Consider the following 144,179-nt stretch of genomic DNA (forward strand, 5'->3'; position numbering starts at 1 on the left):
TGGCATGTTTTAAAGAGTGACCCAATTTTAAATAGCACACTCCCAGAGAACCCAAAAATAATTTTTAAAAAAGCACAAAATCTGAAGAGTATTGTCGCTCCAAGTGCCCTAAAAAAGATAGAAACAACAAATAAAGGATGGCTTCAGAATCTGGAGGGCTTCTTTGGTTGCACAATGTGCAAGGCATGTGAACATAAACAGACAGACAAAAAGAACTTTATGTGTAATGTAACCAAAGAACACTTTAAAATAAAGCAATATATGAATTGTTATAGTGACTATGTCATATACCTATTAGAATGCCCCTGTGGACTACAATACGTGGGAAAAACTAAAAGAGCCATCAGAACACGTATTGTAGAACACCTCAGCAATATTAGGAGAAGCATACTAACGCATAGTGTGTCCAAACATTTTGCTAAGTACCACAATTCCAATACTAAAGGACTAAAATTCACTGCCATTGAGCATGTGCGACAACACTGGAGGGGTCGCAGCAGAGATCTGAGCAGACGTGAGATGTATTGGATACACAAATTAAAAACATTAATGCCAAATGGGCTTAATGCAGAATTTGAGATTATCCCATTTCTTATCTAATGCACGGTCTGCTCGGGCCCCTTATCTCTGTATATCCTTTCTGCGACCTCTCCCACTGACATTAGCTATATGTCAGGTGCCTTTTATTATCAATATTGGGTCACTTACTAAATGAACAAAGGTTTTTTTATATTTATATATATTTTATGTATATTTATATTTTTATTACTTTTGATACATATAAGTGTATATTTTAATCAATCTTAATATGTTACTAATATGTTACTAATTCACTCTTATATTCTTCTCCCCTCTCTCTCCCTCGTTTTTGCTCTGTGAGTACATAAGAACCAATTAGTTATGGCTCCCTATAAACACCTAGAATATTATCATGATTAGATCCTGAATTCTATTTACTTAGATATTTTATTTACTTAGATGTTGTTTTAAATGCCTATTTGTATTAACACTGCGCCGTTTTTTGAACACTGAGTTATGTACCTATTTATTGGAGAACCAGTGTATCTTTTAAATTTTCAATTATATAATTGTTATATTAAATTGGTTAATTGCTTATTTGTTCAATTGTTTAGTATATATAAACCCACAACTCATTTGAGAATTATTCATTGCTCCTGAGGAAGTTGTCTAGTACGACGAAACGCGTAGAGCCACTTTCATTGCTGCAGCTGCTCTTTCTACTGAAGGCTTCAGAGTTGCTGAGTTCCCCCACCGTTTGCCTCCAAGACCGGATGCCGTCACCCCAACAGCGGATGTGACGTCAGACGCCATCTCCCACCTGGTCTGTTGTGAGTCTAAGGAGACGATCCCCGGTGAGCTGCTCCACACTGAACCAGCACTCCATTTGCCTCAAGTAAAGCCTTATGTGAACTATGATTATGTACACAATGTGAGTACAATTCCTAAAATTTGTTGTTTGTTTATATAAATTTTATGCACGATCGACACTATGGTCTGCCTTTCTTTTGCATGTCTCTGATCCACTCACATCTACTGACGTCTGAGCTGAGGTGCTGATTTCTTATGCTGTAAACCTGGGCTGTTGTTCCTGAAGATCCTGACACCTTTCTACCTGCTGTGTAGATCAATGCTTTTTACCTTTTGACCTGCTGTAAGTAGGCATTGCTATAGAGCCAAGACATACATGTTTTATCCAGATTGAAAAGAACTTATTACACTATTGTATGCATTTATTTTTCATGGTGTATCCCTGCTATCTTCGCTCCCTTCCCATCCCGGACAATTCACATACTATACCCGAGACTAGCTGAGACCATTTGTGGGGTGCCCCTAACTGATCATGTAGGCGTAACTCACTTTTGCGTCCGTGAGCCTCCCCCAGAAAAATCTCTTGGAGAGTACGCTCTGGGGTATCAGTCACTGGTTCCATACTACTTCCTCCCCCTGGTGGAAGGAATAGCACAATGTCTCTTAACCAGGCCTTTACCCGGCCATCTGCGGCAGGGATGCGGTAGGCAGGAGACCAGGACCTTTCCCGCGGTCCACTACATGGTGAATGGAGCGCTCCTTGTTGGGCTTAATGGAGGCCACTCTCCCTGAATCCTTCTCCACACAGTCTTTGTCCCTACACACTTGCGTGGCTTCCATTGGGAAGCGGACAATGTCTCTTTCCTCAAAGTCTGTTTCACCTGGCAGGGGGTAAAGGGTAGATACCTTACCACTGCAGTGATTCACGGTGGCCAACAGGTCCTCGGGGACGCTGTCAGTTCCCACCTCGGCTGTCTCGGGATGTGTCTCCTGCACTTCTGGGGCAGTCCACTTACTTGCTGGAAACTCGGAAGCGTGGGATCCCAGTCCTGGGACCATTTGGGTCAGAGAGCACGAGCTCACGCTCTGTTCAGTTATGGTGACACACGGATGTCCAGCTACATTCTGCGGATCAGCATGAACTTTAGTTGGGGCCTTTTTCACGGCCACCTCCACCGGAACCTGTGGGCAGTAAGTAGGTCCCTCACCACTCCGCTGGCGTGCGATGGGTTCCTCTTCCTTTGGAACTCTGTCAGGTACCATCTGTGCTTCACTGGACACCACGATGGGACTGACTGTTCTCTTCACCTGGACGATAGGCGATAGGTACTGGTCCACTCGCACCACTGGACAGCTATCTTCTAAGGGAGACACCTCCGCCAGGACGCGATGCAGAGTGGAGCCATTCGCCCTGGTGGCCATACTTAAGGAGCTATCGTGCTCCGCGGTTACCTGGAGGCTCACACCCAACACCCCTGGGGCAGTCAACTCACCCTTGACTTCGTTAGGTACTGGTCCCCAGCCTAGGACCGATGGTACCATTGGAGTAGTCCGGACTGGCCGTTGTAGGGCACACGGGCCCATATCAGGATCCACTGCAACTGAGGTAGGTGATTCTTTATCTCCAGCTTCACTGGTGTGGTCCACCGGCTGGCGCATCACCACAGCTGGTTGTTGGTCGCTGGAATCACTAAAAGAAGGTGGGGGTATAGGCACCTTACCCTGTGATTTCGGGATCTGTTGGTCTGGGCTCTATGGTTCCTGCTCTACCACTAGGACGTCCCCTTTGAGAGGGTCTGGAACTGTTTCTGCAACAGGGTTTTGGACACACGGGTCCCCTGCTGCCTCTGTAATTAGGACAGACTGATTAGTAGTGTAACTTACTTGCGTGGAGAGGTCAGACTCCTCCTCTTCGGCCTCGGCTGGCTCTGTAGCTGGCTGGAGTATAATAGGCTTCTAGAACCGGGCACCGCAACAGTCACATTGGGCTCCCACGCCAATGCCTCTCGAGAACAGTCACAAGTGGGGCTAAAACACTGCATACCCAGTTCTCCGCCAACCTCGATTGTCCTGAAGTCTAGCGGCAACTGAGATAGGACGGCCCTCGGACATGGGCTTCTTGCAGGCAGGGGCACATGAATGCAAGGGCATCTACTCCTGACGCGCGCCAGGGCACATACACGTTAGGGTGTATTCCCTGACAGTCTATCTCGCCTTCAGAGGAAGGATAATCTGTTTCTGCATCAGTGTGCTCATCCTCCTCTTCCTCTGATTGTTCTGTAGACTGTGGCAACTCGGGACACAGGAACTGTACCCCACAGTCACCACACCGGGGTCCCCAGGTCTATTCACAACCTGGGAAATCACAGTCGGCACACGGACATTTAAGACACGGCATCCCTTCCACCTCCAGCTAAACAACCCCGGTTGGTAAAGCAAGGGGGTGCAATTTAGCACCAGCAGGCATATTCAAGTAATTTTGTAAGCAGGGACACACCAAAGCGATTGTGTTCATTCCTTTTATTCGCCACTCGCCATACCACGGAGGGTGTGGTATACTGCATCCGTTACGTCCCATAGGGTGAACAACCGTGGCTGATAGCTGTTCAAGACGCCCTCTCCCCCTGGAGGATTCTAGAGGAGGGGCGCTCTCTATCTCATCCTCAGAAAAAAAAGAGTCTATTACTGCCTCAACGTATGGTTTAAGATCACAATGCTTGCTCCCCCTGGTGGAATATGAAGGAGGGGCAGCACACTCTTTCAAGGAGGGATTCTGGCTCTGCACGGCGTCACTCAGTTGACGGGGGTGGGGCTTAGGTTTTCCCGCCAATCCCGGGCAAGTTTCTTCGACACAATTTAGTGCAGGCTTGCAGTCAGCAGCACGTGCGCTCTCCTGCTTGGGCGGGAAACGCCATTTGGGTGAGTCTGCGTAGACTCGGGGGTACCCCTCAGGCAGAGCCCCGGGCATAAACAGTGCGGACGGTGCCTCTGCCAGGCATACTGCACCGACACACTTTATTCGAGCAAATACCCAGTATGTACCTGGCAGATACCTGGAATGCGCCGCTCCTCACCTCTGACAAGCCCCGTAGCGTTTGCCTTCCCAGCCTGGGTTCATGCCTGGCTGACGGGTGGCTGATCTGTTAAATGATAATGATTAGGATTTAATAGGCTGCAATGCTTCGCGTGTCTACCAGATGGCATAAATTCATGAATTGTAATGCAGTATATATATATATATACTGTGCAGTATTGCAGCCAGCGGGAATAAAATGCTTCAATCCCTGCTTGGAAAATACCTCAATGCACTCGGGCAGAAAACAGTCACAAACCTCAATACACCCGGGTATACCCGAATTCGTGGGACTAGCCGAGCTCGAATAAAGTGTGTCGCCAGTGTATATCCGCACTGTGGGTTGCCACAAAAAGTATGTTTTCCATGCGGACGTGGGATCTTGTTCTTCACCTAAGACACATGCGTACGGCCACCCAGGAATTTTGCACATATACTCCCTGACCTTATCCGTGGTTATAGTTGCGGGAAGGCCTCCTACCGCCACCACCTGGCCAGGTTTCAGATATCTCCTCAAAGCCCAGGCAAGGACCTCGTGTCCGGACTTTACAAACATGGGGAAAAAAATAGGAATTGGACAATTTGGAAAAAACTGAAACAGGGCACCCCAGGTATCTCTCAGCAGCTTCTCCAAATGTAACGGGTATTCCACCCCACCCAATCGCATATATAGTGTGGGTGCGGAGAACATACAGTGTTACCAGGTGTGGTGCTTTACCTGTAGGCTCACAGGAGGGCTGAGCTTCCGCCACGGGGAACCTGGGGCAATTATATTATGAGTAACCCTGTACTCGGTGCAGCGCCTCCACCTGCGATGGTTCCTAGCAGAGCAGGAATTGTTCCTCGCAGGACACATACAATAACACACCGTAATGTATGATAACTAATACCTTTACTTGGAAAACAGCATACAACACAAATACTGTCAACATAGAATAACGGGTGTCCCTCTCTAGAGGACACTTCTCCAACACCGGATGATCCCACCCCGTGTCCATAGGATCCCCACCCAATGTCCCGCACTCTTGCAGAGAGAGAGAATATGGGTGACTGCGCAGTCACTATTAAAGCTAATGGCCAGTGGGTGCACTTGTGGCTTTATAGTACCTGCCCGAGCACTCCAGTGCTCGGATCAGCAACGGCTTCGCAAAGGATCTGTCGCTCTGTGATTCCATCTGATCCCAATCTGGTTCTTTGCACGTGGACCCCAGGGACGATCCCACCCTAGAGATAGTCTCTGTGGGCCCCAACTGAGCCCGAACCTCTTCACGGGAAACGCAGTGTCCGCTGTGTCCCTATCTAACGCTAGTGCTACTGTGACAGGATCCCTAACCTAGGGCCTGTCCCTGTAGCACCACAAACTGGGGAGTGAGGACCTCTCTGGGACCTAAGGGGTTAATAGCCTGCTCCGCTCCCCTACCGCTTCCCAGTCCTGACTCTAACTAATACTCCCAGCGCCTGCAGCAATGCATGCAACCTGTTGGGTGCGTACAGCAAACTTGCTGCACAACCACTGTGCCTTCTTGTCAGACCTCACAGCACTGACAGCCGTGACCCTGACAAGACACCACTCACACACTCACTAAGGGCGGCGTCCCTACCTAGGGCCGTCCCTAATAAATTACCCACTAACCTGGTGGGGAGTTGGGGCCTACCTGGGATTTGGGGGACCTTACGCGGTGCAAGAGCTTCACTCGCTCCCTGCACCCTTCCTTCCCCTTTTGCTCCCCAGCTCCAACTAACGGAAGTGACCGGGCCCATATCCTGAGGGCTGTCCCTGGCAACACTTACTCTACTGGGCGACTCAGAGCTATCTTGGGCCTTGGGGGCTGTTGGCCAATACATGGAGTCACTGACTCCTGCACCCTACCTCCTTCCCTTGGCTGCTCCTGGGTCTGACTGCCCTGCGTGCTCCAAGCCCGCGAAATGTATCTATCTGCACCTGCAGAGTCATCCTCTAGCCTATTGGCTCCCTGGTGTCATGTGGCTCTACCCCTGGGCACCCTGGGGGCTGACAGTCCTGCACTGCGCATGCGCGAGCTATCTGGGGGCCTCCCGCGCTATTGGGCTCCTGCGCATGTGCAACGCACTTCTCAATGGCGGTGCCCTGCTCCGCGAGCCGCCGGGACCCTAGCAACACGACCGCGGCCTTAGCAATGGCCCGATCGCGTCCCGGGCAACCGGCCGCATCTCGGAGGTAGCGCACGGCTCCCTGCTCTGGCCCCCACCTTAGGAAGCAGCCGTCGGGTCCGGCGCTGGCTCCGGCGACACCGGCGACCGCGCTGCTCCAAAGGAGGGGGGTCTCTAGGAGCTGCTGGAGACCAGGGCTACACATACATAAGGATACGGAGGGATTACCCTTAAAGCAACTAACAGGCTCTAACATTGTGAGTGTCTCACCAATTTGTCTCCACTATCTTTCTTTGTTTTTTTGTTTCCATTCCCCCCCTTTTTTTCCCCTCCCTCTTCACCCAAATACTTTTGCTAAATGCTTGTACTGTAATACAATTGGTATCTTTAAGACGTCTTAAATATAACATAGAAACTAAGAAACAAATGCATTTTTATAAATTAATATTTATTAATGCAAATGTCACTATAAAAAAAAAAGACGTATATAAGAAATCCTGAATTGCAAAATGAGTTTTAGGGAAGGACTGTTTTTGATTGCTTTAGCCTGCACAGCTTTTACAGCGCTGTAACCCATTTTCATTGCAGGCGGTACACTTCAAGGCTTTAAAAGAGTCTGTGAAGCAGTTCCGGAATACTGACATCTTGCTTCCATGGCACACGATACAGGGAAGAAAGCCGAACCCCCCACAGGAGACACAAGCATGTGGGTGCTGCACTCTCTGTATAATGAAAACAGACAAAAGACAATTAGGGCCTTGGATTACTAAACTGCTGCATTTAAAAATGGTATAATATTTTTGGGAGAAATTCTACCATGGTATTGAAGGGTACATGCAACTACACACATGGGTTTCTTGACAAGGCTGTTTTATTTTGCCTTGAAATATATACAGCACACAAAACAAAAATAGCTCTTTTCAGCAACAAACGAAAATGGCTTTTCCTTCAGCAAACCGAACAAAACAGTTTCTCTTTAGCAGACAGTTTATATATATGCAGCTACCCTTTTTCTATGCAGGGGACAGACAGTTCACAGTTTCACTACTTTGCTACTCAGACCTTGTTTTCAGGAATCACTTTAGCAGCTTACTCCACTCTCATCAACAGCAATCTCCATGTGTCTACAACCTGGGTTTTAACACACCTTGATTAGGCAGCTGGGATCCAACTAATTGTCCTGAGGTTCCCAGCTGAAGTTTAACCTAGTCAGTGCTGCACTGCAGACTAGACATAGGTTTTCCAGGCATATAACTGGTGGCTTTTATTTACCCTGTCACATTCCTCCCCTGTTAGTGTGTGGCTGGGGCTACGCACGGCTGAAGCCCGACCATCCACCCCTGCTCTAGAAAAGAAGTCAGCATTTGCGTTCTCTTTTCCCGGCCTATGCTGAATCTCAAATGAGAAGGGTTGGAGGGCCATAACCACCTAGTCAATCTAGCATTGGAATCCTTCATGCTATTTAACCATTTCAGTGGAGCATGATCCGTCACCAAAGTAAAATGGACTCCTGCCAGGTAATGCCTCAAAGCCTCGATTGCCCACTTTACTGTGAGGCACTCTTTCTCAATCACTGAGAAAAAAAATTCCCTTGGGAACAATTTCCTACTTAGGAAAAGGATAGGATGTTCAACTCCCTCAAACTGTTGTGACAACACTGCCCCTAGCCCTATCTCTGATGCATGTGTTTGCACTATAAAAGGGCTGTTGAAGTCTGGGCTTCTAAGGATGGGACTCTCTGATAAAAAGGTGTCTATGTCCTCAAAGGCTCTCTGACAATCCCTTGACCACACCACTTGTGTAGGGGCACACTTTTTTGTGAGGTCCATTAAAGGGCCTGCCACTTCCGAATAGTTGGGGATGAACCGCCGGTAGTACCCTGCTAAACCCAGCAGAGAGCGTACTTGCATTTTTGTTTGGGGGGTCAGAACTTCTTTCAGGACAGCTACCTTGTCGGCTAGTGGCCTTACTTTTCCACCTCCCACTGCATACCCTAAATATTTGGTTTCCGCTTTACCCAAGGCACATTTCTTAGGGTTGGCTGTGAGCCCTGCCTCTCTTAGAGATTTGAGGACCGCTTTCAGCCTATTTAGATGGGCCGCCAGTGTTTACTATAAATGACAATGTCATCTAGGTAGGCTGTGGCATAAGTCCTATGGGGCCTCAGTACCTTATCCATGAGTCTCTGAAATGTGGCTGGGGCTCCATGCAGTCCAAATGGCATTGTCACAAACTGGTATAAACCCATGGGAGTGGCAAAGGCTGTTTTGCATTTGGACTTTTCCTCTAAGGGTATTTGCCAGTATCCTTTTGTCAAGTCCAACGTGGATATATATTCCGCGTTACCAAGGGCGTCAATTAATTCGTCCACCCTTGGCATCGGATATGCGTCAAACTTGGATACCGCATTGACCTTTCGGATGTCCACACAAAATCTTACCTTCCCATCGGGTTTAGGGACCATAACTAGTGGACTACACCACTCAATGCATGATTCCTCAATCACTCCTAAGTGTAACATTTCTTGTACCTCCTTCTCAACCAGAGCCCTACGACTTTCAGGCAACCTATAAGGACGGGAACGTACTTTTACCCCAGGTGCTGTCTCGATTGCATGGGAAATTAAGTTAGTTTGTCCTGGTAAGTCAGAAAAAATATCCTGGAATTGTGTAATTATTGCTAACATGTCCCCTTTTTGTTCAGAGGACAACTGTTTACCCATTGGGATTTTATCGTCACTCACGATGTTCTCCCGTGGAGGCTGAGGACCCAAGTCCGTTTCCTCCTCCACCGGGTGGATGAATAGAGACCGCTGCATCTTCCAGGGTTTCAGCAAGTTCACATGGTAAATTTGTTTACCATTCCTGGACCCTGGTTGAGCGATCTTGTAATCCACATCACCCGTACGGCGGAGTACTTCGAATGGGCCCTGCCATTTGGCCAGGAGTTTACTCTCGCAACTGGGTAACAATAACATCACCTGGTCTCCTGGGTGAAACACTCTCATGTGAGCATTCTGATTGTAATGTCTCTCCTGACTGTCCTGGGCTGATCTAAGATTCTCCCTGGCAAAATGGTCGACCACATCTAAGCGCTTCCTAAGGTCTAGTACATATTGCAGGGTATTCTTAGAAGGGGACTGCGTTTCCTCCCAGGACTCATTTAGGAGGTCTAGGATACCCCGCGGTTGGCGGCCATAGAGCAATTCAAATGGAGAGAATCCCGTGGAGGCCTGGGGAACTTCCCGCACTGCAAACAGCAGAAAAGGGAGAAGTTCATCCCAGGCTCTCTTTTCTGAGTCTACAAATTTCCTCAGCATCCCTTTTAGAGTTCGGTTAAATCTTTCCACCAATCCATCATTCTGTGGATGGTAAACCGATTTCCGAACAGACTTGACCTCTAGTAACTTTAAGACATCCTGCATCAGTTTAGCCATGAAATTTGTACCTTGGTCTGTCAACATAACCTGGGGAAGTTCAACCCGTGAGAACAGTTCCAATTTGTTGGCTACTTGCTTCGCCGTTGCTGTTCTCAGGGGGAACGCCTCAGGATACCTTGTTGCTTAGTCCACTAATACAAGGATAAATCTGTGTCCTTTCGCAGAAGGTTCTAGAGGTACTACCAAGTCTACCCCAATCCTCTCAAAGGGAACTGACACCAAGGGTAGAGGAACCAAAGGGGCTGGTTTTTGTCCTTTTGGACTAGTTAGCTGGCACTCCGGACATGCTGTACATAGCTTAGCAATATCACTGGCCAATAGAATCGGGATGAAATACGGTCCAATGTTTTATCCCTGCCCAGGTAACCACCCCAAGGGACAGTATGGGCTAGAGTGAACACAGATTTAACAAACGCCTTGGGAACAAATATCTGTCTGGTGACCTCCCCTGTTTGTGTCTGCCTATTCATCCTATATAGGATATCCTTTGATAGCTCAAAATGGGGGAATACTATCACCCCCTGTGCATCTAAAATCTGTTCATCAATTTTCACCACCTTGTCATACTGTCTCGCAAGGACTGGGTCTTCCCTTTGCTTCTGGCAAAAGTCAGGGAGGAACAGGTCTGGTAAATCTCCAGTGCCCATATCCCCCTCCCTTTGGCCATCCTCAGCCATCACTTGTGACCTCTGACTACTAGAATGGTCACCTTGAGACCCAGATTTCTGCAACCAGTCCTGTTTGTCCAAGCGTCTTTGCTTCCGAGTCTTTTGAACCCGGTGTCTACTGGGAAAAAGGTCTGCCGAGAAGGGGAACAGTTTGCCAGGGTTCTCCTGAGCCCCAGAAGGAGGTTCCTTGTGAAAGACTGGGGCCATTAGGTCCACAAAGAAAGGCCAGTCCCGACCGAGCACAACGGGGGCAGGTAGCCAAGGAGCGACTCCTACTTCGAGGTAAGCCTCCTGACCTTTTACCTGTAGCCGGATTTTGGCCATCGGATAAGATTTTACATCGCTGTGTATACATTCTATGCTCCATGGGGAGTCAAAAGAACACACGTTGAGCGGTAACAGTTCCTGGAGGACCAGAGTTTTACCAGAGCCCGAATCTACAAGGGCCTGGACGTTTTTTCCCCCAATCAGGGCTGGAAGTAGCCAGGGCTTGTAATTTTCCCCAGAAAAAGCCGAGGCGACGGTTCTGCTGAATGAACAATCCATCAGTGGACAGTCCACATACCGGTGGCCTTGTTCTCCGCAGGCAGAACATGGAGAGGGTTCCCTCGCAGGAGGGGTCTGTGGATAGCACTCCGCTGGACCGGTTACTGGAGACCAGGCATCTGGTGGGTCCTGTGGGCGACGTCCTCGGAAGTTTCTCTCACTTTGCGATGAGCCGACATCCGGAAGGAGATGAGGGTCTCTGCGGGACCAGCATTTGAACTCCTGCCTTGCTGGAACGACTGCTCCTTCCTTTGGACTTGGCGGTTCCGTGATGGGCCGTAGGTTACCCATTGATCCGACCTCCCTCTTTGGGCGTCCGCAAGTGCCAGTGGAGTCGGGTCTAGGACACTCTCCTGCTGCTCAGCCCCAAGGAAGTTCTCCACGAGTCGGACCGCCAAAGCTAGGGTTTCAGCAGCGTGGCGTTTTACCCACGAGCGTGCGGAAGGGGGTATTACTTGTAGAAATTGTTCCAAAACCACCTGCTCAAAAATTGCCTCCTTAGTGCACTCCTCGGGTTGTTTCCAGCACGTACACAAGTCCAATAATCGCTGAGCGAGGACCCGGGGTCTCATCTTAGCGGTAAACTCATGTTCCAGAACTGCTGCCGGTAGGTCTCTGGGGTCAGACCTAAGCGATCCAGTATGGTGGCTTTTACTTGGCGGTAGTCCATTGCCTGATCTGTAGGGAGGCCCTGATATGAGGCCTGGGCTTCACCTATGAGGAGCGGGGCCGAAGCAGTTGCCCAGCGATCTGCAGCCTAGCCCTGAGCTTCGGCGACTCTTTCAAATGTTAGTAAAAAAGCCTCTGGATCCTCATTCGGAGCCATTTTCCTCAGGAGTATCTGGGGTCTGCTGGCCAGTTCTGCACCGGCAGACCCTTGGAATTGGGTCAGCAGCTTGGCCATCCGCTCCTCCTGTGCTATCTGTAGTCTTTCATCTCTCTCCGCTTGCAGCTGGGCCTGTTCGCACAGAAACGCTTTCAACGTTTCTTCCATTCTTGTGTGTGTGTGGCCCTTTAACTGCAGGAACCTTTTGAAAAAAAAATCAAATCCCACTTCTGACACCATATTTTGCAGGGTACATGCAACTACACACGTGGGTTTCTAGACAAGGCTGTTTTATTTTGCCTTGAAAAATATACAGCACACAAAACAAAAATCGCTCTTTTCAGCAACAAACGAAAATGGCCTTTCCTTCAGCAAACCGAACAAAACAGTTTCTCTTTAGCAGACAGTTTATATATATTCAGCTACCCTTTTTCTATGCAGGGGACAGACAGTTCACAGTTTCACTACTTTGCTACTCAGACCTTGTTTTCAGGAATCACTTTAGCAGCTTACTCCTCTCTCATCAACAGCAAGCTCCATGTGTCTACAACCTGGGTTTTAACACACCTTGATTAGGCAGCTGGAATCCAACTAATTATCCTGAGGTTCCCAGCTGAAGTTTAACCTAGTCAGTGCTGCACTGCAGACTAGACATATTTTTTACAGGCATATAACTGGTGGCTTTTATTTACCCTGTCACACATGGCTACGAAGATTTATGTGTTTAAAGTGGGTTGCGATATTCAATCTCATTTGCATACACACAAAAAAATGTAACGCAGTGCTAAATAACGATAGAAATAAGCATTAACACAGAAAGCTGCACTAATCAGCAAAAGTGATGCCATTGTGGCAAACCTTTAGTAGCCAGCTCGTCATGGATTGAGTATGACTAGCTGGGGCATCTAATTTATTAATAAATGAATACATTAAATATGGTTAATATTATGTATTTTTGTAATTCATTCTAGGTTAGCTAATCTTGCCTATGTCTACGGTAGCCATTATATTCATAGACGGGATCTGCCTAAAACCGACATGGGGTAGGTGATAAAAATGTGGAGATGCATCTGACAGTAGCCTGATATCAACAGGTATTAGAGTTTAGTCAGAAACACATGAATAGGTAATTTGCTGTTAATTCTTCATTTGCATATATTTGCATGCTTATTTTGCGATATTGTCATTAAATGTAACCCTTGCATACTGTATGTAATTAGGAAATACATATTCATTTGCATGCTAATGCAGTAAGTGACCCTGGCTTTAAATTTAGTCTCACATTTATCTCTGCAAAAATTGAGTTATTGCTTCATTATTTGTGCATTAAATAGTAAATATACTGTAAAGAACCCCTCCTTTTTTACCATTAATACACAGCAATATCAATATCGATGTCTAGTACATGTAAGTCTTAATAGGCAATTTAACAAAAAATGTAAGTCTTAATACAGTAGGCAATTCTTAAATGTAGCAAAACAAAAAAATGCTTTTGAAAGTCACCTCAATTTTCATCAACAGGTCCTGCAATTCTCCTGATTCATTCATTGACAATATTTTTTCAGCACCCTTTTAAAAAGAAAGAAAAGGAAATCATATTACAGTAAATGGTGGTGTCGGCCTTTTCAGCATAATATATATATATGTTACTATTTTGTATTGAGATGATAGCTACAAATTTACCCGAATGCTAGTGATTTAGGGTCTTATTTACTAAGTGGTGCCTAGCCATATAACAAAACAAAAAATAGAATTTACTAGCACTCTCCCTGTCTACTATAATACAGCTTGAGGTGCTATGATCCTGCAATTATACCACTAGATGCATACAGCTATACAAAAACTATACTGGATCAGCACTCAAAAATTAAATCAAAGAAAATGAAGAACTTACGTTTTCCTTTTGGTCTGAGCAAGTCTCTTCTTTAATGTATCAAAAAAAAGCAGCAACACAGAAAAAACCAGCACATGAAGGGGCCAGAAAGCTTTATAATAGTGCTCTATTGTGCACATATAACAATGTGTCTGCTAACTTTTCCTCTCCCTGTGTGTGCTGATTTTTTCTGTATTGCTGATTTTTTTGATACATTAAAGGAGAAAGTTGGTGAGACCTAAAACAAAACTTAAGTCCTTAATTTTCTTTCATTCCCATTTTGAGTGCAGATCCAATATGGTTTTTGCAGAGCCATAAAACACTATACAGCTCATTAATGTTACAGGGCCATAATATGACTTACCGCTTAGTATGTATGTATGTCTTTATTTATATAGTGCCATTAATGTTCATAGCGCTTCACAGCAGTAACATACGTGACAATCATATAAATAACAAATAATACAAATAACAGATCATGGGAACAAGTGCTTCAGACATAAAAGTAATAAACAGAAAACAGAGCACACCGCTCACTCAATTTAATTATAGTTGATGCTATATCATTAATTAATCAAAAATGGGTGCTACCTATGTACTCAAGTTAATGGATTTAGCATGTAAATGAAAGGCTGACAAAGTCAATCAGTCATTCAAAGAAAGTACATTTGTGGTGCACTCCACACTAATCATTTAGGAAAAGGAGTCCCTGCTCCAAAGAGCTTACAATCTAATTAATTAGAAATGAATCCCTCATTTGTAAGAGTAAAACAATGTGTTGCAGGCCACAGTATCAGCAAATGTGTTATTTCTACAGCAATGCTTCTCAAATTGTGGTACTTGGACCAATAATGATCCCCAAAGACTTTAGTTGCTCTCTTTAAAGACTTTAAAAAATCACTTCTGACAGCCATCTGCTTCAATCTGTGCAGTTTCTATCACTACTAAGGGCTTATGTGTACATACAGATCCAGTATTTTTTAAATAAATATTTTACATATTAGCGATGGTTGTTGGCAATAATGAAATCTAACATCCCTAGACAGACAGAGGGGTCGGAATCCCAGAATGGTATAGTTCAGTCGTACGTTGATGAGATTAATCCAGACAGTGGCTGAGATCTAAGGGTTTAATCCGAGGTAGAAATAGACCAAAAAAATGTATTTGCATCAGATTTGGTTAAGGTCTGATGCACCCTCTGTGACTTTAAGGGGTGATCTGAGATCAAAGGTGGTTAGAGGAGTGGAGGAGTGAACTGCTCTTTCAAAGAAGAGACATAGGTATCTCCTCTGTTTGTCCCTACATCCAGTGCAGTTGCATGGGTTAACTGCAGCTTGGAGAAGCTCCCTGTTATCTCTGACATTGAAGATCCAATCATCAGTGGAGCTGGGGCCATCAGGAGAAAAATAGTGGCTCTGATCTACATTTAATATCTTCTGACCATACAGCTACAACAGAGGAGGTAGGAACACCCCCATCTACACACACCCAAATGTCACCGACTGCAATACCTATGTCTCCCACATTTTCCCCAGTCACTCATTCATCTCTAATGTTAAATGAAAATCAGGGAGGGGAGGAGGAAGAGAAGGGGGAAAGGACAAAGGAAGCTCCCGCATCAGCTAAAGTACAATAAATAATTTAGAAACGAGTAAATGAGACCGTATACCGGTGCAAAAGAGGACTAGGATAATTATAAACAAACAAACACGTTTATTATTCAATATCGTTCTGCGTGTGGTAGTATGTCCACTAAGTACATTATTCTGTTCACATTGATTTTGCGACTTTCACGCTGTTTTGTTTTGATTTACATCATTACATGGGGTGGGCTATTAATATTGTGTAGGTCTTTTTGATTTGACCTTTTTGCCTAAGGTTATTTAACCCCTTCAGATTCAGTATTAGCAGCCTTTATCATACGAAGACTGTTGATTTTTTAGTTAAAAGGGCATCCGAATTTAGGGTGAGCACCTTGTTCTGAAGGTATTTGTGCGTGAATTCCTTAGCCATCTGGCCCACAGCTAGTTGATGTATTGTACTTTTTATCATCTTCCGTTTATAAGTATTTAGGAAGATAGTTTGGTTTGTCATTAGGGGCTGGCCCTGGACTCTTTGTACCATGCCCCTCTATACACGTAATATTTTATTATTATATGTGTGATTAAAAGGTTTTTAATTAATTAATCATATCACATTCATTGATCTATCTGAGTGCATTCAAGGGGGAATCTTTTGTTTGTTTGTTTATAATCATCTCTAATGTTATCTGCACCCCCATGCCACTCACTCTCTCCATGCCAACACATTCTCCCTGAGTCACCTACTTCTCCCCGAGTTACCCACTTCCCCATAAACCACTCTATTCTCAATTACACTCTATTCCCAATGTCATTCACTCTATTCCCCCATATCACCCACTCTCACTCCCCCCCATGTCACCACTTCTCTTTTTTCCTCCATGTTACCCAATCCCCTTATGGCACCTACTACCCCCGAATGGTAACCCCCTCTCTCTCCCTTGTCAACATCCCCTGTGTCATCAACTCTCTCCCATGTCCCCCACTCTCTCACATGCACAACACATGCGAATCCATTGTTTAAACTACATTACTATACCTTTTTTTCTATTACTGAACTTTTTCAGCATTTACTATTTTTTAACATACTATATCTGAGCTTAACCAAGTTTTGTGGACCTGCACAATATTTTTTCATTATGCTTTTAAGCTAGTCTTCATTAATGTAGTCTTGGTAAAGCTTTAATTTGAATAGAATTGTATATTACAAATATAAAGCTATAAACATAAACTTATACATAAATTTTATATTGTATTATGTTTATATCAGTATAGTTTAGTACATTTGCATTTCTCACTATCTGTAACGGATCTGCACCTTAGTTTACTGTTTGCCTTGCCTTACAGACTTGTGCAGCCCTGGAACACTGCTCCTGAAATTTACTGCAGCTCCACCCTGGGTTCACTCATTAAAGCAATGCTGTCACACGCCCCTTCTGCTATTGGTTCACTGACCTTTAAAGACACCTTTCCCACAATGCTTCCCTGCCGAGCATAACCCTTCCTGGTTGTCACAAGTGTTCTGCCACAAGCCCTAAGGCTTGGCTCTGTTGTGTACTAATCTCTCAAAGTTCTATTCCCTAGTTCACGCAGAGGTCTGTTCCTGTCTCCTGTGCTTAAGCGGAGTACTCTCCATGTTAACTTCAGCTCCCTGTTTCCTGAGGCCGGCTGCTAGTCTCATGCAGCGGCCTGTTCCTGTCTCCTGTGCTGAAGTGGAGTACTCTCCATGTTGACTTAAGCTCCCTGCTTTCCTGAGGCCTGCTGCTAGTATCATGCAGAGGCCTGTTCCTGTCTCCTGTGCTGAAGCAGAGGTCTCTCCAGTGTTGACTTAATCTCCCTGTTTCCTGAGGTCTGCTATCCTTCCACAGCAGAGCCTATCTACTGGTACCTGGGGCCTGCTGCTCATTCTCCATTGCAGAGGCCGTGTCCTGGTTCCTGTGCTGAAGCTGAAGTCTCTCCAGTGTTAACTTCAGCTCCCTGTTTCCTGTGGTCTGCTGCCCTACCCTTAGCTGAGGCCAGTCTATGAGTCCTGAAGTCTGTAGCTCTCTCTCTCCTTGCACAGGCCCGCTCTGGACTCTTGCGCTGAAGCACTGGTTTACCAGTGCTGCCTGGCGGTGTGCCCACTCCAGTCTGCCTATCGCTTCCTGCGACCAGTACCATGGGCCATGGTCACCCCACACGCAGAACCCGCGCTCACGCTCCTAAGCTGAAGCGGGGAACTTCTGATTACCTGTTGCCGAACTCCTGCTTGAATAACATTTACCCTGATCTCTCCAGTCCTGACCATGGCTTGTTCACTGATGATGCTACCTTCTCCAGTCCTGACCCTGCTACGTACGACTATGAACTGCGCAATCCGGATCAGCCTGCGCGGTCTAAGGTCGGTGCTTATACAACCCCACCTCAGCCACGCGGTCCGACCCAGGTTTGTGGCGAGCACAACTGTGACACTATCCTTTCCCTTCAAGTCAGGAATCTTTTTTTTTTAATGAGACCTCACGAGTCTCCCCAAAGAGGTCTTTCCATCATACTCCCCCTTCACTGTTCTTGTCCATTAAACCAGCGTGGACAGGGTTAATTTAATCAAGAAAGGACAGACACAGCTTGAAAACCTGGTGTTTGTCATAGTCGCATCTCCTCCTGTATTTTTACTGGGTGGGTCTATCCACATCTCCTTTTATCCTATTACAGCACTTAAGCAGACAGGCTTTTGGGAGACGAAAGAACTTACGTAAATTGAAAAAGAATCCTACAGGTGACTTCCTGGTAGAATTAAGAAATCTTTTGAAAAGGGGTCTGGACAGTGGAGTATTGACAGATGAATATGAATGTTGTATTCTAAAGATCCTATCGTGCCAATATTCTACTTTATACCAAAGGTCCACAAAAACATCACACACCCCAGGTAGACCCATTGTTTCAGGGATTAAATCATTAACTTCAAACCTTTTGCAATATATAGATTTTTTTTACAGAAGTATGTCTCTAAATTACCATCATATCTTAGAGATACAACTCACATTAAAGATAATCAAAGACATCCAATGGCAACCCCAATATATTTGGGGACTTGTGATGTAACAGCCTTAATTACTGTTATAGAGCACCAGTTAAGTCTTGTAGCCATTAAAACCAGAGACATAACATAAAACACAGACAAAGCTCAGTTTTTAGCACATCTAGTGAGACTCATACATGGTACAGTGCCTAAATATATATGGACAAATATCTAATAAGTAAATGGTCTTTTAGTTTGACATTTTTGGCCAAAATTGTTGTAAGCCCCTGAGCCAATTCTTATTATTAAACAGGTTATTAAGAATTTATATTAGCGTTAGGGACCCCTGATATGTGGTCTGCCTTGGCGTTGGCTCAGGGGCTTACAACAATTTTGGCCAAAAATGTCAAACTAAAAGACCATTTACTTATTAGATATTTGTCCATATATATTTAGGCACTGTACCGTGTATGAGTCTCACTAGATGTGCTAAAAACTGAGCTTTGTCTGTGTTTTATGTTATGTCTCTGGTTTTAATGCATATTGCCATGCTCAGTAGCACTCCTCTGACACTCATATGCTTATATATATGTTGTGGGTATTTTGGGGGTTTAATAGGAGCTTGTTAGGTGTCCAGTATGTTTTACAATTCTTGTCCAGCTAGTCATGGCTGATTGGAGGTTGGCAACCTCCTACTTAATTTAAGCTCACCCCCTCCCACATTTAAATGGTTATGGGCTCACTCCATAGCATCTTCCACTCAGGGGAACTTGCCTGCTTGCAGTTTGGCTGTGACATCTCTAATACAGAGTGCTTTTCCTGGTAATGTACAGGTTAATAAAAGCTTCAGTCAGACAGAACTTTGCAGCTAATATTGACAGATTTACTATAAATCATTCTTCCTGTTATTAAACAGGTTATTAAGAATTTATATTAGCGTTAGGGACCCCTGATATGTGGTCTGCCTTGGCGTTGGCTCAGGGGCTTACAACAATTTTGGCCAAAAATGTCAAACTAAAAGACCATTTACTTATTAGATATTTGTCCATATATATTTAGGCACTGTACCGTGTATGAGTCTCACTAGATGTGCTAAAAACTGAGCTTTGTCTGTGTTTTATGTTATGTCTCTGGTTTTAATGCATATTGCCATGCTCAGTAGCACTCCTCTGACACTCATATGCTTATATATATGTTGTGGGTATTTTGGGGGTTTAATAGGAGCTTGTTAGGTGTCCAGTATGTTTTACAATTCTTGTCCAGCTAGTCATGGCTGATTGGAGGTTGGCAACCTCCTACTTAATTTAAGCTCACCCCTCCCACATTTAAATGGTTATGGGCTCACTCCATAGCATCTTCCACTCAGGGGAACTTGCCTGCTTGCAGTTTGGCTGTGACATCTCTAATACAGAGTGCTTTTCCTGGTAATGTACAGGTTAATAAAAGCTTCAGTCAGACAGAACTTTGCAGCTAATATTGACAGATTTACTATAAATCATTCTTCCTGTTATTAAACAGGTTATTAAGAATTTATATTAGCGTTAGGGACCCCTGATATGTGGTCTGCCTTGGCGTTGGCTCAGGGGCTTACAACAATTTTGGCCAAAAATGTCAAACTAAAAGACCATTTACTTATTAGATATTTGTCCATATATATTTAGGCACTGTACCGTGTATGAGTCTCACTAGATGTGCTAAAAACTGAGCTTTGTCTGTGTTTTATGTTATGTCTCTGGTTTTAATGCATATTGCCATGCTCAGTAGCACTCCTCTGACACTCATATGCTTATATATATGTTGTGGGTATTTTGGGGGTTTAATAGGAGCTTGTTAGGTGTCCAGTATGTTTTACAATTCTTGTCCAGCTAGTCATGGCTGATTGGAGGTTGGCAACCTCCTACTTAATTTAAGCTCACCCCCTCCCACATTTAAATGGTTATGGGCTCACTCCATAGCATCTTCCACTCAGGGGAACTTGCCTGCTTGCAGTTTGGCTGTGACATCTCTAATACAGAGTGCTTTTCCTGGTAATGTACAGGTTAATAAAAGCTTCAGTCAGACAGAACTTTGCAGCTAATATTGACAGATTTACTATAAATCATTCTTCCTGTTATTAAACAGGTTATTAAGAATTTATATTAGCGTTAGGGACCCCTGATATGTGGTCTGCCTTGGCGTTGGCTCAGGGGCTTACAACAATTTTGGCCAAAAATGTCAAACTAAAAGACCATTTACTTATTAGATATTTGTCCATATATATTTAGGCACTGTACCGTGTATGAGTCTCACTAGATGTGCTAAAAACTGAGCTTTGTCTGTGTTTTATGTTATGTCTCTGGTTTTAATGCATATTGCCATGCTCAGTAGCACTCCTCTGACACTCATATGCTTATATATATGTTGTGGGTATTTTGGGGGTTTAATAGGAGCTTGTTAGGTGTCCAGTATGTTTTACAATTCTTATCCAGCTAGTCATGGCTGATTGGAGGTTGGCAACCTCCTACTTAATTTAAGCTCACCCCCTCCCACATTTAAATGGTTATGGGCTCACTCCATAGCATCTTCCACTCAGGGGAACTTGCCTGCTTGCAGTTTGGCTGTGACATCTCTAATACAGAGTGCTTTTCCTGGTAATGTACAGGTTAATAAAAGCTTCAGTCAGACAGAACTTTGCAGCTAATATTGACAGATTTACTATAAATCATTCTTCCTGTTATTAAACAGGTTATTAAGAATTTATATTAGCGTTAGGGACCCCTGATATGTGGTCTGCCTTGGCGTTGGCTCAGGGGCTTACAACAATTTTGGCCAAAAATGTCAAACTAAAAGACCATTTACTTATTAGATATTTGTCCATATATATTTAGGCACTGTACCGTGTATGAGTCTCACTAGATGTGCTAAAAACTGAGCTTTGTCTGTGTTTTATGTTATGTCTCTGGTTTTAATGCATATTGCCATGCTCAGTAGCACTCCTCTGACACTCATATGCTTATATATATGTTGTGGGTATTTTGGGGGTTTAATAGGAGCTTGTTAGGTGTCCAGTATGTTTTACAAGTCTTGTAGCCATGCAGAGAATGCTCAAACAAGATCATGAACTACCAAGGGAATTATAGACTTCCTTCTAGATGCTATCCTTTACATTTTGCAGCATAATTATTTTTGCTTTGAGGGAAGCTATTTCCGACAGGTCTGTGGAACTGTGATGGGTACCAGCTTCGCACCAAATTATGCTAACATCTTCATGGGATTGTGGAAGGAAGATTATATCTTGTCCCTCAATCCCTTTGGTGCAAATCTGGTGCTCTGGCGCTGTTTCATAGATGACAAATTATTCATTTGGGATAGCACGACAAAGGATCTAGCCAAATTCATTGAGTATATTAACCCGAACCCTCTAAATTTACAGTTTACATCTGTGAGGGATGCTAGGTCAGTTATTTTTTTAGATCTGAATATCTTTATAGAAGGAGATGTTGTCCACACGAAAACATACTGTAAAGGTGTTGATGCGAACAACTATCTCCTGCCAACAAGCCACCACGACGCCAGCTGAATTCGCAATATACCTCAAGGGCAGTTTCTGCGTATTAAGAGGAATTGCTCACAAAATGAGGTATTTCAAGTATAGGCAGACGAATTATCAACTAAATTTATTGATAGGACATACTGTATAAGAAAGACCTTAAATCTAGTGCACGTGAAATAGTAGAAAAAAAGTCAATAGAGAAGAACTAATAAAAACAAAAAGAGAAAGTGGAAACAATGATATGGATACATTTAACTCTAATATGCCCTAAAAATAAAAAAAGATTGTTAAAAAACATTGGAATATTCTCCTAAGGGTTGACAAACTAAAAACCATTCTCCCAGTGAATCCCCAGATAATATTTTGGAGAGCTCCAAATTTAAAACAGACACTGGAGCCAAGCTGCTTAAATAAATCAAATACTGGATCTACGTCGTTAAATGAACTGACCCAGTGCAGTCATTTAAAAGGTTACCATATTTGCAATACTTATAAATTTAGTATTAGTAGCAGCAGTTTAATCTCTAACGTAACCAGTAAGGAGTACAGTACGAAATTAGATCTTTTATAAACTGTAAGAGCACCTATGCAGTTTACGTACTGGAGTGTCCCTGTGGGCTCCAGTACATTGGAAGAAATAGTAGACAGTTAAAAAGGAGATTCTGGGAACATATTTACAACATAAAGAAAGGTCTACAAACTCATAGGGGTCTATACTATAAGCCTTCATATAAAAAATCACTGGGATGTTTACGCCGCCAGTTTTTTGATCATCGCTGACTGGGAATTATACCCTGTCTGGCATTACATATCCTATGTATATCCACTGAGGCAGCAGAAGAGTTTATAGCCTTACAATATCACCACTTCATGCTTCTGCCACTCACACATTAACATCTACAATTTATATATTGGGAAGGTCAGTCTAATATTTTCATGCAGGTTGTGCGAATTTTGGCTTTATCCCCCCGTTTATATACTTTGTACTGTGCACCATGATGCATTGCACCACACAGGGTGAGAACATTATTTAGCCAGCACAGCGTAGATGTTATACTGTATACATGACTGACACACTGACACCTATCCACCTGCTGTACTGTGTGATTTATTGAGCAGATATACCTTACACACTACCACATTTGGTGTTTTAATTGGCTGTACTCCTATGTTGATATACCATTAACGCATATCTTTGATTGTCCATACGATCTTAATATACCCACATTGAATAGTGGGTGTTTACCTACGTACATCTCTATTGCAGGCATGTTAGCTATGTACACATCATATAGCACACCTTAGGATATACACAGACTAGTGCATAGCTGCTGTCCTACACAGTCTCAATCCACATACCACCAACCTATGATTGTGTTTAACCCTACCTGTACCCATATGGATCTTTTGCACTAACTAGCCAGATTATTGTTTCATTAGCTTAGAGTCATCAGGGTGGAATTATATACACCTTGTACATCTCAGTTTTCATCCAGGTCTAGAATATTGCTCAGTAGATACAGCAGGTGGGTTCTACACATAGCAATGATAGGTTGGCTTGATGGGTATGCTGTGTTAGAGACTGCTTCTATCACAGCACCAGCAGGTCATATCCTGGCTAATTGTGACATTTGAGTACGCAGCAGGATACAGTACCCTATCCTAGATAGGCACCTTGAGGTGGTCACCTTGTATATCCACTCATTATATTATGTGGCTTATTATACAACTGGACAGACACCTCTAGGTCCACATCACTACTCCGGGTGCATCCTCCCCCTATTTTTAACATATTATGTATTTACTTTTCATTTGATTATATAGTTTTGTGTGTCAACCTTTCTTAACATTATCCATTAAATGTTATGTTTTAATAGTCCCAGAGTGCACCTACAAATGAACTTCTAGTTAGAGAGTGGGTGACAATTCACCGCACTCCCTAATTCTGACAAAACTTAACATAATTTACATTTGCAGGGCTGTCATGTGTAAGGAATCGGGGAGCGCGTCCCCTACGGCGCACTTCCTCCTTACCTGATGTCTCGTGAAACCCCGCTGTCCTTACAGCGAGTGCTCTCTCGCAGGAGCTCTGATGTCACAGAGTCTGGCTCCGCCCCCACTTGTGATGCGCTTCATCGCGCGGCGAGCACACATGACGTGTGTGCACCTTTCCCAAGCTGCGTGTCAACTCCCTTTATTATGCCCACCAGTCTCCTGTGTCTCTCCTCCTATCTGTGCCTCCGCGGAGGCCGCATCTCCACTCCGTCCCCCTCTCTCATTGGTCATGCTTTCCCATATATGCTCAGCTGTGCCACTTGCACTTTGGCTGAGCATAGTTCCAGTTAGCGCTGTTCTCTCGATTCCTGGTTCCTTTTCCTGCCTTGCCTTTGTCCTAGCTCCTTGTTGCAGATTGACCTCCTGTGTACCGACCCGGCTATTACTTTGGACTCCACACTTCCGGTTTACCGACCCGGCTTACCTCTGACCATCCGCATCTCTTCAATCCTGACCACGGCTTACGGACCTCTACCCTCCTCCTGGCTCCAACCCCTGACCACGGCTAAAGGACACTGACCATTCTACCGGCTTCTACCTCATACCTCGGCAAGTACCTAACCATTCTACTCTCTCCAATCCTGACCCGGCTGCCTGACCATCCCCACTCCAGACGTTCCCCCGTGGCTGTGGTTGGCGTTTATACCAATTCCCACCTCAGTACCGGGTTCCCGCCTTGTTTGTGGTGAGCACAGCGTTACAACATGTTGATTTCATCACCACACAATACCAAGTATCTAAAATGGGGGGAATTGCTAATACAGATATAAATACAGACATATGGTATTTATGTAAAAGACAGGATTTAGAATTACACACAGCTAGCTCAAATCACATCATAAGACAATGCCGGCTTTCTAAACTGTGGGAAGGATTGTCACAGGGAATAAAGAATACATGCTTTGAAATACATTTTTACAGACATGGGTTACATTTACATATTCCCTGTTCTTCCCCAGATATTAAAGACATTTGACAGGATGAAATATTACTAGGGCAGCCAAGTTACATGTTTTTTTTAGGGGTAAATAGCTTGGATTTCTCTTTATTAGGTCCACCAGCTACCCCTACCGTCACAGGCACCCCATATCTCAGGAAGCAGGGGGTCCCCGGACCGCAATTCAACATGATTCTACTCCGGAGACACCCTGCTCATCTACACTAGTAGTAAAATTGATATTAAAATAGCTTAATTACCTTATCAGATAGCCGCTAAGGCAATGAAGGGATTAAACCTCAGTTTCCTGTTTCTTGGGGCAGAGGTGGTGAATGAATGTGGTAGTTGTCCCTGGGTGGGTGCTTAGGCATGCCTGGAAAGATTCAGGAGGTGTTAGCCCCTTCACTATCATAGCGGTGGGAACTGCTATGGTAATGAAGGGGTTAACCAGTCCCGCTACACCCCTGAAGGCCTAAAATGCCCAGTCTTGGGGCTACTACCCCCTTCACCCAATCCCTCTAGCCCCAAGACACAAAAATAAACACAATATCCCTACTATCCACCTCCTCTACCCCCAACAACCTCCCACAACACATACGGTACATTAATAGGCAAAATAACTATTATCCAGATATGGATAACAGCTGATTTGGCCATTATAAAATCAAACATTAGCCAGCCAGCATAAATAAAGTAAATAAAACTTTCTACTTACCCCTGCCATCATGAAGAGCGTCCTCATCAGCATACTCCAGGTCCATGTCCTCCGTTGCCACCGGATTAACACAGCAGGGGTCCCTGCATTAGAATTGGACTCGCGCTGTGTGAATCCTACCGGGTTCTACCTATCTGTAAGAGATGCACAGTCAGAGAGACTGAATCAGTCACTCTATCTGCGCACTTCTAACAGGCAATTGCAGGGGTTTAATTTTATTTTAATATTACAGTATTGTAGCAGGAGGTCTCCAGAGCTGAACCGCATTGATTTCAGGTCCGGGGACCCCCTGCTTCCCGAGCTACAGGCCCCTTATGGGGTGCCAGTATCCCTCTGGTTAGTTTAAATCCCCCGATCACGTGGGTCGTGACGCGGGAAAATGTAAACATATCTGTCGGGATACTTGCACCCCATAACGGGGCCTGTAACTCAGGAAGCAGGTGGTCCCCGGACCTGAAATCAATGCGGTTCAGCTCCAGAGACCCTCTGCTACAATACTGTAATATTAAAATAAAATAAACCCCCCACAATTGCCTGTTAGAGGCACACAGGTAGAGTAACTGATTCAGTCTATCTCTTACTGCGCGTCTCTTACAGAACCCGTTAGGATTCACACTGCAGGGCCCCCCCGCTGTGTTAATCTGATGGGCCATTAATCTGCTCTATCATGGGGTATTTGGCGAATTGGCCGTAAATTGGGCACGAGATGTGGTCGAATCTAGACCGCTGCATCTGTAGCAGTCTTTGAAAATTATTCATTAGGGCCATAAGTAACTTAAGTGAAGTTATTGTGGAAGAATGCAATAGTCGAATATCTAGAGCTACTTACCCCAAGGTAATGGCCATCAATGAATACCACCGGTAGTGATGGGATTTCGGACACCCTACGGCACCTTTCATCAAGCTCTTTTCCATAGTCACTATTCAAAGCAATATTTTTCTCTTCAAACTTTACTCTGTGGTTCTGGTAGATCTTTCTCACCATCTCACACCTTTCAAATGTGGTTCTTACTACACGTAGACTTGTGGTGTAGATCACTATGCGTCCATATTCTAGGGTTGTAGATGACTGCAAAAAAAAAGGAAATAATTAAAAGTGTGCACATTCATTAAAGTACCAAATGATTTTACATTGTACCCTGCAGTGTTTCACTTGAGCAGATGTATATCTCATTTTTCCTGACATTCATTAAAGATCTTTGTCCTGCCTCAAACACTGCAGAATATGTTGGAGCCATACAGTACAAATAAAATGTAATAATAACTAAAGATGTTGTACTGTACATTCATTGGGATGTTTATTTTACACGGGTTACTAGCATTTTCCCTCATTTGCAAAATCTGCACGATTGCAATATACAGTACGGTTTATTAAATGTTTTTGTATCGTTATTGAATTTGATAATCATTTTTTATACTACAGTATGTACTATTTTTGATCTCTTAATATTGTGTTGCATTGAAGAATATGTTGATACTTTATAAGCAAATTAAAATACAACCCCCTCCCGATATTATACTTGTAATGTAAAAGTGTGATATATTAAGCTGTCTAATTAAATTGTTAATGTGCCAATATACTGTACTGCATAAAACATTGTGAACCACTAAAGGATATAATAGTTAGGACATAGGGGCTTATGCAGAGATCAACGTTAGTAAAAGGGAAAACGGCACTAAAATAGCCACAGAATTGGCGTTAAATATGGGAGGATGCAGGAAACGGCGTTACCTTCTTGTAGACTTGTTGATAGTGTTGGCGAGTTTCCATTCGCGTTAAACTCGCCTTGCCGTGGCGCAAGCTGTATAGCCAATTTTCCTCTATGCAAATCTGACGTGTGACCAGTACCGCGGCAAACTGCAGCAAATTGCCAAGTTTTGCTGGCGACATGGAACTCGCCATATTATGGGGCATAATGGCGCGTTCAAGCGCATCGATGCTACTGGCATACCACCCTATCTAAACATGGCGAATTTAATGTTCTCACCACGTGTTTGGCGAATTTTAAAGTAACGAAACCTGTTGTGGCGGATTTTGTGAATCTCGCCATGTTCTCGGGAGGACAAGCTTCTCTGATGCGTATTTTCGCCAAAAGATGGCGCTATTTCCATTCTCTAACGTCTCTGCATAAGCCCCTTAGTCTGCTAAACAAGTTATCTAATAATGGAAAATCTGAATCTGGGAATATTTTTTGGTATTGATTGCAAAAAATATGTTAATTAAATATTATGTGTGCATTTGAGATTTGTTAAAAACTTGGGAAACGTGTCCTTTGTCAGTGTTCTGTTGCTTTAGCTGGTTAGTGGCAATAATGAAGGTCTCAAACTACTGTATGTAGAATACAGTTATGTTTTTTTTTAATTCCTGGTTTATGCATGAGAGCCACCTAACTGACCTTAAGTAAGTTTTTGAGTAGTTAGATCTATAGAATATCAATAATACTTAAAGTTCCAAGAAAAAGCCGCTAAGTCTGTTTCTAAAGACAAATCAGTGATAGATGGGGACTCTTGGCCAAATAAAATGCCATTTTAATGGAAAATTACAGACTTTTAATTAATAAGAATCAATTGAAATCTGTTTAGAGACAGGGTGCAAATAAAAGCAGTGTGACTTTGTCCAAATAAGTGAGACTAATTGAAAATCAGTGAGAACTGACAGCTTTCTGACCAACAGGTGAACATTCTTTTATGGGAGCTTTTTATCTTCTATTGAATTGCATCGGGCTGAGAGGAGTTACAAATAATTTTCAGTAAATTATGAATTGGTCCTCCAAATGAATAGGTAGACCTGGCGTGTTTGTTTGACAGTTGTGAAATTGTCACTGCCCTGGAGTCCTGTCATTGTTCACCAATGAAAGCCTCACATTCATTCATTGATCATAAAAAAAAAACCATTAGGAGCTGATTTGGTTTCATCAACATGCTGGTGGTCATTTTGGGTTGTTAAATATCTCAAATTTTCAAAAAAGATTTCTATAATGTCACGGGAGACCAGGTCTCTTAACACATTTATACCGGGTTCATATGATTGATCAAAGCAAGGAGGTAAAATAAATTGCAATTTATTTAACGAAAAGACATACACACAATGTTCCACAATTACAGTCATAATACACTTACTGGGACGGGGTCAAACGAAATTATTTTTTTTCAGAATGAAATGTTGAAAAATAAAGTCTCTAGAAGCAATTTTCTAGGAGCGGGAGTTATTCGCGAAATGGCTTGGAGCTGTCCTATGCACCTTAAGTAAATCTCATGATGAATCTGATTCCCGATGGGCTGCAGGGTTTTTTATAAGGTTCAAAACCCTATACCTAACCAGTGCAGCCAATCTCTCCATAGGAATCACTTTTCCCATCTATCCCGGAGTTGCCAATACTTCAGACACCTGGCAGAAGGGGTTCTCATTCTGCTAAGGGCATGCGTGAACCTAGCACCTTTGCTTTTTAGCATATGAGACCCAGTCCCGCTACCTGGCGACAGTAAGTCTGGGCTTGCAACCATTTGCCAAACTGCCCGAACTTTACCTAGGATGGGGGTACTTGAGGGATCCCTCCCAACCTAACACCCTAGGAGCTTGGAGGCTTCAACTCCGGAACCTCAACAGACATTGCGGCAGCAAGCCAGCGGGTTGCCTTAGAAGTCCGGAGCTGCAGATCTCTCAGCTCATCTACAGTGATTCACTACACTTATGGTCCTCCAAATTAATAGGTAGACCTGGCGTGTTTGTTTGACAGGTTTGAAATTGTCACTGCCCTGGAGTCCTGGCATGTGTCCTCTGCATACATGTACTGTATATTGAATCTCCCTTACAAGCTTTAGGAAGATCATTGATGAACAGTGAGAAGAGTAGGGGCCCAAGAACAGAGCCTTGAGGGACACCACAGGTGATAACCAAAGGGTTAAAGTTATAGCCTGAGATAGACACATGTTGGGATCTATCTGGTAGGTAGGAATGAACCCAGTTTAAAGCATGCTTCCCTATTCCAGAGCACATGCCAACGCTGTGAACAATGCCGATGTTTATATCATACCAACCATAGAGTGTAAGCCAAAATTTGCGCATGGTTTCAGTCTGCATTGCCTAGCAACCGCAAACACTATACATATTGCCCCCTAGAGGCTAAAACAAGTATAACAAATTGTTATAGATAGTAACTTTGTGAGATGTCTCAATAAAAAAAGTGTTCAGCAACATTGTAACAGACATATATACTGAAAACACTATCAAATAAAGGAAAAATTAAAAACAGAACCTAAAGGTCAGAATCATAAACTACATCAATTACATATTTGAAATAATATGTTCTTAATTTTCAATATTATTTCTGATTTTATATTAGTGTTCCATAGTCCCATCAGTACAAAAGTATGTTATGACAGTAGAGTTACCAGCAGCTAGCTTAGTTCATTGCTAAAGATGTGGTCCAGATTAGCGGAGGTTGGGGGTTCTGATCTTGTTGGGCTTGACACCAGTACCACCTTCAACACAAAGTGCCTTAGATTTTTCAATATAATTCTTATGTTAATCCCTGCATATCTCATTAACATTTCTCAGGTGTGCTCCTTTATGAGATTGAGACAAAAATACAGCGCACAACGCAAAATAGTGAAGTATGAAATAAATTGAATATATATTAAAACTTTAAGGGCCTTATTCAGAAAGCCTCGAGCACTTATCGACCAAAATGACTACTCGTATTCAGATAGCCTCGATAAGTGCTCGATAACGGCCTGTATCGACGCAAAATTTTATCTCCATCCGAAATTCGCTGACTGAGCACCGATCAGCCCCTTATCGACCATTTTCGGATGGTTGATAAAGTCTCGCAATTCAGAGACCCGCGAGTCGGGTGTCGCGACATATCGCAGCCCATCGCAGCCCTAAAAAATAATTTTCTCCCCAAATCCAATTCCCCACAAAATTGTTGGTCAATTGGTGGGGAGATGGCCTCGATGAGCTGCGATGTGTCGGGACTTAACAGCCAATCAGGTGGCTGTTAACCATTGTGAGGGTAAATGTGATGTCACAAGCCATATTTAAGGCCGTGACGCCTCATTTGAGCCCAAGAAGCTGACGAGACAGCATCGACTGGGATTTAACATGGGTTTTTTTGGATTGACAGATGAAGAAAGAAGATAAAGAAGAACAAGAAATGGTTACAGATAAAGATAGAAGACGGTGAGTAAAGAAAGAAAAAAGAAGATTGCTGTACCTGAGCAGGATCTTCATGGCGGGTGGCATCGGATGCTGTTGGAGGCCTTCAAGGTACGTGAGCTTCCTGTTACCCCGGGAGTCGGAGAGCCACTGCTTCTAATGGTAAGTAAGATATTCAATGTTTGTAAATGTCTCTTTTTACAGGTGTATTCTTTGGGTTTTTATTTTTGGGGGGAGGCACATTGACTGGTAATAAATTAATCTGTACCTCTTTAGGGTACAGATTAATACATTATTATGCCAATATTTGGGGGGCATTTCTCGCTTGTTATTGCAGTTAATGATGTGGATGTGATTGTTTGTTTAAGGTTAATGTTATAAAAGCTTTGCGATTGGTGTTCGCTTGTACTTAATGTTATATAATGTTAGCTCATGTGTTTTATGGATACTTCAGAGATTGTTTTAATTTATTTATTTGTCTTTTAATGGTTACATTAATTAATGTTGGATTAATTCATTGTTTACATAGGTTAGTGTTACTATTCATTTTGAGTTGGTTTAAGGATTAATTGGTTTGATTGGGTAATGCTTGAATTAATTCATTGTTGATGTTGTCATTGCTTCTATTGATTGAATTAGCTGGCTACTGCTTGTATTTAGTGCAGTGTGTTTTTTGGTAGTTTAGTTAGCTTTGATTACTGTGTGTCTTGTGTATTACTGTATTTTTATTAGGGTGCCCATTGAGTGCTATAGAGGCTTATCATGCCCATATTATTATTATATGGGTATGATGTACCACTATACTACTCAATGGGTATAGGGTGGATATTGTCAGTCAGGGTGGGTGCTTAGGCCTCCCGGGTCAGGGTGGGTTAACCCCTTAATGACTATAGCGGTTAGAAACCGCTAAGTTGATTAAGGGGTTAGGGGCCATTAGAATGTATTTATTATGTACTGTATACTATATATGCTTTCTGGCAACGGAGGACAGAGGGACCTGCTGTTGTGGTAAGTATAACTGTATTTATTTACTTTATTTATGTATGCTAGTGCAGGGTTTAATAATGGGCAAATAATCTATTATCCATATCTGGATAATAGTTATTTTGCCCATTACTGTACTGTATGGGTTTGGTCGGAGGGGGGGGATGCGTGTATTGATGTCTTTTTAAATATTTATTTAAATATATATTTCTTTAATAGTGTATAGGTGCAGGGGGTCTCCGGAGCTGAACCACGTTGGTTTTATGTCCGGAGACCCCCTGCTTCCCGAGATACAGGCCCCTTTATGGGGTACCGGTATCCCTCTGCATTGAAATGTCCCGCGTCACGTGACCGGGACATTTCCTTGCATAGGAGATACCGGCACCTCATAAAGGTGCCTGTATCTCGGGAAGCAGGGGGTCCCCGGACATAAAACCAACGTGGTTCAGCTCCAGAGACCCCCTGCACCTCTACACTATTAAAGAAATATTTATTTAAATAAATAATTTTCGGGCGACATTTCAGCTGGGAGAGGCGGCTCTCTCAGAGCCACTCTCTCTGCAGCAGAAATGAATCGCTGGTTCAGGCCTTTTCAGAGGCTCGAGGCTCTCGCTGGCAGCAACTCGCCCGTTTTGGGCATTTTGCTATCACTGGTAATCGAGCCTTTCTGAATACCGTGATAGCAACGCCCAAAAAACACTCATTTTAAATTCACTGGCGATTTTTTTTTGATCGTTCTCTGAATAAGGCCCTTAATGTTTTAATATATATTCAATTTATTTCATACTTCACTATTTTGCGTTGTGTGCTGTGTTTTTGTCTCACTCTCCTAGCTCCAGGGGTGTTGAGCCACCCCATACGGCGGCTGCAGACGCAATCTAATTTTGTAAGGTTTATTGACCTGTTTGCACATATTTGCACTATTAAGGCAATTACTTAGTTTGTTACTTTTGCCAATACTCACGTGGGTCCTGTTTTAGTTGCGCACTGTCCTTTTTCTTTTTCTGCTTCTTTATGAAATGTTTTTGGAGGGAGGTTTAAGGGGATACATATAGTACTTGGGACTCTACCTAAAATAGGTATCTTGTTCTCTCTCTCAATTGATCCTTGCCTGCTAAAGCTGTTTCAGTCATTAATAGCTGATCTGGCCTCTGACCTCTGACCTCTGACCGGCTACTTTTTGACACGTGGCACAGAGATTTGCATCCCAAACCTAATGAAGCAAAGCCATTAACCCAACCAAGTGTCCCAATTTGTTTTTTATCTTTAAATTCAAATCAAGTAATATTTCGCACAATATTTCCCTATAAGTGCATAATGTAATTGTGCAAGTTTTTAATGAGTAAAGGGTAGGCACAAGTATCTACCGTATCTTAAAACTCACATAATAAGAGCCATAAAGCATATCTTTTACGGTAAGCTTACTAATTTAATTTTGAGCTAAATCACATTACTAATGGACCACGTGTAACGCTGACCTGGTTCTATTTTTATTTACAGTCTTGCTCTCAAGACGTGTTCATATAGTTTTGCTTCAACTCACTTTGGGGTTTAATTTTAGTTTGGTTGCAGTAATTGTCATTCACCCCATTCATGATGGCGTTGTGTTTTATCTTACCTTATGATATCTCTACTACTAAATAAGTAACTTGGATTTGGGTACTATCATTTTCTATGCATTTATGACATTTTTACTATGGTTCAATATAAGCCTCAAGTTACTAAATTGCTAGAAATGCAACAAGCGCTTTGCTATCTGGTTGCTAATTTTTATTATGGTTCAAGCACATAACTTTTTTTTAACTACCAGATATGTTTACAATACAGCTTCGACCTATATACAGTAGACTTACCCCCGGGGGGGGGGGGGCTTATTCAATGTGTCAATGGAAGATTTTTGTAGCAAAAGGATGAAAAGATGATTTCAATATTTACCCCTCAGTGATGGGGAGTGAAAACAACAAACAACCTCATAAAAGACACATAAAGTACAAATGTAGTAAGATTTACTGTTTTCGGTACCATGATAAGGTGCGAGATTATAGCCATGTGAACATTTTGTTCACTGTGGCTTGTCCACGGATTGGCTACATGCCTACGGTCAGCCCGCATAATTATTTGTGGGGTTATTTACACTATGTAATTGCAATTCAGTACTGTATGTGTCCAGTAGATCACACACTGAATATCTTTGCCTATGCCTACGCAACAACATGCCCATGACATGCCCATGTCAGGACTTCCACAAGCCAAAAAGAGGGCCATTAAATAAATAAATGTTTTTCTGGGGAGGCAGCTGGGCAAGATGGCCACTACTCATGTAGGATCGGGAGGCAAGAGTGTTTTTACACACTCGGTAGCAAGCCATATAAGATTGGGATCCCCCGGGGGCCAAAATTTAGAGGCCCGAACCGTCCCTGAGGGACATTACTAAAAATAAAGCAAAAATAAGACCCCCAGAACTTGAGGTGGGGACAGAGACCTGCAGACCAGTTTTGCTCCCCGAGTTGTGAGAGATATTACTCCGGGGGGGGAGGGGAGTGAGAGGAGAGCGGCCCAGACATGCAACACGCGACTGTTGCAGTTGAAGGCAAGCCTCTTCGGTGCACGCTAGCAGGGAGAACTGGAGAGACCTGCCTGAAGATGGCCGCATGCCTTGCATGCGAGTGTGCAGTGGGGAGGTTCAAGAGTGATCCCTGGATGACCTGCTTGGCACACTGCAGGAGGGGAGATGCCCACGTGGACACCTGTAAGCACCTCAGCCCTGGAAAGTAGGGGAACCCCATCCCTTGATATCCACAAGAAGCATCCCATGCAAGACTGGTATTTGGGGGTAAGAAGCAAAATGAAAGTAGTTTATAGAGAAATTGATTTATATCTGAGAAAATGAGTAAGAAATATGCGCAGGGCTATGCAGAAGTAAGCAGGAAGATTAAATCTACCCTATCTACCCACTATTATTACCCTACCACTCGTTCTTGGAGGGAAGATAGATATACATGTACATGTAAAAGAAAAAGAAAAGAGCAAAACCCTCATTGTGCAGAATTGAAAATATTTAGTGATAACAAAAAAGGAAGGTGGGTAGTGAACACGAACAAAAAATCATCAGTTTAAAACTATACGCCTGGACATAAGAGTATGTCTTCACTTCAGTGTCCAGCCTCGCAAGTGTGATGGTAGATGGACTCGAGACCACTGCAGGTGCAGTGTCCAGTCTGACGCTGACTGCTTAGAGCAAAGGTGGATGGTCTGGTAAACAGATCTAGAAAATGTAATGTGAGGTTTGTGAGAATACCTGAGAATATCCAGCAGAACAAGCTCTTTGCCATAGTAGTGGAAGAAATTCTTAAACGCCTGTGACGGTAGACCAGGTCTTTTAACACATTTATATTTAAGGGATCAGTCAATTGGCAAAACAAGGCAGTGAAATAAAATGAGGTTTATTTGTCATAAGACCTCGTAAAAACACAGAAACCCAAAATACAGGAAATATACACAGTTTCTGGGACCTGGGGGATCTAGCCCTTTCATAGTTGCAGGGTGCCTGCTTCAGCAAAACGTGTTCACTCCACGTCACTGGAATAAGTCTGGAACAGGAAACCTTATTCCTCAGAACCAGCCTTCAGCTTGGCTAGGAATCCTTGGCACCTCAATGCCCCTGGGAAACCCTACCAATGCTTCACTGGACCATTCCTAGATTACCTATGTCTGAAAAGACTGAGAGAGTCAGAGAGAGAGCTCTGATTTGCGGCAGTCCGTTTCCTAGTCTTCTGTGTCATATGTGTAACATTGACAGGGACTTCCCTACCACTAAGAGCATGGGAAGTTTTCCCAACAGCCAATCAGAGCAGGGCTCCCCTGGCTGATGTCAGAGGCAGAGGGCAAGCCAACCATATCTTATCATCACCAATGTAATGGGAGACAAGGCAGTTTACTCCTTTTTACCAGGATCATTCATTGAGCAAAACAAGGTAATTAAATAAATTGTAATTTATTCGGCATAAATTCGCATACACACAATGAAACACAAAATACAGACGAAAAACACACTTATTGGGGGTCTGGTGGTCGGAAACTAGACTCTCCTAGGTTCAGGGAACTCAAAATAAGAGTTTTCCCATGACCAAGACTTAGCCCAAAATCTCCTAGTTCCCAAATCGGTGTGAAGTTCCACCCACCACTGACTGCTCCCTTCTCTTCTGAGAACTTGGACTTTTCTTGAACGTGAGCTACCACCGATCCTCTGCAACCGAAATCGGCATCAAATACTAGCTGTGACCGCTACGTTCATTTTTGAGAACTTGGGCGCAAAAGTCAGGACTTAAAATCTGGCAGGCAGACTTTCCTGACTTGAAATCGAAGCCGGTTGCTTGCCTTGCTATTCTCGCAACAACAACATTGAAAAGCCCGCCCGCGCTCTTACTACTGGGAATCTCAAATCTAATTGGCTTAGATGATTCTTATAGTATTCTGAGTTTCATTCATGAAACTCAGCAACCAATCATTGCGTGGGAACTTTCTCAGCCACCAATCAGAGACAAGCCGGTATGAAAAGCCGGGTCTGCGAGAAATCTGAAATTGCCAGGGACATGCGCAAGCTTGCCACCTTCGTCCCTGGCTATCTCATGCCACCCACTGTGTCAGGCTCCAGTAGATCTGGCAAAACAAATGGCAGCCCGGACAGCTGCCATTATTCTCTGGACCTGGGTACTTGAGCCCTTCCCTGCTACCCAAATGGCTTTCACACCTCCTGCATCCTCTGGCTACTTTGAACTCCGATGTCCAGCAGACATCCAGACACCAACTTGGTAGCCCTGGCAGCCTGCGTGGGCATCGGTTGCGAAAGTCCCATTACCTTACAGTACATTACAATGTATTAATAAACTATACTTTTAATACATCCCTTAGTCCCTGGGTATGGGGAATAGAATAGAAATGTATGCTTTATTTCTATCAGGCTTTATTCCCCACACACTATCTATTGGACTTGGCCTTGACTCTAAGAGTCCCCTCACAACCTTATCTATGGTTGGAGCATCCACAAACCCAATACAGGTTCTGGGCTACTGGGCACTAACTGGGGTACCCCTCTTAACCTAGGGATCCCCTCAGTTACAGGGACACTTTTCATCCCTGTGCCCCATTTACCTTTCTGGGCTATGCTGAAGCAGGGAACCCTAGCGGTGGGTCGCGCATGCGTTTTCAAGGGGAGATATTGCCGGGACACTGTCCCTACATGTATCCGAGAATCATGCATGATTCCCGTGTACAATTTTAGGGGAACCGACAAATCCGGACCCCAACTACCTAGACACATTCTGACAACAATTCCGTTGCAAAATCCCCCTTGAAACTCATGCCCTAGCAATCCCTGCTCGCTGACATGCCCGGAACGATAAAAACACAAACAAATATTTTATTACAGGTTTTGCATTGCAAAGTTACTGGGTTCAAGAGCTAACTCTCTTTAACCCTTATATATCGATCAGGGGTAACCAAAAACGGGTTTAACCTTTTATTTGAGAGTCTGGTTACCCCCTACCGTCACAGCCACCTGCTGGACAGGCTCCACAGAGTCTCAGAGAACAAAGATGGCGTTTGGGCCTATTCCTCTGCCCCTCCTTGCTACCAAATGGTTCGACACCTCTGGACATCCTGGTTTTCCTTTGAACCCAGATGTGAATGCAGATATCATGGCTCCTACGCAAATGCTTAGGCTGACTGAATTGATTTTTATACATACAATATAGCACCCTATAAACCATACTTTAATACAGTATATAAAAGGTTCCCCAAGGTTTATACTTTATGTGTGGGAAATTAGTTGGGGATATCTGGGCTAGAAAACCAGGAGCCTGGTGGACACGGGGCAGCCCCAATGTAATTCACACCATGCACCCACAAATAGTGCCTGCACACCGGGGAGAATCAGGGGACCACCTTGACCCCCCGGACTCCTGCAAACAAAATGAATACTTTTTCACCAAAATATCCCACCTAAAACTTACACTCCCAAAATATCATGTCTTTACAACACAGGGAACCCCAAAAGCCCCTAAACAGGTCTGTTTTTTTTTCTATACTTTACCTGTGACTTCCGTAGTCCCCTTCCCCCCCCCCCAGTCCTTATGTATGGACGGGTACCCACAAAGCCTACACTCTTTGCGGGGAGCAGTACCTGGGGTAACCCCTTTTCTAAATACTGTATATTAGAATACATTTTACCGTGGCTCACTTTCCTTCCTGTGCTTGTGCTGAATCAAGGCACCCTAGGGGTGAGTTGCAGTTACATTTTAAGGGGAGATATTGCCGAGTGAATGTGCAAACATGTATCCGAAAATCATGCCTGATTGATACATTTATCGGGGAACCGGTAATTCTGGTCCCCGACCTGGTATGCACATTCTGACACCACTTTCTCCGCAAAATCCCCCTTAAAACTCATGCCCCTGAAATCCCTGTTCAATTGCATGCCCAGAAAGGGAAAAACACAAAGAATACTTTTAAAACCTTTTGGGCAGTGGATTGCTGCCCAAATACGCATGAGGCTGACTATAGGTGTTCCCTAATAATCACCCCTGCTTCCCTGCTCACAATGTTACTTTCCTGCAGCTATCTCCTGAAGGAATTCACAACCCTACTTGCCATTGCTATCCCACAATCCTGCAGTGGACCGCATATAGGAACATGGTTACAGAAAATATATGGTTTTACCTTACTGGACCGAAGAGCTAACCCTCTTGGCTCATTTCCCACCGTCTCTAGAGGCAACTTGCCGGGCTTCCCCTTTATTAATGAAGGCCAGCTATCTCCAACCGTCAAAACCACTACTACTGGAACTATAAGACCTTCCCCTCGCGTTAGATCAAGTACATAAAATAAGACCTCTGAGGGATTCAGTGCAAAAAAGACTGCAGGTGACAATTGCAAAGTTCACGAACTACACAGAAAAGGAGAAAGTTCTAAGCTGCTATAGTAAGATCATAGTGGAGATTTAGGATGGTACTGTATGGTAATTGCATTGCTACAGTATGATAACACTATTAGCAAATATAATTATGTTAGATGGCCATTCCCAGGGCCAACACCCAATTAGGTTTTTTAATGTTATTTAAAAGTTAAGAAAGTTCCTGAAGTTCGGTTTAACCTTAGTGTTTTTTTTAGGGTCTCCGGAGCTGAAATGAATATGGGCGTCAGCTCCGGAGACCCCCGTATTCAATCCTATGCAGTAAAAATAAAAGAAACTCCTTGATATGCAAATCACGATTCTGATCTCTCCTCCCTTTAGATTATGAGAAAAGAATGTGAGGTTTAAAAGTACGATATGCATATCAGAGTTTAATGAATAGCTGTTGTTGGCAAAAAAAAAAAAGCGAGTTTGGCCAGTTTTTCTGCTACCGCACGGGTTATAGCAAGTGCCTTAACTCTCATTAAAAAGCCGTTTTCAAGCGATATTGCCATGTTATCAGAGCTTTGTGAATAGCTACACATGCAAAATCGCTTGAAAAGTGCAATTACCTAGAGTTAAGGCACATTTTGAAGTTAAGTGAATGGGCCCCATAGGTTCATACTTAAAACCAGGCCCCTTATTTAAATGTAAAATCTGATATATATATATTGTGACAAACGCCCCTCTTTTGTAGTGCTGACGTCTGTCTGGGTTCTTCCCGACACAGTCTTCTAGGGTTATTTAATACAAAAACAGGATCATGCCAAGTATTAAGCTGCTTAACTCAGGCTTCTGCCTGCTTTATTTTCATCCAAGTAAGGTACTGCAGCTTTAACATGTGAAGGTTAGAGGTACTCAGATACTTTCATTCAGCAGTTCACTCATTTCATTGTTACAGTATTTCCCACACTGTTATTTCAAGTAAAAAGAAACCAAATTATATAAACAAAATCCTATCCCTTTCAGGGATCTAACTACACATAGAATCAGTCTCTCTAACAGCTGCTGGCCAACTAACCTGGTTCCCCAGCTTAAAACAATGCTCTCTCATTTAGGGTCACTTAGATACAGCACAGTCTTTTAGCAACAGCAGTAAACATTTGTTTGGTCTTATCTGTTCGTGGTGGGAACTCGGTCCCGTGTCCAGGCAAATCCTCTGGTACTGTGATACTTGGAGGGGCCGTCAACCCCGAAACTGGAAACAGGGGAGCAGCGATACCCCCAGCCTCCAGGCTCTAAGGAGAGAGAGTCAAATGCAAAACCTCTCTGCTCTAAATACCTGTGCATGTGATTAGAAGAGCAGGTGAGGGAGAACTAGAGCCATTGTAATCTGTGGTCTGGATTTTCCATCCAGCTGCCTGAGGTAATGGGAAGCTGTGGAACGGATCATTTTTAGCTATTCCTGCACTTTCTGCTCTAAAATGGGGCAGAAAGCTGCCTAACATCTTTGGACTATGTCACATATCCCCACACCTACTGGGGTGAGCAGCCATGGACCTCACTGGGGTGAGCGTCCTACCTGAAATACTTGAGCTAACTGCTCAGTACAACATTAAGTATTTACATGACACGAATATGAACTTCATTATAAATTTACCAACCGAAAAGGGCATTTTTTTTTTTCCCCCATATTGTAAGCTACCAATATTTTTTCTCTTATACTACAGCCTTGTAATCTTAAGGGCCATCAACCCTGTATATTAATTTGTAGTTTAGCTACATTTTCAACACAGAGAACCAATATAACATTGTAATATTGACAAAATGCTTATTTGCATAGTTAAGTGTCCGTGACATAGTCCACACGTGTAATAAAAAAAATAAATCGGTCAGTTCCCCCAAACATTTTTTTTTTATTTTTTTTTTTTTTGACTTCCAGTCTATTGCATCCTTTGACTTTATTTCATAGCCCGCTGCAACCTGCAAATGACTGGACTGTTTCTTTAGCTTCTGATGAGACCCTTGGACCAGATTCTCCTTGGCTCCACAGTGTGGTCCAGATTGGTGAGATATGGAACTATTCAGGCGCCGTGTTAACCTTCGTTGTTTTTTCTTTTCAATCTTTGATTTCCCTTTTGTGGCCATTACCACGCCTTTGGGTTTTGGAGACCTAGTTGCCTCTGTACAAACGTAGTCCATATTAACCATGTCATCAGGATCTGTCAACAAGTTTGTTTTTTCAGGAACTGCCACCCACTTGGCTAAAACATCTTCTGTGTTGTCCTGGGTGTGTCCACTAGTTTGATAATCTTCTGGACAACGTAAATGAAATTGAGGATCTGGATTTTTGAATTCCAGGTCAGGGAGTATATTCTCAGGAGGGTGCCTATCTGTTTCTGGAATAACAGCAGCACAATCAAAGTCAATTCTTTCTCCTTCCTCTTTGTCATCAGTGAGGGCATTGAGTTTACTTTCCCTGGTCTCCTTTTGTGACCGTGTCTCTTTTAGCCTTGGAATCTCTTTCTCCAACTTCATCTTTATAGCAAATCGTAATATTGCAACAGCATTGAAGATACACGTATAGGAACGTACAGCTTGCTTGGTTAGGAGGTAGGATTGATAGCCCGACTGAACCACTTTAGCCGCTTCTCCCATGTCCGTCATCTGTTTCAGAGCGAGGTTTAACTCTGTTTCATTTTCTCTATTCTTGACCTGCAGCTGCAGGTGCTCCTTCCGGGTCTTGTCCAGCTCCAGCTGCAGCCGGGCCCCCTCATTTGCCGTGTGGTCCAGCTGCTTGTAGATATCGGCCATCTCGCTTTTATAGCGCAGTGTCAGGCAAACCACCTGACGGACACCTCCTCTCTCTTGGCGCACTGTATCTCGCGCTCAGCCATCTGCTTCTGCAGCTCTTCAACCTGATCGTGCCAGACCTCCCTCAGGGTCTTCACCTCTTTCTGGTGCTTGCTCTGGGTTTGCATCAGCGCCTCCATTTTTTGGAGCTCTGCAGTTTGTGTCGCCTGGATCGCCGCTGATTCTGTATTCTGCAGTGCTTCCTGCATTTCTAACTTTTCCTGGATCAATTGCTTCTCCACTTTTTCTGCTTGGTGAAGCTTCTCATCACCTTCACTGATCTGGTCAGTCAAGTCTGAATTTTTCTGTGTCAGACTTACATTCTCTCTTTTTACAGTCTCTAAATTACTCAGGGTATTCTCATAGGTTTTCTTCAATGTACACAGCTCTGTGCTGCGAGCGTAGACCTCATGGCGTGAGAGTTCCAGCTCTGCTTTAAGCGCGCTAGCCTCTTGCCGAGAAACCCCCAACTCTGAGATGAAGTTTTGCACATCTTTCTGGGACATCTCATAGCATAGTTTCCAGTCAGTTCTTGTTTTCTTTGATTCGCTTGGCTCTCTGCCTATGATGGTAGCAGTAGCCTTTGTCATCTCTAGGCGTGTCGTCATTCCTGGGACGATTGCGCCAGGCCCTATGGGCTGTTGCTCATCTCGGCGCCTTTCTGACGCATGTCCTGACAGTGCAGGTTCAAGTGGCTCGGTCACTTCCCCTGTGACTTGAGGAACAGTTTTCTTTCTTTTTTCTTTATTAGCTCCAGAGATATCAGTGGTCCTGGGCACACACTCACTGTTATCAGCTTCCACATCTTGCTTGCACTCACAGGGCGATGCTTGCTTTTGCAGCTGTTTGTCTTTGAAAATTTTGGGGCACACATCTTCCATGTGACCTACATCACGACAGGCCCAGCATACTAAATTCATCTGTGGGTACGGCTCTCCTCCAGGGTCGTGATCATAGTATGGCCTGAAGGGACACTGTTTTGTATGGTTACGTACATTACACAACAAACATTTCACGTCGGCCATTTTAGAAACCCGGCAGGGACAATTTGCTAGCTGCAATTTCACTTACTTCAGCAGCTTACATACAGCACTTGCTAGCTGCAAATTCACTCACTTCAGCAAAAGGCATTAGCTTTACAAACAGCACTTGCTAGATGCAAAAAAAATTTTTTTTTTCCTTCAGCAAAACATTTTGGTTTTCTGTTTGGGTTCAGGGTGCTATTGCATCCACACTTCGCACATTCTCTGTGTATGCTAGAAGCACAACTGATATACACAGTGGGACAGACTTCACTCATAGCATCTGTACTTTAGTTCAGCTGGGCGGCCATTTTAACCCCCCGCATTTATTTGCAAACCCACAGACTTTTTAGTGTGTGCCCGCATTCTCCACCATATGTGACAAACGCCCCTCTTTTGTAGTGCTGACGTCTGTCTGGGTTCTTCCCGACACAGTCTTCTAGGGTTATTTAATACAAAAACAGGATCATGCCAAGTATTAAGCTGCTTAACTCAGGCTTCTGCCTGCTTTATTTTCATCCAAGTAAGGTACTGCAGCTTTAACATGTGAAGGTTAGAGGTACTCAGATACTTTCATTCAGCAGTTCACTCATTTCATTGTTACAGTATTTCCCACACTGTTATTTCAAGTAAAAAGAAACCAAATTATATAAACAAAATCCTATCCCTTTCAGGGATCTAACTACACATAGAATCAGTCTCTCTAACAGCTGCTGGCCAACTAACCTGGTTCCCCAGCTTAAAACAATGCTCTCTCATTTAGGGTCACTTAGATACAGCACAGTCTTTTAGCAACAGCAGTAAACATTTGTTTGGTCTTATCTGTTCGTGGTGGGAACTCGGTCCCGTGTCCAGGCAAATCCTCTGGTACTGTGATACTTGGAGGGGCCGTCAACCCCGAAACTGGAAACAGGGGAGCAGCGATACCCCCAGCCTCCAGGCTCTAAGGAGAGAGAGTCAAATGCAAAACCTCTCTGCTCTAAATACCTGTGCATGTGATTAGAAGAGCAGGTGAGGGAGAACTAGAGCCATTGTAATCTGTGGTCTGGATTTTCCATCCAGCTGCCTGAGGTAATGGGAAGCTGTGGAACGGATCATTTTTAGCTATTCCTGCACTTTCTGCTCTAAAATGGGGCAGAAAGCTGCCTAACATCTTTGGACTATGTCACAATATATATATATATATATATATATATATATATATATATATATATATATATATATATATATATATACACACACACAGAAACAATTAGTAGCACTTGTGAGTGAATGGTAGTGTTAAAATGTGCAAATTAATTCTATATATGTGTAGTGTGAAAAAAGGATTAAATAAGTGTAGCAAGTGAATAATGTGAGCATCAATTGATTATAGCATAGGGTCAGTCTGTACGGAATAGGCGAAGCTTCTGTGTGGTCAAGCTTGACCAAATGTTAACAGAAAACAGGAGAAAAAGAAGCGCCAGTTCCGTATGGTTGAATAATAAATATGTGTAAATTTTATTAAATGACCAGAGTAGTCAAAAGGACTAGTAGTAAACTGGTGTGATTAAAAAGCATTAGATAGAAGAGAGGTGGGACACTGCTCAAACCGTAATATCATGTAGGAGACCAGATAGAAAAGAGCCTGGTGCACAGGGATAATAGCTATATAGTAACAAAAAAAAGCTGTGTGTGCTGTGCACGCGCATAGTAAGTGAAACTTCTTTGTGTGTTGTCAGCAACATATAAAGTAACAATAATATTATTACTGCTTAGAGCATGAGTAAATTTGATTGGCGGGGTAATTTTTTGGGCGGTGTTCGGCGCATCACTGGGGGGTGTGTGTGTGCGTGCGTGTGTCAGAGTGTGCGTGCGTGTCAGTGTGCGTGCGTGTGTCAGTGTGCGTGCGTGTGTCAGAGTGTGCGTGCGTATGTGTGTCAGTGTGTGCGTATGTGTGTCAGTGCGTGTGTATGTGTGTCAGTCAGTGAGTGTATGTGTGTCAGTCAGTGAGTGTATGTTTGTCATTCAGTGAGTGTATGTGTGTCAGTCAGTGAGTGTATGTGTGTCAGTCAGTGAGTGTATGTGTGTCAGTCAGTGAGCGTGCGTATGTGTGTCAGTCAGTGAGCATGCATGTGTGTCAGTCAGTGAGCGTGCGTATGTGTGTCAGTCAGTGAGCGTGCATATGTGTGTCAGTCAGTGTGCGTGCGTATGTGTGTCAGTCAGTGTGCATGTGTATGTGTGTCAGTCAGTGTGCGTGCGTATGTGTGTCAGTCAGTGTGCGTGCGTATGTGTGTCAGTCAGTGTGCGTGCGTATGTGTGTCAGTCAGTGTGCATGCATATGTGTGTCAGTCAGTGTGCGTGCGTATGTGTGTCAGTCAGTGTGCGTGCGTATGTGTTTCAGTCAGTGTGCGTGCGTATGTGTGTCAGTCAGTGTGCGTGCATATGTGTGTCAGTCAGTGTGCGTGCGTATGTGTGTCAGTCAGTGTGCGTGCGTATGTGTGTCAGTCAGTGTGCGTGCATATGTGTGTCAGTCAGTGTGCGTGCGTATGTGTGCCAGTGTGCGTGCGTATGTCAGTCAGTGTGTGTATGTGTGTCAGTCAGTGTGTGTATGTGTGTTAGTCAGTGTGTGTGTGTGCGTATTAGTCAGTGTGTGTGCGTGTCAGTCAGTGTGTGTGTGTATCAGTCAGTGAGTGTGCGTGTGTCAGTCAGTGTGTGTGAGTGTCAGTCAGTATGTGTGTGTGTGTCAGTTAGTGTGTTACATAGTTACATAGTTACATAGTAGATGAGGTTGAAAAAAGACTTCCGTCCATCAAGTTCAACCTATGCTAAAATTAGACAACAGATACTTTATCCTATATCTATATTTATTGATCCAGAGGAAGGCAAACAAAAAACCCCATTAAGGGGGAAAATTAATTCCTTCCTGACTCCAAGAATTTGCAATCGGATTAATCCCTAGATCAACATCCTTCCCATGTATACTTATTTGGTATATCCCTGTATAACTTTCCCATCTAAAAAGATGTCCAACCTTTTTTTGAACAAATCTATTGTATCTGCCATCACAGTCTCCATGGGTAATGAATTCCACATTTTAACTGCCCTTACTGTAAAGAACCCTTTCCTTTGTTGCTGGTGAAATTTCCTTTCCTCCAACCTTAAGGGATGGCCCCGAGTCCTTTGTACTGCCCGTGTGTATGTGTGTCAGTCAGTGTGTGTGTGTGTGTATTTATGTCAGTCAGTGTGTGTGTGTGTGTGTGTGTGTGTGTGTGTGTGTGTGTGTGTGTGTGTGTGTGTGTGTGTGTGTGTGTGTGTGTGTGTGTGTGTGTGTGTGTGTGTGTGTGTGTGTGTGTGTGTGTGTGTGTGTGTGTGTGTGTGTGTCAGTCAGTGTGTGTGTGTGTGTGTGTGTGTGTGTGTGTCGGTCAGTGTGTGTGTGTGTGTGTGTGTGTGTGTGTGTGTGTGTGTGTGTGTGTGTGTGTGTGTGTGTGTGTGTGTGTGTGTGTCAGTCATTGTGTGTGTGTATGTGTGTCAGTCAGTGTGTGTGTGTGTTTCTGTCAGTCAGTGTGTGTGTGTATGTGTGTCAGTCAGTGTGTGTGTGTGTGTATGTGTGTCAGTCAGTGTGTGTATGTGTATGTGTGTCAGTCAGTGTGTGTGTGTGTGTATGTGTGTCAGTCAGTGTGTGTGTGTGTGTGTGTGTGTGTGTGTGTGTGTGTGTGTGTGTGTGTGTGTGTGTGTGTGTGTGTGTGTGTGTGTGTGTGTGTGTGTGTGTGTGTGTGTGTGTGTGTGTGTGTGTGTGTGTCAGTCAGTGTGTGTGTGTATGTGTGTCAGTCAGTGTGTGTGTGTGTATGTGTGTCAGTCAGTGTGTGTGTGTGTGTATGTGTCAGTCAGTGTGTGTGTGTGTGTGTGTGTGTGTGTGTGTGTGTGTGTGTGTGTGTGTGTGTGTGTGTGTGTGTGTGTGTGTGTGTGTGTGTGTGTGTGTGTGTGTGTGTGTGTGTGTGTGTGTGTGTGTGTGTGTGTCAGTCAGTGTATGTGTGTCAGTCAGTGTGTGTGTGTGTGTATGTGTCTCAGTCAGTGTGTGTGTATGTGTGTCAGTCAGTGTGTGTATGTGTGTGTCTGTCAGTGTATGTGTGTCTCTCTTTCTGTGTCCTGCCCCCTCTCTCCTGACTCCCCCATCCCAGGCGGAGCTGCGGACCCGCGGCGGCTCTGTCTGAGTCTCTCCCCCCCCCCCAACCCCCAGGGAGACGCGGCCGCACCGGGCCCGGCATATGTGAGGGGCAGATACTGTGTTTAAGAGGCCCCCCACTCCCCTCCGGCAGTGCTGCGTGGGAAGCAGCGCGCTCAAACCCCCCGCTTCCCGCGTTACGGGAGCAGGAGCCGTGAGAGGCGAGAGGGCACGATAACGTGTCTGTGCGCACATGCGCGGCATATGCTGACAACGCAGTGGCTGTTAGCGATATCTTCGAGGTTACCCTTCATGATCCCGGGGCTCCTCTCCTCATCCGGCCCCGGCGGCGCTCAGTCAGCGGGACACAGGGAAGGGAAAGCGGAGGTAGGGAGGAGAGAGGCTGAGCAGCGGCTCCTTTTCTCACAGCCGGAGGACTTGCGGGACTTCCGCCATCTTAGTACACCCACAACACCGGAAGCTCTGCACCAGCCATCTTGGTATACCCATGGCAGTGGACGTGTGCGGGTAACGGCGGTCGTTAGGAGGGGCGCTGGTGGCTATCGTCGCATGTCACAGTGGGTGTGTGGGGGGAGCGGCGGCCGTTAGGAGCGGCGCCGGTGGCTATCGCCGCCGCCACCGCATGTCACAGCAGGCGGGGGGGAGGGGGAGCCGTGACGTCACGTCACTTCCGTTTAATTTTCGTCTCCATCTCTCTAGTTTTGCCCCATCAGAATAGGTGCCACTAAAGAAGTTTCACTTCAAAAAAGTGACAGAGGTCACTGAAGTCCCCTATATATTGCACTCAATGCTAGATGAAAAGTACCAAACTAGTGTCAGAAAGCGTTTGTTCCAAAAAAGCTAAACCCTAAAAGTGTCACGTTGAAGACACAACAATTTAGCTAATCCTAACAAACATATACAGATGTATCTAATAATGAGTCAACCAATCACACTAGCCTGATCGAGCACCAGCAGCATGAGATATCCGGTTGTATACATTGTAATTGTCTACCTTGGTGGTTTGGAGCGACTGGTGCCGCTCGTGTCCCCAGCTATACCATGAGATTTTGGCTGGGGTTTTCTGATTTGCCCCCATATGGTGGATCCAGTATATATACTTATGCTACCATCTGATGATTGGACTCATACTATATTGCATACAGTATATATACGTCCTTCCTGTTATATTGTGCTCCTCTTTGACTATACCAACAGGGTTATTTAGCTGCTTAGTAGTCACATTAGGGATTTCACACTTTGATTTATCATTACGATCATTTTAAGTGTTTTTCCCCTTATATTATTTGTGCTACCCTCTCCCACCCGCTCCCCTTACATGCATTTTAATATGTAATTGTGTGTTTTTCTCCTCTTTTCTTTTCTCGGCAATATAATTATTTATTAAAGTTTTTTTATTTTTTGGGCAATTTTTGCATTTTTAACTGTGGATATCACAATTATACTTTAGGCTACCAGATATATTTCTGTGGATTTATGGTCTTTACTTTGATCATCTACCTAGACACTAGTCTTTCAGTGGGTATCTGTATCCCCCTAGTATCCATTTTACCATCTTTCTGGGACCTGTATTGGTCCATACTGTGGTATACTCACACCTTTCAGGTATTTACCTCACTTGTGTGTTATATGATCAGGATACGTGTTTGTTCCCCATCATTGTGATTGGGTGATACATTGTGATTATTAGATACATCTGTATATGTTTGTTAGGATTAGCTAAATTGTTGTGTCTTCAATGTCAAAACAGAAAAATGTTAATAGAGCGCTAAAGTATAAACAAAAAAATAATGCTAATAATAAATATCCTTCAAATAAAGGTAGGCTGCCTGGTACCTACTGTCTAGTACAAACAGATATGACATAAAAATAAAGAAAACCTGGCGCCAAATGTTCATGTGGAAAGTCCTGTGATCTTCAAAGAATCTGCACAAGTGCTTGACAGGCCATGAAACGAAAAGAGAAAGCAAACACACATCATAGCGCACAACTGCTAGATAAATCAATCTACACTAAGCAACATATTACAATAAAACACCTAGTGAACAAACTGAATTAACATACAATTTATTAAAATGATGAACTTTGTCATACAAGACAGCACTGGATCAATGGAGGGCAGCTAGTCATCCAGAGATGGGAAAAATCAAAACCCTACTTACAGCAAGCAAGGAAATGGCAAGCGATGTAAAAGCAAAGTCTTCTCAGCACAGGAGGATGTCCTGGCAGGATGTAGACTCTGCCGCCGGTACTCTCGCCCGAAGTCCCTTCCAGTATACACAAGACACAAACAGGTTGGTAGATGCAGTCTTTCTGGGGTTCAACAGACCGGCACCACGCACGGCTGGTTCCCCTTCCTTCCTCCTCCTCTCCTTCCGGCAAAAGACGCGCGCCCGAGCGCGAGTGTGCCCGTGTAGTTAAAGGGACAGGGGCTGGTAACTGAACGCCGGTAACTGACGATAAAACTGAAAGTTCTAGACAAGCTGCACACACAAATGTCCAATGCGGTCCACAGGGTGACTCCTGTCACCCACCCTACACTGATTCTACTTCCTCAGGGGCTACAAACTGGCTGCACATGATGCTCTAATATACCCTATCATATTAAAGGTGATTTACTACTTAAAGCTGCACGGCCTAAAATGTCATACATATGTGTCTGTCACTAGGTAAACTCCACACACAATACAAAACCCGAATTACATACAAAACATTATGAATATAAAAACATATAAAACATATAAAATATATATTGCAGTTAGTGTTTGTCACACACAACATCTAAATGGCTCAAGAACATCCTCACTCCCACGACTGTCTTTGGTTAAACATAATGAAGAGTAACATTAATCTCCATATATGTAATAAACAAAGTGCAAACTCATAATGATACCCTAAAACCTTATCAGTCCCCAACAATCATATGAATTGATAGCACTTCAGTTAACCAGAAAGGCCCACAGTTCAAAATCGATATTGAGACCATTAGATTAAAGGGTTTTCAGTTCATAAATCCAAAAGGCCTCTCGTCTGTTAATGTGTTTAAACTTATCCCCACCTCTCCAATTAGGTGTATATAGTTCAATGGGTTGACAGACTAGACCTTTGGGATTTTGGTCATGGTGAACGAAAAAATGGTGTGACACGCTATGTGGGTTCAAACCTTTCCTGATGTTATAGACGTGCTCATAGATCCGTCTCTGAAAGGTTCGATTCGTGTGCCGCACATATTGTAGGCCGCATGGACACTGCAATACATAAATAATCAATTCTGACTTGCACGTGATGTAGGAATTGATTATGTAAACCTTTGTTGTCACATTGGATTTGAATTCTACACTGCATGTACCATATTTGCATGCTATACATTTTGTGCAAGGTCTAAAGCCATTTTTAGCTTGAATGTTTCACTCTTTTTTGTCTCCTTTATTCATAGGACAACTAGGGGCCAATTTATTCCTAAAATTATTTGCTGTCTTAACAATAATGTAAGGTTGTGGTGTCAGGATCTGTGATAGAGTTGTGTCCTGCAACAATATTGGCCAATGTTTGGAAAAGATATTCCTGATCTTTGGAGCTATAGCATTATATTGCGTAATAAAGGAAACTTTATTATAAGCTCCTTGTTCGTCCCCTTTATCTCTATATTTTAAGAGTTCATTCCTATCCATATTTTGGACAAAAGATATAGTGCTCTCAACCTCGTCTACTGGAGTACACGCAGGCGCAGTCAGGCGGTTGACGCTTGGCTAGGGACGGATTAAAAAAACAATGACTAACTTCAGAAAATTAATGACTCTGTGGAGGTGTTTGGCTAAAATAGTTTGTGTGTGCGTGGGGGAGGGATGAAGGATTAGTTGTGCTGCAGTTCAAAGAAATTACATACTGTAGAGTACAGTACTTTAATTTCAAAAGGCATTCATCATAATAATTTGATCAATAAATCCCCAAATACAACCCCCAAATACAGTACGTACATAAAAAGCAAGTCACTTTAACTCCCTGTGCCTCAGGCACCAAAAACATACAGTAGATTGTTAGCTCCACCGGACAGGCAGGGACCTGTACCTGCAAAATGTATATGCAAAGCGCTACGTATACTGTACACAAAACCTCTCCTCTCTCAATGAACTACTATACTGTTCACAGAATGAGGAACAAGATACAGACGGAAAAAATAATATTTCTATATATATATATTATACAGTACATTACAGTATCTATTATTAATTAATATGTATTCACATTCCACAGATTGAATATCGTTATACAGTAAGATGGTTTTTGAAGGCTTGTGTAGAAAGGAAAAATAAAAAAATTTACCATAAAAAAATTTTTTATTTTAAATTTCTTTTTGGTCACTCACTCAGGCAAACAAGCAGTGGTGGGCGAAGTTACAAGCGCATGCGCAGCAAATTACTGCTGTCAAGCAGGAATGTGATTCAAACCAGACACACGTTCAAAGGAATGGTGTGGGAGAGATGTAATGTGTGTAATGAAATCGAGTTAAAAACAAATTTATTGGGAGAGATCCTCAATTAAAATATACGGTCCTCAATACATAAATCCTATGTTAGCGGCGAATTAAAAATAAGGTGGAGGAAGGGTAGACCAAAAAGGAGTATGTATCCCAAATAAATTCTAGGCTACTGTAGCTCTATACCCTCTAACAGGGCAGGTAAGTATATGCAATGATACAGTGTATGGTTTCTAAATGTTTCTAAATGTTTAATACAGTGTGTAGCACTGACATGTGAAAGGAGATAAAATATTGCCAAAAGGGTTACTCAAACAATGTCAGTAGCGAGGTTTCCCTTTACACTGCTACAGTACTGTACACGCCTATGCATTTCAACTATTTTCAAATGAGACATACAGTACCGTACAGCAGCAAAGCACTGCAAATGCATGTACTTTAAATATGCAATTTTACAATTACTGCGCGTGCACGCACAGACTGTGAACTGACGTAGGTTGAACCGCAAAGGTATTAGACTTCAAAGACAACAGCTCGCAAACGCCCCCATAAGTTTTTACACGGAATTGCAGTATTGCAGACCGCGAGAATAAAATGCTAAAATAACGGGCGCGAAAATAACGCAATTCACTCCGGGCGAAAACGACACAAAACCGCACATAACCGGGATAATCTGAAATTCGCGGATATAGCCGAGTTAGAATAAAGGTTGTCGCCACTGTAGCATATTCCTAAATGAAGGAAGGTTTCCCAGACTGCAAAAACATCTTGTAGTGCATCTACATGAAATGCATTTTAAGATTCTCAACAGAGTTTGGATTTCCAGGCTGAGAGTGTCGCTGCTCCCGCTGGGCAGGCTGCCTCTTGTTTCCTCATTCACCAGGGGGGTGTTTTGTTAGGTGCGCCCGCGCGGGAGCCACATCACTTCCGGTTTCGGGTTGGATATCCGGTTTCTGTCCCTAAAACAGGGGAGACCATGAGGGATACTGTAACAGGGGAGTAATCCCTGTTCAAGTAATGTGCCTTTAATTAGCAGTGTGGTGGTTAACTGCTGGTAGTCAATTAATAAACACCACCTGCCTGATTTGATTGCTTACAAAAGCCTGTCTGTTGAGACAGGAAGTAACTCCTTAGCTCTGATAGAGAGCTGAACTTTGGAGATAGAGGAGTGTTCTTGAGTCTCCCAGGAGAGACTGACCAAGTGAACAGACATCTCTGGAGCTGACCGGTCTTGAGCTCTGCCCAGCATAGCTGATTGCAAGACACCAAATAAGACTTCTAAACCTGGATGCTGATTTTCTGTGCACGCACGGGTGCGGTTCCAGGAGAGCAGAGAAGCTTACTCTACAGCAGCTAACAGATAAGACTTTCATTATTAAGAGACTTCTTATATCTGCTTATTTCATGCTATATGTTTTGGGGCTGCGAGACATGCTTGACTTAGGGAGTTGTGAATTAATTGCATGGTATTTTCACTAGAGATACTCCCAAGTGAATAGAAGCTTTCACCCCCCCTTGTGTTTGGATGATTTCCTGATGAAAAGGAAAAGGCACAATAAAGCTTATTAAAATTTCACCTTATAAAGTCTCCAATTGTGTACCTCTGTGAACATCCATCTACATATGGTGTCCGAAGTGGGACAAGAGGTGTCTTTGAAGTGTAAAAGGACCAGAGATTTTTATGTGAAATTTTTTTTGTTATGCTTTTTCCTACAAACAGTCTGAGCAACTTAGGAGAAAAAAAAAAAAAAAAAAACCTCATGCAGCAGAGATCAGAGTTAAAGGGATACACACCACTGAAACCACACTGCACTGAAATTTACAAAACCACAGATGGACTCTTTGCCCCAATCCCAAGAGGAGAGAGACTGCTGAAGCAGCTTAACCTTATTTTGCCTATCACAAAGTGTAATATGGTCATTAAAATAGGGGTTTTGCCTTCCAGCCATAGTCAGGGTTCAAGAAGTGAGTCAGCCCTTAAAAAGGGATAGGTGTTTGTTGTTTTCAAAAGTTTCGCTGAAGCAGTGAATACAGATGGTGACCCACGAGTGGTACTGATTTTGCAAATAAAGGTTGCCACACCGCATAGGGCTACCAGCTGTGAATGGAGTATATGCAGAAAAGTGTGAAAATTGATACAAGACTGTGCTGAAGCAGGGGAATTTTTAGTAAACAAATGCTGAGTGTAAAATTGCCCTATAGGGGAAAAAGTGATTTCTGAACAGTGTAAAAGGTTTTTCAAAACCAATTGCTGAATGTGGAGTCACCCTGCCGGGAATGAAAGAAATAGTCCACTGCAAAGAATGTTTTTTTTTCTGCAAGTAAAAAAGTCTGCCTATATAGATCTTGGGAGCAAAAACAGACACCCAAAGTGTGAAGTGTGAATGCCATAATACCCAAAGATGAGACTGAAAATTACTGAACTCAGGCAGAAAACCAAATTCTGTTGCTGAAGCGGAGAGATTGCACCTAGCAAGTAAATGGTGTAACGCAAACAGAAGTTTTTTTCCCTAGCAACTACACATTCAGCATACCTAATGAGAGATTATACCTACCAAGTAAATGGTGTAAAGCAAATAGACTTTTTTACCTAGCAACTGCACATCTTGTATACCTGATGAGAGAAAATGCATGCACAGAACTGCTGATATTGTAAAACTTATCCAAGACAGAAAAATTCTACAGAGATGCCTGTGAGAGCTATGACCTCTACAAGCAAAATATGCCCACCTGTAGGACTACCACAATTGGGGGATCTAGCAAATACAGTGGCAACAGCTGCAATAGCACCTCCTGAGGTCAGGAAGAAAATTACACCTGGTAGCCTAAAAATGGAGGACAAGATGCAGTGTTCCTGTAATGAACCCTACCCCACGGAAGAGTGGTCCTTCCAGTCCAATAAAGAGGAAGACATCTCTTATGGGGAACCCGAACCGAGTCACACTCACAAAACACCCCAAGAATGGTGGGGGTGCCGGAACTCGGCACGAACAGAAAATACCGCTCCCTTTGATTACGAATATGATCAGCAGGAGACAGAGCGGGAGCAGCAGATCACCCAATATTTCTGTCAGCTTAAGCAACTGCAAGAAAAGCCTGGCATATATAATGAAGCTGCTAAAATTTCAAATGAAGATGGAGACCTCAATATTCCTGAAGGGACGGTGTCATCCAAATCAAAAAGGCGGAAAAAGAAAAAGAAATGCAGTTCTTCACTTACCGTGGAAGGAACAGACACGTCCGCAGATCCTGTGGAGGAAAAGGGGACCGAGTTGCCCTGCAGCCTAGAGAAAATGGAGAATTTGTCCCGTGGTTAACCGAATATCCAGAGGGCCCAAGGCACAAGTCGTGTACCCCAAAGAAGTGTCTGTCCGGTGCCAACAGTGAGGAACCCTCAACCAACCATCCCAGGGAAGTGGAGCCGGAACCAGTGAGTGACGATCCCTTGACCAGCCCTGAAAATGCCCTGAAAAATGCCAGGCATGGCTGTGATATGCTCCGTGAACAATTGAAACAAAAGGAAGATGGTTACACAGAGCTACAGAAAAATAACGTGAGGCTACAAAAAGATGTGCTCACAATTTACTCTTTAGCCAGGACAGAATTGGACGATCTCAAGACTGAGCTAGATACTGCAAAGGATACTATTTCCACCATGGAGGAAAAGCAGAGCCAATCTGATAAAATGGTGGCTACGCTAAAGCGGAAGTATGAGGAGGCACTGAAGCAGATGACAGTCTTCCAGCAAGAGGTTTACACTCTTCGTATAGAGCTGAATGCCTCACAACAGGAGGTCAACAGTGTCCGGATAGAAGTGGACGTATCTCAGAAAGAGCTTCAGACACTCCGCAGAGCACTTGATGCCTCACATCATGAGACCAACAGCTGCCGCACAGACCTGGAAATTTCCAGAAAGGAACTACACAGTCTCACTGAGGAGCTGGACATTGCTAAAGAAACTATTGGTAATCTTGATACAGATCTCAAAGTCTCTCAGAAGGACCTTCAGACCCTCAACCTAGAGAAGTAAGTCTCATGCCAGGAGATTGTCATTTTCAAAGCAGATGTGCGTAAATGGAAGGAGGACTGCAAAGAAGCCCTGAAGAATACAGAGACTGAAAAAGGAGAAAATTCAAGATTAAAAAGAGAAAACTTAAAACTGAAAGAAGAACATTTTCAGTTGACAGAAGAAGTCAAGGAAAAGTTTGAAGCAGAGCACCGACTGCAGAACCAACTGCAAGATCTGCGTACGCACATCGAGAAGGCAGAGGAGAAGCAGCGAACTCTGCAGGATGACAATCTGCAGGCTGTTAAAGAAATTCAAGTGCTGCAGGAACGTCTGATGACCCAGTATGTCCCCACAAAGCAGCATGAGAAACTGAAGGCTACCCTGAGCATCACCAAAGCAACGCTAAAAGCCAAGCTTAGAACCCAGGTGACGCGGCACAAAAGGGAGCACAAGAAGGTCCAGAAACTGAAACAAGTAACTGTGGCCCAAGCAAAGAAGTTCATAGTGCTTCACAATGCAATAAAAATGTGGAGGCAAGCTCAGAGAAAGCAAAGCATGCAGATAAATTCCCTGAGAAGAGACTTGCAAGACGCACTCAAAATACAGGGATCTCTCGCGGATGAGATTACAGTCCTACAAGGACAAGTATTGACCCTGACTAAGCGTCAATATCCCACAGCCTCAAAAACCCATGAAGACAAGGGTACAGTGAGAGCTGGGAATACCGCTCATCTGAAAGACAAGGTTGCAAAATTTGAACCACCTAAACAAGCACTAGCAAAACCTTCAGCCACCCAGCAGGCAACAAAAGAAGGTACACGTGCGGAATTAAAACCAGAAGAATCCTTAGCTGATGAAGCTGAAAAGATGGGACATTCTCTGGAAGTGGGTGTGGAATTGCAACTTAATCTCAAAGAGGCTGAACTAGCAACCCCATTGAGTGGGAAAAGGGCAGAGAGACAGCTTCAAGAGCGGAAAACTCAAAGGGCTGTTTTTAAACGCTCTGCAACTGCTGCCATACAGTATGCCTACAATAAGACGAGCACCCGACGCGAGGGAAATCTCATGACCGCGCACTTAGAAAAAAGACTATACTTGGAGAAAGTCCTCCTCGAGCGACTGAGGGGTGCTGATCTCAAACACCTTCAGGAGGAGACACGAATAAACTGGAGAAAGGGCTCCAATCCCAACAGGACTGAGGGTTCACTTCCTCCATCCACTCTCATTCAAGTCACAGAGATATCTAGAATGAGAGTGGAAGGATGGGCTTTGGCCGTGGCAAGCCCGAGCTTCCCACAAACAGGGGAGGTATGTAACAGGGGAGTAATCCCTGTTCAAGTAATGTGCCTTTAATCTAGCAGTGTGGTGGTTAACTACTGGTAGTCAATTAATAAACACCACCTGCCTGATTTGATTGCTTACAAAAGCCTGTCTGTTGAGACAGGAAGTAACACCTTAGCTCTGACTGAGAGCTGAACTTTGGAGATAGAGGAGTGTTCTTGAGTCTCCCAGGAGAGACTGACCAAGAGAACACACATCTCTGGAGCTGACCGGTCTTGAGCTCTGCCCAGCATAGCTGATTGCAAGACACCAAATAAGACTTCTAAACCTGGATGCTGATTTTCTGTGCACGCATGGGTGCGGTTCCAGGAGAGCAGAGAAGCTTACTCTACAGCAGCTAACAGATAAGACTTTCATTATTAAGAGACTGCTGATATCTGCTTATTTCATGCTATATGTTTTGGGGCTGCGAGACATGCTTGACTTATGGGGTTTTGAATTAATTGCATGGTATTTTCACTAGAGATACTCCCAAGTGAATAGAAGCTTTGTTCCCCCCCTGTGTTTGGATGATTTCCTGATGAAAAGGAAAAGGCACAATAAAGCGTATTATAATTTCACCTTATAAATTCTCCAATTGTGTACCTCTGTGAACGTCCGTCTACAGATACCTTACTCTTTAACAAAGTTCCAAACACGCGCAAAACGCATCAGAGTTATTGTTGCCCACCTATCCCTGATGTCACTTTGATAATAAATCACTTTTAATTTTTTTGTTGCGCTGAGCTCAATCTTTTTCCCGCTGCTGTGCGCCGCTGACCCTATCCTGGTACTAGGAAATGAAAACAGGCTACAAAGAGCAACACCAGCAGTGCATCTACATGAAATGCACTGTAAGATTCTCAACAGAACATAGGTTAGCCTGGCACAACTACAAACATTTAGATCAGATTTTTCAGGTAACTATCCTAGATGTAGATGCACGGCTGCTAACTTCTCACATAGTATATGGAAATGTGGCAAGATCAGATATTTCTGGAATAAACCACGCAACTCTGAGACAAACCGTTAGACAGGAAATGAAAACAGATTATAAGCCTCTTCTGTTTGGGGTCATGAACCCCTGGTTTACATGTCTGAACACAGACCATGCCTTGATAGATCTCATTCTCCTATTGACATAAAGGTGAATTATGGATTGGCCATCACCCATTGCTCCATTAACCAACTGACAACTCTGACAAATATATCAATAGATATGTTTAAGTGGGAGGTGAACTATGAAAATGTGTCTAACCGACAAGAATGAATCAACAAATGGACTGAATTTATAGGAAGTAAGAGACAAACACCACCGGGTTCTGATACAAGGGTCCTAAAAAACTATTTGGAGGGAGGCTGTATAGAGACTTATTTTGCACCATTAATACAAAATGTAAAACCTGTTGCCCTGAGGGTTGGGTTAATGTTAGTAATATATTCATATACATATGTTTAGATACATATATAGGCCTACTGTATGTCCTAATAATTAAAACCCCTTAGAAGCCATCTTAGTTTTGTTGGGTGTTTTTTTTTTCTTTTAGTTTTACTTTTATCTGTTTGTATGTTTTTGTGTATGCATATATGCTTATGTGCGTATGTACGTATATAATACACAAAATAATATACTTTGACGAGGAATCATTGTGTTGAGGAAAAAGAGTGAAAAAATATGTAAGAAGCCAGATTTCACAGATTTGACAACTAATCGAAAGATTTGGAATTAACTGGCTTTCCATGTACAGGCATACCCCGCATTAACGTACGCAATGGGACCAGAGCATGTATGTAAAGCGAAAATGTACTTAAAGTGAAGCACTACCTTTTCCCACTTATCGATGCATGTACTGTACTGCAATCGTTATATAAGTGCATAACTGATGTAAATAACACATTTGTAACAGTCTCTATAGTCTCCCTGCTTGCGCACAGCTTCGGTACAGGTAGGGAGCCGGTATTGCTGTTCAGGACGTGCTGACAGGCGCATGCGTGAGCTGCCGTTTGCCTATTGGGCGATATGTACTTACTCGCGAGTGTACTTAAAGTGAGTGTACTTAAAGCGGGGTATGTCTGTATAATTTTTTTTTAATTCAAATAAATAAAAGTTTTATTTATTATAAATATTATGAATTAAAATTAGTTTTTCTTTAAAGATGATTGAAAGTGTGCGAATTGCAAATAAATGCCAGGGATTTAAACTTGGGTTAGCGCAGCCCCCTAAACAGTACTGTATGTCTGGCTACATCTGGATACTGTGATGCCAACACCATGTTGCAGTGTCTTTTAGTCCCAATTTAAGACAGGAAACACTGTATCTCTCTATATGGGGTTTATTTACAGGGATTAAATCATACACCAACAGGCCCACCATCCCTTTAAGTCCAAACAAAACATAAAAAGAACACCTATTCCCTTTAGGGAAAGCTAACTACACCGTAGCTTTCGCCCTCACTTTTTGGATAGCCAGCTAAGCTGGTTCCCACCCCCAAAACATGCCCTTGCATAAGCAACAATGTATACAGTCTCTACACACAATAATAAAGCGTTTTGCTAATCTGTTAGTCCTTTGGTGCTGACGTCTCCGCTCTCATCAGCAGACTCCGCGACCACCATCCAGCAGTTCTTAGGGCTATGCCAGCCTCCCTTCTTTAGCTGGGGAGCACTTCTCTGTCCCCCTCTCTGGGACAGCAATCTCTCACTCTCTGTGTCACTCTCAGCAGTGTCAGTCTGGCAGCATGGCCGCTTCTCTGTAGTCACTTCCTGACTATTAAAAAGTCCATGAGCAATCAGGATTTCATTCTGATTAATTATGCAGCAAATGCATTAGCAATTCCAGGGAGAATTAACACTGTGAGCTGGAAATCACACTTACGGCACTGTTCAAGCACCTAGAGATACCCGATGGTATCACAATACATATACATTATAAATCATAATTGTTTTCTACATCGTAACATCTAAACAGTTCAAATAATGTAAAAATCACACAAACAGTTAGTAGGATTTAGAGATACAGTAATTTGAGTACTGTATAAAAGTGTAAAAAAAAACTGACCGGTAGGATTTATTTATTGCATACGGATGATGGCACATTGAATACAGTATAGTATCTCTACCCATGCATGCCGAGAACTTCACACGTGTTTGAATACAAGATCAGAAATGTAAAAACGTCTCACTTTAAATACTGCTTTCCTTTGTTTAATATGACCTGGTACTTCACAATTTTTTAGCAAAAGTTGAAGGTTCACACTTTACTCAAAACATTGTATATTAAGCTCACAGTTTGTCTCAGACCTTTTTAACATGACACATACAGTAGAGGCAACGATTATTCTAACATTTGCCGTAAACTAGCCGGGTTACATTCTGGGTATGTGCTGGGTATGTGCTGGGTATGTTCTGGGCTAGTTTGAGGCACGTTTAAGGCATTTCTGCATTGACTAACGACCCATAGGATTAACACAGCAGGGATCCCTGGCAGTCCAATTCAGTTTGAATGGGACTGCCAGGGACCCCCGCTGTTAATCTGATAGGCCATTAATCAATGCAGAAATGCTGGGGCTAGTTTAAGGAAAGTTTAAGGCATGTATTCAGAATGTACCTGGGTGTTTCCTGTTTTTTTGGGGGGAATTGCCACTGGTTTTTGTTAGAATAATCGCTGCCTCTACTGTAAATGCAATTAACTATCATTAAGGTACCCAGGACATACTTGAAAACGAGAGGTAACTCTCAATGTATTACTTCCTGGTAAAATATTTTATAAATAAATAAAATAAATAGTTGCGTCTTTTTGATATATTGTGCCATTCAAGACAGTACAGATAAAACGGCAACCCCCTATGAGATCTATCAGTATGTCGTTAGCAAGTATCCATTCACCAGCAACAACAAAAAGGCTGGCAGAATTATTTTCAACACAGCTTAACTTTTAATGACTGCTTTATTAGAATAGCGTGCCCTGGCTTGAGAGGCGGGTATTGTACACTGCTCCAGTCTTCGATGGATTTGTACCATGTTGGTTTCATCTGAAGAAGAAAGCAATTGAATAGAGCTTTTCGATCCACTCCCATCGATCAGCTCCAACTCACTTACGTCCATCCCCAGGACGAGTATGGGCCGATCAACTCCGAAAACGAGATGAATTACCACCCCAACTACATGATTGACTACTACAACTACATGCCGCACAAACCTTTGATCAACTTACAGTATAGAACTTCTACAACGGTTTGAGCCACAACCACGACTTGCTGTCACCCAATTTTTAGCCTCTGCCCATGCATAATTAATGTCAGTTCAGTTTACATAGATTGGTGAAAAAATTCAACTAAAAACATATAATCAGCGCTCAAACCTATAAACCCTAAACCTATATACTAATTAAAATAAACAGGTGCTCTACAAACAGAAGGAGATCCCCTGTATGGGAAACCCTATTTGTGATCCCTCACAAACTATTTTGGTAGAAAGGGGAATGGCTGCCTTAGGAATATAACAAACCTATCCACAGGGTATGTATACAGAGCATGAACAAAAAACAAAAAGCACAGAAACATACAATACAAACAATGATTCCCTGGCGCACTATCAAACTTTCTTAAAACCTTTTGAGGCCCATTTCTATCTATTTTTAAGTAAGTAGATAGCAACGGTGGGGGTTTGTAGAACTGACCATAGGGTACTGCGCAATGGTTGTTTTGTTTTTATTTCCAGACAAGTCTCCAATCTAAAAGGAACGGGACATTGTGGACTGTGGATCTCATTCTTTATCATCAATTGATTCATGGGACTGCATTCTTCTGTCAGGTTTAATATCTGTTAGTGCGCCAGGGAATCATTGTTTGTATTGTATGTTTCTGTGCATTTTTTGTTTTTTGTTCATGCTCAGTTTACATAGAACTGTAATTCCCAAATGAACCACATATGCATTCCATACAGATTCCATAGAACACGCACGCACAAAGATTCAATTACCCGCATATGCGTTCCATAGAACACCCATGCCCATAAGTTCAATGACCCACATATGCGTTCCATGGAACATGCATGCACACACACAGGAGCTAGCACAGTGTGATTTATGCATTTATTTATTTTCTATTATTAACTAGCAATATTTACACAGTGATCCAAGAGGGATCAAAAAAGATTACCCATATCTGCACTCGGCCAAAAAATTCCTAATACAATAAAGCAGACAGATAGTCTTCAAATAATGTTTATTTTAATTGGTGTTAATACACCTGGGCTATATATACCATGGATCTGTCTGATATGACTGAAACCAAAAAATATGTGGTCACAATAAAATGTCTAAAAACATAAAAAAATAAATACAAGTTTATTAACCAAATAGACTCACTAAGTGCAACTTTAATAAATGCACTGTCAATTGTTAAAAATCCCCGGTAGGGGGATACAAAGATATATTGAAACATTGTCAGTATACAGATAGAGGGAAATCATCTGTTTTGTAACACTATTCCCTGAGAGTAATTGTCACAAACCGCTTGTTTTGTATCAAGGTAAGCAGATAAATAATCTTATGAATCTAAATGATGTAATTATGGATGTGTCAAGTAGTGTAAAATATCCTGTCATAGCAGTGATTAGTAGTATATTCAGTGTTGGTAACCATTTAGTATTGGAAATATATCCTTATGTTCCTGGTTGGTACCAAAGGGGGTTTATCATAATAAAGTGTTGTGATTCATTCAGTTATGTCAGCATACAACTCTAACACAGCAGAGCAGATCCATACAATATGGTGTAATTCCAAACTCTTTTTACACTTTTTACACGAAAGGGGGGCAATGAACTAAGCAGCGTGTTTATGCGCCCGATTGGAAATGTTTTGCTCGGCCATTAAAAAGTGAAGCCAAAAGCGGGATTCACTAACAAGTTCAGGGCATTTTGTTCCGGCCAAGCAAAAATATGCTCGATCGTGCAAACTCCCCCCCCCCCTGCTATCGCTCTTAAACTTGTAAAGCATGATAGCTGATAGAAAAAAAGCAGCCTTTATGAACTGCATGGAGATGCTGCATCTCCATGCACAGCTCTTACAGGCGATCGTGAAGCATATATATATATTTGAATACAAGTGTACATGTGTAGGGGGTCTCCTGAGCTGAACCGGATTGGTTTCAGGCTCGGGACCCCCTACTTCATGAGATACAGGCTCCGTTATGGGGTGCCGGTCGTGTGGTTCCCACAGGGGTCTGGGGGGCCTCAGGTGGTCCCCGTGTGTCCCTGGGGCCTCCACAGTTTTGGGGCCCCTGGTTCTTCCCTGCAGGTGTCCGTGGGTCCTCAGGTGATCCCTGTGGGCATCCGGGGGTCCTCGGGTGGTTTCTGTGGGTCCCTGCGGCACCAATCCTGTATTAAAAAAACAAAAAAAACATGGCCTACATTTCAATAAATACACCCCATCCCCCACGCCAAACACATACAGTACAGATATGGATAATAGATTATTTGCCCATTATTAAACATAACATTGGCCATGAAGCATAAATAAAGTAAATAAAAACCGTTCTAATTACCCCTGGAATATGAAGGGTGTCCTCGTCGGCTTACTGCAGGTCCATGTCCTCCATTGCCAGAAAGAATACATAGCAAAATACATTCTAATGTCCCCTAGCCCCTTAATCACCTTAGCGGTTAATAACCACTACAGTAATTAAGGGGTTAACCCACCAAATCCAACACAGCACATAGCAAAATAAAACACATCCCATAGCCAATTAAATAGATAACAAATGCCAATAAAACAATTGAATGGCACAGTGGGTACATGATGCCCATATAATCTGGGCATCATTTAACACTATGCCAGTCAATGGTCAACCTAAAATAAACAATCACAAACAAGATCCAATGCCATCAAAACAATCAGACATTAAAAACAAATCAAGAAGTAAACAGAACTAAATTACCACCAATCAATTAATCCAAAATAAAGACCACAATTCACAAATAAAACACCAAAACACAACCATTATGAAATAAATGAAAGCTCAAAGTAAACACCATCTGACAAAATCTAACTACTAAAAAGAAACCACGATTAAAAAGCAAGCCACCCCCCCTGAAATAAACTATTTAAAACACCACTAAAAATTACATCTCACTAAATAAAAATTAAATTGCTCAAACATTTCTAAACAAACAAGCAAAATACATTTAAAATTCATAAAAGCAAGCATTTGCAGAAACAACTATTGATTGTCCCTTGTATATAGGTATATCCATAGATATACATAAATAAAGTGGCAATGTATGGGCATAAAAAAAATTAAATCACAATAAAAATAAAAAACCTGTAAAATAAAAATAACATACATTCTATGTTTTTACTTACCTTTAGATGTAATCGCCCTCCGATTCGCGGGGACACCGCAAGCTCTTGAACCAATCCATGAACAGGAACAGGCCACAGGTTATAAAAAAAAGTATTTTTTCTTCTTTCTTTTTCTTCATCTGTAATTTGTAATCCAATTTCGGGGTCTTCAGAGGTCTTCTGGGGTCTTCGGGGATGTTCTTCTTCTTTATCTGTATCTTCTTACATCTTCGGTAGGCACACCCTTGTCCTTCTATTGGTTGAGGAGGTCCTTCCTCCTCGGCTTCTTTCCGTAAAATGAGGCTGCATAGGCTTTTATAGGCCTATGACGTCACATTTTCGGCAAATGGTTCCCCCGGCATGGTCTACTACAACTAATCAGTTTGGGGATATAGTTCCCACAATCTGATTGGCTGAAATACCATGTGACGACAGCCATGTTGCTTTTGATGACGTCATGTTAAAGGGAAAGGAAGCACAGCCACTCTGATTGGCTGGCTTAATTTCCTTTACATGACGTTACAAAAAAAAAGTTAAGTCACATGGTTTTCACTGGTCAATCAGAGCCGTGGGAACTATTTGCCAAAAATGTGAATCGTGCAGCAGACTGTATCGGTCTTAAAAGCAGTTATCATTATTGCCCCCTAGGTGTTCTCTATATTCAGCAAGTGTAGTGACTGACCAGAAGGTACAATGTAACCCATGGAAAATCCCCTGTATTTATTAAAACAGGGGTAAATTGTAAGTCACAATATAGTATTTAGATATATTTTCATATGCATAGTTTTTGCGCACATATTTTGCACTTGCAGAGAAAACCTATTCAAGCTGCATGCTGCATTGCTGTGAATTTCTGTGTAAGTATCCAGAGTCAGTCTTATCTACATCCCCCTCATAGAGACAAAAGACTATTCACTCTAATAGTATAAAACCACAGCTATACAATCAATTTGCAGGAGTGTGCTCTCAGGTGCGTCTGTCCCCACCACCCAGCACATCGTCATGATGCCAGTTAAAATCCGATGACTGTTTCACACGTCTTGCATACTTCTACAAAGGGGTGAGATATGATTACCAGTTCAGGTGTCTAAGCTTAAATAGCCCTGTTTGTAGGGGCAGGTTAGGGGTGTGTCTAGAAGCTTAATTGCTCAGTCTTGCATTAACCCACTCCCTGGCAGATTCACGTTAGTATCAAAATGTTGAAGAGGTGATAATTAGTATATCATCTCTTTAGTTTGAAACAGAATATGTATCCCCTCCATATGTACATGGGTATTTTGTTGTGTGTTATTCGCATCATACTATATGTGTGTATATCCCATTATTATACGCATTAATCTAATAAGAGGAGATGAGGAGAATGTGTGTGTGTGTGTATATATCTATATCTATAAACAAAAACAGAAACAAACTGGAGTAGCGCCTTAGTATATTTGATTTGAAATAAAAAAGCTGTGTCAGATAGGATTGGATTATAGGGCTATACTGACCAATGGATACCTAAGGACGATAACAATTTAATAAAGCAGCTGATCTAAACTGTGAACTAAAACACACAAAAAACTTTGAATATATCAAATCAAATATGTATGGGAGAATATGTACGAATATATACTACATATATGTAACGGGTATTCCACCCCACCCAATCGCAGATATAGTGTGGGTGCGGGGTACTCACAGTGTTACCAGGTGTGGTGCTTTACCTGTTAGGCTCACAGGAGGGCTGAGCTTCCGCCACGGGGAACCTGGGGCAATTATACTAGGAGTAACCCTGTACTCGGTGCAGCGCCTCCACCTGCGATGGTTCCTAGCAGAGCAGGAATTGTTCCTCACAGGACACATACAAATACTCGCACACCTTATGTATGATAACCAATACCGTTTACTTAGAAACATAAGACACATATACTATACACGTACTTGCATATCATAACCATCAACATGCACGTATATCAACAGGTGTCCCTCCCTAGAGGAGACACTAATAACCGCGTCGCGCAGGACGCTACCTTCTCTCTCAAACCCCACCGGATGATCCCACCCAGTGTCCAGTAGTCCCGCACAGTATTACCCCACACAGTATACCCCACCCTTCAAGTGAGATGTGTATGTGTGACTGCGCAGCCACTATGTCCCGTGTGAATAGGAGTGAGCTCATTGGGGCACTTGTGAATTACCTGCCGGACACTCCGGTGCCTGGACCTGCCAAGGAACTTCACAAAGGATCTGAAGGCTTATGTCGGCTGAATGCAGGACCTACCCTCCGGGGCGATCCCACCCGGACGGCTACTGCAACGACGGCGAAGGTTTGAGCCCAAACCTCTGGACGGACGCGCAGCTTCTGCTGTGTCCCTAACTGGCTCTAGAAAGTAAGTGACAGGGTCCCTAACCTGAGGGCTGTCCATGGCAACACTCACTCTACTGGGTGACTCAGGGCTATCTTGGGCCTTGGGGGCTGCTAGCCTAGTGCAGAGAGTCACTGACTCCTGCACCCTACCTCCTTCCCCTGGCTGCTCCTGGATCTCACTGAACTGCATGCTCCAAACCCACGAAATGTATCTATCTGCTCTGCAGGGTCATCCTCTAGCCCTATTGGCTCCATGGTGTCACGTGGGGTGCTGCAGAGGCTCATGGGACTTATAGTCCCTTCCAAGAGCTTTCCCTGGTAGGCTAGGGTTCGCGCGCGTCTTACTGCGCATGCGCAAGCTCTCCTGCTGGCTACCGCATCTAGCTCTACTCTGCGCATGCGCGAGATACAAGAAGATGGCGACGCCCTCGCCGCCCGGCTTCGGGAGCGCCGTGAGCCCTGCAACGCGATCGTGGCCTTGGCAACCGGCCGCATGCATCCCCGGTAACCCCCGAGCCGGAGCCTGACCGCCCTCACCCCTGCGAACTGCTGGCGGGGCCGCTATTAGACTCGGCGGCACCCACGATCGCCAGCTAGGTGAGGGGGGTGCTGATAGGCAGGGGGGGACCTGGCTACATATAATTTATTTTGTATAAAACCAGTCCACAGATTAGAGTCAACAGATAGTAATCCACAGAAGTCTTGTATCCTGAATATAAGGATCACCAAATCAACAAAGATATCTGCAAAAAAACAAGAACTAACAGACGCACTCCTAGTGTATTAAAGTATAAAAATTATTTATAGGACTGAAACATATAAAGAACGCACTCACAAACAGAGTTCAATTATAAGCATGTATGAGATATACTCAATCGCCAGAGAGCTGTATGGATCCACGCCAAACATTCCGTTGGTGACAAGGTGCCTCCTCAGCTGTATCCAGTGGTTCAACAGGATGTGTGGGTCTTCTGTAGACCAGATGGTGTCATCACTCTGTGTCCCACAGAAGGACTTCCTCCAGCTACACCTCCTTGTCATGTGAAAGCGGCGAGTGTAGCAGCTGATTTTACTACAGTACTAACAAACAGAGTGTCGATTTGTGGCTGTAGAGAGCGGTGAATGGACTGACAATTTTTCATTGGATTGTGATTACCTGAAAATTCCTGTGGTGAGCAATACCAACACAAGGAGGTGTAGCTGGAGGAAGTCCTTCCTTGCTCTTCCCCACCTCCCTAGCGAAGAAATATGTAGTCGGACTAAAGTCCTATCTCAAGGACACCACTGATGTCATTAATATCCTTACAGAATCAGGGTGGACTGAGGGATGCTTGGTAACAACATGTGATATCACATCCCTGTACACATCAATAGGGCATGTGCAAGGGTGTGCAGTCATAAAAAAAGTGTTAGAGTCAGATTCAGACATGATGACTGATCGTTAGAGTTTCTATTGGAGGGGATACAATTTATCCTTGACCATAATTATTTTAATTTCAATGGTCAGTATTTCCTCCAGAGATGTGACACCGCCATGGGTCCCAAGTTCACGCCGAGCTATGCCAATTTATTCATGGGCATCTGGGAGGACGACTACATCTGATCCTACCCAGGGCTCGGGTGAGCTTGGTCCTGTGGCGGCGCTACATCGATGATGTTTTTATTATATGGAAGGGCAGTGATGCTGAATTGAAGGACTTTATGGTCTACATTAATAATAATAATGCCAATTTGAATTTCACCTATCAGTATAGTACACATTCCATTGATTTTTTAGATTTAACCATTTTTGTGGAAGACAAAACATTGAAGAGTCGCACGTATTTTAAACCTGTGGACACTAACAATTATATATTAAGATCTAGTTGCCATCATCCCCATTGGGTTGACAATGTCCCATCTGGACAATACCGGCAGCTTAAACGAAATTGCACTAATAAGAAGGATTTTTAGTCACAGTCTGAAATTTTAACAAAAAGGTTTTTAGAACGAGAATATAAAAAAGAGAAATTAGATGAGGCCCTATGTAAAACTAGACTATTGGATAGAAAAGACCTTTTAAAACCAAGAGCTAAGGGGGACAATTCTAGCAAAAAGACAAATCTAGATTGGGACTAATTACAACAAAGAAGCAGTGAATATAAGGAAAATAATAAGAAAGCACTGGTATCTAGTGAAGACTGATCCAGTGCTTAAAGAAATTGTACCCTATATGCCTCAAGTTATATATAGGAAAAGTAAAAATTTGAAGAATCAACTAGCTCCCAGTGCTCCCAGTGCCTTGATAGAGGAAAAGAAGATCCCAAATGAGAATTGGTTGAAACCCATTAAAGGCTTCTTTGGATGTCTATCATGTAAGGCCTGTAAGAACAAAGACACAATTAACAGGTCCTTCCGGTCAAATGTCACAGGAGAAACTTTTGACATTGACAGCCATATTACGTGTCTTACAGAATATGTCATTTATGCACTGGAGTGCCTGTGTGGCCTCCAATACATAGGGAAGACAACAAGACCTCTCAAAGTGAGAATCTTAGAACACTTGGGTAACATCAGGAGAAAACTTCCCACACATAGTGTATCTCGACATTATGAATTGTATCACCAATCAGATCCCAAGAGCCTGAAATACAAAGGGATTGAACACGTTAAACCACACTGGAGAGGAGGTAACAGGGAGACAGATTTAAAAAAGAGAGAAACACACTGGATTCATAAATTAAAAACATTAATACCGTCAGGCCTCAATGCTGACTTTGAGTTGGGAGTTTTCCTAGTGTAACTATACCTCATTTTACCTATAGTTTTTATACTAATATTGTTTAATACATCTTTCCTTGCTTATGTCTGTAATGAGACGTGAAACTAGTGATGTTAAGATGGGTGAATGTATCCTGTTTCATTGCTGTTTTTCAATTTTTTTTCTTTATTCTTTTTATATGGATATTATAATTTTATTATTTTCTCTTTTTCATGCACATCTGTTATATACCGGATTCATTAAGGCATGTAATAACTTTTTAAGAATATGATTTGAGATTTCATATATTCTAAAAAATAATTTAAAAAGTAACTATCAATATTTTTTCAATAATAAGTACTACAAAACAATTCAATTTCCAAATCAATAGAGTATTGGTTGGGATTTTTTATTGTTTCAAAAGACGTTCCACCTTTTATTATTATTTTTTATGCTTTTGGACCATGATACTGTACATCACCCGAAATGATAGTGGATTCTTGCAGTTCTTCCTACTGCTTTACAATTCCATTCTGTGTTCTTTTTAAGATATGTTTCTAATGCCTACTATGTGCTTGCTAACTCTGTTCTCTTTTGTTCCCTATATGCTGCCTGGTTGGACCTCAAGGATAGCAATTAGATTGTTGCTAGAATTTTAGTGGCCTCTTTTTATTTTATTTGATTAAACTGTAATAAAGATATTATTATTCTTTTAATTTAACTACTAAAGTGAACCGTTATAAATCCCACACATCAGTAATGGTTGAAATCTGTATGCATTTTTATTTTTGCTATATGAATGTTTGTTAAACTGTGCTCATATTCTTTTCAATATGTACTTTTAAAATTAATTTTCATTAGTATTGTATAAATATTGTTTTTTTATTGTATTTGAGTCTGGCCAGTATTGTTGTATATGTAGAACATGTGCAGCACACTTGGCCAGTACCCTTTTAGTCAGTTTATAATGTTTTTAATGTTTGTTTATATACCTAATTGTATGCAATGTTTTTCTTCTTTGCTGACTATCTAATGCAAGAGGGTTTGCGATCTGTTGTCCATACCCAACACTGCGTCATTAAGATAATGTGGCAGACAAAGTTTTACAAGGTGTTTGGAAGCTTTTGTCCTGGCGGCGGCCATCTTGGATTGGCTCTGTATCATTTATCTCGGGCGATTGTGGTTATAGATACAGCGCACTAATTCTACGTCACCATTATATGATCATTATACACCACCAATGAAGAGAAAACTAACTGTATTTAAGAGCAAGTGTAGGATAGGGTGTCAGATTCCTGACGAAGCTAGTTCTGTACGCGGTGAATCGAGGCAGATATCATGACACGTGGAAGAAAGGCGCCAAGCTGTTTGTTGCTTCTTGCAGCCGCAATCAGGAGCACCTGTGGCAGAGCGTCTCTACTCCAAACCTAAGCGCGATTCCTGGAGAGGAAGGGGCGGTGAGATCATCACATGCCTGTACCTTTGAGTCTTTATTGCCTGATATTCTTTTATACTCTGTAAGTGAGCACTTGTGAAGTGTTTTTTAACTAATTAAATTGTTGCACATTTCGCGCTATGGTGTGTTTTCATTCTCTGCTGTAGTGCACCCTAACCATTCCATCCTGGTCCCCAGACGCTCCTCAACGTGGGACTACTGTTCGTGTACACTTTATGTGTGAAATGCTTTTACTCACTGTCTGCTTGTGAGTATAATCTTTGCAGAATTTCATAGGAATATCATTTTGTGCTTTACAGTGCTGTACTATTTTTGTGATCTCTTCTTTTTTACATGTGCATGGTGTCCCGCTCCCTTGTCACCTCCATCCATCACGTCCCAGGGGAAACGAAGACTTTCCCATCTTGTCTAGGTTGAGTGGGTATCCTTTGTTCACTTACTTATGATATTTGTACTTCTTTGGGTTAATTCATTGTAGTGAGCCCTGGCTACCAGAGGGTGTCACTATTTTACTGTTTTTCTCTTGAATTCGTTTCTTTATTTTGGCACTATCTCTTCTTGAGCGCTAGTCCTGGTTATTTTCTAGCCTCAGGAACACCCTATTTCCCGAGATACAGGCCCCGTTATGGGGTGCCAGTATCTCCTATGCATTTAAATTTCCACGTCACATGACCATGGGAATAAAATACATAGGGGATACCGGCACCCCATAACGGGGCCTGTATCTCAGGAAGTAGGGAGTCCCCGAGGCTGAAACCAATGCAGTTCAGCTCAGGAGAGCCCCTGCTCATCTAAACTATTATCAAAATTAAAATTTATACACATGCATTTCGGGCGAGATTTGCACAGGGAGAGACGGCTCTCTCAGAGCAGCTCTCTCTGCAGCAGATACAACTCGCCGGGTAAGGCCTTTTCAGAGGGTCGTTCATCAGATCACCGGCTAATCGCCCGTTTTGTGAATTTTGCTTTGACAGGTAATGAAGGCTTTCTGAATACCGTGATGGCAACGCTCATACAAATGGCGATTTAAATGGCCCGGTGATTTTTTTTATGAAAAAATGCACTAATGGAATTTAGTGCATGAAGCCCCATGTGTTCGTGTAGGAAACACATCCATAGATAATGGATAATTAAGGTAATGTACAGTATGCGTTCCATTCAATTGGCAATTCCTGTACTGCACATACTTTCCATAAAGTTCTTACACCGGTAGTACGTGCAAGCTCAGAAATTCCCTGACCCGCATACAGTATGCGTTTCATACAGGTTCCATAGAACACGCATGCGTTCCAGACTGTGTAATTCAGGCATCTGTTTCCTATCTATTATAACAATTTCATAATTATTTTACAGGTGAAATGGTACAAGAGACGGAGAAGAAGATTGTGTTATTGTAAGAAGATTGTATGTATTATTGTAAGAAGATTGCAGAAGATTATTTCACAAAGTCTTTGTCAAACTGTAATTTACACTAATAGAAATATTTCATACTTTAAAATACTGTTCAGTCATCAGTTTTTATGGGAAAAAGTGGGGGGTTACATTGAAATGAATGGGATAACATATCACATGAAATGCACATGCTTAAGGGTTGGTTATATTGCATTTAGATTAGAGACACACACTAGCACTGCCTATCATTACTGCAGTGCAGAGTACTATGATTGCCGTCAAACTAAATGTTTGCAGCAGTGGCGCAGTAGCGGTCACAGGGCCGCAACATGCAAATAAATGTCAGGGATTTACAATTGGTTTTACTATTGTACATCTGTATGTAGCACTTTGTCTTTTTCAAGCTTTATTATGGGTAGAAATTAGGAAATTTGGAGCTGCAAATTAAACATTTTTTAGTCTCTTAGTTTTAATTTTTATATACAGTAGTTTACATACAGTATTATAGTTAAATGAAAACCAAAGAAAAATATATAATGCTCTCTAAATCAAATAATGTGATGATAATATGGTGGTGCCTGAGCCGTCAAGATTGGCGGTGGGTGCAACTAATGAGCTGCACTAGACAGAATTTGGTTTCAGCTGAGAAGTGAAAGCATATTTATTGCTAACACTTAGCAACTAGAAGCTCATTTCGTAGTGCACTCCTAGGCTTTTAAAACTTAACATTTAATTATTAATGGAGATAAAATAAGTTCTTAACACAAAGTGATAGTATTAAATACATATAATGTACAGTGGCGGGAGGGAATGAGGAGATGATAGATGGCCAAGGTATATAGTCTGATATACTGATGCTTAATTATACAGATCAAAAGCAGTGATACCTATTAGGCCTTGGTGGGAGAGTGGGTTACTCAGCTGGGAAAGCTCAAAAAATGCTTGCCCTGTGTATGTGTATTGTGTGTCATGTGGCATAGCGTACCGAGCACCCAACCTGTATTGATAAATAGCCCAAATCAGTGTGCTAGTCCTAAGTTTAATAAATATGATGTTATGGCTAATAAATGTAACCTACCATATTGAAACTGGTAGATATAATCACTGTATGTGCAACTCAATAACAGGTTGGTGGTACGTGGATTGATCCTGCGCCCAATGACATTTAACAATCACTCTACACAGATAGTATATACGGCAAGCTATTAATTAATAAAAGACCAGAATAAGCTGATGCTAAACACTCTGCTAAGTATTAAAGCAGTAAACAGATTTTTACTGTGGTTGTAAAGTAAGCCGTCAACAAATAATCAATACTGTAAATAATTGTCCTTGGCAAAGATCCCTGCACACGTAACCTTTTGACAAGTCATTGAACTATAAGTGCATGAATGGGTTTCAGTGTGTAGCAGATGCTAGCAGACTAGCAGTGTGGGATAGAGCATACATGGAATCGCAACTAATTGCTACAAAATCCCTGCTAGCTGCAGGACAGAGTAACACAATGTATCACAGTATAGAGGCAGGCTGTAACAAAAAACCACTGAGCGAGTAGAGCCAGTTAACCCTGGACACGATCGCATTTAAAAGGAGCACCAGCAGAGACCACAAGCACAAAATGTTGATACTACCCGTCTCTCTCAATTCTCTCGCGCTGACGTCACCACGCCAAAACGCCCTACGCGTTTCCCTCCTTGACGGAGATTCTTCAGGGGCGAGTGATAACCAGCTGATCTCAGAAGCATGTTTATATAGCGTCATGGGCTGCCATAGCAACCCGCGGGCCAATAGAAAACTTACTCAATGCTTCTACTGATCAGTAGGGAACTGTATGTTTAGAACAGCAATGGTTAAAGGGGTACACACTAATTACAACAATAATAATGGCTAATAAAGGTTTAGAAGACTCACCAGCGTATGGGATATGAGCTCATGTATGAGGGCATGTATTAGACTTATTTGGCCCATACCAAATTAACAGATACTGATTGGCTGTTCAGTGATATGTGGCAAAACTTGATCATAGTGGGCTGGAGGTATTTAAACATGTACTGATGTAAATGCATATTAAACTTTGCTAGGTTCACGATTAAAGATGTATTTGCTTGCTTGCCAGTAAAATAGGGAGACAGTAAATAACAGATATATAGTTTATAACAGCATGAGACAAATTATAGATAATTTGAACATAATATCGATCTCCACAGATGATCAAATAAATGGCGTATATGTAAAACCCTCATTTAACCCTTGAGGGTATAGAGTTTTGAGTTTATATATCCATTCTGCCTCACGTTTTAATAGTCTGTTATTTATATCACCACCACGTATATTGTTTTTAAGGTGGTCAATGCCTATAAAAGATAGGCACTTAATGTCTCCCTGATGAATATTATTTACATGACGTGCAACTGGTGTTTCTAATTTGTTGTGGACCGAGTTTATATGTTCAAGTACTCGTTTTTTAAACTCCCTGATGGTTTTACCAACATATCTGAGGCCACACTCACAACTGATCAAATATATTACATTGATGGTTTTGCAACTTATATGGTGTCTGATATCAAATGTCACTGATTTGTCGTGAGATAAGAAGAATTTAGCAGGGTTGATATATTGACATGCTTTGCAGTTCTTGCACTTGTGCATGCCCATTGGTGGAGGTGTTAACCAAGTAGATGATATGGCGCGTTTAAAGTGACTGTGCACAAGGCCGTCCTGCAGATTAGCTGATCTCCTGCTAGTGATACTTGGAGTATCTTTTAGGATTTTAACAAGGTCATCATCAGATCTTAAGATGTACCAATGTTTCATGAAAATCTTCTTGATCTCATGCCACCTATAATTATAAGTTCCAATGCAGCGAACCTGTGTATTAGGTGATTTCATATTAGGACCCAGTAATTGTGCTCTGTCACTATCTCTTGCACGATGATATGCGTGTTTCAATGTAGACATTGGGTATCCCCTATCTAAGAACCGATCTTTCAGGTCTTGAGCCTGTATGTAAAATTCTCTCAATGTGGAGCAATTGCGACGTAGTCGCAGATATTGCCCAATGGGGATGCTTTTGACTAAAGATGGAGGGTGGTGGCTGGTAGCCGCCAAAAGACTGTTAGTGGCCGTCTTTTTTCTAAAGATCGTGGTTTGCACATTACCATCTGGGTCCTTGCTAATTTTCAGGTCCAAAAATGTTATCTCAGTTGCATTGTACTCAAATGTCAATTTTAGGTTCAAATCATTAGCATTCAATAGAGACACGAATTCAACCAATATATTTACTGGACCATGCCAGATCAGTAGTATGTCGTCTATAAAACGAATCCACAAATCAATGTATTGTGTGTATTGCACCAATTTGTCACTGAACACATATTGATCTTCCCACCAGCCCAGGTATAGATTAGCGTATGTTGGTGCACAGGATGTGCCCATCGCTGTTCCCTGGGTCTGGTGGTACAGTGTTCCGTCAAATAGAAAGAAGTTGTGACAAAGGACAAATTGCAGAAGGTCTATCATAAATTTGTTATGTTCAATGTAACCAGAGCCCCTTGTAGAGAGAAAATGGCTACATGCTTTAACACCATTACAATGGATGATACTGGAATAGAGAGATTCCACATCCATTGTGACAAATAGAAATGAGCTTCTAGTTGCTAAGTGTTAGCAATAAATATGCTTTCACTTCTCAGCTGAAACCAAATTCAGTATTATAGTTATACTGTTAATCGAAGAAAAAAAATTGTGGATTTGCATCTGCTTCAGATCGTCCAGTTCCTTTGGTCAGTGAATTTCTGGGAATCAGTCTCAAAAAAGGCCAATCCACCATTTCAGATGATTTTTTTTTTTTTTTTTTCAAAGACAGAGCAATCTTAAATCTGTCGCCAGATATCTATATATCTAATAAGGAGTCTTCTGCCATGAGAAACCTTCTGGCATGGAAAGAAACCTTACAGTCCATTTATTAGAATAGGCTGTTATGTATTCCAGCACCAAAGGTGCCGTATGGCCGAACACTGCTCAGTAAAAATGGCTCACTGTCTTTATCCTTCATAAAATTAGAAGTACTAACTCAAGATACCAGCTCACTTTGTTATATTATTTTCTCTATGCATCTGCTTCATTTGCAGTGCGTCATCTTTTTTATACTTGTAATTGTCAGAAAACATGTGTTTTATTTAATTTTACCTGGTTTAAGTAACGCAAAGCCCTCAATACATATTACTACTTTGTGCTTGAAGTCCTTTCAAGGCTGAAATCAATAATAGATATCCTTGGAGGTATACTAGTAGTAGATAGTGGTGCAGCTAGCCATCATCTAGTTTAGCTCACACTGCTAGAGCTGCAGCCTAGAAAAGGAGTGGTAGTGGGTTCTAGTCCTGTTGGGTCTGACGTTATTCCATTTATGAGGTTGGTGCTTTAGGCTAATCAACTCTAGATAGTTGTTATCGAAATCCTTTAAGGCTGCGTTTATACGGTGATGCGACGTAGCCTGAAAACAAAAGCATTGCCGCCGTCGCGTGCGCTTATAGTAAGCCCGACGCGACGGAGCGATGGGAGCGACGGCAGCTACGTGAATTCTTGAAGCCGATAAAATTTGATTTTTCAGAGGCTGTCGCCACATGTGACAGCCTCTGAACCAATCAATGGCCAGGTCGCCAGTGACGCCGCCAAAAGTTAAATTATAACTTTCGTGGGTGGCGACGGGGGACATCACCCGTCGCGTCGCCGTCGGGCACACTATTAGCGCGGCCTAAGAAGTTTGGAATGGGACTCATTTAAATATGCTTTGCATATCTCTCAATCGGGTACCCCAGGTATGCTTCCCTTTCAGCAAAGGCATGTCTTCCTAATTAGTTTGAGGGGATATATATTTATATATATATATATATATATATATATATATATATATATATATATATATATATACATATTATATACATTTACACACACACACACACACACCTTAAGACTCTACTAATTTGAAAGGCTCTCTCTTTCCTCAGATTAATCAAAGTGCTGCTTTTTAACAATCCGGCAACGGATTTCGGATTCAATATGAAATCTTTCGGATTCAATATGAAATCAGAGTTTGGATTCTTAAAAATACGCCCGGAATGGTTTAAATGACCAGATTAATTTAATTAAATGAATCCATTTAACTTTTTTAGTACCTAATCTGCAGGATTAGTGGGGAAGACGGATTTGGTCAAAGCTATTAATGGAATTACGGGAAACGGATTTGGACTGCTTCGTCCATCTCTAATTATAGTATAATATAGTATAACATAATATTTTGTATGATAATAAAACCCTTAAATGTTTAATAGTATAATGTTCCCAAGCAAACAATTATAGTCAAATCTATACACAAAAAAATATTGCTATAGATGGAAATGAATGATGGTGTTTGTTCAAATTTTGTTGAGGTAAATAAAATGGTTTATTCTCCTTGTTAGAAATATTTAATGATATATAAATTATGATATAGTTCATTATAATACCATATAACATCGTATTATACTTAAACTCCAAAGTGCCATGTGATAATGTCCAGAAATATGTAAAGCCTGAACTGTAAAATAAAATAACCTTTATCTATTAAATGTTTCAGATTTATGTTTTCATTGCTATGAGTTGGTTTTCAGAATATGTGAGATTTAACATATAAAGCAAGCACAAATTGCTTATATTTTCTATTGGGTTTATACACTGAAGAATATGTGGTAATCACTCAGAGTTTAGGCCGAATAGCCATGTTAATGACTACAAAAGAGGCAGTTTGTTTACTCAATTAACTTTAGCTAATATGATGGTTTAACATTATACAAATCACATTATTGCACATGGTCATAATGTCCCATTTGAGGTGTTACTAACTTTGAGGCTATTTCTTTATGATTACATAGTCAGATAGAAGCAATTCTGCTTAACCTAATATATTCAGAGATAATCAAATGTATAGTAGCAGTATAGTTTTTATGCTTTCAGGGCTGTCAAAAACTGAATTACAAAAAATTGCAAATGTCATTCCATAACACATCATAAGTAGAAATGTACAAGTCCATTCCTGCATAATGCAAATCAAGGTTTGTTTGTGCTATTTCACAATTGACAAAATATACATTTATGGTTAAATGTGTCTATGTTAAAAGCCAGTCAGCTTAACAATACAGATAATTTCACCAGTACATAGAACATAAATCAAAGTAAATAATGATACATTAATTACATATTTGCCTCTTCCCTAATTAATGGATCAGTGGACATATTTGAAGATATGGGCTGCCTGCAGAAACAGCATCCCTGTCCCAAACATGTGCATCCTTATTTTGCAGGATCAGCAAGACGGTATAAAAAAGGTTTACTCCCTGAAAAATAAAACAGACATCTACTGTACAAGACACCCTGAACATCCCCCCCCCCCCCCACCCCCCCATCCACTTTGCGCCCAATCTCTGGGCTGTGGTGTGGAGTTCTACACCGTTTTGTTACTATCTGTGGTCTCTTTCAGTTTAACATGGAATGGTTCTGGAACCAGAAACATGTATATTGTACATGTGTACTATACACTTGTAAAGTAATGGCACAAGATTCCTCTCACATCTAAACATACGGCTGTGCTTCCTCTTTCTCAACAAAAGCTACTGTATAGTTCCAATAATGCCCTTATGTCTACAAATTGTATCAGATCACATTTCTGGTTGGCAAGGGATCAATAACTACCACTAATGCCTCATTAACTTCTGAGCTGCTCAAATGTATACCACCTGTGCTGCTGTTCTGGTAATTACTCACCTTGGTGAATCATGGGGAGTGAGCTTCAAGAACTGAGTGATGGGAAAGCTTATGTTTGGGTATACACACTTTATACTTTCTTCTAAAGATTACAACCTTCTTGTGGCTTCAGAATATTCCTGCAACACCATACCCTCCCCGCTGAAGGGTTCAGCCTTGACATTTCCAAGTTACAAAATGGTGTTTAGCAAAGAAGATAAGCACGTTATAAAATGCTTGAGACAGAGCAAGAATGATGGTCCAAAACGCTCACATAAAATCTTTCCTGATAAAATATGGTTGCTAGGAGGACTGAAAAAACAAATTCGTAAAACAACGTATCATTAAGAAGTGGGAGCATCTGGATCAATGCATTATTGAATATGCAATTAGAAAGCAGCATTCCCTTTGAGCGTGCGTTTCAGCAGAAGGACATTTTAAACACATACTTTTAATTGAAACTGTTTATAGTAATCTTAGTGTTTTTCGGATTAGATTACAGCAGTTTAAATCATGTACTGTATGAGCTACAAAGGAAAAACTCAAATTTCTCGTTTAATGAACATGAACCTACTACAGTGTATCTGCTACTTGTTGAAAAATATAGTCACATTAATTCAGTTAACATCAGTTGATTGTCTACTTTGTGCTTTTTATATAGTGTTAATCTACACTACGTAACAGACCAACAATTGTGCACATTTTCATGGGAATTGAGCGAGAAATATAGAAGATACATACTGTAATGATGAAAAACGAAAGGAGTCCCTTTAATCCTGAACACAGTGTTTATATTTAGTGTAAGATAAAAATATCTTTGTGAAAAGTGCAATCAATAGCATATGCAGTATATGCAAATAACAAAGTACTAATTATAATTAAAATCTAAAAACTTAAGTGGTAGAACAAAAAAGTCCAAAAACCCTGAAGTCTTAAAGTTCTCTTGCATAAATTTGCTGTAAGGGATTGACTCTCACGCCCTTGATGGCCAACGCGTTGATTATTCCAGCAGATGGGTTGCAGGGTACATGCAACCACACACGCGGGTTCTTTGGATAAGGCTTATATATTTTAGCCTTTAAAGCATACAGCCAACCAAAAACAAATAGCTTCTCATCAGCAAACAAAACAAAATAGCTTCTCTTTAGCAGACAAAACTAAAATAAGGCTGCTTCTCTTTTGTATGCAGGAGACAGACAGTTCATCACACGTACTTTGCAACACAGACCTTACAGCAGTAATCTCTTAAGCATTTTCAGTCCTGTCTCCTCACCAGCTTTCCTGCATGTGTGTACAGCCTGGGGTTTTAACACCTTGATTATGCAGCTGGGGTCAGACTAATTAAGCAGCCCTTCTCAACTTAACCTCGTCACTACTGCACTGCAAGCCTAAACATAGGTTTTCCAGGCATATGGCTGGTGACGTTCATTCACCCTGTCACATTCCTCCCCTGTTAGTGTGTGGCTGGGGCCACGCATGGCTGAAGCCCGATCCTCCACCCCTTCTCTAGAAAAGAAATCAGCATTTGCATTTTCTTTTCCAGGCCTGTGCTGAATCTCAAATGAGAAGGGTTGGAGGGCCATATACCACCTGGTCAATCTAGCATTGGAGTCCTTCATGCTATTTAACCACTTTAATGGAGCATGGTCCGTCACCAGAGTAAAATGGACTCCTGCCAGGTAATGCCTCAAATCCTCGATTGCCCACTTTACTGCGAGGCACTCCTCAATCACTGAGTAGTTTTTTTCCCTCGGGAACAATTTCCTACTCAGAAAATGGATCGGATTTTCCACTCCCTCAAACTGTTGTGAGAACACTGCCCTAGCCCTATCTCTGATGCATCGGTTTGCACTACAAAATGCCTGTTGAAGTCTGGGCTTCTAAGGACGGGACCCTCTGATAGACACCTTTTTATGTCCTCGAAGGCTCTCTGACACTCCCTTGACCATATCACTTGTGTAGGGGCGGACTTTTTTGTGAGGTCCGTTAATGGAGCTGCAACTTCCGAGTAGTTGGGGGTGAACCGCCGGTAGTACCCTGCTAAACCCAGCAGAGAGCGTACCTGCATTTTTGTTTGGGGGGTCGGAACTTCTTTCAGGGCAACTACCTTGTCGGCTAGTGGCCTTACTTTTCCACCTCCCACTGCATACCCTAAGTATTTGGTTTCCGCCTTACCTAAGGCACATTTCATAGGGTATGCTGTGAGCCCTGCCTCTCTTAGAGATTTGAGGACCGCTTTCAGCCTATTTAGATGGGCCCACCAGTGTTTACTATAAATGACAATGTCATCTAGGTAGGCTGCGGCATAAGCCCAATGGGGTCTCAGCACCTTATCCATGAGTCTCTGAAATGTGGCTGGGGCTCCATGCAGTCCAAATGGCATTGTCACAAACTGGTATAAATCCATGGGAGTGGCAAAGGCTGTTTTGCACTTGGACTTTTCCTCTAAGGGTATTTGCCAGTATCCTTTTGTTAAGTCCAGCGTGGATATATATTCTGTGTTACCAAGGATGTCAATTAACTCGTCCACCCTTGGCATCGGATATGCGTCAAACGTGGATACTGCATTGACCTTTCGGAGGTCCACACAAAATCTTACCTTCCCATCGGGTTTAGGGACCATAACTAGTGGACTACACCACTCACTGCATGATTCCTCAATCCCTCCTAAGTGTAACATTTCTTGTACCTCCTTCTCTACCAGGGCCCTACAACTCTCAGGCAACCTATAAGGACGGGAACATACTTTTACCCCAGGTGCTGTCTCAATCACATGTGAAATTAAATTAGTTTGCCCTGGCAAATCAGAAAAAACATCATGGAATTGTGTCATTATTTCTAACAAGTCCCCTTTTTGTTCAGAGGACAACTGTCTACCCATTGGGATTTTATCGTCACCCACGATGTGCTCCCGTGGGGGCTGAGTACCCAAACCCGTTTCCTCCTCCACCGGGTGGATGAATAGAGACCGCTGCATCTTCCAGGGTTTCAGCAAGTTCACATGGTAAAAGTGTTTACCCTTCCTGGACCCTGGTAGAGCAATTTCGTAATCCACATCACCCGTGCGGCGGAGTACTTCGAATGGGCCCTGCCATTTGGCTAGGAGTTTGTTCTCACAACCTGGTAAAAACATTACTGGTCTCCCGGGTGAAACATTCTCATGCGAGCATTCTGATTGTAATGTCCCTCCTGGCTGTCCTGGGCTGATCTAAGATTCTCCCTAGCAAAATGGCCGACCACATCTAGGCACTTCCTAAGGTCTAGTACATATTGCAGGGTATTCTTAGAAGGGGACCGCTGTTCCTCCCAGGACTCATTTAGGAGGTCTAGGATACCCCGGGGTTGGCGGCCATACAGCAGTTCAAATGGAGAGAATCCCGTGGAGGCCTGTGGAACTTCCCGCACTGCAAACAGCAGAAAAGGAAGAAGTTCATCCCTGGCTCTCATCTCTGAATCTACAAATTTCCTCAGCATCCCTTTTAGAGTTCAGTTAAATCTTTCCACCAAATCTGTCAGTCTGTGAATGGTAGACCGATGTCCGAACCGACTTGAAATCTAGTAATTTTAAGACATCCTGCATCAGTTTAGCCATAAAAATTGTACCTTGGTCTGTCAACATAACCTGGGGAAGTCCAACCCGTGAGAACAGCTCCAGCAACTTGTTGGCTACTTGCTTCGCCGTTGCTGTTCTCAGGGGGAATGCCTCAGGATACCTTGTTGCTTAGTCAACTATTACAAGAATAAACCTGTGTCCTTTCGCAGAAGGTTCTAGAGGTCCTACCAAGTTTACCCCAATCCTCTCAAAGGGAACTGACACCAAGGGTAGAGGAACCAACGGGGCTGGTTTTTGTCCTTTTGGACTAGTTAGCTGGCACTCCGGACATGCTGCACATAGCTTAGCAATATCACTATGCATCCCTGGCCAATAGAATCGGGATGAAATACGGTCCAATGTTTTATCCCTGCCCAGGTGACCACCCCAAGGGACAGTATGGGATAGAGTGAACACAGATTTAACAAACACCTTGGGAACCAATATCTGTCTGTGACTTCCCCTGTTTGTGTCTGCCTATTCACCCTATACAGGATATCATTTGATAATTCAAAATGGAGGAATACTATCACCCCCTGTGCATTTAAAATCTGCTCATCAATTTTTACCACATTGTCATACTGTCTAGCAAGGACTGGGTCTTCCTTTTGCCTCTGGCGAATGTCAGGGAGGTAAAGGTCTGGTAAATCTCCAGGGCTCATATCCCCCTCCCTCTGGCCATCCCCAGCCATCACTTGTGACCTCTGGCTACCAGAATGGTCACCTTGAGACCCAGATTTATGCAAACAGTCCTGTTTGTCGGAGCGTCTTTGCTTCCGAGTCTTTGGAACCCGGAGTCGGCTGGAGAAAAGGTCTGCCGAGAAGGGGAACAGTCTCCTGACTATATATAAATAAACACTAGATGGCGCTCTAAAGCTCTCTAAACCTCTAAACAGTGCAAGTGAATATTAAATGACAATCAATAAATTAATCAAATAACGTGCAGTGAGGAGGTGAAAAAAGGTTAAAAAAACACTGAAACCCTTGGAGGACTGTTTCAAGGTCCAAACGGATACATACAAAGAAAAAACCAGGTGAGCGATGATACCTACACTACCGACACACTTTATTAAAGTGTGGCCGGTACCGCAAGCCGGGAGATTTCCCGGCTTGCTAGTGGCCGCCCCTCGGCGTGCCGCGCGTCATAGACGCGATCGCGGGACAGCGGCAGGGGGTTCCAGGGGACCCGGCGGACCCGGCAGCGGTAGGGAGAGCGCCCCGATCGGAGGGCGCTCTTCCGCTGCTTCGGCGCGCGCCCGTCACTCTCGGGCGCGCGCCAGGCTACTGCTGCGGCCAAGAACGGGCAAATGCTGCGGCCAAGAACGGGCAAATGCTCGAATAAACTTGGCCGCAGCAGTAAGTAAAAATAAATACAACTACCATAGTGCAATACTGTTAAAACAAAACACAGTGTAGTGGAAAAACTCTCAACATGGCATTAGCAACACACTATATGGTATCAGCAATAACACCTCCTATGCTGATATCCTATTGGAATCCTGTAAGCCTCCAATTTTATTGGTGTTGGATAAATCGTTTTTGTTACTTTTTATCTGGGCTCTGTGTTTTTCTATTCTGAGATTGAGACTACCTCCTATTTTTGCTCCCATTTGCTATTGGTTATTGCTGATACCATATAGTGTGTTGCTAATGCCATGTTGAGAGTTTTTCCACTGCACTGTGTTTTGTTTTAACAGTATTGCACTATGGTAGTTGTACAGCTAAACCCCGTTATAACGCGGGTCTCGGGGTCCACCCCGAGACCACCGCGTTACTAACGGGGTCGCGGGGGAAAAAAATGGCCGCCGCTTTAACGCAGATTCATCCCGCGGGACAGGAGATGGGAGCGGGCATGTCCCTCCAGTCCCCGCTTCCCCCTGTCACCGCGGGACAGCCCGCGGGGCAGGAGATGGGAGCGGGGATGTCCCTCCGGTCCCGGCTTCCCCCTGACACCACGTGAATAGAAAAAAAAACACTATACAACCAGTTTCCGCCGTACAGCTCCCTGCCGCGCGACCTCCCCACCGACGCCACCACCGCAACGGCAGTACTTTCTGGTACTATATTTAAAAATCGCCACGGTCTGAAGTGTAAGTGTCTGTGAGTGTGTGTAAGTGTCTGTGAGTGTGTGTAAGTGTGCATAAGTGTGTGTAAGTGTGTGTGAGTGTCTGTGAGTGTCTGTGAGTGAGAGGGAACTGGCAGGCAACATCCACTACTCACGAGCCGCACGGCAAATGCGCACGGCGAACGTGAGGGGTGCCTGCATAAGTGTGCTGCTTTGGAGACAGGTAAGCAGTCTCCGGAAGACCGCTAACCCCCCCCCCCCCCCCCCCGCCGCAACACAGGGCCCTCGCGCAGCAGTACAGGGCCCGCCGTAGCCACAGCGCAGGGCCCCGCCACCCCCCCACAGCACAATGACTTCCCACCCCCCGCCCCGGGCCCTAACACCCACCTACCTGCCCCCCCGCGCTGCACCGGGCCATCCTACCAGCCCACACAAGTTAGATTTTCCACTGACTTGGAGCAGTATATACAGTATTTGTAAGGGTGCATTATTTATTAATACAGTATATAGCTATAAATTGGTCCTTTAGAAGTGGGAATTTTTGTGAGTTGTGATAACTTTTTATATTTAAAGAGTGTTTAATGCTCCTCCTTTTAGTTTAAGCTTGTATAGAATACAGGTGCAGTGTGAGCAATGAGGAGTGTGTGTGCAATGTACAGTGTGTGTGCAGTGTGTCAGTGTGTGCAGTGAGCAATGAGCAGTGTGTGCAGTGTGTGTGCAGTGTGCAGTGTGTGTGCAGTGTGAGCAATGAGCAGTGTGTGTGCAGTGAGTGTGTGCAGTGTGTGCAGTGTGCAAAAAAAAACGGGAGCCACGGGAAAACCGCGTTATAACCGAATCGCGGTATAACGAGGCGCGTTATAACGGGGTTTAGCTGTATTTATTTTTCCTTAGGTTTCTCCTGAGCCACAGAATAAGGCTCCTCGTGAGAGACTGGGGCCATTAGGTCCGAAAATAAAGGCCAGTCTCGGCCGAGCACAACGGGGGCAGGGAGCCAAGGAGCGACTCCTACTTCAAGGTAGGCCTCCTGACCCTTTACCTGTAGCCGGATTTTGGCCATCGGATACCGTCTTACATCGACGTGTATACATTATATGTTCCGTGGAGAGTCAAAAGAACACACGTTAGGCGGTAACAGTCCCTGGAAGACCAGAGTTTTCCCAGAGCCCGAATCGAGAAGGGCCTGGATGTTTTTTCCCCCAACCTGGGCTGGAAGTAGCCAGGGCTTGTAGTTTTCTCCAGTGGAGGCCGAGGCGATGGTCCTGCTGACTGAACAATCCATCCGTGGACAGTCCACATGCCGGTGACCTTGTTCTCCGCAGGCGGAACATGGAGAGGGTTCCCTCGTAGGAGGGGGCCGTGGATAGCGCTCTGCTGGACAGGACACTGGAGACCAGGCATCTGGTGGGTCCTGTGGGCGACGTCCTCGGAAGCTCCTCTCCTCTCATTTTGCGATGGAGCTCCTCTCATTCTCGGCGAGGACCAGGATTTGGACTCCGCCCTTGCTGGAATGACTGCTCCTTCCGTTGGACTTGGCGGTTGCGCATGGACGGGCCGTAGGTTCCTTGTTGATCCGACCTCCCTCTTTGGGCATCCGCAGATGCCGGTCGAGTCGGATCCGTCGGGTCCAGGACACTCACCTGCTCCTCAGCCCCAAGGAAGTTCTCCACGAGTCGGACCACCAAAGCTAGGGTTTCAGCAGCGTGGCGTTTTACCCACGAGCATGCGGAAGGGGGTATTATTTGTAGGAATTGTTCCAAAACAACCTGCACAAGAATTGTCTCCTTAGTGCACTCCTCGGGTTGTATCCAGCGCGTACACAAGTCCAATAACCGCTGAGCGAGGACCCGGGGTCTCATCTTAGCGGTGTACTTCATGTTCCGGAACTGTTGCCGGTAGGTCTCTGGGGTCAGACCTAAGCGATCCAGTATGGCGGCTTTTACTTGTCGGTAGTCCATTGCCTGATCTGCAGGGAGGCCCTGATATGAGGCCTGGGCTTCTCCTATGAGGAGTGGGGCCAAAGCAGTTGCACAGTGATCTGCAGCCCAGCCCTGAACTTCGGCAACCTTTCAAATGTCAGTAAAAAAACCTCTGGATCCTTGTTCGGAGCTATTTTCCTCAGGGGTACCGGGGGTTTGTTTGCAAGTTCTAGAATTGGACCTCTGGAATTGGGTCAGCAGCTTGGCCATCCGCTCCTCCTGTGCTGCCTGCTGCTGGGTTAGGAGCTGGGTTTGCTGCTGCAATAATCTTTCATCTCTCTCTGCTTGTAGCCGGGCCTGCTCCTGCATTAACTGTCCCTGCTGTCTGGTCTGCTCGCACTGAAACTCTTAAAAAAATTCTTCCATTTTTCTCATTTTTGTTTGTGTGTGGCCCTTTAACTGCAGGGGCCTTTCAAAATCCCGGCACTTCTTGACACCATATGTTGCAGGGTACATGCAACCACACACGCGGGTTCTTTGGATAAGGCTTATTTATTTGAGCCTTAAAACATACAGCACACCAATGGGAAACACCCAAAGGGACCACCCGAGGGCCCTCAGACACCCATGGGGAGCACCCAAGGGCTTCCAGACACCCGCAGTGACCACCTGGAGACCCACGGACACTCGCAGGGACAACCCATGGACCCCATTTTGGCTCCTGGACACCCTTGGGGACCACCTGGAGGCACACGGATACCCATGGACAGCTCCCAGGGACCCCCGCCGACATCTGGTATCAATCCTGTGTATAAAAATATAAAATCTGGTTTAATGTGGGGCACAGGGGGTGGGTTGTATATTGGTGTTTAGTACATTTTGTAATGTTTATTGGGGGCAGAGGGGGTGAGTGAAGAGCCAAGTACCCACTTCACTCACCCCCTCTGCCCTCAATAAAGCTGCTATTGTGCCTTAACCCCTTCATTGCCTTAACGGCTATCCGCTAAAGTAATGAAGCTGCTTTAATGTAATTTTTATTATTAGTGTGCAGGAGCAGAGTGTCTCCTGAGCTGAACTGCATTGATTTCAGCCTCGGGACCCCTTGCTTCCCGAGATACAGGCCCCGTTATGGGGTGCCGGTATCTCCTATGCATTTAAATGTCCTACGTCGCGTAACCGTGGGAATCAAATGCATAGGAGATACCGGCACCCCATAACAGGGCCTGTATCTCGGGAAGCAGGGGGTCCCTGGACCTGAAATCAATGCGGTTCTGCTCTGGAGACCCCCTGCTCATCTACACTAGTAATAAAATGTATATTAAAAGACATACATTTCGGGTGAGATTTGCGCAGGGAGAGGCGGCTCTCTCTGAGCAGCACTCTCTGCAGCTGAAAGGAAGCACCGGGTAAGGCCTTTTGAGAGAGGCGATCATCACGTCGCCGGCTACTCGTCCGTTTTGTAAATTTTGCTATCACAGGTAATCGATGCTTTCTGAATATCGTGATAGCAACACTCACAAAAATGTCGATTTAAATGGCCCGGCGAGTTTTTTATGAGCCCTTAGTGCATAGGCCCCTATGTCCTCTTGTTTTGGTATCAAAGATTCTTATCATTCTTAGTTCAAATGTTTTCCGTTCTTGGGGGCTGTGACAAAATACCCTTTTTGGCTGACGGTTTCTTGTCTGGGAACCTTAGGGCAAAGCAGAGTCACAGAACCATCCAGCTCTTTATTTTCTTTGTCAATCCAGCAGACAAAATCAAGACAAACAAATTAATTAAAGTAAATCCTAGCTCTATCTGAGCATTAACTAAACAGCAATTCTCGAGCTATCTTTGGGTCGCTTTCCCACTTACCATTCTTTATTCTGGGACATCCAAGTAAGAGGAGCATGGTCTCTAATTAGCCTGAATTTTCTTCCTAACAGGTAATAACGAAGAGCCTCTAAAGCCCACTTTATTGCCAGACATTCCTTTTCTACTATGGAGTAGTTCTTTTCTTGTGGGTTTAACTTTCTTCTCAAAAAGTAAATGAGGTGTTCCTCACCTTGGTATTCTTTGGAAAGGACAGACCCTAAGTCAACATCAGAAGCATATGTCTGTACTACAAACTCTCTAGAAAAGTCTGGGGTTACCAAGACCGGTTGGGCACAGAGAGCTTTTTTCAATTACTTAAAAGCCTGATCTGCCTCTGGAGACCATTTAACTGTAACTGGGGAACTTGCTTTTGTGAGGTCTGTTAAAGGGGCAGCAACTGTGGCAAATTTTGAGATAAACCTTCTGTAGTAACCCGTCAGACCTAGGAATGCTCTTACCTGTTTCTTGGTAAGTGGCTGGGACCAGTTTTCTATAGCTTCCACCTTCGCTACCTGTGGTTTAACCAAACCTCTCCCAATTGAATATCCTAAATACTTTGCCTCCTACAGGCCAATGGTACACTTGGGAGGATTAGCAGTTAAACCAATGGCGAAAATGGAATTAAGTACTGCTTGAACCTTTGGATAACAACATAATCCAGGTATGCCGCCGCATATCTAGTATGGGGTTTTAGAATCCTGTCCATCATTCTCTGGAATGTGGCAGGGGCACCATGTAGCCCGAATGGTAATACTGTATACTAAAACAGGCCTTTGCGTGTTGAGAAAGCAGTTTCCTTTTTTGCCTGTTCAGTGAGAGGGACCTGCCTATAACCTTTTGTTAGGTCTAGAGTTGTCAGGTAACGTGCTTTGCCCAACCTTTCTATTAACTCATCAACCCTAGGCATTGGGTATGAATAAAATTTAGAAATACCATTTAACTTGCGATAATAATTGCAGAATCTTAGAACCAGCACAATACGACTGTTCCACCCACTATGTGATTCTACGATTACCCCAAGTTTTAACATTTTTTCCCCTCCAAGTTTATAGCCTCCCTTCGGGCTTCAGGAATCCTATAGGGTTAAGATTAACTTTTTTCACTGGTTTTTCACATGTTTAATGACATTAGTTTTCCCTGGGGTCCCAGAGAAAAATCCCTATTTCTCCTGACAAAATCCCTGACTTTTTGTTTCTGATGTGCAGGCAGAGTGTCTGGTATGTACACCTTAGGACCAGTGGTGGGAAGTTCTATGGGCTTTAAAGCAACCCGGACTTCCCTATCCTTCCAAGGTTTTAACAAATGTATACTGTATGATACAATTGCTCAGGTTTTCTTCTTCCTGGGTGCCTTACTTTATAATTAACAACACCTACTTTCTCAATTACTTCATATGGACCATGCCACTTTTCAGGGAACTTGTTCTCCCCTGTAGGGACCAGCACTAATACCCCATCGCCAGGTTGAAACAATCTGATCCTAGCATTAGGGTTATAGCTGTTTTTCTGCGCTTCCTGGGCTTTTTGCATATGTTCCCTGACAATTGGCATGATAGCTGCCATTCAATCCTGCATCTGGGATATTTGTTCAGTCAAGCTACTGTACGATGGGCTGTCGTCTCCTGCTCCCAGATTTCTTTAGCTTTATCTAGTAATCCTCGAGGATGTCGCCCATACACTAATTCAAAAGGGGGAAAACCTATATAGGCTTGGGGTACTTCTCTAACAGAGAACATTAGGTAGGGTAACAAAAAGTCCCCATTTTCCCATCTGTGTCAATTACCTTCCGTAGCATACTGTACCTTTAATGGTTTTATGAAATCTTTCCACAAAGTCATCAGTCTGGGGCTGATATGCGGAGGTCCTAATTTGTTTCACTTGAAGACACTTGCACAATTCTTTTGTGACCCTAGATATAAAAGGGGTTCTTGGTCTGCAGGATTTCCTTGGGAATACCCACCCTTCTAAACATCAGCATTAGCTCCTTTGCTATGGTTTTTGCAGAGGTATTACATAGGGGTATTGCCTCGGGATAGTGGGATGCATAGTCAAGAATAACCAGCATAAACTGATGCCCTTTAGCAAATTTTACAAGTGGGCCCACCAAGTCCATACAGATGCACCGGCTGTTATTCGAACAAATCTTGAAATGGATTTTGAGATTTGTCCGTGATCCTCACAAATTTTGCCGCTGCAGACATAATGGTCCAATGGATTAACACTGCAGGGTTTACTGCTGTGTGAGTCCTACTGGGTCTGCCTCTCTGTAATAGACGCGCAGTAAGAGATAGGCTGAATCAGTCACTCTAACTGCACGCCTCTCACAGGCGATCGCGGGGGGTTTATTTAATTTTAAACATTACAGTAATGTAGCAGGTGGTCTCCGGAGCTGAACCACATAGATTTCAGGTCAGGGGACCCCTACTTCCTGAGATACAGGCCCCGTTCTGGGGTGCCAGTATCTCCTATGCATTGAAATGTCCCGATCACGTGACGCGAGACATTTACATCCATAGGAGATACCGGTACCCCATAACGGGGCCTGTATCTCAGGAATCAGGGGTCCCCGGACCTCATATTAATAAGGTTCTGCTTCACGGACCCCCTGCTACAATACACTAGAAATAAAAATTACATTAACAAATGTAATAACCACCAAAACACAACCCACCCCCTGTACCACCACATAAAAACATATTTAATTTTTTTGCACACAGGATTAATACCACAGGTTGGCGGGGGTCCCCGGGTGGTCCCAACTGGTGTGCACAGGCCCCACAGTGCACCCCTTGGGTACCCATGGTCTTGGGTACCCACGTGTCTGGGGGCTCTCAGGCCCGCTAGGCTCTGTGGGCCTCCAGGTGGTCCCCGAACGCCCCAATGGGGTCGCCCCTGCTACATTACTGTAATGTTTGAAATTAAATAAAACCCCCACGATTGCCAGTGAGAGCCACCCAGTTTGAGTGACTGATTCAGTCTATCTCTTACTGTGCGTCTATTACAGAGGGGCAGACCCCGGTAGGACTCACACAGCAGGGATTCCTTTTGTGTTAATCAGATGGGCTATTATGTCTGTCCTGGCAAAACTTGTGAATATATCTCAACCTACACGCAGCACAACGCAAAATTTACCCAGGTAAATGTTTTCATAACGGACGCTGCATCTGTAGCTATCCATTCAAAAGGTACATCAATTATAGGTAGGGGCACTAGGGGGCTACGGAAAGCCTTGGAAGGGCTGAGCGCTGGCACTCAGAGCATGAGGAGCAATAGTTGGTTATTGCAGTAAGCACCCCAGGCCAGTAAAACCCCCTAAGGATTCTCCCTCATGTTTTCTCAACTATCAGATGTCCTCCCAGTATGTGGCTATGTGCAAGGTGTAGTACAGTGTTATGGAAAGCCTGGGGAACCAGTAACTGCTTAGTGATGGCTGAGTCCTTTTTCCCTACTCTATAAAATAGGTAATTTATCACTTGAAAGTACTGATTAGGTAACAGATTTTCTGGCTGCGTAGCAATCCCATTCACAACCTGGACATTATCTCTAGCAGCGAATAGAGTAGGATCTTCCCATTGGGCGCTGTTAAAATTAACAGGACTGACTCCCAAGTCCAGCAAATCATCCCCCTTCTCTGTGCTAGAACCAGGCTCTTCACTGCTGTCAACTGGGTTGTCCCCTACTAACACCGGCAAAGGGCAGTCATTTTTATGTTTCTCTTCCCCATTACATCCCTGGTCAATCTCCAAATAAACCTCAGAAAATGGAGAAAGGCATGTTCCTCATTAGTTTGAACCTGTTCTAATGACCATAACTCTTGAAAGTTGGGGAAATCTCTACCGAGCACCACATCATGGGCTAATCTAGGTACTACACCCACCTGTTAATTTAGGGTACCACACTGGGTTCCAATATTTACCTCATCTGTGGGATATTCCCTTTTATCACCATGAATGCAAATAATTTCCATTTTCTGTATATTATCTATTTTCACGTTAGGTATTACAGGCTTTGCTACTAAGGTGATCATAGTTTCTGAATCAAGCAGTGCGCTAGACATTTTCCCATTCATCTTCAAATAGCACGAATGAAAATTATTACCACCATCATTATTAGTATATTATTAGTACATTATTATATGATTCAATGTAACAAATGTGACCAAGGATGCTACATTGGCAAAACCAGCCAAAAGCTTCAAGGCAGAATGAATATGCACAGACACTCTATACAACACCATGAAGAAGGAAGATACAGGCATACCCCGCTTTAACATACGCAATGGGACCGGAGCATGTATGTAAAGTGAAAATGTGCTTAAAGTGAAGCACTACCTTTTTTCCACTTTACAATGCATGTACTGTACTGCAAACATCATATATGGGCATAACTGATGCAAATAATGCATTTGTAACCAAAATAAATACAGTAGGCTTTATTCAAATAAAATGAATGGGAGCAAGCAAGGAGGTGAGAGGCGCGCACGAAGGTCAGTACTGTATAGCAGTCTCACAGTCTCTCTCTCACTCAGTCAGTCTCTCTGTCTCTCTCTCTCTCTCTCACTCAGTCTCTCTCTCTCACTCAGTCACTCTCTATCACTCACTCAGTCAGTCTCTCTCACTCACTCACTCAGTCTCTCTCTCTCACTAACTCAGTCTCTCTCTCTCACTCAGTCACACACACACACGCACTCAGTCACACACACACACACACGCACACAGTCACACACAGTCACTCAGTCACACACAGTCACTCAGTCACACACAGTCACTCAGTCACACACAGTCACTCAGTCACACACTTACACTCAGTCACACACTGTCACTCAGTCACACACTTACACTCAGTCACACACTGTCACTCAGTCACACACAGTCACTCAGTCACACACAGTCACTCAGTCACACACAGTCACTCATTCACACACAGTCACTCAGTCACACACAGTCACTCAGTCACACACTCAGTCACACACTGTCACTAAGTCACACACAGTTAGTCACACACAGTCACTCAGTCCCACACAGTCACTCAGTTACACACAGTCACTCAGTCACACACAGTCACTCAGTCACACACAGTCACTCAGTCACACACAGTCACACAGTCACACACAGTCACACAGTCACTCAGTCACACTCAGTCACACTCAGTCACACTCAGTCACATACAGTCACTCAGTCACACACTCAGTCACACACTCAGTCACACACTCAGTCACACACTCAGTCACACACTGTCACTCAGTCACACACAGTCACTCAGTCACACACAGTCACTCAGTCACACACAGTCACTCAGTCACACACCATCACTTAGTCACACACCGTCACTCAGTCACACACAGTCACAAAGTCACTCAGTCACACTCAGTCACACACAGTCACTCAGTCACACACTCAGTCACACACTGTCACTAAGTCACACACAGTCAGTCACACACACTCAGTCACACACTCAGTCACACACTCAGTCACACACTCAGTCACACACTCAGTCACACACTGTCACTCAGTCACACACAGTCACTCAGTCACACACAGTCACACAGTCACACACTCAGTCACACACTGTCACTAAGTCACACACAGTTAGTCACACACAGTCACTCAGTCACACACAGTCACTCAGTCACACACAGTCACTCAGTCACACACAGTCACACAGTCACAAACAGTCACTAAGTCACTCAGTCACACACAGTCACTCAGTCATACACAGTCACACACAGTCACTTAGTCACACAGTCTCTCAGTCACACTCAGTCACACTCAGTCACTCAGTCACACACTCAGTCACACACTCAGTCACACACTGTCACTCAGTCACACACAGTCACTCAGTCACACACAGTTACTCAGTCACACACAGTCACTCAGTCACACACAGTCACTCAGTCACACACAGTCACTCAGTCACACACAGTCACTCAGTCACACACAGTCACTCAGTCACACACTGTCACTCAGTCACACACTCAGTCACACACTCAGTCACACACTCAGTCACACACTCAGTCACACACTGTCACTCAGTTACACACAGTCACTCAGTCACACACAGTCACTCAGTCACACACAGTCACTCAGTCACACACCATCACTCAGTCACACACCGTCACTCAGTCACACACAGTCACAAAGTCACTCAGTCACACTCAGTCACACACAGTCACTCAGTCACACACTCAGTCACACACTCAGTCACTGAGTCACACAGTCACTCAGTCACACACAATCACTCAGTCACACACTCAGTCACACACTGTCACTAAGTCACACACAGTCAGTCACACACAGTCAGTCACACACTCAGTCACACACTCAGTCACACACTCAGTCACACACTCAGTCACACACTGTCACTCAGTCACACACAGTCACTCAGTCACACACAGTCACACAGTCACACACTCAGTCACACACTGTCACTAAGTCACACACAGTTAGTCACACACAGTCACTCAGTCACACACAGTCACTCAGTCACACACAGTCACTCAGTCACACACAGTCACACAGTCACAAACAGTCACTAAGTCACTCAGTCACACACAGTCACTCAGTCACACACAGTCACTCAGTCACACACAGTCACTCAGTCACACACAGTCACTTAGTCACACAGTCTCTCAGTCACACTCAGTCACACACAGTCACTCAGTCACACACTCAGTCACACACTCAGTCACACACTGTCACTCAGTCACACACAGTCACTCAGTCACACACAGTTACTCAGTCACACACAGTCACTCAGTCACACACAGTCACTCAGTCACACACAGTCACTCAGTCACACACAGTCACTCAGTCACACACAGTCACTCAGTCACACACAGTCACTCAGTCACACACTGTCACTCAGTCACACACTCAGTCACACACTCAGTCACACACTCTGTCACACAGTCACTCAGTCACACACTGTTACTCAGTCACACACTGTCACACACAGTCACTCAGTCACACACTGTCACACACAGTCACTCAGTCACACACTGTCACACACAGTCACTCAGTCACACACTGTCACACACTGTCACACACAGTCACTCAGTCACACACTGTCACACACAGTCACTCAGTCACACACTGTCACTCAGACACACACACACACACACACACACACACACACACACACACACACACACACACACAGTCACTCAGTCACTCAGTCACACACACACACAAGCAAAGATTGCAGCAGAAGATCTTCTCCTTCCCCTCACTGTTGCTCCATAATTCACATCACATGCAAAGCTTTGCAGAGCTCTGAGGAGGGACGAGGGAGGAGGGAAGAATGAGGAGGGAGGAGGGAGGAGGGGAGAAGGAGGAGAGCGGAGGAAGCAGAGTCACGGGCGGAATCACTGGTTTAGCTGCTGCTTTATGGAGCGTGAGTGCAGGGGGAATGGAGACAGATGGGAGGAGGAACGTAGACAGATGGGAGGGGGAACGGAGAAAGATGGGAGGGCAGAGGGAACAGGGAGATCGAGCGCACCATAATGAAGACAAGCATGAAGGAGGTTGCAGGAGTGTTGAGGTGCGCACGCCGCCCCCTGGTGTCCGTAGTGACGAAGCACGCATACGAACACAGGGGTATGGTGCAACTAAAAATAAATGTACGTACTTGTGAGTGTACGTAAAGCGGGTGTACGTAAAACGGGGTATGCCTGTACTGCTTACCAGTGGGACATCGTTTCTCACTACCAGATCATTCCATAAATGATTTAAAAATCTAAATCCTCAATGGAATGTTTAAACGCACCCAAGATCGTTAAACATTTGAACTCAGAATGATAAGACTCTTTGACAGCAAAACAAGAGGACTTAATGCGGATATGGGGTTTCTCACACACTATCAAAATTGTTTGTAATTATCCTGCCTGCCTCTCAGCCAATGTTATTATCCACACCTTCACCCTTCCCCCTCTCTCCCCCCACAGCATCCCCTTCCCCCTCCATGCTGTTCCTTGTCTCCGTTTTATTACCCTTCCAATGTCTTCAAACACTTTCTCACCCTACCTTATCTACAGTACATCTCTGTTGTTTTTTCCCTGCTCTCTCAACCCCTGTTTTAGTCATAGATTCCTTTGTTAATCAGTATTGCAGACCTGAAGAAGAGAGGAGAACTCTCGAAAGCTTGTCCTATGACATAAATTGTTAGTCCAAATAAAAAAGGTATCACCTAATACTGAAGAACTCATTTATTCTGCATTATATATATCCAACAAGCAGGCTGTACATCATATGATCAGCTAACTTAATAATAAGAAAATAAAAGAAAGATCTGAAAGACTGTAAACACAAGAAAGAGATTGTTCTTTTGTTTAAAAAAAAAAGGCAAATGATGAATCCTAGTCACATCAAAAATAACCCAAATCAAAATCTACAGTAAATTTAGACCCCAAGGAGTTAGTGTCTGAACTTATGTGTCTACTGTAATATGATTCCCTCCTTGATTGTTTCCTCCTCTCCAGTGTGGTGATGAACATTATATTCCTTTACCTATCAGCCCATTTGGATTTTTCCATGATGTAATCTAAAATGATTAGACACACTATGTGTTATTAATCCTTTTTTTTAAATATTATTAATATGTTCTTCTGGTCTTCTCTTTAGTGGATTAGTCATTCTCCCCACATATGTAACGTACAGGGACATTCCCATAAACAAATTACAAAACTGCTACTGCAGTTAATAAAGAATTCAATATTAAACTCTCTTTTTTTTACATTTGATTTAAACTTGTTTCCACCTTGACTGAATTTACAACCTTCACACTTGGAACAGACAAAATAACCTTTGATATTATTCAACCATGTTTTTTATCTTGTTCTTGTTACTTAGGGGACAGTTTAGTGCTAATCTTTGAGATTAGGTGTTCTTTTGAAGATAAAATGTGTTTTCTTTTCTGATAAAATATCATGCAAGGTGAAATCCTTATTTAAGATATCCCAATACATTAAATATAACCTCTTCATCTTTGGAGCCATTTTCTTATAACCAGTAATGAAAGGTAAAAATTCCTGAGAGGGACTTCTGATGTCTTGTGTTATCGGTGGTATTATCATATTTTCCTAATTCTATTCTATTATTTTTTTAAAAACTTTGATAAAGCTCCATCGAACTCATCTTTATATTGTCATTCCAGAAATGTTTCTTTTAAGCAATGGTCTTGTTTCCCAAAGATGTGATTCTGAGAACGGTTCCTTTTTTGTTGTAGGAATTGTCCTTGTAAAATGTGCTTAACCCATTGTGGGCTGTGATGGTTAGTAGCCAAGAGATAGTTATTACCTTCAAAAGTTTTATAATAGGTTTTGATATGGATAATATTATTCTCTAATAAAAACATAAAATCCAAAAAATCAATTCTCTACTACCTATTTTTTTTAAGAAAAAACTAAATTCCTGGAGTTAAAATTCAAGTATGATTTAATGTTATCCAATTCAAATAAAAGTCCCTTCCATATAAATAGTGTATCTACACATATCGAAACCAGAGGACCAGCTTCCACCAAACAGACCAAATATGGTCCTGTTCCCCGAGGCTCATGGGAATTGAGCAGGTTAAAAAGGCCAGTGCAGGTCATGATAAGGAAACAGTGTTATTACAGAGAAACATTCTGGATGTATATTCTTGACATGGTACACCCCAGGGGTCTCAACGATTACATATCGTATACTTGTTTCGTGTCCAGATGATAGAGCTTTATACAGACGAGCCAACGAGTATTCTAAAACTTGCTTTAATCTTGCCTTAAACTAGCCAGGTACATGCTGGGTACATTTCAGTGACATTTCTGCAGAGGCTAATGGCCGATTGGATTAACACAGCAGGGGTTCCTGGCAGTCCCATTCAGTTTGAATGGGACTGCCAGGGACACCGGCTGTTAATCCGATCGGCCATTAGTCTGTCTGCAGAAACGTGTGAAATGTTGCAGCATGTACCCAGCATATACCAGCATGTACCAAGCATGTACCTGGGTCTTTTTGTAGAATGCCCCAGGTTTGTTTGAGAATAATCGTCGGCACTACAGTTTTAATGCCTTTTTTTTATTTACAGGCTGTGTGGCTGCTGCTGCTATTGTCTTTTTCATCAAGTTTTTTGTGCCTTATAGATCTCAGTAAGTAATGCCATAACAGACTGATAATCATTCCATTGTTATTAGTTTTATTACAAAGCACTCACTCAGCACTCGGGTTCAAGGTATAACACTAAAAATATCCTCACTGACTCTATCTCTCTCATACAAAGATTGGAAGGAGCCATGATGAGTAGGGATGTTGCTCGGATCATTTCTAGTGATTGTGAAGAACCAACTGCTGAAAGATGAAAAAAATGGAGATTGCTTCCGAGGTTCACAGCACCTTCACTCAGCCAGTTGTATGAATATAAAAAAGTTTATTAGTAACCAGCAATGTACAACAGCATGAACACTCTTACGCGTTTCGTCCAAGCCAGGACTTTTTCTTTGAAAAAGTCCTGGCTTGGACGAAACGCGTAAGAGTGTTCATGCTGTTGTACATTGCTGGTTACTAATAAACTTTTTTATATTCATACAACTGGCTGAGTGAAGGTGCTGTGAACCTCGGAAGCAATCTCCATTTTTTTCATCTGTGACGTCATATCCGGTTGGGGCACGCAGACGCCAGCAAGCAGAATCCCAGCACACAGAGCCTCCAGGATCAAGCTTGCAGCCGCAAACAGGAACGGCTTTCAAGGGACCTCCAGGATCAAGCTTGCAGCCGCAAACAGGAACAGCTTTCAAGGGACCTCCACGCGATACACAGGGGAGACAGATGAGGATATATTGGTAGCCGGGCCGTGATTTACTTGGGGGCGCCCCATTGGCAGGTGTCCCCTTGTACCTCTAACCGGTTTTCCAGTACCCCACTCCCCTTGTTAGTATCGGAGATACCCATATATTGCCTTATTACCTGCATCACCTATATACCGGCGTCAAACCTTCTTTCCTAAACACACTCCATAGTGCCTGGTAGTGGCCTCGATAATTGGGGTTACCCTATTTTTTCCAACTGCTGAAAGAGCCTGCATTGGAGGGATGACGCATGTGCAATGTGTCCCTGATGGAGCCAACCTACAGAGGACCACGCGGGACTGCAGGATTGAAGAAGGAGAGACAGGCAAGTTTACGTCACCAGCATTGGAATGCGGACGTCCCAGACTGTAGAGCGCAGGCGCGGACAACGCATGCACGAGATGGATGTCCCTACCTCGCGATACTTCGGGAGCAAATCAGGACACAGAGGCAAGCTATAATGATGTCACCTACGAACCAATGCGGAGGTATGGACTTTCAGCGCATAGTCATGAGGGAGGAGAGAGATCTAATCAGCATAGGATTATATGGGACAGCTGTTGGTTATTTTCACGTGTTTATTTGACTTTTTTGGGGGGTATATAGACAGGACATTTCCTCACTCATGGTATGCCTGTCACTTGATAAAGACCTTAACGGTCGAAACGTTGTGCGGCTAAAATACATTCTCTTGTTCAGCAAATCCATAGTGTGCTGGATCTACATTTTTCTTCTTCCTGTTCCCATAAACTCATAAAGATGTTAGCATAACTTGGTATTTGCGTTGTCCGTCGGTCCCGCCCCTGTGATGCACTCCGTGACGGGACGGGTGACGTGTGACGCGTTACCAGGGGACACTGCACGTCCCGCGCTTAGGCTCCACCTTGTGACATTACGGGTAAGGCGCACCACGCGCAGGCTACACTACGTGCAAGTGCCGCATGACCATGGCCATATGAGGGGTTAACTCCATTTCCAATTACCCTTCACGTGCACTTCTCCCTGCCCCTGCCTATCAGTGGACTGAATATGTCTAGGGGGCGGGTTTCATTCATTACTCTGCAGCTGTATGCTGCCCCACCATTAGCTGCCTCTTCCCTTAATACTCAGCCAGCACTACTGCAAACTGGCTGAGCATGTTTATGTACAGTACTTGTGCTTGCCTCAAACACCCTGCTGCCTTGTTGCTGTCTTGTCTTGCGTATCCTGTTCCTGTTTTGATCTTGGCTTGTATCTGGACCTCCGCCTCTCTGACCCTTGACCTCGGCTTGCTATACGACTTCTACCTTCTCTACTCCTGGACCCCGGCACCGCACAAAGACTATCCGACTTCTCCAAACCCTGACCACGGCGAGTATACAGCTGCAGCGGCCATTATTCAAAAACTTCACACGTTGTGCACATCGAAAAACCGATGTCATGACGCAGGATGTCTTACAACCTTACTGCCTTAAGACGCGAGTGCGGCGAGTGCAGAAAATGGGATTTTAGCGTTCTGGTTTTTAAACACCATGAAATTCAACAAAGCAATTGCGATATGCGCGGGTGCCTGGGGCGATTGGCTGCATTCATGCTGCGTGGAGTACAGCAGAGCACACGAAATCGGTGCCGTGATTTGTTTGAATAACGTCCGCTGTAGCTGTGTATGACCATTCTGATCTCTCCTATCCTGACCCTGCTACACAACCTTACTCTGCACTCCGGGCGCGGTCTCGCAGTTGCAGGTCGGTGGTTTCCAACATCCCCACCTCAGCCTCACGGTCCCATCCTGTTTGTGGTGAGCACTCGTTACAGTGAAGGCACAAATAGAGATTTTCAAAATAATTTTGTTACAGTGTATGAAGGCATACTGCACCATATTCTTTTCTTATTTCCCTCACTTTCCTATAATACAACAGGGGTGGCCAAACTCAGTCCTCAAGAGCCACCATCAGATTGCTCAATCATTTTGATTGAGCCACCTGTGCTGAAGCAGGGATATTCGTAAAATTTGGTCTGTTGGTGGTTCTTGAGGACTGAGTCTGTCCACCCCTGTAATACATACAAAGAAAAAACCAGGGGAGCGATGATACCTAAGGAAAAATAAATACAACTACCATAGTGCAATACTGTTAAAACAAAACACAGTGTAGTGGAAAAACTCTCAACATGGCATTAGCAACACACTATATGGTATCAGCAATAACCAATAGCAAATGGGAGCAAAAATAGGAGGTAGTCTCAATCTCAGAAGAGAAAAACACAGAGCCCAGATAAAAAGTAACAAAAACGATTTATCCAACACCAATAAAATTGGAGGCTTACAGGATTCCAATAGGATATCAGCATAGGAGGTGGGGTACAGGTGGTAACCGAGTAGCGATCTCAGAGTCCCATCACACCGCCACTGCCGCCGCAAGTCTCCGGTAATACAACATTGGAGAGAACATCAAAGATAATGTGATTTTTCAATGCTTTAAGTCAACAGGAAAACATTGAGTGCATAAAACATAAATGATATAAATCATTTTATAATTTGTGGAGAGTGCATTCTTTTTCCTGTTTTTATCTTCTGTCTATACAGCATAATTTTCCGCACCTTGGAGAGCCAATTTTGCTGAGATTACACATGCAGCCACAACTATCCGATCACTTGCCTGGGTAAAAACTAGGGCATCTCACAGTAAATGCCTCAACATGCCTCAACATTTCTGTGAGATTACTAATGGCCCATCAGATTAACACAGCAGGGGTCCCTGCAGTCCCATTTTGAATGGGACTGCAGGGACCCCCCGCTGTGTTAATTCGATGGGCCATTAGTCTTGCTGCAGAAATCTCACAGAAATGTTGCAGTTTATTGGGAAATTGCCCCACATTTTCCAAGGCAAGTGATCTAATACTGGTGGCTGCATCTGTATATCAATAATATTTGTATGTACTGTATAACTTTATTTATATAGTGCCCACAGATATATTCTGCACTTTACAAAGGAGACAGGACAGTAAAGGGAATTAAAATACAAATCAGACAATAGGAAAGGAAATCTCTGCCCCGGAGAGCTTACAATCTAAGTAGTATGTCGGAATCTAGCTCTCATTTCAGTTTAAACACTCTATTTTAAAATACGTGTAACTTTTGAACAATAAATACCATACACTGTACAGTGGAGGGTTTCTGTCCTTTTTTACCCACTATAACTTATATAATGTGTGGTTGAAACCTATTCCAACTTCACATTATAAATCCATTACTTCCAGTCTCACACTAAAGAGACCCAAATGTTTGTAACAGCTATCTGTGAGTGGGTATTACTGGCTATACACTTCTTTAACTTACAGGGGTTCATGTTACAATGGACATGAAGAAAAAGGTCACACTGTGTGCTCATTTACATGTCATTTCCCAGAATCCCTGGCCACAATGGAAGCATTGTATGTTAAGAGATAATAGTAAAAACAAATTTGCAGACCTGTCTGAGACATGTGAATGTGCTCACAAGTGGTATTTTTATTTGCTGTACACTGTATGTTGGAAGGTTTTTGTCACTTTTTTACCCACCATAATTTATATAATGTGTGGTGAACAATAAATTGAAATTTTGCAGTTTGCTGGAAAGTCAATGTCAGAAATATGTTTGGCCTATTGTGTGTGGTAACAAATAATAATTTTTGAGATGTAAATAAATGAAAAACCCTGAGTTGGGCCACAATTATGACATTGTCTTTTGTCCTTCTACTACTTACTAGACAGACATTCTGTTGATTTTCAAACTAAATTAAGGTTGAATTGTTGTACTGTAGTTCTTTCCTGAGTTGGAAACTAAAGCTATGTGCATGTATGCTGTAGTATTTCTTCGCCCTCCTATGAGTCATTGTGCTTTTTCTACACTAATGCAGTCAGTGCATTTAGCTGCACTCTGAAAGACTATAATGAATACAGGCATATTGGGTCATAATTAGTAAGAGTTGCAAATTCCATAAGACACCTTCAGAAGCCAGAAGATATCTTACAGCACATTTAAGTGAGTGGACCATAAGGATCTTCCAGTGCTGAAAAGTGTCTTATGGAATAGAAACACTTAGTAAGTTGGGCCATTGGGCATTTCCTTTACAGACTATAGAGAAGTTAAAAATGCTAGTCCTTTTTTCAATCTGAAACAGATATAACATTTTGTGCACATTTCACTTTCCCACTGACTGTAATAAATAAAAATTCCATAGCATGCTTTTCTTATGAATCACACCAATTTTAGTGTTAACTCCCATTCAAGTCAACGGAACTTATTACAGTATTGTGTGCACTAATCCATAACAGCACTTAACGAGTCAGGCTAATAGGGAGATAAATGTAGATATATTCAAATATATTTGTGATATTTTTCTTAGGTAAGTTTATGTAGTTCTGTATAATTAAATATGGGGAAATACAACTAACGATACCTGAGAGATTTTAATTGGATGCCATTTTCAGATAGAATCCAGGGAAGTCTGCATTCATGAATATTTACAAGGAGTGGATAACATATGTTTTACCAAAACCTAATTAATTACCATATTGGAAACTGTTGGTTTCGTTCTGCTGTCTTAGATAGAACAATCAATAAATAATTAACTGGAGTGAGGGAGTGTACTCTTTTGTTTAGGTCTCTATATACAGTAGTATCTGGTAGTACATATCGGAAGTTGCATATTCTTAGGAAAGCTGAAAAGTCTACAAAATGATCACAGTCACACCTGACAGGTGACACTATTTAAAAAAAAAATCTTTAATGACAAATTACTTTTTTTAGTTTCACATTTTTGCCTCGTAAGCTTGCACATTTGAAATGTATGATCATAACACACAACGGGATTATTTAAACATTGAGTCATCTCCATCGATTGAAAGATAGCTCTTAACAAGGCACGATCATATGGATATTTTTATCCAGCGTCATCAGCATCTTGTAACCATAGAAGCGAGACCTAGCAGTTCATAAAATGCCTTAGTATAGCAAATGCTTTAATATATATTTTTAAATATTTCTATCATATGGTACTGTTCAGATATACAGTACACACCATCATTCTAAAAGTGGATACAAAATTATTTATTTTACTTACCTGGAAAACTGTGGCCAAATTGTCAAATAAGGCTTGACCAGCACTAACTTTATGTTTGACTCCTCGGACTGTACCATTTTTACTGAGTATATTCACCCTTTTTGTTCCAAATCCCCTATCTTTGGTTGCTCTTGCAAGGACGAGCAAATCATCTGGCTCATTATCACTTTCGTCACACTCTGAACCCAAATATCCATTAAGATGCCCGTCAGTCTCACTAGGTGCGCTGTTTTGGTCAGTCTCCGAGCTGCTGGTACCTTCAGAATCCAGGGAATCACCATCAGTGTACACTTCCTTCAGCACTCTTCCACTATGAGATGAAGCTACTCGAAATCTTACTTTTCTCTGTTGCCTTTCCCCTTCGGGCTTCATTTCCATTTTTAACATTGCCCCGTCCACAGATAAAAGCAAAAGGGTTTACATTGTTCTGGCTCAGACGGTCACCTTTTTTGGCAGCTTGTTACACTCACAACAATATGAAAGCTATTTCTAGTGACAGCAGTACCCATAAGGAAATAAGGCCTGATATGGAGAGGTCTAACTTACTCTGAAGCTGTGCAATTAATAATTTAATGAATGTGTGCTATGGTTACCTTTTAAACTAAAACCTGTAAAATGACACTTCTAATTCATTATGAAAGACCCGCTGTGTACTTTCACAACAGATCAGGTGCAGAGAAGTAATACACACACACACACACACACACGCAAAGAAAGGAAACCATGAAATTCAGCAAATTAAAAGAATCGTAAAAATAAAATCTGAAATCAAATTGGAAAATCTATCTGATTGGTAGAAAGGAAATTAACTTGATTGAATGCATCTCACATTTTTATCCTTCGTGATTGATTTATCTAAATTTAAATGTGCGAAGATCTCAAAATGAAGGATCCAAATATAAATTAAATATATATTTATACCACAGTTGTAAATTGTCAAAGATATTTTGGTGTATTACTAAACTATCTATGGCAGTTGATAGTATATGGAAGTTTTAAGAATTCACATAGAGTGACCAGGACATTCAAATGCATCGGAGATACCGGCACCCCATATCTGGGCCTGTATCTCGGGAAGCAGGGGGTCCCCGGACCTGAAATTAATGCGGTTCTGCTCCGGAGACCCCCTACTACGTACACTAGTACGTTTTTATAAAAAAAAACTGAGATCGCTAGCGAGATATGCGCAGGGAGAGGCGGCTCTCTCTCTCTGCAGCTCGCAGCCAGATCGCACGGCGAGACCTTTGAGTGAGGCTGAAATTAGTTTTTCTGCCTCACCGTACGGTTTAGGCATTTTCCTGCCACACGGTTTGATTTGGGTTCATATTCTTTCTGAATACCGTGATACCTCGGCGAGAACATGCCAAACCTTGCGATGTAGCAGCGAACTAATCGAGGCTACTAGCATAGGCCCCTGTGTATTTCAAAGAGATCCTTAAAAGTGCCTTGTAACTCTTTGCATGTAGCACAGCGGGCTAGTTATTTCATGCTTTTTAAATATATTTCATACTGCACCGACACACTTTATTCGAGCAAATACCCGGTATGTACCTGGCAGATACCTGGAATGCGCCGCTCCTCACCTCTGACAAGCCCCGTTGCGTTTGCCTTCCCAGCCTGGGTTCATGCCTGGCTGATGGACGGCTGATCTGTTAAATGATAATTATTAGGATTTAATAGGCTGCAATGCTTCGCGTGTCTACCAGATGGCATAAATTCATGAATTGTAATGCAGTATATATATATACTGTGCAGTATTGCAGCCAGCGGGAATAAAATGCTTCAATCCCTGCTTGGAAAATACCTCAATGCACTCGGGCAGAAAACAGTCATAAACCTCAATACACCCGGGTATACCCGAATTCGTGGGACTAGCCGAGCTCGAATAAAGTGTGTCGCCTGTGTATAAATTAGCAAGTGATTTTACTGTAATAAACTTCAAAAAGCAATAGCAAGGAAACATGACAAACAAGAATAAGCAGCGGTTGACTCACAAAAAGTATTCCTGTCAACTGGCATTTGAATACTGACAAGAAAATGTGAAAATGTTGTGAATAGTGAACACTTTTGCTGCAAAATATTTCAGTTTCAACAATAAAGCTGCCAGGCAAACCAAAGACTTTTACTAAAAAGGTCATCGCAACCTAGAGAAGTGCAGGAAAATATAACTTCAAAATGGATATTGCTTCAGAGGGAAGCCACTGTATACAGTAGTATGCAGGGCTGTTATTAGTTTCCCTTAGTAGCAAAGAGAAATACAGTGTTCAGTAGTGGCAGCAAATATCCACCCATTCTCTCTCTCGTCATATGTGACTGATCCCAATTTTTATACTTGAAAAAACACTTCTATTATCCTCTAAGACCGCAATGAGAATAAAATAATTGCACTATCACCAATACAAAACAGTGCTCAAATTCTTGCCCTCGGAACCATCGAGTGTCCAAAAATGCCATAAAATAACTTTAAAGAGCTTATTCAATGAGCCAAGAAGTGATCGATCACATAGAGACCGGCAGCTTTGGGGCTTGTTAAATAAGCCACAAAGGCAGAAAAATATATACAAGACATTGAGCTAAAGGTCATAACAGCCACAGATTTTTATTAAACCACAAATTTAGACAACAAACAAAACCATTTAATCTCTGTCCTGCCAGAATGCCCCTTACATGTTAACCAAAGTCAACAGCGCAACACTGTGGTCAATATGACTGTGCACCCTATTTTCCACAATAATATCCCACACGGATGTGCCCTCAGTAAGTACCCACTGTCTAGCAGGTACATGTTCCTCATTGACCATAGCTTAATTTGGGGCTTCAAAATGAACAGAGCCCCCCATATAGTCAGGGTTTATAACCTCCCACAAATAACTAACTGCCTTAGAGGTGACAACAAAATCAAATACCATGAAAGCTATAACTTTTTTTATTATTATTATTATTTAATTCTCTTTACTCTCCATATTTTTGTCATTCTTTCTTATCTTTTTCTAAACATATTGACCTTGAGAATTGGGTAAAAATATGTGAAGACAAACCCTATCAGTATTTTCAGACAAACAATATGTTGGGACTGATTAAGAATCAGGTCAGATAGAATTCCTTTCAGATCTCTTTCTGAAACTAAAAAATCTAGAACAGATGAAAAAGTGGTGGCTCATTACTCGATTCGAAAATTATATACATACAGTAATGGTATGATACCTAGAGGGCACAGAGATTTCCTACCTCTGCTTTTCTGTTAGAAGCATGTAAACAGCGTTGGGTAAATGTTCTAAGCAATTCCTTAAAGGAAATTATGAAATTATTAGTTGAATTTGAAAGAAAAACAGACAAAACGGTAATATTTTCTTATGACATAAAACTATGTATGTGAATGAAGAAATGAGACAAATAGGTGATGGTATATGCAATAAACCATTATTTATTTATCCTTTGGCAGACTTTATTGCTACTGTACCTTGGACTCAATATTAGAAACAGGTCTTAAGGAAGGAGTAATTACTCTCAAATAATGTGAATATTTGGATGTAAATAAGCCAACTATGCCTACATTTTACCTATTGCACAAGTAGCATAAGAACATCCAATTCTCACTTGAGTTGACCAATAGTTTCGGGTATGGAAGGCCTCTGTGAATTGATTGGTTGCTTAATTGATTCCTTCCTACCGCCACATGTAGAGGCTTCACCATCTTACATTAGAGATACTATGGATGTTCTTTTGCAGCTTGATTCTGTACAACTTGCAGATGATGTTATTTTGGTAATGTGTGATGTGCAGACCCTATATACTGTCGCAACCCCTTTTATTCTAAAACATCACCGCATTTTTCCGGGATTTTTTTTCGAATGCTACTCACTTCACCGGGTGCATGCCGCATTCATGTTGCGTTCTCAGCTGCGGGTCATGCGCGGTTGATGAGCGGTTGATGCGTTTATTGAGAATGGTTCGGATTTAATAGGTTGCAATTCTTCTCGTGTCCGCCAGATGGCAGGTATTCCTGAATTGTAATACGCATGCGCTACAGTAATGTGTCGACTTACAGGTGTTTCGTTTAAAAAAGATACCACAGTGGGCTATTGTAAATTGGCCTTGGGACTGAAGGAAAGGTTACAATAATGTATCAATTTAGGCTTTTCATATTAAAGAAAGACAAAGACCAGTTTCTGTTATTCTCCAGAGACCCGCCGCCATGAGTGTTCAAGTGCAGCCCGTTTTCCAAAAACCCGACCGAACGTACGCATATTTAATATGGGCCGCGATTAATGCAACACATGATAAGATGGCAACAGTTGTGCAAATTTATCAGTATTTTATCGAAAACTATGACTTTTACAAATTTTCGCCAGCTCCTCATGTGTGGAAGCGTGCAATAAGGAAAAGGTTATGTAGCGATCCATGTTTTTATAGTATTGATCCCGAATTTGTTGGAGGGTATTGGTGTGTATCACCGGGTTTTTCCTGTATCTATGATCATGCAGACGGCAAAAGGCGAAAGGTCGTGTTAAAACCAACTAAGAAACGACAGTCGCTGGCAAGCAATGCGCCAGCACAAGCCAGCACAAGCACCAGCTTGCAATAACGGTCCCACCGTCAGTGAAAACCTGGTGACCGACAACCCTTGCTGTCTGTCCCCGCCCAGTTTCCTGCAGCCTGAGCCGGATTTCGCGTGCAGTTTCGAGCAAGCTTGCACGTACCTAAGCGATTTCCAGCCTCATCAGCTGACTACAGGTGTAGTAGTCCCGCTGCCAACTGTCAACGTGTATGATCAAGAATACTGGACTGGCAGTGGCCCGGCGCCGGCGCCAGCTGATTGGGAAATTCTATGGTGAGTAATGTTGCTGTATTTTTTTCTGTTTTTTTTTATTTTGAAAATATCAATATCGGTGCGATTCAAAAGTCAAGTGATTCTCCTGTAAGCAATATCATTGGATGAGCGGCTTCTACAGTACTGCAGATACTGAACAATTGGTGGAACGCTAGGCGCATGCGCATTGGAACCTTCTTGAAACGCATATGCGTGTCATTACATCGACGGTAGGCGCATGCGCATGTGAACAGGAGACGCCCCCCGAGGAAATTATTGGTGGGACTGGCTGGGAACTTCTTTAGGGAGCTGACCATTACAGTAAAACTTTTCTTTTTGTTTTTCCTCAGAAAAGAAAACGGCTAATGGAGGGATTTCGATGGATAATATCGCTTTGGGTAACAATGCCTGCACATTGCTGAATCGGATTTTAAAAACCACGTACCGGAGTCTACAGTTTAGTGGCCATTGTTATTGATTAGGATAGAATACCTGAAACAGTATGCTGATGTTTTCCAACCGTACAGTATACAATACTTTTTTCTATATACTGTATAATAAACCCAAAAAAATAAAAAGTATGCATTTATTCTACATGTATTACAGTACAGTACAGTATGTGTCTTCTATTTTTTTTAATACTCTTGTGATGTTCAGTACTGAGCATGCCTACAGTATACAGTACAGTATGCCTGGACAGTAGTGTACATTCTAGAAACACAGAATTTTGTTACAGTATCAAAGGAGACAATTGAACAATTTAAAACAAATCAACATGTTCTTTTATTGGTGGAGTAAGTACAAAAACATTTATTTACAAATACTGTACAATGTAAAAACATTTTAAGTGCACAGCAATTCAAAACATCAACAGGTGTATGGTTTACTGCTAGTGAAAACATTTATGTACTGTACAGAAAGTAAAAACATTTACAGTCAGTCAGTATGGTTTACAGTCACATGTTGTTATTAAAAAAAAATATTTATTCATAAAATATACAAAACGCAACATCTCCTTTATTAAAGAACGGCAAGTAAAAACATTTATAGTGGGATGGTGTGCAGAACAGTCAGTCAGGCCTTGCACAACTTCAGTACTCGAGGGCCGCAAACAGGCCCGGTTTTCAGGATAACCTTTGAAAAACGGGCCTGTTTGCGGCCCTAGGGGACTGGAATTGTGCAGGTCTTGTGTACAGTAAATACAAACATTTATTTATTAATACAAGTTAAAACACACAACATCTCCTTTATTTAAGTACAGCGGGTCAAAACATGTACAGTACAGTTCAGCACAACAGTATGGTCTTACCTGTTATTAAAAAAAATTCTTTATTCATAAAATATACAAAACGCAACATCTCCTTTATTAAAGAACGGCAAGTCAAAACATTTACAGTGGGATGGTGTGCAGAACAGTCAGTCACGCCTGCACAACTATAGTCCTCGAGGGCCGCAAACAGGCCCAGTTTTCAGGACAACCTTGAAAACCGGGCCTGTTTGCGGCCCTCGGGGACTGGAACAAAACATTTACCAAACATTTACAACTGTTGAACACTCACGCAAATACGTACCCCACCAGATTGTCCTTCCATGGCTGATGCCTTGCATGGCGCAAAATGCCATTAATGCAGTCTCGAACGCCTTTCATTACAGGATCTGTAATTGAAAAAAAGCTCCGCAATTCATCCAGAATGGTCTTTCTTAAATTGTCAGGAAGCGCCTTTTTTTCACGATTTCCTTCGTAGTTCACTTTGAAGGCCCACACACAGTACATCAAGTAGGATACGTGGTGCTTAAAAATTAACAAGGCATACTTGTGGGGTACACCAGCACTCATCACCCTGTACTTCTCCCTGAGTGCCGGTGGCATATCGCGCAGGATGATGTTGGGCACCGTATTGATGCAAGAGAATGTAGGTTGGGTTCTGGAAGCGGGTGTTCTTCTGTGAGCGGGTGTGCTTGTGGCGGCGGGCGAGGGTAGGTTGTCTGGGAGGAAGCTTTCCCCCTGTCTTGGTCGCCGTGTTGTCTCCTGGCGTGGTCTTGACGTGGTTGTCATGTTATCCTCGTCAATAGGACACACCCATGCCACCCTCCTGCTCTGGCGTTGGGAATACAGGGACATGAACACCGAGCAAATTATGTATCCCCGCTATGTCAGTCTCTATCTTCTCCATCCATCGATCCATCCGTTGATCCATCTTCTGCATCCGTTGATCCATATTTAGCATCTGTTGCTCCATATTTAGCATGGTCTCCAGAAGCAGATCTATCTTTGCGAGCACAATAAAGTTCCCGGGGATATCCACACTTATCCCATTCAGCATCCGGTCTAACGAGCTGCTTCTTGTGCATGGCGTTCTGTGGACATCTGGGTGCATGGGTGCTACGGAGGATGAGATGGGGGTTCCATGGAGAGAAGCAGCAGCGTCGTCGAAGAAGGGTGGAGGAGGTGACCTGTGGATATCCGGGACAGGAGAAGCAGCAGCGTCGTCGAAGAGGGATGGAGAAAGTGACCTCTGGATTTCCTGGCGAGAAGCAGCAGAGTCGTCTAGGCGCAAAGGAGAAAGTGACCCGTGGATTTCAGGGGTACCAGCGGCCGCGTCGTCGAAGAGCACCGGTGAAGATGGCGAAGAGAGGATGAGTAGTGGAGAAGACGGACTGAAGATTTCCGGGAGAGCGGCGGCAGAGTCGTCGAAGCTTATGGGAGGAAGTGGTCTGCGGGTTCGATGGGTTGGCTGCCATTTGATTTGCATTGAGTGTACATCACCGTATTTCTTCTTGACATAGTAAGGCTGACGTCTATAAAAACCATTAGCCTTTGGAGTCAGCAGAAGGTTTTCTTTATTGGCCTTAACCTGTTGCTTTGGCCTTGGCGTGGAAACGGCTGCCGCCTTTCGCTTTTTCTGTGTGACAGGCATGGCAGAGGCGAGTAGCTTCCTACGTCCGTAGAATCAAGGTTCATCCATGGAAGCAGATGGCACAATGCAGTATCTGGACAAGGGCAAGTTCAGATATAGATCATCGTGTGGTGGGCTATGCAAAGTGTGTAACCTTTTATGAATGGCGACGAGGTACAGGTGTTGAAAGTGGGCATACTCAAATGTGAGTCATTAACGTATAAATTCACCATCCATTTTGTGGATTCACTGCACATTGAATACACACATCGACTAAACATCGAATATACATTCTTGTGTTTGTATTTCTTTCTACTCGCAGCAATGCCTTTTAAAAAGATTTCAAAGGAGCTCAGCATGTGAATGAAGGTGATGTACACGAGCGGACACCGAATTGCTGCTATCCAACGCTGGTTAGATACTTCTGGCATCGTTGTGCCAGCAACCACCGTGAGCTATCATGCACACGGAAAAAACAGAGAACGCAAAAGGACAGCAATGGTAACTAACACGTAAATATATTTATACAGTATAACTAAATTTATTTCTTTTTTTTATAAAATATTGTACTGTAGATCTACTGTACTAGTGTACTGTAATAGTGTACTGTAGATCTACTGTATCTAATTTTATAGTTATTTCGGTATATTTATACAGTATAGCAACGGTATATGTATATTTTTTATATTGCTGCATAATAATAAAACAATATATTGTGTACTGTAGATCTACTGTATCTAGTTTTATAGTTATTTCGGTATATTTATATAGCAACAGTATATACTGTTCAGTATATTGTTTATATTGCTGCATATTAATAGAACAATGTATTGTGTACTGTAGATCTACTGTATCTAATTTTATAGTTATTTCGGTATATTTATACAGTATAGCAACGGTATATGTATATACTCCCAAATACAGTACGTAAAAAGCACACAAATCAACCATGTGCAGTCAAACGCACAGGGTCGCAGTCAAAAGCTACAGCACAGATTGAATATCGTAATATCAAGATGGTTTTAGTAGGCTTGTGGAGAAAATAAAAATGTTTTTTTTTTTTTTGGTCACTCACTCAAGCAAGCAGTGGTGGGTGAAGTTTCAGGCGCATGCGCAGTAATCACCTGCTGTCAAGCAGGAATGTGATTGAAACCAGAAAGACACACGTTCAAAGGAATTGTGTGGGAGAGATGTACTGCATTGTAGAGAGGATAAGAAGTTGAAATACCCTGCAGTGCAGTAAATTATCCTGAGCGAGGGGAGAGCGCCATATATACCGAAATGTGACACTGTTACAGTACTGTACACGCCTATGCATTTCAACAATTTTCAAATGAGACATACTGTACAGTACAGCACTGCAAATGCATGTAGACTGTAAATATGCAAATTTACAATTACTGCGCGCACACACACAGACTGTGTACTGACATAGGCTGAACCGCAAAGGTATTACACTTCCAAGACAACGCCCCCCTGAGTTTTTACGCGGCATTGCAGTATTGCAGACAGTGAGAATAAAATGCTAATATCACGAGCGCTAAAATAACGCAATTCACTCCGGACCAACAAAAAAAAACGCATCTAACCGATATTATCAGAGAGCCGCGAATCCAGCCGATTTAGGCTAAAGGCGGCCGCCACTGTACAAGTATTAAACAGGATCGCATTAATGCCGCAAATAGTTTTTACATACAGTATACTGTAGGATCCTCCACCAATCGTCTAAGATTACATTTTGTTTTGAGACTGTTGGAGTTTATTTCGAATTATACTTCTTTGTGTTCAATGATGATGTTTATTTGCAGATTAGGGGCACGGCTATGGGGGTCACGTGTGCTCCCTCATATTCAAATATGTTTTGGGGTTGGTGGGAGAGAGAGTGTGACGACTCAGGAGATTCCTTCCTCTCCTTGTCCCTCTCTCCCATCTCCTGTTACCCTTTCCACTCCTTCCCACTCCTCTCCTTCACCTTCTACCCCACTCCCCTTGCCGCAGCACGTTCCCCACGGCTCTTGCATACTCACGCGCTCCCTTAGCCCCTGCTTTGATCCTCCCTGTTCCCTCTCCCCATGGTAGCTCCTTTACCTTCCCCTGTGGTGCCTTCCGTCCCGTGGTGCCCGCGGCATGGCGCTCCGTGCGCCTGGTGATGCATCCGGTGCGTGCACTCCCTCAGCCCACGGAGGACGCACGTACATTCTCCTCTCTGCCTTTGCTGGCCATCGCGCGGGCACAGGCCTCACGCGCATTCCCTTCCTCTTGGCTCCGTCCCCCTCCTGCGGTCTTCCCCTGCTCCGTGCAGGCCGCGCCTATGTTGCAACAGGGGGCGCGCGCACAGACTCTTCTTATCAGGTTCCCCCTGTCTCCGCCTCCCTAGCTGTACAGGCTACTCACCTGACTGCCCCTTCTGTCTCCTCCTCTTCTCTCCCTGACCTATCCCTAGCTTCTCCCACTTCTCTCTCTACTCCTCCCCTCTCTGTCATTGGTGCACCTTCCTTTATAATCCCTGTCTGTCCACCTCTTCCTCGCTCTGCATAGTTCCTGTTTCCCTGTGTGTACCTGACCTATGCTGTGCTCCCTCTGTGCTCCTGTGATTACCTGCTCCTGTGTTACTTTGGATTTCCCTGGCTTTGACCTCTGCTTACCCTGGACTACTCTGCTCTCTGGTACTCCTTTGAACCCTGCTCCACATATGACTCCGCTGACCTCTGGCTTCCTAGGACCTGGCTTGCCCTCTGACGATTCTACCTTCTGGATCCCTGGACATTAGCAAACGGACACGACTATTCTCACGGACATACCCCAAGCATTGCAAGTATACACTAACAACTCTTCCAACAGGCCCAGCAACGTATACCACACTCCGGGCTTGCTCCCACTGCTGTGGGTGTGTGGTATCATACCGTTCCCACCTCAGTACTGGGATCTAGCTTGGTCTGCGGGCATATAGGCGTGACAGAGAGGTATTGTTTAGGGATACAAACTCTGCCTTTACTGATAGGGTGCTGTTGTGGTTGAGATTTATAATGATATCTTGATGCTCTGGTAAGGGAAGGAGGAGGGTCTCAGGGGGGTTAACGATTGTCTCAAACATAGCGGCATATATTTGAAATGAATTTTGGAAATGAGTCAGTAAACTATTTGGATTTCCAATATCGTTAACAGATATGGGTACACTTGCTACGGAAGTCCATCTCTACTAATAATTTGTTACATGTTACATCCTAGTTCACAGATCAGAGGAATCGCAATAGCCAATATTTGCAGTTAAAAGAAATTATAGCACTGCGGATCTTTTTAGAACAAGAGCGAGATAATACAATTGTGGAGCCGATGCACTATACTCCGATCTAGAGACATACAGGCAATGGGGGAGCGTGGGATTAGAATAACATTTTACCTATTGCTTTTAAAACTAATAAATGTGTTTTAAAACCTACTGACAACGTGCCTCACTTTCTCTACCTACTCCCCCCCCCTACTACCACCACCGGGGAGAGTCCCCATCTGATGCCCAAGACCGGGGTTAGAACCCCACGTTGGTTGCAGACATAGAAGAGTCTACACTGGGGGGAGATGCAGATGGGTTAATTTAACGCCAAAGTTACCAACTTCCTGCAAGGACTCACACACGGCCGTGTGAGTACAGATATATTTATATATTTATTTTAAAACCCTTTAAACCACCAATACTTGTTGTTGGGAGTGACTGGAATTGCCAAAAGAAACCACATCACCGTGTCTGCTTGCACATGGCCGTGTAAGTGTCTTTAGTATTTTCACCAACCCCCAGCATTATTGTTATAACCACAATAATTTTATTGTTTTTTATTCTTAAATATTATTCTAATCCCACGCTCCCCCATTGCCTGTATGTCTCTATATCTTTAAAAGGGTTCCGGATTAACCCTTCCCTGGGGTTGAAGCAGAGGGGAACTTCATGCTGGCTCAAAGCATCTGTCATAGAGCCGTGGTCTAATTTACTGCCATATTGTAAGCACACCTCATATATTAAGCTAAAGATAAGCTCCAGGTTTTTTTCCTATTAACTATACTCCGATCGCCATTGTTTTTAAATAGCCATTTTTACAGCGTTGCTATCACGATATGCAGAAAGCTCCGAACACCAGTGATGGCAACATTTGCAAAAATTGCGAGTAGCCGGTGATGAGATGATCGCCCTTCTGAAAAGGGCTCACCTGGTGAGTTCAATCTGCTGCAGAGAGAGAGAGACGCCTCTCCCTGCGCAAATCTCGCCCGAAATGTATGTTTTTTAATTTAAATTGTATTACCAGTGTAGATGAGCAGGAGGTCTCCAGAGAAGAACTGCGTTGATTTGAGGTCCGGGGACCCCCTGCTTCCCGAGGTACAGGTCCCGTTATGGGGTGCCGGTATCGCCTATGCATTTGATTTACACTGTCACGTGACGCAGGATATTTCAATGCCTAGGTGTCACGCTGCGCTCACCACGGACAAGGAGGGACCCCGGAACTGAGGTGAGAAGGGTAACACCTGCACCCACAGCTGCGGGGAAACACCTGGAAGGTGGATAGTAGGCATCCGGAACTGCTCAGGAGTAAGGGTGAAAGTTCAGATACTCGCCGGATGTTTTGGGAGGTTCCAGTAGAATAGTCAGTGCCAAAAGTCTGGGGTCCAGAGCCGGGAGGTAGGTCGGAATCCGTAAGCCGAGGTGGAGGGTCGGAGAGTGCGGGAGGTCAGAGGGCAAGCCAAGGGTCGAAATCCAGAGCGGGTCCACAGCCAAGCCGGTTCGGTACACAGGAGATCACTAGGGAAGACAGAGACAAAAAGCACTAAGGCAGGCACGACCGTGGGTAACGCAGGTCACACAAAGCTATGCTCAGCCAAAGAAGGAATGGCTGAGCAGGGTATAAATGGGAAGAGAGCCCAATAGGAAGAGGGGGAGTGACGGGGGAGCAGCCCCAAGGAAGGCAGGGATACTGTAGGTGAGGGAAGATGCCACAGCTAATAGCTTGACACGAGGCTTGTGGGTGGTGCACACGCATCAGGCGTGTGCACCGCGTGGGAGAGGTACGCATGGCCCGAGCTGGGGGCGGGAGCTCCTCCTGCGGGAGGACGTAAAAGTCCATGCGCGCGTCCCGTAGCAGCCGCGGGGATCAGGGAGGAGGAAGGAAGGTCCCGCTCGCTGTGGTGGAGCAGTGGAGCCGGAGCGCGCCGGGTGAGTAGAGTCACGGGAGGAACCCTCTTTGAGAGAGGTATTCCCCGGGACCTTACAGTACCCCCCCCTTGAGGAGCGGCCTCAGGACGACTCCAATATGGCTTTTGGGGAAACTTAGAATGGAAGAGTCTCAGCAGTCTGGGAGCATGTATTTGGTGGAAGGGTACCCAAGATCTTTCTTCTGGACCAAAGCCCTTCCAGTGAACCAGGTACTGCACTGAACCCCTCGTTTTCCTGGAATCTAGGATAGACTGAACTTCAAACTCCTCCTGCCCCCGAACTATGACTGCTTTAGGGCCAACTGGTGTCTTGTGGAGCCGCGGGTTTGGGACACTGGTTTTAGCAGCGATACGTGGAACACGGAGGGTATTCTCATGGATGGGGGAAGTTCCAGGCGATATGCCACAGGATTGATCTGTTCCACCACTGAGAATGGGCCCAAGTACCTGGGGGCCAGTTTGTGGCTAGGAGTCTTCAATTTAATGTTCTTGGAGGAGAGCCAGACCTTATCTCCCGACTTGAAGACTGGTGCCTGTCGGCGGTGAAGATCTGCCTATGCGTTTTGTCTGCGGGTTGCCTTTCTCAGAGCCTCTTGGATCCTTTTCCAGGATTCTTGCAGATCCTTGATTCAGGCATCCGCTGCTGGGACTCCGGAAGGAACTGAGGTGATGGGAAGCTGACCCGGGTGGAAACCATAGTTAATGAAAAAAGGGGATTTCAATGTGGAGCTGTTCTTTAAAGAGTTATGGGAGAACTCTGCCCATGGAAGCAAATCTACCCAATCGTCCTGGCTGTCCGCGACGAAGCACCGGAGGTATTGCTCCAATGTCTGGTTCGTTCTCTCGGTTTGCCAATTAGTTTGGGGTGATACCCAGAAGAAAAATGGAGGGTGATATCCATCCTACGAGCGAAGGCCCGCCAGAATTTTGAGATGAATTGTGTATCCCGATCGGATACGATGGAAAGAGGAACTCCGTGAATGCAGAATATTTCCCTAATAAAAATGTCTGCCAGGGTGGTGGAATAGGGCAGCCCTTTGAGAGGGACAAAATGAGCCTGCTTGGAAAAACGGTCCACGATAACTAAAATGGTATTCATCCCCCTAGAGGTTGGAAGTTTCACCACAAAGTCCATGGACAGATGACTCCAAGGGCGTTCCGGTATGGGCAGGGGTTGTAGGAGACCGTATGGCTTTTTACAAATGGTCTTGACCTGGGCACAGATTGGACAGGTTCTTACGTACTCCGAAATGTCCTCCAACATGGTCGGCCACCGAAAGGTACGGCCAATGAGGTCAGAGGTTCTGCTGATGCCTGGGTGACCGGATGACTTAGAGGAATGACCCCACTCAAGAATCTTCTTCAGGAAGCGTGGAGCTGCATATAGACAGCCAACCGGCACCTTAAGGCCTCTCGTGAGGTTAGACTGTGCTGCTATGACCTGATCCAGGATATCGAAGGAGTTGGCCGAGATTATATATTTGGAGGGTAACATTGTCTCGGAGGTATCCTCGGAGTTGTCCTCGAACAGGAATTGTCGTGAGAGTGCGTCCGCCTTTTGGTTTTTAGAGCCGGGAATGTAAGATATGAGATAATTGAATCTCGAAAAGAAAAGGGACCATCGAGCCTGACGTGCCCCAAGATGACGTGCACTCTCAATATAAAGTAGATTTTATGGTCAGTGAGGATCGAAATGGGGGTCTCCGTTCCCTCCAGAAGATGTCTCCATTCCTGAAGGGCGAGTTTAATAGCCAGGAGTTCTCTGTTCCGACGTCATAGTTCCGTTCTGCCGAAGACATTTTTTTTTAAAAGAACCCGCAGGGGTGAAGTTTGGCCTGTGGGGACTGTCTCTGAGAGAGGATGGCGCCAGCACCGACATCGGATGCGTCTACCTCCAGGGTAAAGGGAAGCCTGGGGTCTGGATGACGCAAAATAGGAGCGGAAGCGAAAGACTTCTTGAGGGAGTCGAAAGCTTGGAGAGCTACAGGGGACCAAGCTGCTGTGTTAGCTACCTTCTTGGTAAGGGCAGTGATGGGGGCCACGGTAGATGAAAAATTCTTGATGAATTTACGATAGTAGTTCGCAAATCCTAAGAACCGCTGTATGGCTTTCAGGGAAGTGGGTTGTGGCCATTCTAAGACAGCTTTGAGTTTGGTTGGATCCATAGAGAAACCTGTGCTAGAAATGATGTATCCTAGAAAAGGAATGGAAGAAAGATGAAAATAATATTTCTCCAGTCTAGCGTACTGATGGTTTTCTCGAAGGCGGGACAGGACTAATTTGGTGTCCTGAATGTGGTCAGGGAGGGATTTCGAAAAAATGAGGATATCATCAAGGTACATGATGATGAAGCTGTTGAGGAGATCGCGGAAGATCTCATTGACAAACTCCTGAAAGACCGCCGGGGCATTGCACAGGCCAAAAGGCATGACTAGGTATTCATAATACCCATCCCGGGTGTTGAAGGCGGTCTTTCACTCATCGCCCTGGCGGATGCGGATAAGATTATAGGCTCCGCGGAGATCAAGTTTAGAAAAAATTGTTGCCCCCTCTAGACGGTCGAAGAGCTTGGATATGAGTGGTAGGGGATAACGGTTCTTGATCGTAATTTTGTTGAGACCTCTGTAGTCAATACAAGGGCGAAGGGAGCCATCCTTTTTCTTGACAAAGAAGAATCCGGCTCCAGCTGGAGATGACGAATTCCGGATGAACCCCTTCTTCAAGTTATCTTGGATATACTCGGCCATGGCTTGGGTTTCGGGTATGGAAAGAGGGTAGGAACGGCTTTTGGGTAGCGTGGCACCGGGAAGAAGGTCTGGGAGTTATTCCAGGCCAGAGAGATGGACAGCATTATCCGAGTGGGAAGTTTCTTAGGAGAAGGGGAAGAGGAAGCGATTATACCCAACGAGACCCCCTCATACCTCATTGGGTTTTGGCGTTTCCCGGCTGCAGGGGACAGCTTGCCAGCAGATGACCGGGATGACCGCAGTAATGACACAGTCCACCATCTCGTCGGCGCTGTCTCTCAGACGTGGATAGCCGATGACTTCCGAGCTGCATAGGTTCAGTCTCATCTATAGGTTGGGGAACATAAGGGACGAGACTGCGGCTGGTAAACCGAGGAGAGGTGGTACGAGGAAGGGCGCGTTCAAGTCTTCTCTCCCGTAGGCGCTGGTCCACGCGGATGCAGACCGCAATGAGATCCTCCAATCTGGTGGGTTTTACAGAGTGGCCAGCTGGTCCTTGATGGCGTCAGACAGTCCCTGTCAAAAGTCTGCGGAGAGAGCGTCATCATTCCAGGAGGTCTCAGCCGCGATGGTCCGGAAGTCCAGAGCATACTGGGCGACGGGGAGAGTACCTTGGGAGAGATGGAACAGAGAGGAGTCTGCCGTGATCTTGCGACCAGGCATATCAAAAACTTGCTTGAATACCCAGAGGAAGCGGGGATAATCATGCATCATGGCAGCCCTCGGTTCCCAGATGGTTGATGCCAAGGCCAGAGCCTTTCCGGTCAGTAGAGAGACGATGTAAGCCACCCTGGAGCATGCAGTAGGAAAACGCGATGGGGATAGCTCGAATTGGATCTCGCACTGATTGAAGAATCCTCTGCACTCATGGGGATCCCATGCATAGCGGTTGGGAGCCAGGAGACGAGGGTCCAAAGCCGTGGGGAGACCCGGAGAGGACAACGCTGCGGCTGCCATGGCAGAGGAGTCTGGGGAATACTGCAACAAGGAGATTCTTGAGAGCTCTTGCGTCATGGAGTTGAGTTGCGCCTCCACCTGGAGAAGTCGATCCATGGCACTGGGTTGCTCAACCTTTTCGGGGTCCATGTCCGTGGGGCTGAGCATAATGTCCCGCTGCGCTCACCACGGACAAGGAGGGACCCCGAAAATGAGATGAGAAGGGTAACACCTGCACCCACAGCTGCGGGGACACGCCTGGAAGGTGGATAGTAGGCGTCCGGAACTGCAAGGGAGTAAGGGTGAAAGTTCAGATACTCGCCGGATGTTTTGGGAGGTTCCAGTAGAATAGTCGGTGCCGAGAGCCTGGGGTCCAGAGCCGGGAGGTAGGTCGGAATCCGTAAGCCGAGGTGGAGGGTCGGAGAGTGCGAGAGGTCAGAGGGCAAGCCAAGGGTCGAAATCCAGAGCGGGTCCACAGCCAAGCCGGTTCGGTACACAGGAGATCACTAGGGAAGACAGAGACAAAACGCACTAAGGCAGGCACGACCGTGGGTAACGCAGGTCACACAAAGCTATGCTCAGCCATAGAAGGAATGGCTGAGCAGGGTATAAATGGGAAGAGAGCCTAATAGGAAGAGGGGGAGTGACGGGGGAGCGGCCCCAAGGAAGGTAGGGATAGGTTAGGGAAGATGCCACAGTTGATAGCTTGACACAAGGCTTGTGGGCGGTGCACGCGCATCAGGCATGTGCACCGTGTGGGAGAGGTACGCGCTGCCCAAGCTGGGGGCAGGAACTCCTCCTGCGGGAGGACGTAAAAGTCCGTGGGCGTGCGTGCGCATGCGCGCGTCCCGTAGCAGCCGCGGGGATCAGGGAGGAGGAAGGAAGGTCCCGCTCGCTGTGGTGAAGCAGTGGAGCCGGAGCGCGCCGGGTGAGTAGAGTCGCGGGGGGAACCCTCTTTGAGAGAGGTGTTCCCCGGGACCTTACACTAGGAGATACCGGCAACCCATATTGGGGCCTGTATCTCAGGAAGCAGTGGGTCCCCGAGGCTGAAATCAATGCGGTTCAGCTCAAGAGACACCCTGCTCCCGTACACTAATAATAAAAATTATATATGTCACGGGAGACCAGCAATTTTAACACCTTAATACCCGGATCCTTTATTGAGCAAAGCGAAAAGGTTAAATAAATTGTGATTAATTTACAGAATGAACACACACACACATTAGTTTACAGAAAACAATTGAATTATACTTACTGGGACGGGGTAAAACGAAATCTGCTATTCCCAAAAATAAATCTTTAGAAATAGTCTCTAGGCACAATTTCCCAGGAACGTGAGTTGTCCTCAAACAGAGTCGAAAACAGTCTTTGGATAGTGGCGCCTCTCGCAACCACCGTTTCTCTGCCAGAGCTGCTTACTTCATTCTACCGCCGTAGAATTCCATAGTTCTTACGAACTCTTGACTTGGGTTACGATGGTATGAAGTTTAAAATCCAGCTTAGATGAATCTGACTCCCGATCGGCTGCAGGAATTCTTATGCAGTTAAAATGCCTACCCGATTACAAAAATATAATAAGGACCACCCGAGGACACCCAGACACCCACGGGGACCACCATGGGACCTTGTTTGGGCCTGCAGAAACCAGCGGGGACCATCTGGATGCCCACAGATAACCGCGGGGACCACCCAGGGACCCCCGCAGACCTCTGGTATGAATCCTGTGTTTACAAATATATATGATGGTTTTATGTGGGCGCACAGGGGGTGGGTGTTGTATTGGTGATTATAGCATATTGTAATGTTTATTGGGGGCAAAGGGGGTGAGTGAAGGGCCAAGTACCCCTTTCACTCACCCACTCTGCCCCCAATAAATCTCCTGTTGTCCACTAACCCCTTCATTGCCTTAGCGGTTTGCCTTACGGTAATGAAGTTGACTGTAAATGAATTTTTATTGCATGGGATTGATGCCGGGGGTCTCCAGTGCTGATATTAATGGATATCAGCTCTGGAGACTTCAGGCATCAATCCGATGCAGAAAAATACATTTTTTTCCAAAGTTCCATCGCACAGCTTATCGGCAGCTTCTCACCACCGTTTTGCCAACTTTTCCTGGCGAGACGATTTTGAGAGGAATTTCTAGAGCCACGATTAGCCTCGATAAGCTAAGGCATGGCTACACAGCTTTTATCCCTTTTTTTTCTCCCTATGTTTCTGTTCTGGATGGAAACTAAGATGCGACTCCTTACACAAACTCTGATTTACATTGGGTGCTTTACTAACTTTGATAAGGCCAGCCTGCATCTGTTCAGATGACGCCGTACTGTTTGTAAGTCCGGTCATAGAAAATTCAGCATGTGGTTAATGGTGACTGTGAAGTAAAAATAAGATTTAAAGCCCAGAGGAATATTATATGTATGACTATCTGCAAGCGCTTCTAATTAGCTACTATACAAACTGCTTACATACAGATGTAATGTAGAAAGACTTACAGCCTTTTTTTACCATGACATGGTGCAATATTCCATTAAAAGACACCTTCACTAGCACCGCAGTCTGTTCACAGGCCGCCAAAATAATCACATCCCACAGTTTGGTGTGCTTTATTTTAATTGCAATTCAGTATGTGTCCAGCAGATGGCACATTGAATAACAGATGTTTTTACACTTTAAACAATTTCAGTGGTGGGCATTTGTTCAGGTGTAAAATAAATTATATTTCTCTATTGTACCTTTTAAACATAAGACACTTTTTTTAAAATCGAGATACCTAGAGAGGGAGAAAGATGGAGACATTTTATTTCTTTAAGGTTGTTCAAAATTGTAAGAGGCAGATGCTGATGTACACACAAGGAGACAGTTTTGGGGAAATTAAAACATGGCTTTATTGAGCCTGTCCCTTTAAACAATGCAGAGCATACAAAACCAAAATAAACAAACAGCCTATCCCTGTATAAGGGCTAAATCACTTCCCAGTCCCTCTCTACAAGACTATGAAGAAAAGCCCCTTACCAGTGTATCTGTGTAGCTAAAGTAATTACTTGCTACACAGGAGTAACTGGTCACACGGATATACACAAAGTGTGTGAGAGTTACAATTATATCAGCGTACTGCTACTGTTACTGGTCATAGTACCATAGGAAGTGTTGTGTAACTTCTGGCTTACTGATATATTGGAGAAAGCGCTATAAATGGGTTTGTAGATGTTTCAATGTATACACTTGATATAAGAGGACCATGAATGAGTATATACTATAGATGATTGCAACCTCATACTCCCCGAGCTGTATCTAAAAGGCGTTCTGCACTTAAGTGTTCCTCAATAAGCATAGATCTATACTATTGGATTAAATTACATGACTATGCTTAGATTTGAATAAAGATATCCTCATATATACAACTATTGTGAGGTTAACTATTCAAGGCATATTTTATTGGTTTTATTTCAACTGATTTTATTATATTTTCACTTAGCAGAGTTAAAGTAATTAATAAAATGTTATTGTTTTTTTCTTGGGTTTTATCCTTCCTGTTTGTTTCATCACGAGTATGCTGGACCTAATTAGCTCCCTACTATAGTCTGTTTTACTGTAGGCTGTGTGCAAACTAGTTGGTTTCTTTTTTTTTACCGTTTTCTTGGTCATTTTTGTAAAAAATACAGTCTATCACCCCACAGTCTCAAATAGTACATTAAGCAGGTGGCCCTTCAGGTCAGTGGTGTATGGGTGTCTTGATCTCGGCACAGCCTTTGGGCTCAAGACATTGTCTCTCTCCTGTGTCAGCACCCTTGTGTGCTAAGGAAATCTCTCTCTGCAGTTTTCCAAAGGAGGCTTTTTTACAGCTCTGATTAGCCAGGTGGAGATTGGTTAGTTGAGTAGCAGCAATTAACCAGCTCCCTGCTGGATTCAGAGCTCTGAGGCAGCTTTATTTAAAACAGTGATAAGTCCCTGTTACAAACACCTCCCTTGCTTTGTTTTTACTAGGTTAACCAAGAGAAACAATTGAACGCCTCCATGCTAGAAATTTCTAAGATCGCAGGCAGACATCTAGGCCACCCCACATAGCTCGCCGGGACCCAGGAGCATCCCGACATTCCAGTGTCAGCAGTTCCCACGAGAATATTGGGACACAATGGACAGCATATGGATGGTCATATTCCCTACCAAAGTGTGACAATAGTACCTACTGTAATAATTGCATGTTGTGTTAATTTACAAATGATATATACAATTTTCTCAAGTGTTTTAATTCTCTTTTCCTGTATGTTGTGTAGAGGGACACTGACAGAGTTAACACGCTCCTCCTGCTATGGCTGAGCGAGGAGGAGCAAGGATGATTTCCCTGGCACCAGCTAGAAAAGGACCGTGACCTCCCAAAGTGGCTGGGAAAGGTGGGTGGTAAATATGAGGGGCCGGATGGGGATTGAAGGATAATGTAAACTGTTCCTGCAAGTATCATTGTCTGTGTTGCACTAAGGGCCTCATGCACTAAGCGCCGAAAAAATCTCTTCGGCAAGTGTTGCCAATAGGCATGATTTTGGCGATTTGCCCTCGAAAGTATTCAGTAAGGGCCGAATCCATGCCAATCCCTGCCGAATCTCTGCGAAAGCAAAACGCCGATGAGCCGGTGATAAAAAATCCTGGCTCCCGATAACCTGGCGATAGGCCGTTTCTGCCGATATGTGTTTGCAGCAGAGAGAGACCCGCCGCTCACTCTGCGCAAACATCGGCAAAATAAAATCATATCAAAAACAACTTTTACTCATAGTGTACATGTGCAGGGGGTCTCCGGAGCTGAAACACATTGGTTTCAGGTCCGGGGACCACCTGCTTCCCGAGATACAGGCCCCTCTATGAGGTGCCGGTATCCCTCTGCATTTAAATGTCCCGATCACGTGACCGCGGAATGTAAACAAAGCAGAGGGATACCGGCACCCCATAAAGGGGCCTGTATCTCGGGAAGCAGGGGGTCCCTGGACCTAAAACCAAAGCGGTTCAGCTCTGGAGACCCTCTGCACATCTACATTATGAGTAAAACACATATATAAATAAACAATCATTCCTTACCATTGCGGCTATCTGCTATGGTAACGAAGCAGCATGAATGTATTTTTAATAATAGTGTACTGTGAGCAGGGGGTCCCCTGAGCTTAACTGCATTGCTTTGTGGATCAGGGACCCCCTGCTTCCCGAGTTACAGGCCCCGGTATGTGTATTCGGGTGGCAGTGTCGCCGCCATCTTTAAAGCATCCCATTCGCGCCGTGCCCGCTATAAATATGGCGGCGACACTGTAACCGATGCCCCAAACCGGGGCCTGTAACTCGGGAAGCAGGGGGTCTCTGAGCCACAAATCAATGCAGTTCAGCTCAGGAGCCCCCCTGCTTCCTCACAATATTATTAAAATACATAAATGCTGCTTCATTACCATAGAGGATATCCGCTAAGGCAATGAAGGTGTTAAGGCAGAATAGCATGTTTATTGGGGACATTTGCCCCCAATAAACATTGCAAAAAACAACATACACACCCTGTGTATTTAAAATACAAAAACACCAATCAATACATTAAATACATATAGCACTCACCCATTTCCAGCTGCCACGATGAAGGCCATCCTCACCTTCATCCTGGCCATGCCCCCTCCGCTGCTGCAAAACATACACAAGAATAAAAACATCCAATGTAATGTCCCCTAACCCCTTAATCACCATAGCGGTTATTAACCGCTACAGTCATTAAGGGTTTAACCCACCCTCACCCACCACTTGGGAGGCCTACATACCCTCCCACACTAACCCCCCACCCCGTGAGGCCTAACCACCTCACCCACTACCCACAAGGGAGGCCAACCCACATACCCTAGGGCCAATACACCCTCCCCCCACCCCCAGTACCCACAATAAAAACAATACACTGCCCCACAAAAAGCATCATTCTATTTATTAAATATATTACCCACCCCCTGTGCCCCCCCATAAATACATGATTTATTATTTTACATACAGGGTTCATACACCAGCCCCACGCGACTCCCCGGTGGGCTGGCGGGTCAACTGACAGACCTACAGGGTACCAGCAACTTGTTTCACACAGGTTCTGGAGGCCTGTTGGTGGGTCCCGCCAAGCGCCATGGCCCCCAGGTGGTCTCCTTGGGTCACCGTGGGCCACAATTTGGTCCCCACGGTAGGCCCGCGGATGTCTGTATATATATATATATAGTTGCATGATGAAGCTACTGTACAAATGAATGGGTGAAGGGTGGGTATCGGGCCAGTGTGGCTTAACCCCTTAATTACCTTTGCGGTTAATATCCGATAAGGTGTTTAAGGGGTTAATTGATATCTGAATGTAATTGCGATGTATTGGCTATGTATTGGCTATGTATTTTGTGGGCAACGAAAGACAAGGATGTTGCTGGCGATGGGGGCTTCTTATTGATGAGGTCAGTAGTACTTTATTTATTTTAATATGCTAGTTAATGTGTTTAATAATGGGCAAATAATCTATTATCCCTATCTGGATAATAGTTATTTTGCACATTATTGTACTGTAGGTGTTGGGGGGTGGGGGGGGGGGGATGTATGTATTGAATGTATAGACCAGGTTTATTTTTTTTACATTCAGGGTTGGTTCCTTGGTTCTGCGTGAGACCTCTGGAGACCACCTCCGGTATCCTCGGGTATCTCATGGTTACCAGGCTGTAGGTTCCATGGGTGACACCTGCGGGGATGAACCGGTGGTCCCACAGCGGACCAAAAGTCTGCGGGGAAGAACCGGTGGTCCCACATCCGTGGGCGCACCGCGGACCCGTAGTGTGCGGGGATGAACCAGTGGTCCCACATCCGTGGGAGCACCGTGGGGACCCATAGTGAGCACTCGTGAGTTCCCCAGACACCTGTGAGAACCACCCGAGGCCCCGCAGACACCTGTGGGTCTGACCCGAGGCTCCCAGACATCCGCAGGCCTACCGTGGGGACCCAATTGTGGCCCACGGTATTCCAAGGAGACCACCTGGGGGCCATGGCGCTTGGCGGGACCCACCAACGGGCCTCCAGAACCTGTGTGAAATGTCTAAATGTAAATGTGTCGGTGCTCCCTAGGTAAGAGCATATAACAACAGACCGGAGAGAAAGAACCTAGTGAGGGCACTCTAAACACATAGGTGGTATGGTGAACACTTTAAAACATACACTTTATTCAAATAATTTTAAAATAATGGGTGATAAAATAAAAATTAAACGTTATGATCCTTCATATGAACACTGAATGTGGTGTTCTGGATCAATGAATGCTGACTGCAAATATCCTCTATTAATGTATGTTGCAGTTTGGAACACTGAGTATGGTGATTCACTGTCCAGATGAACCAAAGCACTCTAAATGCTGTAACAGTATGTGCCAGTATAAACAATCCCTAATACGCAGAATATACAGCACTCTAGCATACAAAAGGAACCCTGTAGGTCTGACAGGTGACCTGCCAGCCCACCGGGGACTCGCGTGGGGCTGGGGTATGAACCCTGTATGTTAAAGAATAAATCATGTATTTATGGGGAGGCACAGGGGGTGGGTAATGTATTCAACAAATATAATGATATTTATTGTGGGGCTGTGTATTGTTTTTATTGTGGGTACTAAGGGTGGGGGTAGGGTGTATTGGCCCCAAGGGTATGTGGGTAGGCCTCCCTTGTGGGTAGTGGGTGAGGGTGGTTAGGCCTCACGGGTGGGGGGTTAGTGTGGGAGGGTATGTAGGCCTCCCGAGTGGTGGGTGAGGGTGGGTTAACCTCTTAATGACTGTAGCGGTTAATAACTGCTATGGTGATTAAGGGGTTAGGGGACATTACATTGGATGTTTTCATTCTTGTGTCTGTTTTGCAGCAGCGGAGGGGGCATGAACAGGATGAATATGAGGATGGCCTTCATCGTGGCAGCCGGACATGGGTGAGTGCTATATGTATTTAATGTATTGATTGGTATTTATGTATTTAAAATGAGCACATTCACTATTATCCATTTGTGGATAATAGTAATTGTGCCCATTACTATACTGTATGTGTTAAGGGGGGGGGGGTTATTTATTTATAAGTATGTATGTGTTTTGACATTAATTTGGGGGGGGGCACATAATTGGTACTGCAGGCCTGCGGGTAACACCCGAGGGCCCACGCCAGCCTATAAAATCATTGATGTTCATATATGTGTATGTTAGGGGTTATAGGGGTTGTTGGGGTAATATATATATATAAAGAGACACACGGCCCTTTACTACGGGTCTCGCAACAAAGGAGCTAGTACCCCGCCCTCAGAGGCTCTGGACATTATTGGGAGTGCCCTATTAAGTGACTCCATACCCTTGGAAGTTGGCCATAACACCGCATGTGGTTATAAGGACATTATATAAGGAGCCAATAGAGACTGTGTATAGGTCCACGGATACCTACCCTTGATGAGTGTGAGAAGCTCTAAATTCTCAAACGCTTTTACCTAAACTCACAAAGTGTGAGTATTTTACCTATTGTCATTTTTTATTTAATTTTATAATAAACTGTGTTACACTATGTATGTGTCCCACTTCTCTTCCAACATGTGATACTTCACACGAGGATACGTTTCCTGTGGCTGAGTTGCTACTGGCTGTTCCAGATCTTCATTAAATGTTCCAGATCCCAGAGTGGATACAAGGCCTGATTATATCTTACTCGCTGTAAGTGCATATCGTACCCTCTGGCGGACAAATTGTTTGAACGTATTACCCTATGTTTGTTTTTCTTGTTTTTACTTGCGCCTAGGTCACTCTTATTTGGATATATATATATATATATATATATATATATATATATATATGTAGTGGTATCAGTACTGTGTTAGCCGAGCTTCAATAATCAAAAAATAAATAGATGATACCGTTCTGTGGCTAACGAAATGCTTTTATTTGTGCGAGCTTTCAAGATACACTGATCTCTTCTTCTGGCGATGTTACAATGAATGAAGCAAGCAAAAGCTATACTATAAACAGTGTCTATTGGAATGTTATCTGTGCTGGTCCTTCCCCCGGTGTGGATGTTTTTTATGGCCTTCAATAATCGAAAAATAAATAGATGATACCGTTCTGTGGCTAACGAAATGCTTTTATTTGTGCGAGCTTTCGAGATACACTGATCGCTTCTTCCGGCGATGTTATAAAACACATCCACACCGGGGGAAGGACCAGCACAGATAACATTCCAATAGACACTGTTTATAGTATAGCTTTTGCTTGCTTCATTCATTGTAACATCGCCGGAAGAAGAGATCAGTGTATCTCGAAAGCTCGCACAAATAAAAGCATTTCGTTAGCCACAGAACGGTATCATCTATTTATTTTTTGATTATATATATATATATATATAACAAAAAAACAATATGAAGTAGCGCCGCTAAATAACCAGTTAATTATAAATATTAATTATAAATTACTAGTGGGAGAGACAATAGCTAATTGGATAGGCTTGAAGGGGCAGCTAGATAGGGCTAGTACACTATGATAAAACTTTTAAAATAAACAAATGGCAATGCAATCTCCTGACAAAAAACCCTAAAGGAAAAAATATAAAAAATCTAAAAAATGTATTTATTAATAAAAAATATATAGAAAAAATTGTCAAAAGATAAAAATATGTAATAAAAAACCTTCAATACATAAAGTCCTGTTCCAGTGGAAATGTCCTTGGTTTCTTGCAGCCCGTTTCAAAGGGATCACCAGTCCCTAGTGATATCTGGAAAAAAGAACAAAAAAGAAACAGGCGCACACCTAGTGCATTACCACAATAAAAATGTATTGGATGAACATAAAATCTAACAAATGGCCACTCACAAGGATACAGCAATTAAAAGCATGTATGAGATAGGCTCTCATGTGCCTTGCAGCTCAATCACCAGCGTCCGTCCGCAATCAGTGGCGTCGTCACGTGGATCAGCCTCGCGAACCGGAACCGGAAGAGGGGTCTTTCACCTTCAGTGCTCCACCAAATCGGTCCCTCCGGGAAACAGGCACCCCAGATGTATATTAGTACAAGGTAGCAAGCCGGGAGAGCAGCACACGGGAGCCAAGAGTTCTCAGTCAACCTGCATCAGTGTTTGTGGGCAAATGGCGGCCGGACTCTAGCCACGCCCTACGCGTTTCGTCATCAAATGGCGACATTTCTGCAGACAGACTAATGGCCCATCGGATTAACACAGCGGGGGTCCGTGGCACTCCCATTCAAACTGAATGAGACTGCCAGGGAATCCCGCTGTGTTAATTCGATGGGCCATTAGTCTGTCTGCAGAAATGACACAGAAATGTTGTAGCATTACTGGGAGATTGCCCCAGATTTTCAAAGGCAAGTGTTCGGATACTCGTTGCTGTATCTGTACGTATGTTTTGTTCATGGTATGTACAAAAATTATGAAGAGTCTGTATTAAATTACTTTTGTTTTCTTTTAAACTGCATTAACCTATTCATATATTACTCCTCCAGCATGAGGAGGAGGACCATCCACCTTCTACAGGAATCGTGACATGACCCCTCCTGCAGCTTCGAAACAAGGAAGATATCACTGCTCTGTCTACAAGAAAAGTAGAAGATACTAGCCCTGTAGTTTATAGGTAGATAGATAATTATTTTTATGTTTTTGTTTAATTAATAAATATATTTTTTCAGTGAAAAATATAATGTTGAAGTTCTTATGAATAACAAGTAGGAAAATAATATTTATTTTGCAGTAAACAAAAGTAAAACAATATAACAACATACATTAAAAAACAAAACCTGCATAACTCAGATAGAAAATAACCATAGCCCACTCAACCCACCCACCCTATCAACTACTGCATATTGTCATTAAAATTGTAATAATTCTACAGTATGTACAGTTTTTGTCTCCCCCTTTAAATCCACTGCAACTAGCATATGTGCTATCTACAACTAGAGATGGGCAATTTTTTGGGGTGGATTTGATTCCGCCTCTGATCGGTCGGTTCCCTCCCACACATCCTAAAAGGATTTTCATACCAACTACAGTATATAGAGTTGATAGGCCTAAGGTACTAACCTAATGACTGTAATGGTGTCAGACCCAACAGGACTAGAACCCACAACCACTGTTTTTCTATGCCACAGTTCTAGCAGTGTGACCTAAACCAGCTGATGGGTAGCTACATTTAAATTGCACACTGCTCACACATTTAGCTAATCTTGCTACTTCCCCCTTTGGGATTACCATGGTCATGTAGAGGTTAATGGTGCGGAACCACATAGAGAGTGATACTTTCCTGGGGAACAATGAAGATTCTACAGGTTAGGTTCCTGGAGTATGAAAGGAGTGGAGCCTCAGTGTATATAGTTAAGAAATATGTCTCTGAGTGAATACGATAGACCAATCCCGTTGATTATGTTCTTGAAAGGGATACTGCCCCTTCAAGATAGGGTGCCGAGATATGGCCAAGGTGAATCAAATAGTTCACAGAAGAGGAGACAGGCACGCCAAAGAGGTCCCTATAAGGAGGGGCCTGGGTGCCATAGGATCAGCTCTACAGGCAGATCGACACATGCCTCAAATCCCAGTCTGTCTAGATATGGCAGTTTAGAAGCAGGAATGGGGTACAGATCCCCTAAATATATTGAGTCAGAGGTCAGTCAACTCCCCAGTGTGTTAAGAGTGGGCACCTGGTTATGCAATTTATTAAAAATACCGACTGCGCAATGAAACAAACAACAGCTATGTCAATGTCACTGCTCTGTCTACAAGAAAAGTAGAGGATACTAGCCCTGTAGTTTAAAGGTAGATAGATAATTATTTTTTATGTTTTTGTTTCATTAATAAATATATTTTTTCAGTGAAAAATATAATGTTGAAGTTCTTATGAATAACAAGTAGTAAAATAATATTTATTTTGCAGTAAACAAAAGTAAAACAATATAACAACATACATTAAAAAACAAAACCTGCATAACTCAGATAGAAAATAACCATAGCCCACTCAACCCACCCACCCTATTAACTACTGCATATTGTCATTAAAATTGTAATAATTCTACAGTATGTACAGTTTTTGTCTCCCCCTTTAAATCCATTGCAACTAGCATATGTGCTATCTACAACCAGAGATGGGCAATTTTTTGGGGTGGATTTGATTCTGCCTCTGATCGGTCGGTTCCCTCCCACACATCCTAAAAGGATTTTCATACCAACTACAGTATATAGAGTTGATAGGCCTAAGGTACTAACCTAATGACTGTAATGGTGTCAGACCAAACATGACTAGAACCCAAAACCACTGTTTTTCTATGCCACAGTTCTAGCAGTGTGACCTAAACCAGCTGATGGGTAGCTACATTTAAATTGCACACTGCTCACACATTTAGCTAATCTTGCTACTTCCCCCTTTGGGATTACCATGGTCATGTAGAGGTTAATGGTGCGGAACCACATAGAGAGTGATACTTTCCTGGGGAACAATGAAGATTCTATAGGTTAGGTTCCTGAGTATGAAAGGAGTGGAGCCTCAGTGTATATAGTTAAGAAATATGTCTCTGAGTGAATACGATAGACCAATCCCGTTGATTATGTTCTTGAAAGGGATAGTGCCCCTTCAAGATAGGGTGCCGAGATATGGCCAAGGTGAATCAAATAGTTCACAGAAGAGGAGACAGGCACGCCAAAGAGGTCCCTATAAGGAGGGGCCTGCGTGCCATAGGATCAGCTCTACAGGCAGATTGACACATGCCTCAAATCCCAGTCTGTCTAGATATGGCAGTTTAGAAGCAGGAATGGGGTACAGATCCCCTAAATATATTGAGTCAGAGGTCAGTCAACTCCCCAGTGTGTTAAGAGTGGGCACCTGGTTATGCAATTTATTAAAAATACCGACTGCGCAATGAAACAAACTACAGCTATGTCAATGTATGCTGTGAATGTATGAGAAGAGACACAGTACCAAGAGGGTACAAATAAAGATTGCTGCTTGTGCTACAAAAGTTCCAGACACCCATCCTTTTCACCTCATCGCCCAGCTGCATAAATCCAGCACCCTGAATAAGTTAATGCCTTCTGAGTAGCCAATAATAGAGACACTGATATAAACTCCCTAGGAGCAGGGCAGGGAAACTTACACCGGTATCTTAGGTGTGCTCCACAAGGAATAACAGAATGATAAAGTAAATCTCTTTATCTTCTCCCGAGATTCATAAACTTCAGCATTCATGTGTTGACAGATAAAGAAGCTTTTCATTCTTCAAGTTTAGTTAGACATATGGCTGACATGTGTTCCCCAAGATTGGGATTGGTTACTCCTTACTCTGATTTTTCCCTTCTTCTCTCGTGTTTCTAACTCACATCGCTCTCATATACAGAGAATACTACATATGCAAGCATTTCCTATTCTAAGTGTATTTCTGTACAAGGACTTAACATCTTTTGTCTATCTGACATATTGTATGAAGAACTCCTTACATATAAAGAAGCCAACTTTATAAGCTCAATAGTTAAAGTAAATGACCGAACTTTCAAAGTCCTAAACTTTCCCAGAACTAGCCATCAGCAGTTGTCTATAATCTATCAAACACTCTATTCTTAGCATGTAGAGTGGGAGGATAGAATTTCTTACACAGACCAGGGACAAAAATATTCATTGTGCCATCTGCCAGACTGCCAGGCTCATACTTCATTTTAATACTTTATTTTACAATAAATTAAACTCTACAAACTGCAGGAAGTGATTCCACTTGCTTCCCACAGCACACCAAGTGTTATTGGGTTAACAAGTCTGATGAACCTTAGGAATGGGATATGTGTCAGACCCAACAGGATCAGAAGTTGAACCCACACAACCTCTGTTATTCAGAACAGCTCTAGTAATGTGAACTTAACCAGCTGATGCCTATCACCACTGTCACAGTATACTTAGTTTTGAGCTCTACTTCTCATTAAGTGTACATATCTGTACAAAGCACTTTACCCTCTTCAGTGATAGAGAAGCATACTGTTTCTAATAAGCAGCCTTCTGCCATGAGACACCTTCTGGCACAGAATCACACCGTACAGTCCATTTATTTGAATAGACTGTAATGTATTCCAGCAACGAAGTTGCCTTATGGCAGAACACTGCTTAGTAAATATGACCCACTGACTTTATCCTTTATAAGTGTAACCCTTTTATCATGCCCAAGTGAGATAGGGGGTATGCTCCTTGCTGGTTACTTAAAGCGTCTGGGTGCTGCAACCTGCTGGCAACAGGAGGGCTGAGGGCTCCGTAGTGGTATGGGGAGAGCCAGGACAGGGAACAGGGGGGACAGATTACCTTGATCTTGGTATCTCCTCATGGTGCATGCCTCCAGCCAGTGAGGATCTCCTGTAGATCTTCAGGGGATGGACCCCCACTGACACTCCTTCATACCAGAGACATGAATCCACACAGCAATGTCTTTTCTGTATTTTATTGTAGACAGCTCCCGTTATAGAGAACGCAGTCTCCCATGATCTTCAACTGCATCTCAGTACTCTTTAGATCAGCACGCTGTCTATATGGTACAATTCCAATCCCTTCCCCATTCCAACATGGGAGGAGAAGGGAGAGACTTTCCTGGTCTATCTGACTTCTTCAAATCTCTCTCTCAACTGACTAACTGACCTAACTAATTTAGGAGCCATGTCCCAATTTGAACTTCCTTGGGGAGTGTCTCTAACTCTGACTCATTACAAGCCAGAGCCGAATACAGATTGGCCCACACACAGCAGGGGCGTTCCAACCAATATCCACCCCTTAGATTGACAGCCTCAAAGTTGCCAAGCCTGCCCTTGAATACTGATACATTATTCAAGGCTGGAATACACACACAATAATGGATTTAATCTTTCCACTGCCTGCACTAACAGGACTGACAGAGGAAAGGCCCAGAAACAGAAGTAACTGCCGGGAGGGTATGTTACATAAGATTAGGAGTACTAACTCAAGTTACAGGTCATTTTGTTTTTGTATTTTTTCTCTTCATCTGCGTTATTTGCTGTGCTTCACCTAATTTATACTTGGATGCCAGAAAACATGTGTTTTAATTCATCCTTATTAGCATATTAAGAGAGAAAAGAATATCCTTTACAGGAGGTTTACTCCTAAAAACTCCAAGTAGGTACGTAAAAGGGTGAATCCCCTGTCATGTTATAAAGCAGTAAAATGTGTGTGCAGAGCATGACAGAGGGTTGATGAAGTTAATTCTAGTGTAGGCTGCCTTAATTAATCTCTTCAGATTGGCTTTAAAAGCCCGTAGTACAGACTGCTGGGTCTTTCTGGGCAGGAAACTACTCAACCCTGGAAAGCTCTGGAGAGGAACCCTGCAAACAGACTCAGACACCTACCCCAGTCAAAGGTAACTGACCTCCACCTGAGAACTGTTTACCTGACTACTGTTAGTAAGGGACCTAGCCCCCCAGTCCGTAGATAGGATGTGGTCTAATCCGTGCTCCTTATGAGAGTTAACTCTGTTTTATTTGTTTTCATTTAAACCTCTTTTTGCTGAAACATAAGCTGTGTTTTTGTTGTTTAAACCTACCAGCTAATAAAAGCCTATATTTTTTATTTCACCTTTAAAACGTCTCTGGTGCTAAAAAACCTCTGCACACATCTCCTACATATGATGTCAGAAGTTGGAATGAGAGATGGCCCTTTAATTGTGAAGGGTCCCAGAGTCCGCCAGGGATTTTTTTTGTGCTTTTATTTGCAATAGTTCATGCAACAGCTTGAGCAAAAAGAGTGAAAGTGGAAGAACCATGTGGGATAAAGACACAAATGGCAGAGTCTGGCTGATTCTGTAACCAAAGTCTACCCTGTTATGTGTGCGAAAAAACGAACCACATATGTTTTTAAAATGGACACTTTAAAAAAAAAGTTAAGTCTCCAGACACCTGTGAGAGCTACGAACTATACAAGTAAAGTCTGCCCCACCTATATGACTACCAGCTGTATTCTAGCATATACAGAGAATATTGATGCAACAGCGCCTCCCGAGGTCAGTGTGAAGAATATAGCTGAAAGTGCCAGAATGGAGGGCAAAATATGTTTTGTCTGTATTTAACCAGGACACAGGAAAGAGTATCCCCTCAGACCTTTTCATAATTATGAGGATATCTCTTATGTGCTCCCAGATATAAGACGCACCAGAGAATCAACACTAGGATGATGGGGGTGCCTGGACCCTCGGCACATGGAAGAATCATGTCCCAACATTCTTGAACATGAACCCAGGCAGCAAGGACAGGAATCACTGAATGCCAAATAGTTCTGCCTGCTACTGCAAATGCAAGAAAAGCATGGTGGGTGCAGTGAAACGACAGGAGTTTTTAGCAAAGAAGGGGACCTCTGTATCCCTGATGTGCTAGAGTCTTCCAAAATAAATACAAAGAGAGGAAAAGAGGTTCTCAGCTTACCATGGAAGTTGCAGACACGTCCTCAGATGACCCTGCCACATCAGAAGGGGGTTGAGATGTCCTGCAGCCTAGAGTGAATGGAAGATTCATCCCAGGAATGGCGGAATCTCCAGAGGGCCCAAGGCAGAAGTCGTACACCCCAAAGAAGTGTCTGTCTTGTTCTAATAGTGAGAAGTCCTCAACAAACAATACCAAGGTAGTGGAGCCAGAACAAGTAAGTGACGATCCCTTGACCAGCCCTGAAGATGCACGGCAAACTGCTAGATGTGACTGATCTCCTCCATGAATGACTTGAACAGGAGATAAAAGATAATTCTGAGCTACAGAGGGCTCTGCCTAGAGTTTCCTCTAAGTCCAGGACCGAGTTGGAAGACCTGAGGATAGATCTTCTGACGGTGAATGCTACTATTGCCACCATGGTCAAGAAACAGACTTTCTCTGACAAATTAATTGTTGACTGGAAGCAGAAGTATGAAACATCTAAGGGAGTGTTCAAAGTTTCTCAGAGGAAGGCACTCAGTCTCAGTAAAGAGTTTGAACTCTCTCAGCAAGAGTCTAACAGTCTCAACACAAAGCTGGAAATCTCTGAGAGAGCTTCACACTCTCAGCATAGAGCTAGATATCTCTCGCCAGGAGTCTCAGCACAGAACAGAAAATCTCTCAGAAGGAATTTTACAGTCTTGTGCAGAACTGGGAGTCTCCCGAAAGAGATTCCAGTCTTCAGTACCAATCTGGAATTCTCCCAGAAAGAGCTTTACACTCTCAACACAAAGCTAGAAATCTCGCACCAGGAAATTCGAAGTCTCAGCACATAGGTGTGTACATGGAAGGATGACTACGAAAAGATCCTGAGTGTTATAGAGACTGTAACAAGAGATAACAGAAACCTGACAGAGGAGGTTTCATATTTGACTGATCAAGTCAGTGAAGAAAATGAGAAACTTCACGAATTAGAAAGGCGAAGAAACAAGTGGAGCAAGAAAGGTTGGGAGTGCAGTTAGCACTGAGAGAAGCAGAGGGTGCCTTAGAGAAGGAAAGAGGCCAATCACTGTGTTTCCAGTTAGACCTTGCTCAGATCTGTGCGAACTCTGAAAGAAAGAAGAGGAGCATTCTAATACTCCATAACTACTTGTAAGGAATCCACTACTGGCTTTGACTATTGCCGTGCAGACCTGTGCAGTTGCAAGCTTCCTCTGGCAATCTATGGCACAGGTGCTGCCTCTCATTGCAGCTTCTGCCCTGTGCTACTTCATTGGAGGAATTCTCACACACCCTCCTCCTGTGATTGGATCTCCGCCCTTTATATTCTAGGCGTTGGCTCTGAACCAGCGCCGAGCATAACTATTCCTACCTCTATGTTACTGTCTCTGCCACAAACCACCCCAGGCCTCTCTCCTAGCGTTCTTACCTTCCAAGTTCCTGAGTATCCAGAGGCCTGGTCCTGGACGTCTGTGCTGAAGCGTTGTTGCCAGCACTGGCCTGCTGCTATCTCCTTGCAGTGGCCTACCCCGGATGTCTGTGCTGAAGCGTTGATGCCAGCACTGGTAACTGCTGCATTCCCTCCTAGCAGTAGCTACCCTTCCTGTCCTGTGGCCTGCCGCTATTCTCCTGTAGTGGCCTATCCTGGACGTCTGTGCTGAAGCGTTGATGCCAGCACTGGTACTGCTACATTCCCTCCTAGCAGTAGCTACCCTTCCTTTCCTGCGGTCTGCTGCTATCTCCTTGCAGTGGCCTGCCCTGGACGTCTGTGCTGAAGCGTTGATGCCAGCACTGGCCTGCTGCTATTCTCCTGCAGTGGCCTACCCGGGACGTCTGTGCTGAAGCGTGTTGCCAGCACCGGTACCTGCTGCATTCCCTCCTAGCAGTGGCTACCCTTCCTTTCCTGCGGCTTGCTGCGATCCTCTTGCAGTGACCTGCCTTGGACTTCTGCGCTGAAGCGTTGGTTCTTCCCGACGCTGCCCTGCGGTGAACTTCGGCCAGCCTGCTGTCTCCTCCTGCTGAGATCGGCGTCATGGGCCGAGGCCGCTCCTCGCGCAGAAGCCACCCCCGCGCTCACGCTCCTAAGCTGAAGCGGGGCACTCCTGATTTCCTGTTGCCGAACTCCTGCTTCATTAACGACGATGCTGCCTTCTCCAATCCTGACCCTGCGATGTACGACTATGAACTGCGCACTCCGGATCAGTCTGCGTGGACTCAGGTCGGTGATTATATAACCCCACCTCAGCCCCGCGGTCCGGTCCCGGTTTGTGGCGAGCATCGGCGTAACAGTATGCTCGGCCCATTAAAACCGGACCGCGCCGTGGCGGGGGATGGCAATTTACCAACTGAAGTTATGTCCCGGCCTGTGTATCAGTCCCACTATGAAGGCCAGTATTTGTGTGAAGTAATACCCCTGATGGATGAAATGTTTACCTATGAAGGTTTAACCCCTTTGCAAAGACAATGCCGTTGTGATCTCTTTATTAAGGCTTACTGTATCCTGAACTTAAAACAGTCTCTAGCCGAATGTATTCGCTCCCCTGATTCCCCTTTAACCTGGGATAATGTGAACCCTATGGAACTGGCCGACGCCCAAGAGGCAATCTATGCCCTGGCCTCATCACTGGACATTCATCTAGTGGAACAGAGCGCCCTCCTCATGTTGGCTCAGTCTCAAGATACACTCCATGTATTTTCCTCAACACTAGACACTCACATAATAGAACAGGATCCCCTCCTTGCCAGCTATGCTGCTGCTTGGCAGATTCTCTGTGCTACCAGTCCTGTTACTAAACCTGTGGGGTTACCTCTCTCTCCTAAGAATGGTCAAACCATTTCTCTGTCGCTGCCCGCTAAGGAAGAAGCTGCCACGCTCCCTAATCCTGAGTTAACCTCCCTAAATTCTGTCCCTGAGGTTATTTCGGTCTTAACCCCTGCTAGTCAGGCTTATGCGTTCCCCACTGTAAATCCCTGCAGTACCCAGGTCAGTGTGTCTTCCCTAGCACCAGAGAATGAATCCTGTTTGCCCTCTTTTCCTAAACCAAAAATTCTAAGCTCTGTTTCCGAGGTTTTTTCTGTATTAACCCCTGCTAGTCTGTTCTGTGAGGTTCCTACTGTTAACCCTAGTATTCCGCAGTCTAATGATAGGTCCCTAGGGCAAGAGGCAGAACCCCCTTTGACCCCACTCTCGGAGACTAGCTTCTATTTCTCTGATTCTCAGGTACAGAGTAATTTAACCCTTGGGGTTTTTCCTATGTTAACCCCTGCAGGTCAGCCCTGTGAACCTTCCTTGGTAGATCCCTTTAGTTCGTCAGTCAGGGACACCTCCTTAGCCTCAGAGGATCAACCCCTTTTGTCCTCTGACTCAGCTAAAATTCTCGGGGCTATGCCCCCTGAACTTTCGGCAATAATACTGGCTCCAGTAAAAAGTATTCTGGAGCCGTTTGTTTCTCTAAACCTGTTCGCAGAATCCCTACTCCTAGGTATTTCACTCACCCCGTCTGCCACTCAGAGAGCTGAGACCCCTGCTTCTGAGCATAGACCCCTTTTCGTGGAATCTGTTGTCGTTTCTGAAGTCCCAGACACTCTTTCCCAAATACCCACTTCAGAGGCCAGTACAGTCGTGGTTGCCCCACTTGCACTGTCTGAGTTCTCCTTTTCTCAAATCCTAGGGTTTAAAGCGAACAGTACATATTATGCTCCTTTCCAAGTGACCCCTTCTGAGATCAGCGTATCTGCTGTTGCTCCCTCAGTACCATTAAAGTTAGGGCCCTTCTTTTTGAAGGATCAGGCTTTCAAGTTTGAGACTCCCGTTATCCCTGACTTTGTAAATCTGCAGTCCCTTCTCACTGTAGTTAAAAGTTCTCCAGCAGCCGCTGAGTTAAGCTTTGCCGCTGCCAAATCTTCTGTTATAGAAGCAACCTTGCCTAGCTTACTTCTGTCTGTCCTATCTGTGATGCCTATCACCTTTACTAAAATTTCTGTTTTGCAAGGTATTTCTCCTATTAAATCTGTGATACCTGCAATTCCTTTTATCAGTTCCAAAACCCCTGTCACTAAGTCTCCCATGGAGTCTGATGCCCTCACTAGGGATTCTCAGGGACCCAATTCTGTAACAAGCAAGATGTCTCTTGTGTCTGTTGGAGAGTTTACCCCAGTTTCTCTCACGGATCATGCCACAGCCTCCGGGATGATCAAAAATGACTTTAAGTCTGGGATGCCCATTCCTGCAATAATACTGTTTCAAGCTGATTCGCCCACAGTATTCGGGGTATCCACTACTGACTGTATGTCTACTACCACGAACTCAGGGGTATCGCATTTGGAACTTTCCCTTTTTTCAGAAGATACCGTCTTTAAAATGGACTTATATTTCTCTGTGTCTTCCACAATACTTGGGGTACTTGCTATTGACTGTCCTGTCCCAAGACTAGGGTTACCTCTCAAAAAGGTGCCTGGAGCTACCGATGTTAAAAACCCTATGTTTAAAACAGTAACAATTTGCATTGCTTCTCCCACAGTATCATGTGAGACCTGGGTACCTGGGACCTCCACTCCGAAGCCAAGCTCTAGTTCTCTGTCTTCTTTCTCTGTGTTGGAGGCACCCAGCTTTAACCCCAAGACTTTTTTCCCTAAGGTCGATGCACCGCTTAACCGCCTGCCTTGTTTTTTGGATAAAATCTGTTTTCTCACCTTTCAAACAGACTCCTTACTCGCAGGTCTCTGTGCGGTGCCCAAAGTGCCCGTTCTGTATGGCAATTGGCCTCTCCCTAAGACGAAGACACCCTTACTGGACCTCGTCGCTTTACCTGAAGCGTCCGTTCCTGTTCTCTATGGGTCCACTATGGGTATAGACATGCTTATTATGTCCTTCGCCAAGGCCACAATTTCGGATTTGATTCTCTCTAAAGATCACAAACCAAAGGAAGCGGATCCTTCTTCAACTGCCAGTACCATGAGTTGCATACACACTGCTACAGACTCTCGCAAATTGCTTGGGATAGCAACCCTGCTTGGTATCAAAAGTACCGCTGCAATAGTGTGTAGTGAACCCTCCCGCCCCATTCCCTTGCTAACAACCACCCGGAATTCCTTGGAAGCTAAAGACTCTCGCAACTTCCTCCGTGCTGATTTCACCAAAGACATTGCCTTCTCTGAAGGTCCCTCTGCCATTTTTGTCCAACAATCTGTGTCCTGTGTCCCATACTCTTGGACTATTACTATGCACCGGACACCTGGCTACTGTCCTTCCGATGTTCCCATTCCGGAGCCCTCAGGTCCCATTGTCCATGTACCAAGAACTGCAGTACCACCGCTGTCTTTCATGGCACTCGCCAATGTACATCTGGATTGTGGACCTAATTCTCGCCGGAGACACTTCAGGAACAACTCAATGTCTCCCAGACCTATGAATGGTCCTGTTCACCCAGGCTTCTCACCCAGTGGTGGGGGTACTGTAAGGAATCCCAACAAACTATGGGCTTTCAACGCCACCTCTCGCCTAAGGAGGTTTAGGAACAATTCCATGTCCCCCAAATCTGTGATGGATCTTGTTCGTCCGGAGGTCTCACCTGAAGGGGGGGGTACTGTAAGGAATCCACTACTGGCTTTGACTATTGCCGTGCAGACCTGTGCAGTTGCAAGCTTCCTCTGGCAATCTATGGCACAGGTGCTGCCTCTCATTGCAGCTTCTGCCCTGTGCTACTTCATTGGAGGAATTCTCACACACCCTCCTCCTGTGATTGGATCTCCGCCCTTTATATTCTAGGCGTTGGCTCTGAACCAGCGCCGAGCATAACTATTCCTACCTCTATGTTACTGTCTCTGCCACAAACCACCCCAGGCCTCTCTCCTAGCGTTCTTACCTTCCAAGTTCCTGAGTATCCAGAGGCCTGGTCCTGGACGTCTGTGCTGAAGCGTTGTTGCCAGCACTGGCCTGCTGCTATCTCCTTGCAGTGGCCTACCCCGGATGTCTGTGCTGAAGCGTTGATGCCAGCACTGGTAACTGCTGCATTCCCTCCTAGCAGTAGCTACCCTTCCTGTCCTGTGGCCTGCCGCTATTCTCCTGTAGTGGCCTATCCTGGACGTCTGTGCTGAAGCGTTGATGCCAGCACTGGTACTGCTGCATTCCCTCCTAGCAGTAGCTACCCTTCCTTTCCTGCGGTCTGCTGCTATCTCCTTGCAGTGGCCTGCCCTGGACGTCTGTGCTGAAGCGTTGATGCCAGCACTGGCCTGCTGCTATTCTCCTGCAGTGGCCTACCCGGGACGTCTGTGCTGAAGCGTGTTGCCAGCACCGGTACCTGCTGCATTCCCTCCTAGCAGTGGCTACCCTTCCTTTCCTGCGGCTTGCTGCGATCCTCTTGCAGTGACCTGCCTTGGACTTCTGCGCTGAAGCGTTGGTTCTTCCCGACGCTGCCCTGCGGTGAACTTCGGCCAGCCTGCTGTCTCCTCCTGCTGAGATCGGCGTCATGGGCCGAGGCCGCTCCTCGCGCAGAAGCCACCCCCGCGCTCACGCTCCTAAGCTGAAGCGGGGCACTCCTGATTTCCTGTTGCCGAACTCCTGCTTCATTAACGACGATGCTGCCTTCTCCAATCCTGACCCTGCGATGTACGACTATGAACTGCGCACTCCGGATCAGTCTGCGTGGACTCAGGTCGGTGATTATATAACCCCACCTCAGCCCCGCGGTCCGGTCCCGGTTTGTGGCGAGCATCGGCGTAACACTACTAGAGCTCTTATCTATGGAAGGTTGGAGAGAGACAGGTATCTGCGCAAACGCTCTGAATCAGTCGTCATACAGACAGCCAATAGATGAATTAAAGCTCATCAGATTTATCGCTGTCAAAATGGAGAATGCAATGACAAAGAAAGAAATATGAACGATTGAAGCAATATGAATTTGAATGTGGTACAGACAAATGTTAGGAAGTATCTGCAGCAAAGATGCTACAGGAAAATGAAGGACGCTGTTTGTATTATTTAGTCAAGATATAGGTACTATGTCACAACTAAGCAAGCTTTGCCTTGTTATAAGTGCACTCACACTGCCATATCAGTGCTATAATCAGATGACCACAAAATGAAGGAAAGAAGAACCGAATTATGACTGAAAAGCGCAATACAAATCCAGTCCTACTACTGTGCCCACATGTCCTGAACCAGATCACTAACTATATAAAGATTTAGTCTTTGGCTAGAATGAAACAGAAC

At 43.7% G+C, this 144,179-nt stretch overlaps 1 protein-coding gene across 1 annotated transcript; it reads right to left on the reverse strand.

The window, feature by feature from the left end:
- Positions 1-7,000: 7,000 nt before the first annotated feature.
- Positions 7,001-104,350, reverse strand: GRXCR1 (glutaredoxin and cysteine rich domain containing 1). Its single transcript, XM_075578633.1, has 5 exons — positions 103,964-104,350; positions 97,803-97,805; positions 26,531-26,770; positions 13,515-13,580; positions 7,001-7,254 (listed from the first exon to the last, which is right to left on the reverse strand). The coding sequence occupies exons 1-5, from the start codon at positions 104,348-104,350 to the stop codon at positions 7,075-7,077; spliced, it is 876 nt and encodes a 291-aa protein (XP_075434748.1). The 3' UTR covers positions 7,001-7,074.
- Between the last annotated feature and the right edge of the window lie 39,829 nt (positions 104,351-144,179).

Source organism: Ascaphus truei, chromosome 1, assembly GCF_040206685.1.
Source record: "Ascaphus truei isolate aAscTru1 chromosome 1, aAscTru1.hap1, whole genome shotgun sequence".
Lineage (NCBI taxonomy): Eukaryota > Metazoa > Chordata > Amphibia > Anura > Ascaphidae > Ascaphus > Ascaphus truei.

What these genes read in the sequence shown, in the direction of transcription:
- GRXCR1 (XM_075578633.1), bottom strand. Translation starts at nt 104,350, where the DNA reads ATGTTAAAAATGGAAATGAAGCCCGAAGGGGAAAGGCAACAGAGAAAA. An exon ending in TTGATGGCCATTACCTTGGG is followed by an intron (nt 13,581 to 26,530) that starts GTAAGTAGCTCT and finishes TCTTTTTAAAAG; the next exon opens with GGTGCTGAAAAAATATTGTC. An exon ending in ACCTGTTGATGAAAATTGAG is followed by an intron (nt 7,255 to 13,514) that starts GTGACTTTCAAA and finishes TTCATTATACAG; the next exon opens with AGAGTGCAGCACCCACATGC.